This window comes from Indicator indicator, chromosome 10, assembly GCF_027791375.1.
Source record: "Indicator indicator isolate 239-I01 chromosome 10, UM_Iind_1.1, whole genome shotgun sequence".
NCBI lineage: Eukaryota > Metazoa > Chordata > Aves > Piciformes > Indicatoridae > Indicator > Indicator indicator.
Window position 1 is genome coordinate 34,060,128 of NC_072019.1, and position 144,179 is coordinate 34,204,306.

General features: G+C 42.3%; 2 protein-coding genes across 5 annotated transcripts; one reads left to right on the forward strand and one right to left on the reverse strand.

Annotated features, from left to right (window-relative positions):
- Positions 1-4,431: 4,431 nt before the first annotated feature.
- FRRS1 (ferric chelate reductase 1) lies at positions 4,432-30,688 on the reverse strand. Of its 4 annotated transcripts, none has more exons than XM_054384648.1 (17): positions 30,506-30,688; positions 29,471-29,528; positions 20,563-20,743; positions 19,127-19,263; positions 17,338-17,432; positions 16,122-16,254; positions 15,130-15,309; positions 14,436-14,534; positions 13,772-13,919; positions 13,182-13,298; positions 11,827-11,942; positions 11,461-11,547; positions 9,944-10,041; positions 9,729-9,787; positions 8,792-8,935; positions 6,659-6,720; positions 4,432-6,550 (listed from the first exon to the last, which is right to left on the reverse strand). In XM_054384648.1, exons 2-17 carry the CDS (start codon positions 29,519-29,521, stop codon positions 6,458-6,460), a joined length of 1,800 nt encoding a protein of 599 aa, XP_054240623.1. In that variant the 5' UTR covers positions 29,522-29,528; positions 30,506-30,688; the 3' UTR covers positions 4,432-6,457. The 4 variants fall into 4 exon arrangements, with proteins under 4 accessions (XP_054240623.1, XP_054240622.1, XP_054240624.1 ...); XM_054384647.1 differs by having other exon boundaries at positions 20,548-20,743; XM_054384649.1 differs by lacking the exon at positions 29,471-29,528 and having other exon boundaries at positions 20,548-20,743.
- Positions 30,689-43,787: 13,099 nt separating this feature from the next.
- On the forward strand, positions 43,788-89,011 carry AGL (amylo-alpha-1, 6-glucosidase, 4-alpha-glucanotransferase). The gene is made up of 33 exons (XM_054384611.1): positions 43,788-43,869; positions 46,774-46,984; positions 48,054-48,220; positions 49,163-49,366; positions 54,421-54,602; positions 54,817-54,943; positions 55,261-55,381; positions 55,941-56,043; positions 56,128-56,225; positions 56,796-56,935; positions 58,817-59,004; positions 61,730-61,853; positions 62,444-62,607; positions 63,104-63,205; positions 64,409-64,561; positions 64,641-64,791; positions 67,674-67,798; positions 67,906-68,018; positions 68,599-68,733; positions 69,803-69,933; positions 70,884-71,020; positions 71,984-72,117; positions 73,204-73,379; positions 75,094-75,196; positions 77,105-77,330; positions 78,252-78,363; positions 79,020-79,155; positions 80,969-81,081; positions 82,179-82,390; positions 82,972-83,069; positions 83,587-83,674; positions 83,767-83,900; positions 85,854-89,011. The coding sequence occupies exons 1-33, from the start codon at positions 43,788-43,790 to the stop codon at positions 85,969-85,971; spliced, it is 4,608 nt and encodes a 1,535-aa protein (XP_054240586.1). The 3' UTR covers positions 85,972-89,011.
- Positions 89,012-144,179: the final 55,168 nt, after the last annotated feature.

Here is a 144,179-nt window from a genome sequence, read left to right on the forward strand (position 1 = left end):
ATCACCCTTCTAGCCCTCCCTTGGACTCTCTCCAGCAGATCCCTGTCCCTCTTGAACTGGGGAGCCCAGAACTGGATGCAGTATTCCAGGTGAGGTCTCAGCAGGGCAGAGTAGAGGGGGAGGAGAACCTCCCCGGATCTGCTGGACACACTCCTCTGAACGCACCCCAGGATACCTGATAAAGGCAGGCAGGCAAAAAAACCAAAACATAAATCACTACACAATGATATCAAGAAGCAGACTTAAACCAGCAGGACCTTCTCATAGTTGCTAATTAAATAGGAGGGGGAAAGCATTAACTGATTTTTATTTATTTTTAAATAATTCATTTCACACTTCGTAGGTAAAATTCAATCACTACAGAGGTTCAAAGTCCAGCTGGAAATGTGAGCTGTCCCACACTAGCTGTGTAACAGATTGTCGAAGGGCAGTGCTCCAAACCCCCCCCGCCTTGCCTATCTATCAGCAGAGGTTTGACTGGGGGAAGACAAAAGCTGTGCAATGGCCTTCCCCTGTGCCCTGCTCTGGGGACAGTTCATGGTCCCCGCCGGGGGGAGGCCCCACAGGTGTTTATCGGTGTGGGGAGAAGCCCGCTGGGATTTGGAAATGTGGTAAGGAGGATATTTCACATTTTGGGCTGGACAGATTGTCGAGTAATGTATAAAAGGGTGCGCAGGGAGCAGTGGGGGCTCTCAGTTTCACACTGCTCACCCGTGTGTCGGGGCTGCTCATCTCGGCTCCGACATTTTGGGCGCTCATCGCTCGCCGCTCTTGCTCACTTCTCCCCGGACCGGCCCAGCCTGGGACCTGCCAACCATGAGACCTGCGGGCCACCGCCGGCCTGGGACCGATCCTGCTCGGGAGCGATCCTGCCGTGAGTCTGCCTGTCTGGGACCTGCCTGCCGTTTCGCTTCTCCCGGGACCGATCCTGTAAAGCCGTGAGCCTCGCCCTCCACAGAACCGCATTACAAACCGGCACTTTCTGGAGCCTGTCAGCAGAGAGAGCAACCTAGGGACCGTCTCCAACTTCCTACGCCGATTTTTCGTGGGTAAACCCGGCCTGCTCGTATCGCCCTAAGGGTTACTGGTCGGCCTCTTTCTTTGTAAATGGAGTGAAGCTAGTTGTGGCTTGGCCTTTCCCAGACTCTGAACTCTCCAAATTGCATTAAAAAATTGCAAGAATTCGCGACCAAATGGAATCTGTAAATAATTGTTAACAGTTTTGTACATAATTTGGGGGCGGGGTTTTCGGGAAAATAAGAATAACTATGTTTTTATAATTCCTATCTCATTAATTTAACTCCAAACTAATACACAGATCCTGAATTTGGAGTAACAGAGACAGAGAGTGACACACTCAAGAGCTGTGTGCTTCTGGGAAGCAGGGATGTTCCTCACTCGAGTGCTGCAGCCCAGAGCTTTCCCACATCCTGTATCAACCACAGAATTACAAGGAGGCAAATCAACTTCTTCACATGGCCCTGCAAAATCCCACTTCACCACTGAAGCCAAATCATCTTTAATGTCCAGCAAGACAAAAGGCTCCCCAAAAGTCAAAGCTGGAGTCCCCTCTTGGTGCAGTGTCATTTGTCCCAGAAGGCTGTCACAGATGTGATTCAGTTTTGTGGCTTGCAATATGTAAAATCCCTTCTGCACAGCATGACAAGGACCAAGAGGAGCTATGCAGGGTTCAGTTACATCCCATATGAGGTAAAACAGGTGGTACCATGTGTGCTCTGGAGCACTTCTCCTGTGCCTATTCTGCTCTGCCACTCCCTCAGGTAATTCAACACAACAGCTTCCCATTCACACACACACCCCTCCTTAGAGAAGCTGGGATCAGACTGATGTAAGCAAAGAAGTTCTCAGAATTACTAACAGATATCCCTCTTAACCCTCTTTCTATTTGCTTGGAGACTTGATTTCAGCCTTAACTAAAGGTCTAAAATGACACAGAAATGCAGAAGAATGCAGCTTTTCTCAAGGATTGCCATTCATCTTGAGTTGTTTAAGCCACGCAGCACCAGCACAATCTACACACGAGGAAAACAGGTGGTGACTCTCCAAATAAAAGCCTAAGCACAAACAGAAGTAATCACCCATTTCATGTCTGCCTGTATAAGCTGGCTTTACATTAAAGATCCAATTACTCACAAAGCTTCAAAGTTTTTTTGATTGCTTCATCTAGGAACGCTTCCTGGTTTGGACATCCTTGATGCATCTCATCTCAATCTCTCACTGACAGATGAAAGCAAGTCGGTGAGAAGCTCAACAGGAGCCAGCAGTGTGCACTTGCATCCCAGAAAGCCAAAGAGAGCTTGGGCTGTATCAAGAGAAGTGTGGCCAGCAGGGCCAGGAAGGTGATTCTCCTCCCCTCTTCTCCACTCTGGTGAGACCCCACCTGGAGCTCTGTGTCCAGTTCTGGAGCCCCTGTTACAAGAAAGATCTGGAGGTGCTGAGGACGAGCAGAGGGCTGGAGCTCCTCTGCTACGGAGACAGACTGAGAGAGTTGGGGTTGTTCATTCTGGAGAAGAGAAGGCTCCAAGGAGACCTTCTTGTGTCCTTCCAGTATCTGAAGGGGGCTACAAGAAAGCTGGGGAGGGAATTTTGAGGGTGTCAGGGAGTGACAGGACTGGGGGGAATGGAGCAAAACTAGAAATAGGTAGATTCAGATTGGATGTTACAATGAAATTGTTCCCCATGAGGGTGGTGAGACACTGGAAGAGGTTGCCCAGGGAGGTGGTAGAAGCCTCATCCCTGGAGGTTTTTGCAGCCAGGTTGGATGTGGCTGTGAGCAACCTGCTGTAGTGTGAGGTGTCCCTTCCCCTGGCAGGGGGGTTGGAACTGGATGATCCTTGAGGTCCCTTCCAGCCCTGACAACTCCCTGATTCTCTAACGCTGTTACTTGAACACCAGCGCCACACTGTGTTACAAACCAGGACAGAGAACACAGGGCAGGCAAAAACTTCTCCAGCCTTCTCAAAAGCAGCTAAAGAAAACACAGGGACGATATTACAGCATCTGTGAAGAAAACTGTACAGCATTCAGTGTAAAGAATAGAAACAGTACACCTTAATTCATTCTGCAGCCTGCATATCAGCTAGCATAAAACCCCAAAATTCTTTCTACCGAAGCAAAGCAGCAGCTAGTTCTCCTCCAGAAAACAGGCAGGACTTGTACTCAAGGTAAGGGCAGAGGACCACTATTTGAAGGCTGCACCTAACAGCTCAGTCAGTGAATAACTGTTGTGAGACTGCTCATAGGTTCTTACCTGACTGGGAGTGTTTGCCTGTCGAGAAAAACCTCCAAAGAAATACGCTAATGTTGACTTGTCATCCCAAATTTATTCCAAGAGAAAACTCAAACCTCCTTGAACTCCTCTTGTGAAGATTTCTTGACCTCTGTGGGATTCTCCTTTAGGAAGCAAAGCATTTTATGTAAGAAACTTAAAGCTTTCCTCATCAGTTGGGGCTTTCAGTCTGGAGAAGAGAAGGTTCTAAGGAGACCTTCTTGTGGCCTTCCAGTATCTGAAGGGGGCTACAAGAAAGCTGGGGAGGGACTTTTGAAGGTGTCAGGGAGTGATAGGACTGGGGGGGATGGAATAACACTAGAAATGGTTAGATTCAGATTGGATGTTAGGAAGAAGTGAGGGTGGTGAGACACTGGCACAGGTTGCCCAGGGAGGTGGTGGAAGCCTCATCCCTGGAGGTTTTTGCAGCCAGGCTGGATGTGGCTGTGAGCAGCCTGATGTAGTGTGAGGTGTCCCTGGGCATGGTAGGGGGGTTGGTATGGATGATCCTTGAGGTCCCTTCCAACCCTGACAATTTTGTGATTCTACCATCAGTGTCTCTAAAACCCATCACCTATTTTCTTGCTGATCTCAGACACTTCCATAGACTCTCTCCCAACCCCCTAAAGGAGTACACCAGAAATGTTGGAAGTCACTAGACTGCAGTAGCCCACTGCTTCCTCTTACTAGTCATGCAGGTAGGGGACAGGGGTCTTTGTGTTAGCAAACATCACACAAACTTCACAAGTAAGTTACAAGACTGCACATCAGGCCTCACCTAAGAAACCACCCAATACTGCTAACTCTGGGAAGGAAGAAGTTATGTAAAGAGCAACTGTCCATTTTGCCAACTTTAAAGCTGTATTAGATGTGGAACGTGGATTATTAGGGTTTTTTTTTCCTCCTTGAAGAAAAAAAAACTCTGCATTATGGAGAGAAAATATTTTAATATTCAATTTCAATAAGGGTTTCTCCAGGGAGCATTTAGCCAGCTTTAATTTAATGAAATAACATCTACAAAGAAAAACAGCCAATCCATTTGGCTTCCAGGCATGATTATTCTTTTCTGGTTTCTATTTGATAGCATTTTTACCTTAGTAAAACAGAAAAAAAAGAAAAATCACCCCACCAAGGTATTTAAGATATTTACATTCACATTTTAAAAACCCTGTGTTCATTGTCACATGCAAAAGGAACAACACAGAGTACAGCTCTTGTGGTACAGAAAGCACTCAGCATTCACTTGAATTTAAAAGCCAGTTGAGAGATTTTTCTTGTATAAACTCATGGCATACCAAAAAAATCCGTCCACAAGTTCAGCACTTGAAGGGCCTGTGACTGCCAGGCTTTTGAGACCAGAATTCTCTAAAAACACCACAAATGCACACAATCAGCAATCTCTCTCTTACCCTTCAACCTGGGTTTTGCCATAGCTCTTCCTAGCTGTCCCTTCCCAATCAGCACAAGCCCTGTCAGGAGGCAGTAGGGCAACTCAGCCCTCACTCACTCCCACTCTGATGCATCTGACAAAGGGACTAAGCCTAGTTCTGTGGGTAAAATGAGTACTTGAGTAGGCAAAAAGAAGATCAGACTACAACTTCCTTTCAGAATGACTTATCCCTGCAACAGGCTGTATTGGGGATTTGGGGGAGATGGAGGAATAAACAGAAACAGATAGCTTTAGCAAATGGAGAGAGTCACTACCTGACTCACACACATCCAAGTACTTTAGAGCTGGACATGAGGTAGTAGAAACATGTTGCTATAGTGGTCTACACCAAGCCAGGCTTCACTATTTACTGTTCTCTCCAATTCCTCCAGCACCTTTATTTCCAGCCAGCTTAGTTAGCCCTAAGATGAAGATATATTATGAAGTGCATGATTAAAAATAAAAATAAAAACCAGTACTTTGCAGTATCAGCAATGAAGAAGTGATGAAAAACTACAAAACCCAAATGCAAATCACAGTACTGCCTGACATATTAAAGGTTAATTTCCAAGATGCCATTTCCAGAGTGTCCTTCCTATCTTAAGCAAACCTAGAAAAGTTAGACAATGGTCTCTTTCCATTCCCTGTGCCTAATTAATGTACTCAGAGAAGTCTTCTGTTGACTAAAAAACACAATAATGCTTCTTATAAAGAGTGTTCTAGATCTGCCAACTCAACTCAGGGAACTCTCATTTCACATGAGCAGAAGCTCCTTCCTGAAATCAAACCAACCTGTAACCTACCTTTTGCTCAATAGTGCAAATACAGCTGCAACATCCCTGAGCAACTATTTTCACTTCAGCACAGAGTGGCCTAAATCCATCTTATTCACACAAGGTAATTCAGAATCCACCAGCAGACAGAGACAGCAAAACACAGAAAGAAACCCATACACACAGGTAGGTTTTCCCTCTTTGAGTTTTGTACAAGTCCAACTGGTTTTAATGCACTTACATATTGCAAACAGGGCTTTTTCCTTATGGTTTTAGAAGCACTGAGAGGGATGGGACAAAACAGTATTTGAGTGAGGCAAGTGGTGGTTTCAGTCAAGTCACCAAAACCCTTCTAACTGCTCCTAGAGCAGAGAGAGTATTTTTTGCATTTGGCTGCAAAGATAGACAACAGCATTTGGCTTATGAATCAATCTGAGCTTGTGATAGTTTTTCCATTTAGTTTTGGTTGGGGTTTTTTGTTTGGGGCTTTATGCATAAAACTGTCACAGACAGGTAGCTCTAACATCACATGCCACTAGAACACAGTGAAGTGAACAGGTATGATGGATTCTGGATCTTCCAATTTTCCCAACAGTCGTCAAAAAAGTTTTAGAGAACTGACTATCAAAGCATTTTCAGCACATCTTCTTAACCTATAAACTTCCATCTACTCAATTACTCTATTAAAAAAAAAAAACAAAAAACAAACAACAACAGAGACTTCATTCCTTACTCAGGCAAAGAACCCCATTAAAAGTCCCATCAGAAGGCAGCTTTTGCAGGACTGCAGCATCCTCCTATCATTTGGATATGAGTTCCCCCTAACACCACACATGACACATCTGCTGTTATCCCTCAGTTACATTTTCACAGAGGTGTTGAGGCAAAAGTTGTAACAGAAAGTGCTCCTGGGAGGTTTTTCAGCTGCAACCAATATTGCCATCACAAAATTCCTAATGACTTATTTCATATTTGGCTGATAGCTGCCAGGAAGGCAGTGAGGAATCCTATATTTCCACAGACATAGATGGCCAACACAACCTGTTTGAACTGACGACCCTGCAAGAGAAAGGGGAGGAAAAAAAACACAGAGGAGTCAGTTTGTTTATTGGTTTAGACAAAGGACCATCCCATCCCACCATAGGTGTTTACAGAATTGGGACTTACCTCTGCTTCTGCAGATGTGAGGGACTGCAGTATCTGTACTCTGTCATCCTCTACCAGCTCAACTGTTAGTGGGAAGAAAAGAGAAACAGTTAGGTCTTCTCTTAAGAGGAAAGGGAATTATCATTTTTGCACTGCAGAAGCCTTGATCCCGTGACTAAGTCACTAATTCTTATGCAGCATCAAGTTTGAAAAGCACTTGGAAAGTTTCATTTGACATTTTACCACCTACATGCACTACCATGCTCACAGCACAAGTGAAAAAATTATTCTGAAGCTGACCTACAAAAATTAACTTCTGGACACTGAAGTGGCAAAATATTATTATAGAGTTTTGTTTTTTTTCTAAATTGTTGTTTGGTTTTTGTTTTGTTTGGGTTTTGGTTGTGGGGTTTTTGTGGTGTGTTTGGTTGGTTTTTTTCAGCAAGAGACAAAACACTGAGTTTTGATCTGAACAAAATACTTGCTTGATCTAAAAGCTTTTATTTTTCCTTTTAAGATAACAGATTTCACTGAGAAGTATATTCCATTAGGTAACATGAGAACATTCACTGTTCAAAAGTGTGAGGTTCATTTCTCTATTTCTAGGAAGTAATTACTGCAGTTATATTTCAATTCACATCTTTTATGCTGTGTCCAGCAGGAGTAGGGAGGGGATTGTCCCCTGGGACTCAGCTCTGGTGATGCCACACCTTGAATATTGTGTCTACAGTTTGGGGCACCTCAATCCCAGAGAGATTTGGAGGTGCTGGAGCCAGTGCAGAGGAGGGCAAGGAAGCTGTGAAGGGCCTGGAGAATAGATCTGATGAGAGACTGAAGGAGCTGGGGATGGTTAGTGTGAAACAGAGGAGGCTGAGAGGAGACCTCCTGGTTCTCTACAGCTACCTGAAAGGACCTTGTGGAGAGGTTGGTGCTGGTCTCTTCTCACAGGTAATTAGTGATAGAACAAGAAAGAACAGACTCAAGCTGTGACTGGGTAGGTTTAGACTGGACAGTAGGAAGAATTTTTTCCCAGCAAGCTTGGTCACGGATTGGAATGTACTGCCCAGGGAGGTGGTTGAGTCACCAACCCTGGATGTGTTTCAAGGTGGTTTGGATGTGGTGCTTGGGGCTATGCTTTGGGGGTGACCCTTATACAGTAGGGTTCTTGGTTGGACTTGGGTGATCCTGAGAACCTGAATGTTTCTGTGATCTTTTCTAATCACTTATTCTCCATATGGTAACCTCATACAGCCTGTTAACTAATCAGGCTTCTTCAATTCTGCAGCTGTCTCATCTCTGCCTTACCTAAAGGTTGTTCACATGAGCACAATCACGTCCCCTCACTAACCTCAGACACTGAAACTAATTTTCCAGTGAAGTTACTAAAAGTCTCTTGACTAGGCATATCAGAATCAGGATTTAATTTTCATTCTTCTCTTCACTCAAACTTACAAGCGTTTGCACTCCAGTTTCTGATTGTTTTGCTCAGGCAGTAAGAGCTGTTCACAGCAGCATTTTGTTACAAAGAACGGCAGACTAAATCTGCATGACTTAACCTGGATATAAGCTACAGCACAGGAGGTTCCACCTCAACATGAGGAAGAACTTCTCCACTGTAAGGGTCACAGAGCCTCTAACAGACTGCCCAGAAAGGTTGTGGAATCTCCTCTGGAGGCTTTCAAGACCCAACTGGATGTGTTCCTGTGCCAGTTGTGCTAGATTCTATGGTCCTGCTCTGGCAAGGGTTGGACTCGATCTCCAGAGGTCCCTTCCAACCCCTAACATCCTGTGAGCCCGTGACTTTATCCACCCACCTGTGATCAAACACATGGCAAACAGCAATAGACTCTCAGAAGATACTTACACATTTTGACTTCCCTTACCAACTGTGCTTTGAGAAATAAGAAGCTACTCTTTAAACCACCACAAACAATTCTAGTAGAACACTTGGATCCTGAAAACCAGCTTAATCCCACATTAGTTTGCACACAAAATGTGACACTGTTACTCAAGACTTAATCCCTTTCAGCTTCCAAGTTAAGAGGCCAAAGAACAACTGAAGTTCAGTCTGCTCTGCTGTATTTTTTTTGCACAATCCTCAGCAAGCAGGGGGAAAAAACCCCAAACAAACCAGGGGTTCCATTGGATTGGTACCTTTACGTACGAGCCAGTAGCTGTGTACTTCCAGAAGGACATCAACACCAACATGCCAAACTACAAACCCAATCATTGTATAGGTGTCCCATGGGTCTGGTAGGTCAAGTGCTGGCAGATCCATTCCCAAGAACATAGTCACCACTAGTCAGTAAAAAAAAAAAAAAAAAAAAACAAAAAAAAACAAATGAAAAGACATTGAAGATGCTGCGGCAGGGTACTTTAAAGGGAAAAAAATGAAAAGCAGAAAGCTCTCCACACCTTTGGCAACTGGTTGTTTCCTCTTTTCTTTTTTTTATTTGGGTTGGGGTTTTTTTTGTTTGTTGGGTTTTCTGTGGGTTGTTTGGTTGGTTGGGTTTTTTTTGTTTTTTTTTTTTTTTTAGCAGCAGTGTGAAGGGAAAGGCAAAGAGTAAAGGAGAAGACAAATGAAGTTTTCATTCCTCTCAATGCCCTAGCATATGGCCAGTTACACAAACACAAGCATTTGTGGCTCTTACCAACAAGGCCACAGTCACAGCATTGGTTCTTAAGCTACCTGTGGAGACTTCTCACTATTAATAGAACTAAGCCCACCTGCTGGTTCTCTTAGTCACCCCTCTCAACTGAAATAACACTAAAAGGTTTTGCTGTGGGAATCAAAATTTTCAAGACACACACAAAAAAAAAAGCTTACTCAAGATAAGCACAGGCCCTCACTACAGAGATCTTCTAGATTTGTCTGTGATCTCTTTAGGGTTTCACACAGTTAATTCTTCTCCCTGAAGCTGTAACTGAGAGCCACTTAAAATTTACACAGAAGATGGCCAGCAAGAAAAAGAATCTGCAGCAATGTCTGGACTGGATGTCCATTGATGTTTTAGATGAGAAACAGCCCAGATAATGAACAAAGATGCCCTAAAACACTTGGAAGAGAGCTAAAGCTGTTAGTCCTACTCACCAGCTAGTATTCTAGCTGAGGTACCAGTACTCCAGTGAAACCAGTTAAACAACTGCCTCCTGTAAAACAATGAAAAGCATTTTACTGATAGTGTAGTTGAGGGGGGGTTGGAATAGGATTGTTACATATTTTTAAAGGTATCTTTTCAACGTAAAAAGAATTTTTAAAGAAAGAAGTATATTGAATTCCTGTGGCTGTCACTTAGCTGTGGGTACCTTGGTGCATGACGAGATGGTCTGAAACCTGCCATTAGTGGTTGGACGATCGTCAAAGCCATCACAGTACAGCCAAGATAGGGATGGTAACCTGCTTGCTAAAAACAAGAGACTTGCCTTTAACATATTCTCCATAGAAAAATACCCAGCAGTTGACAAGTTTACTTATGCTTGTATTCGTAAGTTACAGTGGTGGAGCAGCACTGTGTTTAGATTTGCAGATGGTGACAGGATGTGGTAAGCTGCCCTCCTTGGCAGAAGAGATGCTGATGAGCCTGCCCAAAGTCTGTCCCACCTTTTTGCTGTGGTGAGAATTACTACCAGCTGAAGGACAGAGAGCAAAGTGACTGTAAAAGCTATGCTTCCAAAATCTTCACCCTCAATCCTATAGAGCATCTCCCTTACAAGGGGAGACTGAAAGAGCTGAGGGCTCTTTATCTGGAGAAGAGGAGCCTGAGAGGTGACCTCATTCATGTTGATAAAGATGTGCAGGGTGAGTGCCAAGAGGCTGGAGCCAGGCTCTGCACAGGGGATGCCCAACGACAGCACAAGGGGCAATGGTGGAAGTTGAGGCATAGGAAGTTCCATGGAAACAGGAGGAAAATGTTTTTCCCTGTGAGGGTGACAGAGCACTGGAAGAGGCTGCCCAGGGGGTTGTGGAGTCTCCTTCTCTGGAGACATTCAAAAGCTGTCTGGATGCCTTCCTGTGTGATCTGTTCCGAGTAATCCTGCTCTGGCAGCAGGGTTGGAGTGGATGATATTTCGAGGTCCCTTCCAGCCCCTCCCATTCTGTGAATCCTGTCTTCAGCAGTGGTCTCATGTCTCACCCTATCTGTTCTGTTCTTAACTCTAAGCCACTTTATGCAATTTCCCTAGCTTATACCTGTGACCATGTTCTCCTACTTTTAACTCAGATACTCTCTAGACTTTGCAACTTCTGGTATCACCTTGCAAGAAATATTATGCAGGTACCAGCAACAATCTCTGCCTATCTATCTCTCTAATGTTGCAGACTGAGCTCAATCGCTGGTTACAGTTGAAGTTCAAAGTCATAACAACACTGATTCCCAGCAGGTTTACTAGATTAGTAAATCAGCTGTCCCATCCTCACTTTTCTCCAAAATTTAAGTTCTCCAAGGCAATGGAAAGACTGGAGATATTCAAGGTGAGGCTCAACAAGGCTGTGGGCAGCCTGGTGTAATTGGGGATGTCCCTGCTGACTGCGGGAGGTTGGGCTGGATGACCTTTGGAGGTCCCTTCCAGCCCAGACCATTCTATGACTGATTTAGTACCCATAGAAACTAAGCAAAGACTTGACTTGGGTGAAAGAGGAAAAGCACTGAAGTTTTTCAACTGTAGTTGGAACCTTGTGTTGCTCGGATTTGAAGTCAGCCTACTTAAGGACCACTTTCATAGCAATTTCTTCAGCAATAACATGTTAGCCACCAGTGGACCTCCTTCTCATTCACTTGGTTCATCCTTTACATCTAAGCTCACAAACAAAAGCAGAGGCTTACCTGGCTCCAACCTCCTCGGTATATGAATGGCAACACAAAAGCAATGCTTGTGAGCATGACTGTGGTCAACATAAGCGTACGATGCACCTGGAAAAGTTAAGCTTCCCTTTAGAAACTGTACAGATTTTTTAAAGTGCCATTAAAACACATTTAACCAATCTACAGTTACAGAGGTTCTTGCTACCACCTCCTTAGACTTTGCTTTCACTGGTCAAGTAGATGAACTACTGATCTGTAACTGTTCGATCCCATAAGATTTTAAAAAGATAAAAATTACGTTTAGCTTAATCTCCCATTTTTGGTTTAGAATTATGCTTACAATAAAGCTTTAAAATCCAGCTGGAGATAGAGGGAGATATTGCCCACCTGAAACCACATCTCCTTTCCAAACAGGAATGAATGAGACCAGACAGGTTTGAAGAATCGTGCAACAATCACACCAATGCTAACTGTGGTAATCCAAGCAACAAACATCAGTGCTCCTGGGAATTGAAAATAAACAAACAATGTAAACAGGAATCATTCAGCTGCAGAGGAACACAGCTCAGAAGACTCTGTAACAGCTTAGACAGCACACATGTGGTCAGAATTTACCAGTGGTAGCTTTTAAATCACCTGGTTCAGACTACAACTTCAAAGAATTTATCACAGAACTACAGAATTGTCAGGGTTGGAAGAGACCTCAAGGAGCAATCCTCACTGTCAATACAGACTGGGGGAGGAGGGGATAGAAAGCAGCCCTGAGGAAAAGGATTTGGGGGTTCTGATGGACAAGAAGCTGGACATGAGCAGGCAATGTGAGCTTGCCACACAGAAGGTCAATCACATCCTGGGCTGCATCAAAAGATGTGCTGCCAGCAGATCCAGAGAGGTGATTCTGCCACCGTGCACTGCTCTGGTGAGACCTCACCTGGACCTCACCCAGACTGTGTCCACGTCTGGGGCCCTCAATATAGGAAGGACATGGAACGGATGGAGCAGGTCCAGAGGAGGGCCACAAGAATGACTGGGGGTTGGAACAGCTCTGCTACAAGGACAGGCTGAGGGAGCTGGGGGTGTTCAGCCTGGAGAAGAGGAGGCTCTGGGGAGACCTAATAGCAGCCTGCCAGTACCTGAAGGCATCTATACGAAGGCTGGAGAGAGACTGTTTGAAAAGACCTGCAGTGAAAGGACAAGGGGCAATGGCTTCAAACTAGATAAGATTTAGACTGGGTGTTAGAAACAGGTTCTTTACTGTGAGGGTGGTGGAACACTGGAACAGGTTGCCCAAGGAGGTGGTTGAGGCTCCTTCCCTGGAGATATTCAAGGTGAGGCTCGATGAGGCCCTGGGCAGCCTGATCTAGTTGGGGATGTCCCTGCTGGCTGCGGGGAGGTTGGACTGGATGAGCTTTGGAGGTCCCTTCCAGCCTGGACCATTCTATGATCATCTAGTTTCTCATTTCAAATAGAATTAAACTAATAATGCAACAAGAACAAAATTCAACCAGAGAGAAAGAAGGTAAACAGAAGTAAGTTGCAATTATAAATGTAAGAGAAAATGCAAATGCAGGGTGACGTTCCTGGGCTAAAAGAATCATATAACACTGCTCCTAAAATAAGAAATGATTCATAACTTTCCTCAGATCTTGCTAGCCAACAGCACACATAAAACGAGTGCCACAAAGACAGAAGGGAATCTGCAATCATGAGGAAAACTTAACTCTCCATTCTCAGCATCTTACCATGAGCCTTGATGAGTCGTGGAGACCTGGAACCTCCAATATCCTGAGGGAGGCCTGTGACATTGTACGCTCCATTTGTGATCAGGGGCTGACGATGATGTTTGTATATTAGTCCACCTAAGCAGTAACAGAAAGTGGACTAATTATGGCTGACAAAAATGTGGAATGAAATCTCTATTGTAACCACTCAGCATCATCACACAAACCAAATTTCTGACACACAATATGCCTAAGAACCTAAGATGTCATCTAACCTGGCTTGCATACTTGACAGACAAGAACAGAAAACAGCTTTTCTCCACTACACACACAAGGTATGAAGAATAATCCCCTTTGATGCTGGACTCTGATTTAAAAAGATGTGGTCAGCTCTCAAGAAGCTACTGGTTCCCAGCATCAGGTGGGCATACAACATATACATGAGTTCACTGTAACTTTCAGAAACAAACTTGTGATCCAGAGATGACTGGACTCAAACTGGGAAACTTTAGTTAAGATAATAATTCTCAAAGAAGCTGTATCTTACACATAAGTTAGTTACAAACTCAGAGTTGTTCAGAGAAAAGCAACCATATAAAAGCCAAGTTTACCTTCACTTGCTTCCCCATCTGCCAGGAAGATGTAATAATTAGCATCCAGATTAAATCTCCCTTTATAAGCAGGAAGAAGAATACTCCTCCTGAAAGAACATTGAAGGACACCATCTGCAAGCCTCCATGACACATCTTCGAGGGCATCCTGGGAGAAAGGAAGCAATTCATAACTGCTCTTTTCAGACTGACAGAGTAATTGGCTTAAAAGTAACCCTGCCAAAGAGAAGTGTCACTGGTGCACACAGAAAGAACAGCAATGATGGGAGCAAAAATACTGATACCTCTTGCACACCAACTGAGAAGGTAAGTCAGCACATCAACATTAAGGGTTGGATTTATTACCAGCAATTTCTCCAGCTCCTAACAACAGCCTCCCCTTCCAACCTTTAGCCCCAGATATACTGATTGCAACTGCAGCCCTAGCAAAAAGGGCACAAAATTCCTCAGAAGAGTACGCTCCCACCACGCAATTTTATTTTTTATTCTTTAAAAGACTTCCAAAGGTGAAATTTACTAGGAAGTATGAGCTCAAGCAACCTCACCTTAAAGAAAGACAGATGCACCTTACTATGTGTAAAAGCAAAACACCCAAAGTAGCAGCAGACCATTCCTTGCTGCAGATCTACATTAGTAGAAGTGCCTTAGCTGCCTTCACATGTACCTCCGAGTCCCAAAGAGGAGAACTTCGACCCTTTAGAGAGGCAGCGCTGACGCGAACGCGGTGGTCCTCGTTAACACACAGGTAGGCATCGTCACCACCCTGAGGGGGCAGCAGAAAAAGGTACTTACAGAGGGATAAAAAACACTGCTGGTAGTCTCCAAAAGCTCTTTGACTTAATATATACAGAAAAATTTCTCCATATACATATACAAAGAGATTTCTCCAGCTGCCAGGAAGGTTGCAATAGAGTCTCCCTAGAGCTTTAGCTTCTCTAGGCTGAGCCACCCCAACTCTCTCAGCCTCTCCTCATAGAAGAGGTACTTCAGTCCCCTGATCATCTTCATGGCCCTCCTCTGGACTTGCTGCAACAGCTATCTTTCTTGTGCTGGGGATGCCAGAGTTGCATACAGTATTCCCAGGTGGAGCCCCACAAGAGTGGACTAGAAGGGGAGGATCACTTCCCCTGACCTGCTAAGGGAGACATCCACAGGGACGTTCTACTGCAAGTAGTCCTGAGCTAAAATTGAATGTTCACCTGTAAAAAAAGCATCCTGTGCTTCTGCACTATGGGAGAAGTTACTTTGCATAACATCTAGAAGCATTCTAGTTTTCCATAAGCGTGTTTTGCTAGAGTACCATTCACATGTCACTAAGATCACAAAAGAAGCTAAAAGAAGAAGAGTTGGACACTCACCATCCACTGGTCATGAGACAATGCAAATGCAATGTATCCTTCACTTGGACCACTCATTTCTATCAACACTGAGCTCCCCTCTCGTTGGAAGGATAGGAAAAAACAGGAAGCACTTGCAGCATCACAGTTTGAAGGGTTCCTGATACAGAACTTTGTACTTCCACAGCCTGATGCATTAAACTAAAGCAAGCAAACAAAACAGTCATGAGCAACAAGAATTTCCCCTTTTTAACCTGGTTCTAGAAAGAAAGCATAAAAACAGCAGCAAAGAAATGCCATCCATGCCTACATACCAATCTCTTAATCCATCCCTACAATTACTCCAGGCTTAGTAAACTGATGGTGAGTTTCATTCAAGTTGATAATTCAAGTTGAATTATCACTTTAAAAGACTTCAGAGAATAACTTTGAAAAGAAAGTAAAAGCCTTAGAGAAATTGCCTTTGCTTTTATTTTTAGAGAGGTAATATTAGCTGTAGGATGAGGGAGAACTAAAGGGAAGGACAGCTTTTCATTTCTTTCTTTTTTAATGTAGGAACTCTATTGATACACAATGAGAAAATAGGAGTTAAAAGTAGTGCTTATTCTGGATCAAATGTGCTCAAGGCATTCAAGAATCCATCATGAAAGTCAGTAGCACAAATTAACTCACAGGAAAAAGTTTCTCAGTCTGCAGTTACTTAAATAGCAACTTAGCAGTCAAGACCAGAGCAAGCCTTTTTCCATCTCTCTTTCCAGGTATGCAGAATATTTTCTGACCATTAAGTTCTAAATACTCCATCAAACTTCTGACCCGTGTGTGTGCGGAATGTCATGCCATAAGTTCAGGCAACTCAACACAAGAGCACAACTGTCTGTGTTCTTAGTATCCAGTATCTAAATTACTAACCCACCATCTCTCCCTTTCTGTCAGTAGGCTTCATCAATGTAATTTCATTCAGTTCATTGGTCACACGCATTAAAGATGCATTATTGAAGTTTAGAGTTACTTACTGGCTTGGATAAGTGGGAAACTGGGAGTGAGGTTGGTACAGCCTCTGTTGTTGGGGACAGTGCATTAGGCTGAGATACAATGGGACCAGGAATCTTCACCCAGAAAGTCTTGTATTTCTTCACAACTGTGGCTCTTAAAACACACAATACAGAGTCATTACTGTCTGCATCAACAGCTGATTATTACTTTATGAAAGAAAAGGAAAAATGTTTCTGTGGTTGGTACAACTTCTTGGTAAAATCCTCAATCTTTCTCCTCTACCATTTCAGGGATTAAAATAGGAGAATATCTGAAATCTCAGTGGGAAAATATTTTTTTTAAAGTACTATTGCATGCTCCACTGGATATAAGAAACATTTCACAGAATCACAGAATGTTAGGGGCTGGAAGGGACCTTAAAAAACTCACCCAGTCCAACCCTCCCAGCCAGAGCAGGAGCACCTATAACAGGTCACACAGAACACATCCAGGCAGGTCTTGAATATCTTCAGAGAGGAAGGCTCCCACTCTTCCAGTGTTCTGTCAGCCTCACAGGGAAAAATTTTCCCTCAATTTCCATGGAACTTCCTATGCCTCAACTTCCACCATTGCCCCTTGTGCTGTCATTGGGCATCCCCTGTGCAGAGCCTGGCTCCAGCCTCTTGGCACTCACCCTGCACATCTTTATCAACATGAATGAGAGGACATCTTAGTCTCCTCCTCTCCAAGCTAAAGAGCCACAGCTCCCTCGGTCTCTCCTCATAAGGAAGATGTTCCACTCCCCTGATTATTTTTGTGGCTCTGCACTGGACTCTTTCAAGCAGTTCCCTTTTACGTCTGTGGCACAGACTGCAGCCACAGAGGAGAGTTGCATAGTTTTGTTTATCCGTTCCATAAGAGCAGTGGTGTAGCAGGAGGGTATGCATACAATTTTGTCAGGCACAAGCCCAGTATATATTACAGGCATAAGAAGTGAGCAGTTCAGTAGAAATTCTGGAGAAACTACTCTCCAAATCCCCTTCTGCTCTCCCCAGAAAAATCAGGGTAACCATCCCCAAAGCTTTCCCTAACAAACAAGCATCTGCATTAATGGAACCTCCACAGTGAGCAACAGGTGTTGACCTTCCAGGCCATTAGCCCAAGGAGATTTTTCAGTTGGCAGTCAATACTTGACACAGACAAGGGTACAGGTTTACCTTACTTTAGCAAGCAAGACCTAATGCCAGATTTACTTACAGGAACTGGACACGATTCGGTGCATCTCCAGGAGCAATCCAATACACTCTTATGTGCTTCTTTTTCGTTTTACTTGTGTGGCTGACAGCTGAATTCTGAAAAAAAGCCCAAACCACACACATATGAAGAGTCACAGAGTGGAGATGCATTAAGGAGATGGCAAACAGCTGTCACAGTCTGCAGCTATATCCTAACCAAACACTGCACTGTTACACTGCACAAACCCAGTGCAAGTAGCTTTTCCTCAGTCATGATCAACTTAATGAAGCTACCACCACCAAAACTTACACATACTAATAAAATTTAAGGTTAAAAGGAACAACTAGAGGTCTTTCAGTGCAGAAGACTCTAGTGATGAAGCAGATGGCCCTGCAGCATATATGCACAAATGGTTTAGTTACACTCCATTTTTCAGATAATAAGGTCACATTCAATGTTTTTGATAGTAAGAGCATGAAAGGACAGCACAATGACTGTACAGAGAGAACAGAACTAATGTTCTAGAGCATAAAAAAACAGAAGTACTGTGGGATTAGACAATTATTTGTACAAGATCAAGAGGGACTGGAGCACTGCCTTATGGAGAGAGGCTGAGAGCCCTGGGGCTGTTTAGTCTGGAGAAGAGAAAACAGAGGGGATTTAATAAATGTCTACAAGTATCTGAGGGCTGGGGGTCAAGAGGGAGGGGACAGGCTCTGCTCAGTTGCACCCTGGAATAGGACAAGGGGCAATGGATGTAAACTACAGCACAGGAGGTTCCACCTCAACATGAGGAGGAACTTCTTCACTGGGAGTGTCACAGAACACTGGAACAGACTCCCCAGAGAAGTTGTGGAGTCTCCTTCTCTGGAGATTCTCAAGACCCTCGGGATGTGTTTCTGTGCAACCTGTGCTGGATTCTCTGGTCCTGCTCTGGCAGGGGGGTTGGACTGGAAGATCACCAGAGGTCCCTTCCAACCCTGAACATCCTGTGAACGGATCCAACACAGCACTGAACTAAGTTCCCCAAGCACAGAGGGCAGAACCCAGACATCCCCATGGCTTTGTAGCACTGCTCAAGGTTTTAATTGGATGCCACTGGGGAGCAGATGGTAGAAGCGGAAAGGAAAAAACCAAACCAAAACACACACCACAAACAACAACAACAAAAAACGGCAAAAAACAACAACCCAAACCAACAAACCCCTCAGCAGCTTAAGAACTTTGCTTACCCCAGCTCACACGACATTGTTCCAAGCTCATAAAACTCTGAAGCACTGGAGCTCACATCTCTTGCACTTGAGGCAAAAATCAATTTATGTACAATGGATATTGAATATTGTGATCTAGCCTGCTACTGACACTAAATGACAGAGCAGTACTAAGGATAATAGCTTATGCTAGTGGTTACCACAGGAAGTGCCCTACACTTTCCTTGCCATAAGACATTTTCGCTGTCCTCGATGAGCATGGAAATCTCTTCAAGGCAAATCAAATTTGCCTTCCTCTTTTTAACGTTAAAGTACCACAGCCATGAATAGATCACATTCATTGCACACAAGTGAAAAATCTGTTATGAATGCTGCACCTTCCTGCAGCAGTCAGTGGTGTTCCATCACCAGCATAGATGGCTCTTAAGAACAGTCTGACAGAACTGCAGTGAGCCTTGCCTCTAGAAGGCAAGTTGTACCAACTTCCCCAGAGACCTACTGTGCTCCACAAAATGGCATAGCTTAGGTCTGGTCTATTACAGACACATTTCAGTACAGACACTCCAGTGCCTGGTGTCCCATTTTAAGAAACAGCCTACCTTGGTATGGCCACAGGTCAGAAGCTGAGAAAGTCTCCTGTCAGCTAACGTGAAAGAGCCAACTGCAGGGCTGTCCAGGTGTTCTGCATCCCGGGCTTGTATGAAAAACCCTTCAAAATCTGGTCCAGACAGATTAACTGAAGCAAGAAGAAAAAGGAAGTTGAAATGCTCTCCAGAGGCAGAATGAAATATTGCAACAGTGACCATTAGAAGCTCACGTCACAAGTGCTGAGCAGGTGCTACATGGATCATCTGAACAAGATCCATCTGCTCAGGTAGATCTGCTACAGCTAACTGAGTGTGGTGGGTTTAGGAATTACTCCCCTGACATGAACTTAGAGAATTACCAGACTAGCTCAGAAGGTTTTGGAAGCAAATGTAGCTCTACTTACAAGCAAACTAAAAATCTAGAAATATGAAATGCAATGAATATATACAAAATACACATATTTACATATATTTACAACTTATAAACAACACAGAGACCCCTCTGGACAAAGCCAGGGGGCTACCAATAGCTTCTTTCTCCCCCCCTCCCACCTCTTTCCGTTTTCAGTACCTCACAGACACAGTATACACCAGCTGAAGGTCAGTTAGAAATGCAGAAGCAGAGATCAGAAAGAGAGAAGGGAAAAAGAGACAGAACAGTTTATGGAACTGCTTTTTATCCATGTTAGCAAGCCAATGGAATTATATAGACATATCTATATTATTATTCTGCATCCAATGGCTAACTTTTATTTGCCTTTTACTCACAGATGTCCAAAATGTTCTTATTCTTTATTTATAGTTAGGAAACTGAGCTAAGCTAACGTGGTGAGTTGAAAACTCCCCCCCAACATTAACTCTGCCAGAGCAGCTCAGCTGGAAGCAAATGAAAGCTGTGTTTACATAGCAAAACTACAATCTACAATGGAATGCAATGAATATGTACAAAATAGACAATATTTACAAGTATTGACAATTAATAAACAGCATAAGAACCCCCCTGGCCAAGGACCAGGGAAGCTGCAACAGCTTCTCTCTCCCTGCCTCTCCCTTACCCTCCTGTACAAAAGGGACAAGAGACAGAAGCTGAGAAGTTAATAGCAGTCAAAACAATGCAGCCAAGGTCAAGCAGAAGAAAGTTAGTCTCCCCCAGAGGGAAAAAGTGGGAAGAGAGAGAGTATTTTGGGAGCCAAATCTTATGGTAGACATCTCTCCAATGGGATTGTTTAGAGCAATCGTTATTTTCCTTTTTACACCCAATAGTGATTTATTTACATTTTTACTACTTTCTGCCCAAGATCTGTGAAAAAATGTTAAAGGCATAAGCCTAAGATGACCACAGCTACCAGCTCCAAACCACGACACTGAGTAAAGACAAGCTCCAACACAAAGAAACAGTACATTAAACTCTTCAGCTATGAGTGACACAATACCTTCTATGTTGTCACCTGGTTTAAACTCAGTCACATTGACTGTAATGGTGTGCTCAGGTGGCAGCTGTGGAGAAGCACCATGACAGGGGATCATACTAGCACAGACTTGTCTTACTTTTCCATTTGGATAGCCATCCACAGATGCACAGAAGCAAATAGATAGCCAAACAGCAAAAGCAAGGCCAGGCAGCTCCATCTGCAAAATGGAAGAGATACAGGCAATTAAATACAATAAACAGTCACATTACAGGAAGAAGAGTCAGTTGAAATGTTTAAAACAAAGCATGCACAAGAAGAAACTGTTCCCAGCTACAGAAAAGTAATGCCTGCCTCTGGTAACCGACAGGCTTCGCAAGAACCTCCACAGATGCCATGTTTCATGACATCAAGAGTTCAGACAGATACATCCTTCCATTCATTGGGTGCATTATGACTTAGGAGGAGAGCCTGAGGGAGCTGAGGGCTCTGTAGCTTGGAGAGGAGGAGCCTGAGAGGTGACCTCATTGCTGTTGATAAAGATGTGCAGGGGGAGTGCCCAGAGGCTGGAGCCAGGCTCTGCTGGGTGATGCCCAATGACAGCACAAGGAGCAATGCTGGAAGTTCAGGCATAGGAAGTTCCATGGAAACAGGAGGAATTTTTTTTTCCCTGTGAGGGTGACAGAACACTGGAAGAGGCTGCCCAGGGGGGTTGTGGAGTCTCCTTCTCTGGAGATATTCAAAACCCACCTGGATGCCTTCCTGTGTGATCTGTTCCGAGTAATCCTGCTCTGGCAGCAGGGCTGGATGTGGCAGTTTAGGCTGGGTGCCCCCTGCCACTGCTGCATGAGATACACCTCTGGTGTCCCAGGTACCTGCTCAAACCACCACACTGGAGTAGAAGATATTTTGAGGTCCCTTCCAGCCCCTCCCATTCTGTGAATCCTATGTCTTCAGCAGTGGTCTCATGTCTCACCCTATCTGTTCTGTTCTTAACCCTTCCAAGGTCCCTTCCAAACCCTAACACTCTGATTCTGTAATTACTTCTCTCAGTGCATTTTGCTATCACTTTGGAAATTTCTTTTGCTTATTTTTTTGAGAGAACAGGAAATGCATAAAATCCAAGTCCCTTTAGCTTCTCCACGGGACACTCAGATCTTAAAACATGTCTTTTTGATGCATAAAGGTCCACAGTACTGAGGAACTACACAGCTAGTATCAAGACCACTTTTATTACATCAGAGCTCCAAGTGGTGCATCATGACAAACTACCTTTTGTTTCCACAGCTTGTGTCTATTTCTTCACATATGACAAATAATTCCCAAGTAACAAATTCTTCTTTCCACAGGGAAACTGAAGTTGCCAGATGACAGAAATAGACTCCATACATGCAAAGGAATGGAAATTTAGTATGAAGATTAGATGAGGAAATATCTATCTTTGTATCTATATTTCATAGAATCATAGAATTGTCAGGGTTGGAAGGCACCTCAACAATCATCTAGTTCCAACCCCCCTGCCATGGGCAGGGACACCTCACACTACAGCAGGTTGCTCACAGCCACATCCAGCTCGGCCTTAAAAACCTCCAGGGATGAGGCTTCCACCACCTCCCTGGGCAACCTGTGCCAGTGTCTCACCACCCTCATGGGGAAGAACTTCTTCCTAACATCCAATCTGAATCTACCCATTTCTAGTTTTGCTCCATTCCCCCAGTCCTGTCACTACCTGACACCCTAAAAAAGTCCCTCCCCAGCTTTCTTGTAGGTGCCCTTCAGATACTGGAAGGCCACAATAAGTTCTCCTCAGAGCCTTCTCTTCTCCAGACTGAACAGCCCCAACTCTCTCTCTGTTTTCATAGGTGAGGTTTGTTGTAGTCAAGCACAAGACACTTTGGAGCCTCCCTTTTGGATGTTGGGCCTCCACAGAATTAGTCAAACAATATCAGTGCTTGTCACACCCCCATTAAGGGAACAGTGTGCATGAAAAATGCAGGGCAGTAGGACCAAAGAGGCTAAAACAGTTATATGAACCTCTAATCCCAACACTTATCATCTAACATTGTGCTCTGTGTGATAACTGTTTTGTTACTCAGCAGCACGCAGGGTTTGCAGAACACCTTAGCCATCAAGAAAATGTGTGTGCGTGTCCAAAAAGACAGCAGAACAAAGATAAACTTCCTCTCAAAGCTTAGGCACATGAAGTAGGTTATCAGCTCTAGTGGAACATAGACCAGGCAAGTAGGTCTGCCTCCTGGAAGAGCCATGCCCATTTTGCCCCAGCTGATAAGGAAGCAGCACGTTATGAAGCTCCCCGACTGCACACATGGACGTGAAGATAAGGCACAGAGCCGTTCCAGACTGAGCTCTGATACCTAAAAGGCAGCCAAATGAAGACAAGGCATGTCATTAGCCTTACAGGCTCTCTCAGAGCCATCAACATTAACCTTTCCAAAGCCCTCATGTATTTAGTGTTACAATTCCACAACATCTAAGGCAGAGCTACAGTTGGACTTCAACATAAGAGCTCCTTGGCAACTTCACACCAGTAGATAGAAGGAAATCAGAGGGGAGAGGAGGTTGAACAGTTACAGATCAGGAAATAGAAAAAAATATTAAAGCTCCTCCTCCCAAATATTCAAGATAACAGTATGATAGCATCTTTAACTTCTAGCTAAAGCAAGCCTTTGAGCTTCAATGTTTCTCCAAGCTGTCACAAACATCTTTTATTCAGTGATTAAGGAAGCCTATAGGAAGCTAAATACCACGGTTCAGTACAACTGTGGCATTAAAACAGCTTTTTTATGCAACAGTGAAATCTTCAAGTTGCTGTCAGAAGAGAGATAAGGCTGTGTACCACACAGAGAGAAGAGTAGGTTACTACTCTAGTTTAAGTAGAAGAGGTTGTGGTAGGGATTTAAAATGAAACAAGAAATAGTTCAGCACAGACTCAGGCTCAAAAGCTGGCAAAAAAAGGAAGAAGCATTTAATGATGAGTGCTAGAGCCTGTGAAGAATAGTAACTTTAATTTGGAAACTTAGCCTTCCTTGAACAACACTTCTCCAGTTGCCTTCAGAAGTCTTTTTTCTACTTTAATATGGAGATATGTTGTGGCACTCTGTGTTTTCCACTTACAAAGCAAAAAGAGGCAGGGAGAAGATGGGAAGCATTCCTTATAACACCAATCATTCTGTGCTTAAAGATTAGCTTTGTATTTTTAGGAAAAATATGTTCTAAGGTGTTATGGTAGACTAAGCAGTACAAAAGGTCAACATTCTAGAGAAGCCATGCTTTAAGAAATTTTTCCTTAAAGAACTCTAGACTTTAAATTCAAATACCATAATAAAACCCTTTCTGTAACACACAAAACCTTCATAGCCAAAAAAGTTTATGATCACTCATCTGCTAATTCACCTGCAATCTCACTGTACCTCCCTACCCCCTTTTGCATAGAGAAAAAAAAAAAAGTCTCATACCAATCATAATGAGCAAGAAAGACAAGGACAAAAAAAGATAGGAAGAGGGGAAATCCAAGAGATTCTCAGAACTTCCTCATGTAGGCAGATTAAAATATTTCCTTTAGCCCTAAAAAGGTACCGGTTACAGGAGCGTGAAACAGAATGTCATGCCCTCGTGACTGTGACAGCCTGGCCAAGGGAAGGAAAAAGTCAGTCTGAAAAGGTGAGTAGTAGTTTGAACTAGTAGTTCAACTAGTAGTTTGAACTAGTAGTTCAAAACTTAAAGCTATAAGAAAAACCCAACACCTAAGGAAGATTACCTCGAAGTGGTAATAAAGTTCTGAGAAGGCGCAAGAAAAAGTATCTTTCTACTCAGGCTGAAGATCAGTGCACAGTTCTATCCCTCATCATGCAAGTTAATTTGCACAGCATATCATCTGCTTTGAGAAAACAAAAATCCAACCAACCACCAAAAGTCAACCACTGCCAAGCAACAAGTCACTCCTGTACAAACCAGTCACCTCTTCAGGAAGATTACCTGGTGGCCTCTTTCCTGATTAGAGCTCTACAGCCACAGCAGCAGTATTGCTCTCCAAGTGATGTTAATAGTTTTAGACATTCAGCAGGTCATAAACACCACAATGCAGAAAAGCGATCTAGAGTTAGAGAGGTAGCTAACTTTAAACTATTAACTACTCACACGTAAAGGTAAGGATTGTCATAAGTGACCACACAAACTGCAGAACAGGCAACTCTCTTTCTGATATTCATAGAATTACAGAACGGACTGGGCTGGGAGGGACCTCCAAAGGTCATCCAGGACAACCCCCTCTCCAGTCAGCAGGGACATCCTCCATTAGATCAAGTTGCCCAGAGCCTCACTGAACCTCACCTTGAACATCTCCAGGGAAGGAGCCTCAAACACCTCCCTGGGCAACCTGTTCCAGTGTTCCACTACCCTCATGGTGCAGAACTTGTTCCTCACATCCAATCTAAGTCTGCTCTGCTCTAGTTTGAAGCCATTGTCCCTCATCCTGTCCCTGCAGGCTTTTGCAAACAGTCTCTCTGCAGCCTTCCTGTAACCCCCTTCAGGTACTGGCAGACTGCTTTTAGGTATCCCCAGAGCCTCCTCCTCTCCAGGCTGAACACCCCCAGCTCCCTCAGCCTCGGCTCCGAGCCGAGGAGCCCAGAGCTGCTCCAACCCCCTGAGCATTTTCATGGCCCTCCTCTGGACCCTCTCCATCAGGTCCATGTCCTTCCTGCATTGAGGCCTCCAGAGCTGGATGCAGTACTGCAGGTGAGCTCTCACCAGAGCAGAGTAAGGAGGCAGAATCACCTCTCCATTTCAGGATGCAGCCCAGGCTGCCACTGGCCTTCAATGCTGCAAGCTCATACTGCTTGTGTCCAGCTTCTCACCATCAGCACCCCCAATTCCTTTTCTACAGGACTGCTTTCTATCACCTCATCCCCCAGTCTGTATTGATAGTGAAGACTGTTCTGGGCAGGGAAAAAAAAAAAAAAGAGGAAGACAACTAAATCTCAGTAACATAAGTACAACCCCAAACCAAAAGTGTTGAGACAGAGGGCACAGAAAGGATTTGTTACAGGGGTTAGGTTCAGGAAAGCTGAATTGCATTGTGGGAGCCATACTTAACTTCACTATAAAAGAATAAATGCTTTTTAAAGAATGAAGTAAAAATAAAAGCAGTATCAAGAAGGCACTGAGAGGCTGATCAAAGGCATCACATACAGAAATGTTACTCATTGCACCACTCCTTCCAGAAATGTGGCCAAATGGTGAGGGTGGGGAAGAAACACCACAGTTTCCTTTTGCTTGCATACTAATAAAGATGAATCAGCAGATCCCTGCAAGATGTTTTTTCTAGATAAGAAAAACAGAACAACCCAACCAACTGTGTCAAAACCTTAAGACACCAAGCACTGCCACCAAGACTAGATTCAAAATGAGAATCTGTTCTAACCCAGGTTCTGAGGTGTGCAAACCTTGGACCAGTGTTTGAGAACATTTCCAGTTTCCACCAACTTCTTCGGTCTGGACAAGAAAAGGCCCCAAGGAAACCTTCTTGTGGCCTTCCAGTATCTGAAGGGGGCTACAAGAAAGCTGGGGAGGGACTTTTGAGGGTGTCAGGGAGTGATAGGGCTGGGGGGAATGGAACAAAACTAGAAATGGGTAGATTCAGATTGGATGTTAAGAAAAAAATTCTTCCCCATGGGGGTGGTGAGACACTGGCACAGGTTGCCCAGGAAAGAGGTGGTGGAAGCCTCATCCCTGGAGGTTTTTGCAGCCAGGCTGGATGTGGCTGTGAGCAACCTGCTGTAGTGTGAGGTGTCCCTGCCCATGGCAGGGGGGTTGGAACTGGATGACCCTTGAGGTCCCTTCCAACCCTGACAATTGTAGTTTTGTCCTTCATAATGGCTTATGATCCTTTGAAACAAAACCGCTCCTTGGTGACAGGATGTGAATTAGCCAGCAGTCAAGAGGAATGGCAATCACTGATTTCAGGGCTGAAGCATAATGACATTAAAAAACATCAACATGAATTCAGCATTTTTGCAATTGTATCTGTTAACTCTTACTTGAAATAGAAGAAAACCAGAAAGCTTCAGAATTTCTGCACTATCCACTTACTTATTTTCCAAGAAAAAACCTTGCACCAAAATACTTGATTTAACCAAGGGCCTAGGTGCCCTTGTGGCCATGAAGGCCAATAGGATCCTGGAGTACATTCAGAGGAGTGTGTCCAGCAGATTGAGGGAGGTTGTCCTCCCCCTCTACTCTGCCCTGGTGAGACCTCACCTGGAATATTGTGTCCAGTTTTGGGTTCCCTAGCCCAACAGAGGGCTAGAAGGGTGACAACGGGACTGGAGCACTGCCTGATGGGGAAAGTTTGAGAGACCTGGGGCGGTTTAGGCTGGAGAGAAGACTGAGAAGAGATCTAATAAATATCTATAAATGTCTATAAATATCTGAGGGCTGGGTGTCAGGAAGGAAAGGAGAGCCTCTGCTCACTTATGCCCTCTGAGGTTGTGGAGTCTCCTTCTCTGGAGACTTTCAAGACCCATCTGGATGTGTTCCTGTGTGACCTGTGCTAGATTCTATGGTCCTGCTCTGGCAGGGGGGTTGGACTCAGAAGATCTCCAGAGGTCCCTTCCAACCCCTGACAACCTGTGAGCCTGTGACCTTCTACCCTGCCTGCATGCAGCAGTATGCATCAGTAAATGCTCCAGTCAAGGTTAAAAGGATGTGCTACACAGCATACTAGCTCCATAATCAAAACCCACTCACATAGCATTGATTGTTGCTTACACTTAGCCTTTCACTGTACACAGACTTTTCAACATTTTACCAAATGTTTCACACCCTTATGTATATTGAAAAAAAAAACAAAACAACAAAACAAAACAACAAACTTCAGCACTCAGTTTGAAGCACAACTGGAAATTTGTAACTCACTCTCTCACCCTCCCTACTTCAATCTTCAGTATAATAGGTAACTCACACCCCCTGGCAGGACACAATGCTTCAGAACAAGTTTGGTCAAAAATATTTCATAATTATCTGTATTTCCAATGGTGTTTCAACTGTGATGTCACTCTTGGGAGGGATGGAGAGAGAGAATTGTGTACTTGAAGCCCTCTAATTAATGGAAAACCATAAAATAGAGTGACAGTCATCTTCTCATCATCCTTGCCTAACTTAGCCAAAATGCTTCCAAAAGTTAAGCTTTTGCAAGGAAGCAGAGTAATTACTATATCAGTATTTCATATGGAACTTGACTATAACTGTAAAATTCCATTTCATACAGAGATTACTCAATGCTACCATCTGACTGCTAAAGTAATCTGAAATTTCAGTCAACCATTTCTTGAGCTATACTACCAAGTTACTTTCTATGTTTACAGGGCAGGTCAGAACTCACACAGGCTCACAGGATGTTAGGAGTTGGAAGGGACCTCCGGAGATCATCAAATCCAACCCCCCTGCCAGAGCAAGACCATAGAATCCAGCACAGGTCACACAGGAACACATCCAGACAGGGCTGGAAAGTCTCCAGAGAAGGAGACTCCACAACCTCTGTGGGGAGCCTGTTCCAGTGCTCCATGACCCTCACAGTGAAGAAGTTCCTCCTCATGTTGAGGTGAAACCTCCTGTGCTGTTTTTTATATCCATTGCCCCTTGTCCTCATGATAGAGACAGAGCTTTTTGGTAGAATATCCTTTGGGGGGGGGAATTTATATTGCATACAAAGCACCAGAAACGCGGAGGAAAGGGATGCAGAAAAATCAGAACAAGGGTCCCAAAGGTAGTTCATGTGTGGCCAGTTACTCCAACAATAGTGGGATGCAGAATATTTTTAAATAAGAAGCAACCAAAAAGAACTCACAAAAACAGCTAGAACAAGTATTCCTGAAAAAAGCTGACTACAAACAACCATTTTGGTTAATGTGAATGGAGATAAATGGATGAATCCTCATCCTCATGATGGACCATGACAAGACAAGAACACCTCTGTGATAATTCAAACATTAATGGTTAAAGACCAAAGTAATTACCTGTGCCCTAACCTCAGGAGATTCTGTCTGGCAAGGTAGATAGCAAACACAGATATGTTCCTAATAGTTACCAGCTCCTGTAATGTTTCAATGCAATAGAGCTACACTTGTCTGAACATGGAGAATTTATCATCCCATTCATTCAGAAGGGATGGGGGAAAGAATAAGAAGTGGTCAAGAAAAAAAAAAAAAAAGAGTGCTATGATTTTAGGAGTGGAATCTTTAAATGCCTGAATGAACCATACCAAAATCTAAGGGGAATCTTTTCATTGTATTTAGCATACATGGGAATTTCCCTTCCTGACTACATCTCACAATCTTACAGTAACTGCCCTTGGAGTACGTTACTCCCTCCTGTGCTGAAAATCCTCCAGTTCCTGCAGGTATCAAGAGCTAAGTAAGCCCTGCTAGCCAAATTCCTCAAAAGTACCAAACATTGCCAGTTCAAAGGCACAAAGACTATCACAGCCAGAACCATTTTGCTGAGCATCATCAGACAAGAGGGTAAGCAGAAAGGTAGAAGCCGTCTAAAGGAGAATCAGCTGTATTAACAGAAGACTTCTGTGCCACGTCTCTTTAGAAATACTTTTACAAGGCAAAAGCGGACAGCCTTGCTGTCCAACAGTTACCTTCTCTCTGAGCTCAGAGTAAGAGCTGAGGTTAGCTTCTCCTGCTCATTTAAATGTGGTCATATCACAACAGCTGCATTGAGCTTGGGCAGAAAACAAGTAGCATTCACATTCCCAACAACTCATTATTTTTAAAGTACAAGCACACACCCCCATTACCAGAGCATGACAAATCATACACACCTCTACCTCTTTGAATGTTTCCTCTGTAGAAAACCAAAGGGAACTTCAAGGCTTGTGTGCTTCAAAAATAGCTTTTGTAACAGTTTAAGTGCAGGTACTCACCTTGCAGCCAGTTCTTCTGTACCAGTGACCAAGTCCAAGTAAAATTGCCATTGGCTTTCTACAATTAAGAAAATATTTATTACGTTTAAACTCTTCTTTCTGACTTGTATCTAACAGTGTTGACCTTCATTAAATGAAGGTCAGAGGAAGTCTGTCTGAAAGAAGGAACAGTAGACACATCCCAAAGCAATCGTTTGTAGGAGTGTGCTTTACTTCAGGCATACACTCTATTGTAGAATCATAGAATTGTCAAGAGTTGGAAAGGACCTCAAGGATCATCTAGTTCCAACCCCCCTGCCATGGGCAGGGACACCTCACACTAGATCAGGTTGCTCACATCCAGCCTGGCCTTTGTAACTGCTTCCCCAGCCAATCTGGTAAGACACCACCCTTAAACTGAAATACATCAAGTTGTAATGAAGCATTGACCCTACAGCTTCCTTTGCTTTGTCAGACACTACTGCCACAGACCTCAAAGAGTATCATATCAAGCAATCACTTTAATTATCTTCTGGTGCATTTGAGGGGGCAGCACAACAAACAAAGCACAGCTTTCTATACCTTATTCTCCAAAGCACAACTTGATACAGAATTAAGCAGCATGGTTTTAAAGCTTGCTACACATTTAGCCCCTATCGAAGGGGCACTCTTTCAGAAGGAGAAGAGATCTTACATTAGAAAAACATTAATCTTGGCTTTTCCCAAATATATCCCGCCAAAAACAAATAAGAAGCAAGAATTTTGCCCTCTTGTCTGCTTTGACTACTTCACTCTCTGTTGGGCGGCCACTTCGTATATAACAACCTTGAAAGCTTCTACTACCAATATGAAGAGCCCAAAGTTGCAGGCTCACCGAAAAACGAGTTTGTTATCCCAACAAGCAAATCCAACCACAAGATCGCCACATTTACTGGAACAACGCGTTAATGAAACAACAGAACAAGAAAGCAACATTCACATAACCTTCAGAAGCAAACAAGATGCAAAAGGCACATGGTTGGAGTAGCTTCCAAGGTAAAACACACCAGAGCTTACCTTTATTCTTTAACGCTTAAGAGCTTTATCTAACGCAAACCAGAAGTGTTTCAGTGAGAAGCAGCAGCTACAAGGTGCTTTAAAAGCTTTTAAATCAAGCACACAAAGTTTTCAGAGAGCTGGCAGCACGCAGCCTTTGCGCACTCGCTAGCACCAGTTTAACCAAAGCGCCCTGGAGCTACAGCGGCGCCGCAGCTACGGCAGCCCCACGCGCCGCGCACCACCCTCGCTGCCGTCAGCTCTACGCTCTTCTCTTCCACACTTCTCCCACGGAAAAGGGGCAGCGGGACAGGCGGCGAGCAGCAAGCTCCGCTCGTCTTCGCCTGCCCGAGGCTGACTCTGCGGCCCCGGTCGCTTTTCAGGCTGCGGGGCACGGCTCCGGCACAGCGTCCCACTGTCTGAGGGGCAGAGGTAGGCTGCGAGTGGAGCCAGCCACCAGAGGGCGCTACGGGGGCGGGGGCGCTGCGGGGGCGGAGCCGCCAAAGGGCAGGCCAGGCAAGCTCCGCCTGCTCGCCGCGGCGGCCGCCAGGTGCCAGGCCCGCGGAGCTGGGCTGCTGCCCAAGGCGCTACGGGCAAGGGGTCTCGTCGCGGCCTCCAAACGCTGGAGGAGTTGGTGAATGTCCCGAATTTGCTACTAGAGCTTTGCCCCCTGGGTTTGACTGGGAGACTACCCTTGCATAAGCCTGCACGGCTCATTTGCGGTGCCATCCGTATGCCTAAATGTGCTCACCTATGCAGACTTGCAAAGTCAGGCTTTTCTTATCAAAAAGCAAACAAGTACAGGCTGTAACTGGGCTTTTCCTGGCAGAAAAAAAAACCCACAGGCTTCCCAGAGTTCTGTTTTGCTTTGTTTTGTTCCAAGTCCTCACTTGCTCAGAAACAAAAGATAATTAATAAAAAATACAAAGGGAATTTTGCCCTTCCACAGAACTGAAATACGTGTTTGTGCTAATAAACACCACCTCTCTGGGCAACCTGTTCCAGTACCTCACCACCCTCATGGTGAGACATCTTTCTAACATCTAATCTAAATCTCCCCTCCTCTAGCTTGGATCCCTCCCCTCCAGTCCTATCACTACCCAACACCCTAGAAAGTCCCTCCCCAGCTTTCTTGTAGCCCCTTTCAGATACTGGAAGGCCACAATATGGACTCCTCAGAGCCTTCTCTTCTCCACACTGAACAAGCCCAACCAGGGAGGTGGTAGAAGCCTCATCCCTAGAGGTTTTTAAAGCCAGGCTGGATGTGGCTCTGAACAACCTGATGTAGTTAGTGTGAGGTGTCCCTGCCTGTAACCTGAAAAGAAGCTGAGGGCTTTTCTTTGCATAGTTTGCTACAGGACCTCAAGGAAGTAAATGTAATTTTTAAAGCAACAGAAATCTCACCAACAAGACTTCATGCTGAGTATACAAAGGGAAATTTCTGTTGCATAAGAACTGAGGGAACAATTAAGTAAGATACATGTAATTTGGGAAATTAAGTATCACAGAATCACAGAATATTAGGGCCTGAAAGGGACCTTGAAAGCTCATTCAATCCAACCCCCTGCCAGAGCCGGATCACCTAGAGCAGATCACACAGGAACACATCCAGGTGGGTTTTAAATATCTCCAGAGATGAAGACTCCACAACCCCCCTGGGCAGCCTCTTCCAGTGCTCTGTCACCCTCACAGGGGAAAAAAAAAATCCTCATGTTCACATGGAACTTCCTATGCCCCAACTTCCACCACTGTCATTTGGCATCACCCAGCAGAGCCTGGCTCCAGCCTCTTGGCACTCCCCCTGCACATCTTTATCAACATGAATGAGGTCACCTCTCAGGCTCCTCCTCTCCAAGCTAAAGAGCTCTCAGCTCCCTCAGGCTCTCATAAGGAAGATGTTCCACTCCCCTAGTAATCTTTGTGGCTCTGTGCTAAACTCTCTTAAGCAGTTCCCTGAGGTCCTTCTGTAACTGAGGGGCCCAGAATTGGACACAAAATTCCAGATGTGCCTTCACCAGGGCAGAGTAAAGAGGGAGGAGAACCTCTCTCAGCCTACTAAGCACAGCCCTTCTAATCCACCCCATAATGGCATTGGCCTTCTTGGCCACAAGAGCACATTGCTGGCTCATGGGCAACCTCCCATCCACCAGGACCCCCAGGTCCTTTTCCCCTTCACTGCTCTCCAACAGGTCAGAATATTGTACAGTCTAAGGCATACACTGATAGCTGTGCTATTTTTAAAGCCCAGAGTAATATGGAAAACAATAAGCCATTGAAGCTAGGTCTGAGGAAAACCCATGTAATTATGCAGTTCCTTGTAACCAGTTTTTATCTTAGATATTAAGATAATTATACAGCAAAACTGTGGTAGTTTAAAAGTCAGCCCTTGCTCAAGCTTCATGTGTGTGTACTAGGTAAAAGGCTTCTCTGTATTACTGGCAAGATTATCCTGGTAAAACACCATTTGAGTTCAAATCAAGTGGTGTACAAAAAGGTTACCTCTCTATCAGATTGTTTCAATGATGGATAACTTGAAGAAGTTTTTGTTACTACTGTTTTCTATTTTGGTATCTTAACACGTTTGAAAAAGTGCATTTGGATGTGGCAAAATAGATGGAGGATATGGCCTTCCTATGAAGATAACAGTCACAGAATCACAGAATTATTGAGGCTGGAGGAGACCTCTGAGATGATCAAGTCCAGCCTATGACCTAACACCACCACAGCCACCAGACTATATCACTAAGTGCCACATGCAAGCTTTCACTGAGTGCCACCTCCAGGGACAGCAACTCCACCACCTCCCTGGGCAGTCCATTCCAGTGTCTGATTCCCCTTTCCCTGAGGAAGTGCTTCCTAACATCCAACCTAAACCTTCCTTGGCACAGCTCCAGGCCATGCCTTCTCATCTTGTCACAAGTTGCCCAGGAGCAGAGCCTGACCCCCACCTGACTACAACTTCCCTTCAGGTAGTTGTAGAGCGTGATAAGGTCCCCCCTGAGTCTCCTCTTCTGCAGGCTGAACACCCCCAGCTCCCTCAGCCTCTCCTCATCAGACTTTCCCTCCAGCCCCTTCCCCAGTCTCATTGCTGTTACTTGTAGTCTCCTCCTGACACCTGTATTTATTTTTCATGTGTATCCTACACGTACAAGACTACAGCCTTTCAGCATTATCCTCTTAGCTAAATAGGTATTAGGGAAGCTGACAATAATATTGTCTTAGGAAAAATTTTTCCTACCACAGCAATTTGTCCAGTATTTTTTTTTCCCCAAATAGAGGGGAATGTTGAGTCATTGAAACAATCCTGACCATTTAAGAGGAAATAAATGATGCTAAAGTCACAATGTAGGATGACAGATTTTCCTCCATAATTAATTCATTCTCTCCCCTTCAGCTCTGGCACTGTTTCATACTTACTGTGTGTTTTACCAACTGACTTACTGTTAACCTGTAAACCAGAAAAATGTATTCTACTGACCTCCAGAAATATTCTTCTTATGGGTGCTTCTCTTTTGTCTTCATTGCCAATGGCATGGTGGCAGAGAAGGGCCATGAGGATGAGCAGAGGGCTGGAGCTCCTCTCCTGTGGAGGCAGACTGAGGAGTTGGGGTTGTTTAGTCTGGAGAAGAGAAGGCTCCAAGGAGATCTTCTTGTGGCCTTCCAGTATCTGAAGGGGGCTACAAGAAAGCTGGGGAGGGACTTTTGAGGGTGTCAGGGAGTGATAGGACTGGGGGGGATGGAGCAAAACTAGAAATGGGGAGATTCAGATTGGATGTTAGGAAGAAGTTCTTCCCCATGAGGGTGGTGAGACACTGGCACAGGTTGCCCAGGGAGGTGGTGGAAGCCTCATCCCTGGAGGTTTTTAAGGCCAGGCTGGATGTGGCTCTGAGCAGCCTGATCTAGTGTGAGGTGTTCCTGCCCATGGCAGGGGGGGTTGGAACTGGATGATCATTGAGGTCCCTTCCAACCCTGACAACTCTATGACTTTGTGAAATACAATCTCTGCTAGTTAACACAGAATGCCAGAATTATTTATCCATCAAACTCTGTGTTCAGAACCTGGGCCAGGTTTATCTGCCTATATTCTTGAACTCTTTAGCTTTCTGTGATTCTGGCTTGGATTAGAAACAGGGAGGCCAGTAGGAACAGGGAGGGGATCATCCCCCTCTACTCAGCACTGCTGAGGCCACACCTCGAGCGCTGTGTTCAGTTCTGGGCCCCTCACTACAGGAAGAACATTGAGGGGCTGGAGTATGTCCACAGTAGGGCAATGAGGCTGGAGAAGGGCCTGGAGCCCCTGGGCTAGAGGAGGGGCTGAGGGAGCTGGGGGTGTTCAGGCTGGAGAAGAGGAGGCTGAGGGAGACCTCATTGCTCTCTACAGCTCCCCGAAGGGAGGTTGGAGTGAGGAGGGGGCAGCCTCTGCTCCTTGGTGGCAAGAGACAGGAGCAGAGGAAATGGTTCCAAGCTGCACTGCGGTGGTTCAAGCTGTATGCTAGGAAATACTTCTTCACAGGGAGGGTTCTCAAACATCGGAATGGTCTGCCCAGGGCAGTGCTGGAGTCACCATCCCTGGAGGTGTTTAAGCAGCCTGTGGAGCTGGTGCTTAGAGACATAGTTTAGGATTGACCCTAAACTGTGGCTCAAAGGTTGGACTGGATGAGCTTGGAGGTCTCTTCCAACTGGATGTTTTCTATGATTCTGTGACTCCTCTCTACTAATCATCCCTTTCTACTTTTTTGGTTTTGTTTCTTATTAACACATAAAACCTCACACTTGGAAACATATTTATCGGAAAGTAATTGTTTACATAAATGTAAAAGGAAACTCCCTTCCCGACTTCCCGCCAATTACACTACCTGGCCACTTGATGGCATTAGCCACTAAGTAAAAATAAGGTTTTCCCCTCCGCTACACAGAAACTTCCTTTCACAGGATGTTAGGGGTTGGAAGGGGCCTCCGGAGATCATTGAGTCCAACCCCCCTGCCAGAGCAGGACCATAGAATCCAGCATAGGGCACACAGGAACACATCCAGACAGGGCTGCGAAGTCTCCAGAGAAGGAGACTCCACAACCTCTCTGGGCAGCCTGCTCCAGTGCTCTGGGACCCTCACAGTAAAGAAGTTCTTCCTCGTGTTGAGGTGGAACTTCCTGTGCTGCACCTTTTTTTGTATGGGAAAGTGCCTCCAGAAGAGGCAGGTGTCCTCTTTTTTCTGGGATAGAATCACAGGCCAGCCACAGCATGCAGACCATTGGCAGTTTGGAGCAGTAAGGGCAACTGACCTGCCTTGGCTCACAGGTGTATCCCGTACCATAAATGTCACATGCATTATAAAGAGGAAAGTTCCTCCTCTTTTTGCCCTTGGAGGGACTTGTTTAATCATCCTGGTCCTGAGGACTGCTCTCCTAGTTATTACAGCTGCTGTATGCTTGGTGAGTTGAGTATACCTTTATAGACTTTTCACTGACATTAGTGTGGCTGTTTCATTCCAGCCCATGGGTTTTTTCCCCTATGCCAAATCCCCCTTCTTTGCTGAGAATAGGTCTTTGGGTGACAGAACAACTGCTATAGTTTAGCTCTGGATATGGGCTAAAGATAGGCATCAGATTAGTACACAGTCTTCTTGCAAGCCAGTACTTCCAAGAAGGCCCCAAACTTCAGGGGAATGTGCTGCATGGAACTTGCAAAGACCTAACAAACATGCTGCTGGTATACTCAGAGGCAAAATATCAATACTGTGCTGCTGTTATGCAATAGTGACTCCTTCACCAACAAAAATCCAGTTGGAATGGAGAACTGGTGGTTTGCCCAAAGATAAAATACTCTAAAAATCTGGGCAGCAGCAGAGGTTTGTCCCAACACAGCAGCAGTTCCTAGCTCCTCTAAGTTCACATGCTTATGGGTAAGCTACTTCTGATCAGTCTTAAGCTCAAATTCATGGCTAATCAGAAAATCTGACAATGCCAGTAAGACATTAATTATGGACTTTGAATTTCTGATATCAGCATTTGGTGATGATTCAACTCTAAATGCTGAGCTTGGTGCACTGATTGCTATATAGCAAAAGATTTGTCAGTTTGAATGTTAGTTTTATAGCACTTGGGTGCAAACTACTCTTGCATCATCTTCCCTGTTTGTGTTTAACTTGGTAGAATGCAGAAACTGGCTGAAAACAGAGGCCTGAGACTGAAAGTGATTAGGCAGTGAGAAAGTGGGAATTTGTTTGAAGGCATGAGGACAAGGAAGGGAAGAAAGTTGTCTTTTAAAATAAATGCTTACTGTAGTCATACTTCTGGTGAAACATTCTCCCTCTGCAACACGTTACAGCATGGTAGACTGTTAGAATTACTGTGGCTTGAACTCTGTGCTAAAACAGAATCATAGAATTGTCAGGGTTGGAAGGGACCTCAAGGAGCATCCAGTTCCAACCCCCCTGTCGTGGGCAAGGACACTTCACACTAGATCAGGTTGCTCAGAGCCACATCCAGCCTGGCCTTGAAAACCTCCAGGGATGAGGCTTCCACCACCTCCCTGGGCAACCTGTGCCAGTGTCTCACCACCCTCATGGGGAAGAACTTCTTCCTAACATCCAATCTGAATCTACCCATTTCTAGTTTTGCTCCATTCTCCCCAGTCCTATCACTCCCTGACACCCTCAAAAGTCCCTCCCCAGCTTTCTTGTAGCCCCCTTCAGATACTGGAAGGCCACAATGAGGTCTTCTCAGAGCCTTCTCTTCTCCTGACTGAACAGCCCCAACTCTCTCAGGAGAGGAGCTCTACCCTCTGATTGTCCCTGTGGCCCTTCTCTGGACATGTTACAAAGCAGGCCTACAGACCTCAGTATTAGCTTTCAGATAACCTCAGGTTATGTGGGTCTAGTACAGAGTTATTTCTTCACTTAAAAGTCAGACACCAATTTTATGCACAGATGCAAGTGCAATTACTTGTTTACCATCTGAGCTCAGAGCTGTCTAGGTAAGATTTAATGGTTATTATTTTAATGCCCTAAGAAAATGGTATTTGCTGCAGCAGGAAGGAGCATCATAAATCACAGGATCTTAGGGGTTGGAAGGGAGCTCAGGAGATCATTGAGTCCAAGCCCCCAGCCAGAGCAGGACCATAGAATCCAGCACAGGTCACAAAGGAACACATCCAGACAGAGCTTGAAAGTCTCCACAGAAGGAAACTCCACAACCACTCTGGGCAGCCTGCTCCAGTGTTCTGTGACCCTCACAGTGAAGAAGTTCCTCCTCATGTTGAGGTGGAACCTCCTGTGCAGTAGTTTACATCATCTGCTCCTTGTCCTATCATAGGGTGCAACTGAGCAAAGCCTGTCCCATCCTTCTTGACCCCCAGCCCTCAGATATTTATAAACATTCATTAAATCCCTTCTCAGTCTTCTCTTCTCCAGAATAAAAAGCCTGAGGTCTGTCAGTCTCTCCTCATAAGGCAATGAGAATGAGCAAGACAGTCTTTACTTATTTTTCAGGAGGTCCTATAAAACTGGAAGAGTAGATCTGCTTGATAAGACATTGCTCTATAGCAATAGATACTCTGAGGTCTCAAATCTCAGCATATCTCAGTAGAGTTAAATGGAACAATTTACAAAAGCTAGATGTGCTGGTAATGATTCAGCAAGCAACATGCTCTCCTTGCCAAAAAAAAATTGGCCCAGTACATGTGGATTTATTTTACACTTTACTAAGTTAAATGGCAGAAGAATACCCTTCAGACACTCAGCTCAAAATGTTTGCCACATCACATTTGCAGAAGATAATATCAAATTCATGTGATGCTGTTAGCTGAAGGCCAGACACATGTATCTTGAGCATTTAACTGGTTTATTTGGTTTTCTTTAAAGACAAATGCACTGAATTTTACAGTTTTCTATGAAAAGTTAATAGTAGTCTATCTTTATACAGAAGCTAAATAAGGGAGAGCATTGATTGTTCGAGGCCACGCAGTAAAAGAGTGGATTAAAAGCAAACAAAAAATGTTTCTGCAGTCCAAAAACTCATGATGACACCACGTTCATCTTTGAAAGGTCAGACCAATGCTGCCAAGTAATTGAAGGGCCCTTAACATCTTTGGTAAAAACAAACTGCACAGGCCAGTGTCCTAGCCTCTCCAACTCATTTAATTTCTTACTTACACATTTTCATTCCTGTCTGCTATTTATTCACTGCCTACCAGGCTATTGCAATCTGTTTAGATATTCAGAAGGTATTAAAAAAAAATAGGCTACAGGTGATTACTTCAATGTTTTGAACAGTATTTTCTGCCAATGCTAGAATCTAATTCCCAAGCCCATATGTAATTTCCTGCTGGACACACAGGATCACGGGGTGTTAGGGGTTGGAATGGACCCAGATGGGTTTTGAAAGTCTCCACAGAAGAAGACACCACAACTTCTCTGGGCAGCCTGTTCCAGTGTTCTGTGACCCTCACAGTAAAGAAGTTCCTCCTCATGTTGAGGTGAAACCTCCTGTGCTGTAGTTTACATCCATTGCCCCTTGTCCTACCACAGGGTGCAACTGAGCAGGGAACCTCCCTCCATCTGCTGGACACAGCATTCCAGGACACCACTGGCCCTCTTGGCCATCAGGGCACGAAAAGTGCTTAAGGACAGCACTTTTCAGCCACTGCATTACAAGATCTAACTCACAGGAAAGACTGCAGATACAGTTTAAAAGAAAAGGAGCTTTCTTTCAAAATCAGGTTTGCATTTCTGGATGAGATCTCCCTGTTAGAAGACAACAGCTAGACAAAAGGTTCAACAACTCAGAAGCTTCCTATTGTTTGAAGTAATACCACAGTGTTAATGCATGAATTTACAGGTCATGAGTCTGAGGCATTGGGAAAAAATGTGCTATCACTTTAGATTTTATGAAGTATCATATCTCTTGCATACAGACCAAAGGAATCTGGGTTTAATTTTAGTTAGATGTTCAGTTAAGTTCTCTCTGTGGTAGTTAGTTTTCACTGTTGTTGTTGGGAGCTATTGTTCTGCTATTAAAAAAAAATTCTTTGGTGTAAGTATTTTAAGTTCCCACACTTTATAGTCACAACACTTAAAACAGGCATAAGCATTATGACATGAGTATGATCTGACACCTAATGAACAGCATTCCCAAACTGAACTGAGGCCACTGCAAAGATAAATGTTCTGCAACACTGTGTTCCAAAACAGAAGGTGGGATGGGAGGGAGTAAGAGGAAGGTGTATGGAAAGCGATTGAAGAATTCTGATAATACATTTGAAAATGCTGAAAAATTAGTCTCTGGTAATGACATTGATACTGTATCCACTCTTGTTTTGAAGCAGCTATTGACCTTTTCATGTTGTGGTGTATCATATCATGCACAGAAAAACTGCAAACTCAAAATGGCACTGAAACCCTCTGTGCAGATCCCAGTGTACCAAATGTCACGTGTGATTGCTGTTGGCTGTGTCCTGTACAGTACCTTGTGGTGCTAAATGATGGCACTGGTACATTGATGCTCTGCTGGAGTGGTTCTCATATACAAAAAGCAGCCTGCTCAATTTAGGTCTGATAAATTACAGGCCTGCAACTTATGTCTGCCCTTACAGACTCAAAGTCTGTAAGGGATTTGCCAGCATAAGAAGTGATTGTTGATGGAGAAAGGATTAGAGCTCTGTTGTTCTGGTCAAGCTTCATCAAGGGATCTGCTATAATCATTCAGGATCTTTATAGTAGTCATTCTTTTCATATTGCATGCCAACTAAATAATTATTAAGTGATTTAGTAGTACTTGGGGAACTTTTTTTTTGTTGTGTAGTGGATCAAGTCCATCTAGACTGACATCTCTTTTAAATAGTCACAAATGTTGGTCAAAAACAATTGCTTGAAGATTTGGAATTGGGAGACTGCTCGTTTGATTTCCTAATGATTTTTGTCTTGAGAAACTTAAAAATCCTTTTTCATCAACTTGAATGTATTTCAAAACCTATCTAAATGCATAGTGGAGCTGTGGCAATGCAAACCTAATTATTAGGGCAGGGTGAGTTTTCCTATTAAGCAAACGAACCACAATTTAAAACTTAGTAGCAGTGACAAAATTGCCTTCAGTTGTACTGTTACGGTTTGAAGGGGGAACTTTAACCTAGTCCCTGACTGCAAAGACTGACAATAAATTACCATTGGATGTAAAAGAAAAATAATGCTAAGGTCTGTATAATTCATTGGATTGCTAATGGGATATAGAGCAGAGGCATAAACACTTCTTTCTCTCTTTTCTTCTCCTGTCACTTCTGCTTGCAACTTCCCTCTCTCTCCTGTGGCCTTGCCAGGGCATCTCTGTTTTGACTACTGTGTGAGGTAGCAGGAATGAGGGAGGGAGGAGGAGAGAAGGTGAATGGGTCCCCTGGAGCCATCCAGGGGGGCCTGAGGAGTTTGTGTTGTTTATAAATTGTGTGTGTAATATGGTACATATATTGTATATTTTTTTACATGTTCATTGCATTTAATATTTCCAGATTTTAGTTTGCTTGTAAATAAAGCTTCAGTTGCTTCCATCCCAAACTGAGCTAGTCTGGCAATTTTATTTTGGGGGATAAATCTATCACATTAGTTGGGGGGCAATTTCAACCACAAATACCCTTTTGGATTTTCTTTGCTTTTCATAAGGTGTCCAGCTCGTACTTTAGGGTAGGTACTTATGCCAAGGACTTGGCTACATAAACATTATTTGCTCTTCTCTGAGAAACTGTTTACTGCTTAATCGTCTGATCAAACTTCTAAATCCCACCTTGTTTGAAGCACGTGACAGGTCAATAGCAAGCTTGGAGGAAGAGACACTCATGCAAGGCTGTGGCAGACAACTACAAGTCATCTCAGGTTACTGAAGTCTGCTGAGGACCATAACAGAGATGGTCCAAATCTCCTTCTGTGATATCTCTGTTTGTTTTGTTCCCACGACTCCCGTAACTGAGCTGCTTGTATTTCCCAGCATACAGGAGAGCTGGACTTCTATTAGGTGCAAGCCTCTCCTATATACAAAATACTAAGGCCAGCATTCTAAGTAAGGAATAAGGGGGCTAAGAAAGTCAAGGATGATGGGAAAATCCCGCTAGGCCCCCAGGAAATAGCTGTCTGAAATAATCCGGACTGGAAGTATCATGTTTGAACTGTATCCAAGTAAGTCTCACTGAGGTTTATATTAGGGGTACTGCACAAACAAACTGTGAAGCTTTTATTTTAGGCATTTCCCCCCAGTCTATCAGTTGACATTCACTTACACCACCATGAAAATCTTTCTCAACAATATTAAAATGCCAACTGTAATGCGAAACAAATGGATTTCTTAATGTTCAGAGGAAGGAAAAGGTGGAGGGAGAAAAGGGGGGGAAATTGCTACCGGAAGATAAACTCTTTGAAATAAGTGTGCTTCTGTGAGTATCAAGGCTTTCAGACTGCCTTTAAATGCAGTGTACTTGGATGCAGGTGTTGCAGTAAGACACTATTATAAGGGCATGCATGGGATGACTTGGAAGTAAATGGTTAAGTTTAAATTGTTTTGCAGACTCATCTCAGTGCCACAAAATACACCTTTGAAAAGAAAAATAATAAGCAATCTAACATAGTGACTGTAAATTGAGAAGCACCTTTTTTTTTTTTTTTTTTTCCTTTTAGCATAGTTGTAGGCAATAAAAATAGACTGACCTTCCAAAGCTGCAAGGGTGACCTTTTACAGTGGGGTGCAGTTAATGACTTGGGTGGTGAGAGGCCTGGAGCAACTGTCCCAGGTATTCTGCAATGCAAAGCGATGGTTGGGCTGTCTGGTGGCAGAGGTGGGGTCGTGACAACATGCTTCAAAACACGGGTGGTAGCTTCTTGCTTTGGGCTTCTTTTAAACCACCTTACGACTTGGCTGACCAAAGGCACATCCCTGGAGTTTGAGCTCTTTGAGTCCACATACTATATATAGCACTTACACCCTGGCTGACATCATGTTTTTTTCAGCCTGTGAGGAAGGAGCCGGCTGCCGGGCACCGTGAACGCCTCGACGCGGAGGCAGGCAGCAGGCTCCCGTACGCGCCGGCCCCTGCAGCGGCCCAGCTTGGAGCGCGAAGGGTTTGGCGGCGCGGCGCTTCCATCACGGCAAGGAGCGGCTAGGCCCAAAAGCGTCGCAGCCTTTCAAGTCACCTTTTCCTCAGCGGACTACCCGCTAAACTACAAGAGCTTGGTTTCAGGTGCCCTAGCCCCCTTGGTGCGTGGTCTCTCAGGCTAGCAGGCACAAGCCGTGTATAAAGGCGCTGGTGGGGGCTGCGCCCACAAAGACACAGCGCCCTCTCAGAAAGCCCTGGGGTAGCCCGGGGCTCACACTAGCCAGGCGCGCAGCCTGCTGCAAGTCGCAACAGCTCCGCAGAGCAGAGCCTCTCCCCTCAGGGGCCAGCTTCCCGGGGCCGGGCGGAGGCAGCCCGGGGCGGAGCCAGCTCAGAGCGGAGCCAGCCCGGCCGGGCCTCACCGCCCCGCACAGCTGCCGGGGCGGTCCGGACGCTCTCGCGGGAGCTGCGCCGGCGCCGCCCGTCTCCATGCGCGGCCCCGGCGGAACCAATAAACTTTGTTTCAAAAAAAGGCAAGGAAAGAGGAGGAAAAAAGCGGTTCCACCGGGTGTGTCGTGGCTGCTGGCGAGTGCGTGCGTGACTGCCTGCCCGGCCAGCCCGTGGCTGTCGCCGCAGAAGAGGGCAGACGGACTGCTCTAGCCCCCGTCCTGGCTCCTCTCGGCCTCGGCTGCTGTCGCCCTCCGCGGAGAGCTGTGCCTCCGCTGCTCTCCGGGCCCGCTCGTGAGTATGGTGGGACGGCTGAGGCGGGCACCGCTTCCCACAGAGACAGGGCGGCGATAAGGGGCCTGGCAGTGGTTGTCGACAGCACCGGAGCGAACAGAGCGAATGACAGGTGTCAGGCTCCCCCCCTCTCCCCCGCCTCCTGCTTCGGGAGCTGGTCGGGCTGGGAGCCCCTCCTCGGCTCTGGCTTCGGGCCGCGCCGCGCTCTGGGACGGGGTGCTGCTTGCGGCGGTCCCCGTCCAGGTGAGGACTGAGTGCCTCCTGACAGGTCCCTCATACCCTGCTCCCTGTCCTGTCGCGCCTCGTCTCCTCACTTCCTGAGCCTGGGGAACATGTAAGCGAAACCGGCGGCGTGAGGCGTTCCCTAGCAGCCGTCCTCCTCCCGAGGATCGCCAGTGACCTGTGAGTGTTTGTCCTCTCTCACGGCAGGGATCGCTTCTGCCTCCCTGAAGTGAGTTTGTTGGCGCAGGAGCGGCGCCGGGCGGACGGCCGCAGCCATGCCGAGCGGTAAGGAGACACGGGTGCTGCACCTCGGCGAGATGGAGAAGCTGGATAAGACTCTCTTCAGGCTGGAGCAAGGTGGGTCGGGGACAGTGGGCTGCGGCCTCCTCCACAGCTTCTGCTGCTCCGCGGCTGGGAAGCCTCCGGTGAAAGGGAAATGGCCGGGAGCTCGTCACCTTCTTCGGGAAGTAGTGGAAAGGGAGCTCAGCTTGCGGTGGTGATTTTCGTTTGGTTTATTGTTTATTTTGTTGAATTTCCTCGTTTTAAATTGAAATTCGTGTTTTCAATGGAAACAGTTTCTGAAATGCTTGCTTCCACGGTAGAGTTCTATGGGCTGGAGTCATGATTCAGCCTGACGTAAAACTCTTGGGAAATGAAGAGCAGATCAGCTAGGAGCTGCCAGTCTTCAGGGAAATGAAGTGCAAAGCATTTTTTTAGACAGATCCTGCAGGGCAAGACCTCTGCTTTTATCACCTGTACTTCAGTAAACGAAAAAAAGGCCTCACAAGTCAAGACCTCTAGTATTTACTTGCAATGTGTTAGGCAGCACCCCGTCTTAATATTATCATTTTGAAATGTATCAGTAATGGTAATATTTTGCAGAGCCTGAGGTAGTTTCAGAATATGAGATCTTGAGCTCCTCCTAAATACTACCCTGCCTGTTATTTTTCTTATAGCTGTGCTGTGTTAGTATTCTGGCTGCATACTTGTAAGAACTTGATGTTATTTCTCTCTGAAAGCATTCTTAAGTCTATTTGCCAAAAAAAAAAAAAACAATCCAACAACAACCTTCCCCACTAATTGGTCTGCTATTATGCTGGCCAGCAAATTCAGTCTATAAAAATAAAGCCACTGTCTTTAGAAAGCATTTAAAGTGATGCAACAAATTTTATTGCTGATGATGTTTTGTTGGTTGTGTTACTGATCTAGGAACCTAATATCAAAATTGCTTAGTAGAGAAGAAGAATTCTCTTTAACTATCTAATGATGTATAATTGCCTGCCAGTCTATTGTAAGAAAATATCAGTAGTGTAGAAGTGCAGAGTTGACCATAACCTTGATTTTTAAACTTGTCCTTCCAGTTGTGTTGATTTTCTTTGGAAGGAGTCACACCAAAGTGCATTGGCTATCAGACACTGAAAGTGCCTCTGCTGGTAGCAGTCTCTTGAGAGGGCATGGCTAATTTTGATCACAGCATTCCTGATGTCAGTACAACTGTTACAGGAAATAAGATATCAATGGCATATATCCCTGCTGTCCCTGCATTCTAATTTTAGTAATCCTTGTAATAAAATGATAAAATGTCAGGACAGTACTGGGAAGAGTATACATAACCTTCCAAAAGTGATTTTTTTTTTGTCATCTAAAAGGTAAATGGTTTTTGGCAATCAAATGACCTTTACTTTACCTTTGCATTCTAAAACCACACCTTTATGTGGTGGGCTGTGGAGCAGTGGTGATTATGTTTATAAGAGAAACTGCAAGCTTGGTGAGACTTAGATTTAAATGTATTCAGACATCAAATTCTGGTGTTTAGAGTCCCCATGATTCTACTTATTAGCCAATTCTTTTTTAACTTAAGATACTGTAACTTGACATTGTTCAGGTTTTTTTACACTTTATAATTCATTATCTGTATGTTAGTAAATTTCTTTTTTCACAAATACTCAGGTTTCTTTCACTCCCAATGCTGTAAACAGCTGTGGCTAGTAGGTGTTTTACTGCAGTTAACTACATGACTAGCATGTAATTTAGTAAAAGTTAGGGTGCAAGCACTTAACACCTGTCACAGCAACTTGAAAGGATACTGTAATGAGCCGTGCACATGATGGTGGCCCTCATACTTGCAAGTGGAAACCTATTCTGAAACCTGTGGATTAATTTGAATTTTTTTATACCCATCTGAACAGACTACAATGGGGTTTGAAGTCCTAATATTTTAGCCTAATTTTATTATTATGAGTATCTTAAGTCTAAATACTACTCTTTTCTATGTGTGTGTGACTCCCTTTGGTTTGTTGAGCTCTCTGAAAATGTTAACAGTTTGTTTGTATATTGTAGATTACACAGAGGTAATGGTCTCTGCTACAAAGACAGGCTGAGGAAACTGGGGTTGTTCATCCTGGGACACCTAATAGAGATCTTCCAGTACCTGAAGGGGGCCTAGAAGAAGGATGGAGAGAGGCTGTTTACAAAGGCCTGGAGTGACAGGACGAGGGGCAATGGCTTCAAACTAGAGAAGGGCAGATTTAGATTGGATTTTTAGGAACAGGTTCTGCACCATGAGGGTAGTGGAACACTGGAACAGGTTACCCAGAGAGGTGGTTGGGCCCCATCCCTGAAGATATTCAAGGTGAGGCTGGACAGGGCTCTGATCTAGTTGAGGATGTCCCTGCTTACTGCAGAGGGGGTCAGACTGGATGACCTTTTGGAAGTCCTTTCCAACCTAGACCATTATATGATTCTATGTCATTTTGTAGTTAAAAGCATAAAGAATTTGGCATTGTTTAGTGATCCCTCAGTGAAGAAAGAAGAAATTTGAAGTATTTTCTGTTTTGAAATGTATTCCTATTTATTCAAATGTTTTCATGGCTCAGCTTAATTTATAGATTTGGTAAACCTAAATATCTATTTACTAGATAACCCAAAATCTGCATGAAATTGTATGCAGTCTGATGATTGTGATGTCTTTGCTCTTTCATGGTTTTGAGACTTTTTATATAGCAAAGAGGAGCAAATTGCAAAGGAGATCAATAGTGCTCTGTAGGTAAAGGAAAGAAACAATATGTAAAGTGTGCAATGAGCAATGTTAGGAAAGTAGGGACAGATGATACTGTAGAAATGCACCATTCTGCTGAATTCTTGGCAAATATGTTGGTGCACTTTCTTCTTAATGTAGTATCAAATGATGATGGGTAATCACAGAACAGAAATACCTACTCCTCCTGATGAAGTGACTCTGTCTGTTTGGGGTTTTTTTAGGTTTTGAACTGCAGTTCCGATTGGGTCCAACTCTTCAAGGCAAACCTGTGACTGTGTACACAAATTATCCAGCTTCTGGAGAAGTGTTTGATCGCCACAAATTCAGGACGTTGTCATGGCACAATCCCACAGGCAAAGAAGATGATTCTGACAAATATTGCAAGCTGGATCTCCAAATTTCAGGGTCGTACCAGTACTATTTCAGTCTCGGGTAAGTGAAATTCCATAGTTAAAGCCAAATGCAGCCTGCTCCCTTGGTCTGCATTTTAACCTGAAGGAATAACTGCTAAGAACAAATGCTTTTTTTTCTATGCATATTTCAAATTGCAAACATGGGCCCTATGCAGATTTGCAAATGAAAGGTAGTACTTGTGGGGGTTGTCTGATGCTTTCCTGATGCAAATATATTCTTGAGAAAATACAGAATAAAGTTGATCAGTTTCTTGAATGTTGGAAAGGCAACCCATTTTTACAGGTTATCAATGTTAGCAGCATTCTCAGTATCTAAATGGTTCATTTGTACTTTCTTCTTTGACTTTGAAGGTTTTTGTATTCTTCACCTTCTTTACTTCCTCCTCTTTTTCAATGGGATAAGTGCAGAAGAGAGTGCCAGTATCTGTAATAACTGTGGTCTGGTACTCTGAGTTTCTGGATTAGTGGTTAAATTCACTCAGGCTTAAAAGGACATTTGTCTCATACCTGTCTGAGGATGGTGTGCCAGACAGAGGCCTTTGTAGAAAAGATGGGCAGTCATGCAGACAATGCAGAAGAGATGAACATCTGTTCAGTGTTTCCTATTTACACAGAATCACAGAATGTTAGGGGTTGGAAGAGACCTTGAAAGATCATCCAGTCCAAGCCCCCTGCCAGAGCAGGATCACCTAAAGCAGATCACACAGGAATGCATCCAGGCAGGTTTTGAATATGTCCAGAGGCAGACTCCACAACCCCCCTGGGCAGCCTGTTCCAATGCTCTGTCACCCTCACAGGGAAAAATTTTTTCCTCTTGTTTCCATGGAACTTCCTATGCCTCAACTTCCACCATTGCCCCTTGTGCTGTCGTTGGGCATCACCCAGCAGAGCCTGGCTCCAGCTTCTGGGCACTCACCCTCCACGTCTTTATAATGAAGTCTTCAGGTTCCTTGCTGTCATGTTCTCCACCTCTCCCCAACCACTATACTGGGCTCCTGGGATTTTGAAGCTGCTGAGCTTGTTGGATTCTCTTTCTGAAACTGGTTGGTACAATGGGTGTTAACCAATGAAAATAATTTTTTTCCTAGAAATGAAAAAAGTGGTGGAGGTTACATAGTTGTGGATCCTATTTTGCACGTGGGAGCTGATAATCACGTGTTACCCTTGGATTGTGTGACACTCCAGACCTTCCTGGCTAAGTGCCTGGGACCCTTTCATGAATGGGAAGACAGACTTAAAGTTGCAAAAGAAACAGGTAATACCAACCCATATATTAAAGGATGCATGTTTTGGGGTTTGTGATCAAAACCCAAAGCTAAACTGAGGATCTTCACTGTGAATAGCTCATTGGTTCTTCAGTTTGTAGACAAAATATTTTTTACTAAATTCAATTTAGTTAGCAGATTAAGTCAGTGAAATGAGCAAACTCGTTTGCAGAGGTGCAAAAATTCAGTGGTTTCTTAATACAGGAAATCATTTTTGTTCTGTTGTTTTGATTTCAGATAGACTTAGAATTTTTTCACATGGACAGAGTGATTTTCATAGAATCATAGAATTGTCAGGGTTGGAAGAGGGACTTCATGGATCAGCCAGTTCCAACCCCCCTGCCATGGGCAGGGACACCTCACACCACAGCAGGTTGCTCACAGCCACATCCAGCCTGGTGGCATAAACCTTCAGGGATGAGGCTTCCACCACCTCCCTGGGCAACCTCTTCCAGTGTCTCACCACCCTCATGGGGAAGAACTTCTTCCTAAAGTTCCTGAATCTACCCACTTCTAGTTTTGCTCCATTCCCCCCAGTCCTATCACTCCCTGACACCCTCAAAAGTCCCTCCCCAGCTTTCTTGTAGCCCCTTTCAGATACCGGAAGGCCACAACAAGGTCTCCTCAGAGCCTTCTCTTCTCCAGACTCAACAGCCCCAACTCTCTGTCTGTCATCATAGGAGAGATGCTCCAGCTCTCTGATCATCCTCGTGGTCCTTCTCTGGACATGTTTTTAAAGTTTGTGCTTTGTAGAATTTCAAGGGAAAGGTTCAGATTAATTTAAATGGGTTATTCAAACACTAACTTCTAAAGGCATAGCCTCAAACTACCACATAGCTTCAATGCACGTTAGCAGTGTACCTTACTATGCTTCTTTCAATTACCTCTGACTGAAATTTTTCCTGTTAAATAAACGGCTTCTTATTATGTAGGTTACAACATGATTCATTTTACACCACTGCAGAAGCTTGGACTGTCAAGATCATGTTATTCACTGGCTGATCAGTTAGAAGTCAATCCTGAATTTTCAAGCCATAACAAAAAGTGCACTTGGAGTGATATAGGAGCTCTTGTGGAAAAAATGAAAAATGAATGGAATATGCTTTGCATCACAGATGTAGTCTACAATCATACTGGTATGATTTTTTTTATGTGTCTTAACAACTCGATCAGTCCTATAATTCCTTATTTCCCTTAACTTTTCCCCATTTTTAAGTAGTTGTTTTGAACAACTGAGTTGCCTCTCTGTCTTTGGATCTCTCAATTCTAGGACAATTCTTTACAGTTATCATAGAATGGTTTGGGTTGGAAAAGACCTCTGTAAAAAATGTAAAAATTGTCTTGTTGCTGTAAGAGTGAATAGAGCCCCTCTTAGAATTAATGAACTGTGCATGTGTCTGTATTTTTAGAATATGCTTGTTTTTATGATCATAGAATCATAGAATGGTCCATGCGAGAAGAGACCCCCCCCAAAGGTCATCTAGTCCAAGTTCCCTGCAGTCAGCAGTGTGCAGATTCAACATAAATGAGTGGTGTTTAAACCGAGTACTCTTGTTGAACAGGGTATTATTCTTGTAGTTAACTTACAAGTGCTGTAATTTGGATCTAACGTGCAGGCAACAGAATAGGGTCAAGAGGCTAGGATTAAGCAATGGAGTGAATGTGATGACTCAGTCTGTGAGGAAAGGGGCAAAAAAAGAGTTAGCTTTGTGTTTGGTGTGGGGGATTTTTAAGCATAAATAGGCCAATGCATTTGAAAGCTTTCCTTATTTTAATTGCTTGAAAGGCAGTGGGATTTCTTCAGTGGGATCTGATTAAATTTAAATAGTGTTTCATTGTCATTTTATAGATTGTTTGGATAATGAGTTTGATTTTATTTACCACACAGTTTTCACCTCATGCTGCAGTGCTAAAAATCAAAATCATTAGCGCTGTCATAGCAGGGAGCACAAGGAATAGTTAAATGTGGTGATGTCCTTTGAGGCTTAAAACACCCTAGCTGCAGATATCTGTGAATTTCAAGCTTTATTTGATTTGGTTCTGTGGTGTTGACTGCTGCCAAACGTTCCTATCCAATCAGTCTGCAGTGCAGTGTGTGGGCCCTGTTGTTGCCCTATCTGTTGAAAAGTTACCAATTATAGTTACTGACTACATGTCTGAAGGAATTAGGCTTTTAAATCTTCTCCCTATTCTGGATAAAACTTTCTTGCACTCCAACTGGGAGTGCAGTTTCCCTCCCATGTGCTTGAGATCCCATCAGTTTTTCACTGGGTATATTTGCTATGAAAGATGTTTTTATTGACAGAGAGGTACCTAGCTCTAAACTAGTTGTTGGACTCCAAAATGGAGTCTAAAAATGGATGCTTGCATATCTTTATTAATTCTGTAGCACATCTGCATTAAAAGCTTAAACTGTCTCACAGTAAATCCTCTAACACTGGTAATTCTAACAGCTCATGACAGTTTACAGTGTTTGTACCTGTTGGTACTGGCTGATTTCTGTCTGAGACACCTCTGTTTCTGTTGTAAAGTCAAGCAGCTCACTTTCAATATCAAGTAGTTGAGCTTAAGGTGTTTGGTTTTTACACCAGAATGGAGAGCAGGCTGCTTGCTCAGTAGGCAGCAGTGAGAATCAGTTTTTGATGTTAATGTTTCTGCTAGGCTCCAGTGAAAGCCAGGACCTGTGGCTTGACTTTAAATATAGATGTACCTCTGGCATGTTGGCAGGGGTATCAGAGAGAAACTTGCAAACCTTGTCTGGTAACTAGGTAGATGTGCCCTTCTGGGGCTGCCATTTCCCTTCAGGATCTTCAAATGCCCTGTAAGAAATGCTCTCTGCCATTTACTTTCACCAGCACACAGGAAAAGGAGAGTTGCTTCTTTCTGAGCTTTTAGTGGCTGTAATAAATAATATAAAGTCATAAAATTTAACTGCAATAAATTACATCTTTGTTATCACAGTGTATCAGAGGCTGGAAGGGACCTGAAGAGATCATGCAGTACAACCCCCAGCCAGGCAGGATCCCCCAGGTAAGTCCCACCCCAGGAATGCCACCAGGAGGGTTTGAAAAGCGTCTCCAGAGAAGGAGCTCCACAACCCCCCTGGCCAGCCAGTTTCCAGTGCTCTGTCACCCCTCACTGTAAAGAAGTTTCTCCTCATGTTGAGCTGAAGTCTTAAACGTTTAATAGTTTACCATTTCAGAAGACGCATGTGATGGGTTGAAATAACCCCCCGCTAATTTGTAGAAAACTACCTCCCCAAGAATAAAATTGCCAGACCCGCTCAGATGGATGGAAGCAAGTATCTCTCTTTAACAAGCAAAACAAAAATCTACAGAAATATGAAATGCAATGAATATTTCCAAAATAGACAATAGATGTGCACCTTAGAGAAATTTAACAAATTATAAACAACACAGAAACTCCCTCAGACCATCCCCCCCACCAGACTGAGTTCCAAGGGACCCATTCACCTCTTCCCCCACTCCTTTCCCTCCTTCCATTTACCTCACACAGTAGTCAAAAACAGAGATCCCCTGGCAAGACCACAGGGAAAGAGAAAGAGGAAAGTTCAAGCCAGAAGTGACAGAAGAATGAAAAGAGAAAGAACTGTTTCTTCTCCAGCCTTTGTATCAATATCCCATAGGCAAGCCAATGAATTCATAGACCTTAAGCGTAATTCTTTCTTTATGCTTCCAATATGATAATTTGTTTTATGTTTTCCTTACTCTGTCTGTCTGCTTTTGTAAAACACAGTATTAATAAGACATGTTCTGTGAGAAATTATTTTTGAAAACAACTTGTAAAACCTGAGTTAAAACACTTTTTGTTCTTCTGCACTTTGTACTTTATTTCAATACATTTATTCAGTTGCAGAGATTCATGCAAAAGACTACTTGAAAATTATTTTCGGTTAGTGTTTGGTACAGTTCCAAAAATAGAAATTAATTCTTGAGAATCTTTTCTTCATCATCATACTTCCAAAATAAAAATTCTTTCTGCTGTATATGTATTTACTCATACTGCTGCATGCACACTACTGCCCTCAGTAGATGAGGGACCTGGGGGTACTGCTTGACAGCAGCTGAACATGAGGCAGCAGTGTGCCCAGGTGGCCAAGAAGGCCAATGGCATCCTGGCCTGGATCAGCAATAGTGTGGCCAGCAGGAGCAGGGAAGTCATTCTGTCCTGTGCTCAGCACTGGTGAGGCCTCACCTCAAGTCCTGTGTCCAGTTCTGGGCTCCTCAATTCAAGAAAGATGTTAAGATGCTGGAAGGTGTCCAGAGAAGGCCAATGAAGCTGGGGAGGGGTCTGGAGCACAAACCCTGTGAGGAGAGGCTGAGGGAGCTGGGCGTGTTTAGCCTGGAGAAGAGGAGGCTCAGGGGAGACCTGAAGAGAGGTTGTAGCCAGGTGGGGGTTGGTCTCTTCTCCCAGGCAACCAGCAGCAGAAGGAGGGGACACAGTCTCAAGCTGCACCAAGGCAGGTTTGGGCTGGATGTGAGGAAGAAATTCTTTGCAGCGTGATATGCCACTGCAGTGGGCTGCCCCAGGAGGTGGTGGAGTCACCGTCCCTGGAAATGTTTAAAAAAGCCTGGATGAGGCACTCGGTGCCATGGTTTAGTTGATTAGATGGTGTTGGGTGATAGGCAGGATCTCAAAGGTCTTTTCCAACCTGGTTAGTTCTGTGATTCTGTAGTGGTCTGTTTGCATGCACCAGATGGTGCCCACATCTTCCTGTGTGAGACGTGGTGGTGTTGCTTCCCACCACTCTACTTACTATGTACACAACTCTGTTACAGCTTATCCTTTCTTAAAAGCCCATATAACTACATTTTTCCATTCATTATTTCTTGGCTCATGTGTGTGCACTTTTACTCTGTGGCTCTGTGTGTGTGTAGCATCTGATAAGGCTAAGAATATTAATAAACTATTTAAGCTATCTTAGATCTTGATTTGGGTTGTATGCTTAGCTTTCAATAAACAAAGATCATAGAATCACAGAATCATAGACTGGTCCAGGCTGGAAGGGACCTCCAAAGTTCATCCAGTCCAACCTCCCCACAGTCAGCAGGGACATCCCCAACTAGATCAGGCTGCCCAGGGCCTCATTGAGCATCACCTTGAATATCTCCCAGGAAGAAGCCTCAACCACCTCCCTGGGCAACCTGTTCCAGAGTTCCACCACCCTCACAGTGAAGAACTTCTTCCTGATACCCAGTGTAAATCTGCCCTTCTCTATTTTGAAGCCATTGTCCCTCATCACTGCAGGCCTTTGCAAACAGTCTCTCTGCAACCTTCCTGTAGCCCCCTTCAGGTACTGGCAGGCTGCTATTAGCTCTCCCTGGAACCTTCTCTTTTTCCAGGCTGAACACCCCCAGCTCCCTCAGCCTGTCCTCATAGCAGAGCATCTCCAACCCCCTGATCATTTTCATGGCCCTCCTCTGAACCCTCTCCATCAGATCCATGTCCTTCCTATATTGAGGGCTCCAGATCTGGATACACTACTCCAGATGAGGTCTCACCAGGGCAGAGTAAAGTGGCAGAATCACCTCTTTGGATCTGCTGGCAACACATCTTTTGATGCAGCCGAGGATTTGCCTTCTGGGCTTCAAGCTCACGCTGCCCGGCTTCTCATCCATCAGTACCCCCAAGTCCTTTTCCTCAGGGCTGCTTTCTACCTCCTCCTCCCACAGTCCGTATTGATAGTGAGGATTGTTCCAGCCCAGGTGCAGAACCCTGCACTTGCTCTTGTTGAACCTCATGAGGTTCACCTGGGCCACCTCTCCAACAGTAAGATCATCTTATGACTGGTATTTGATGTATTTCCTGTAATCAAAATGTGATTGTTTGTTTGTTTATTTGTGGGGGTTTTGGGTTTTGTTGTGTTTGGGATTTTTGTTTGTTTGTTTGAGTTTTAGGGTTTTTTGCATTTTTGAATTGGTGGTACTATTGCATATTTTTATTGCAGCTGACAAAGTTTCTCTGCAGTCTCTGCAACTGTATTGTTGCAAAACAAATGGTTATCAGTAATGTGCACTTCTATGGAAAACATAATTTTCTCATAGCATGGAAAACTTTAGTTGATAATGCAAACCACTTCTTACTGTTAAGACAGTTGCACAAAACAATCAAGTGTTCAATTTGTGTATTTACATTTTGGTTTGTTTTGTTTTTGCCTTTCTTGAAAAAGCTACTAACAGTGAATGGCTCAGGATGCACCCAGAATGTGGCTATAACCTTGTGAATTCTCCTCACCTGAAGCCAGCTTGGGTCTTGGATAGAGCTCTGTGGCACTTGACCTGTATGGTGGCTGAAGGAAAATACACTGCTAAAGGGGTTCCTCCCTTGATTGGAAATGATCATCACCTGAATGTAAGTGAATGAGAGCTAAGTATTTGCTAATGGACACTATAATAGCTGGATAAACCACTGTGGAAATGCAGAAAAGGTACAGACTTTGCAAATATATTTAATTAATTAACCCTTTCCTCCCCTATTTTTTTCCTGAACAATGTGTATGAGCACTTGGCTTTTCTTAGTTATATTAATTATCAACATCAACTAACTTCACTTTTAATTTTTACAGTGTATCCGCAAAATCATTTGGGAAGAGATATACCCAAAAATTAAACTCTGGGAATTTTTCCAAGTGGATGTTAACAAAGCTGTGCAGCAATTTAAAGCCCTTCTAACTCAAGGTAAAGGAAAAGTATGTTGCTGAAGCATGTGGATTAGATATTAAGAGTACAAGAAACTTGTAGGTAAACTCAGTAGTGAGATGAAAGCCCAAATAATTGCATTTTTTGCTATGTGAGAAATCCACTGTGCTGTTTTAAGCATACAAGAATTCTTTCAGGGCCTGTAAAGCCTTTGAAGATCTTGAACCCCTTTAAAACTTTTACCTACCTGTGTCTTGCTTGTGCTAGATGTGGCAGTTTAGGACACTAGATTATTGAAGTTGTATGTCTTCTAAATCTAAATGTAATCCTTGTTTTCACTTTGTGAATACTCTTTTCTGTCTTGTGTTTAGGCAAAATGAGCAGTAAATCTGATCCCAATGAACATCTTCAAATAGTTCAGGACCCTGATTATAGACGATTTGGCTGTACTGTAGATATGAATATAGCATTGGCAACATTCATACCACACAGGTACTGCATTGTTTCACCAGTTTAGAATCACAGGATGGTTAGGGGTTGGAAGGGACCTCTGGAGATCTTTAAGTCCAACCCCCCTGTCAAAGCAGAGCCACAGAATCCAGCACAGGTCACACAGGAATGCATCCAGACAGGGCTGCAAAGGCTCCAGAGACTCCACAGCCTCTCAGGGGAGCCTGTTCCAGTGCTCTGTGACCCTTACAGTAAAGGAGTTCTTCCTCATGTTGAGGTGGAACTTCCTGTGCTGCAGTTTCCATCCATTACTCCTTGTCCTGTCACAGGGCACAAGTGAGCAGAGGCTGTCCCTTCCTTCCTGACTCCCAGCCCTCAGATATTTACAGACATCGATAGGATCCTCTCTCAGTCTTCTCCTCTCCAGACTTAAAAGCCCCAAATATCACAAATAAAGCCCCAACATCACAAATTAAATTTGCAACCCCAGATTTATTTTCAGTAGTGGGAAATAGATAATTTTTCATTCCTTTTAGTCATGCACGCTACCTGTTTTAAAAATCAATTAACTTTTCTCTGCTTTTCATGTCCTTCTGGTAAGCAATGGGCCAGCTGCAATAGAAGAGTGTTGTAACTGGTTTCGCAAGAGGGTTGAGGAACTGAATGCTGAACAGTACAGACAAACTACTCACCATCAAGAGCAGGTCTTAATAATCACTGTGCTTTAGTTGATTAAAACTGCAAATAAATGCAGGCATTTCAATAATGCATGATTTAATTCCTTGTAGGCTGTCAATTGTCTTGTGGGGACTGTGGTTTATGAACGACTGGCTGATCATGGTCCTAAGCTGGGTCCTATCACTAGAAAAGACCCTTTAGTTACCAGGTATTGGTTTTTATGCTTTGTTTGGAAACTATTAGAACCTAGCCAAGGAAAGTGGGTTCAGAGTTCTTTAAAAGTGTACGTTTATATGTGCAAGGGTATGTTTGTTTCCTCATGGACAAATGCCTTTCAATGAATTGGCTGTCTCTTTTGAGTAGCAGTGATAACTGTATAACAGACCAGTGTGACCAGAGAGTGTGAAGCAATGCTCAGAGCACGCTGAAGCTTTGCATAGAACAAATTGCACTTGTGGGTGGAACTAGGAAAGCAAGCATTCACCTTTCAAGTTTGATGTGCTTGCCGCTGCTCATGTGTTGAAGAGCTAGGGCTTTAATCTTGCATGACCAACTAACACCAAGATAGTGACAACACCTGTTCTTTCTCCTCCAAGGCATGCTACAAAATAGAAAACTCCCCATCATTTATAGTCTAGCAGCTGCTTTTTTCTTTTTCTATTTACATCTATTTTATCTACAAGCCAGTTCATGGCAGGTACTTTTATTTCAAAGACAAGGAATTTGAGCTTTGGTTGCCTTATGTGGGCTTTGTTTTAATTGCTTGTCTACACCGTAGGTATTTTACTTATCCATTCAAAGAGTTGACTGTGGAGGAAGAAGAAACTATGATACATCAGCCAGATAAAGCTTGTTATTTCATGGCTCATAATGGCTGGGTTATGGGAGATGATCCTCTTAGAAACTTTGCAGAACCAGGTTTGTAAAAGAACTTTGAATCATTTTATGAACTTTCTGATATTCTAACCAAAGCAAAAAGGATTTTATTTCATCTGTATTCATCTATTTTATTCCAGTTGTATTCCTATGAAACTACAGAATAGCAAATACTCACTTTACAGCAAGTTTTAATTTCCCATTTACTACAGAGATGAACTGTAAGGACTGGAATTTGAGGTAGAGTTTTGCAGGGGAGTTACCAGCTTTCTGCCTCTGAAATGGGGAAGTCCTGCCTCCTCACTTTTGTCATGGTCTTTGTTGCTTACTTTGTTCCAACACTGCTGCTTTTGTTGGCATTTCCATAAAACAGTGACAGAAAACAGTAAAAAGTTGAATGGTGTTTTACTGTGTTAGTGAGCAAAACCTGGATCCTTGAAAAGTCCAGTGAGTGGCAGTCAGGCAATCAAGAGCTGACCCAGTTAATCCAAATGAAGTGTGCAGATTATTTGTGAAGGTAAGATAGGATAGGAAGTCAGCATGCACTGGGATACTGTCTTCTAATTCCTTTGGAAGTATCCAATAAAAGCAAGGTTTACAATGTTTGTTTTCAGAGTGGTCATTCACCTTGTTACTGAATCAAACAAAGGCCTGTTAAACTTTAATTAAAAAACTTCAAGAGTTTGAGTCTGCTTTGGAATCTAATCTGGTTGACACTCCAGAATTATCTGAGGTTAGCAGACACCTCATTTCTGCAATATAACCTACAAACTTTTCGCTGCTTTCTATTTACTACTTTATTTTTCTCCTTTGCAAGGATGAAAAAAGATAATGTTATGTTTCAAGAGGGTTCTTTGCTGGCCTTTCAGATAATTGTCCTTTCTTCTGGGCAGACAGTTGCACTTCCTTCAGTCACTGGCTTTAGTTGTACTTCCTTTAGTTCAGTGACTTCCATGACTGAGTTTCCTCTCTTAGCTCATCTACATCTTTTTTCAGTGCTTTATGCTTGTGTGATGCCTTTACAGGCCATTTGCCTTTACACCATCCCATCCTGCTGTTAACAGAAGATAGGATTTTAAATTGTGGCTGTGACAGTTTATGGTAACAAAATTAGCTACATTTTAAAAATTTGGCCAGTGTAAACAAAACTCCTAATTTTGTTCACTTGTTTGCTGGTTTTTTTAATGTGTATGTGGGGTTTTTTCTATTTTTTTCTTCTTTTTCTCTCCAGTACAGATTTTCTATTACCTTAAAGAATGAAAGGGAATTTGATTTCAATCTGAATAATTAATCCAGTATCACTACAGAAGTTGAATATTCCCTTTGAGTACTCTGAAATTATGTGAGTCTAGGTATATAGAATCATAGAATGGCCCAGGCTAGAAGGGACCTCCAAAGCTCATCCAATCCAACCTTCCCACAGTCAGCAGGGACAGCCCCACCTAGATTAGGTTGCCCAGGGCCATGTCAAGCCTCACCTTGAGTATCTCCAGAGAAGGAGCCTGAACCACCTCCCTGAGCAACCTGTTCCAGTGTTCCACCACCTCACAGAAGAGAACGTGTTCCTAACATCCAATCTAAATCTGCCCTTGTCTGGTTTGAAGCCATTGCCCCTTGTCCTGTCCCTGCAGGCCTTTGCAAGCAGTCTCTTTCCATCCTTGTAGCTCCCTTCAGATACTGGCAGGCTGCTATTAGGTCTCCCCAGAGCCTCCATCACTCCAGGCTGAACACCCTCAGCTCCCTCAGCCTGTCCTCATAGCAGAGCTGCTCCAACCCCCTGATCATTATTGTTAGGATTTTTACTTTCATTGCAGTGTTTTACACTTCAGTGATGTAAGAAGCAATACTGCATTTTCATTTTGGTGCATGTTTTATACTATATATACACACACACAGACTACAGTAAATTTCTCTCCTTCACAGGTTCGAATGTTTACTTGAGGAGAGAGCTTATTTGCTGGGGAGACAGTGTGAAACTGCGTTATGGTAACAAACCTGAAGACTGCCCATACCTCTGGGAACACATGAAAAAGTACACTGAAATCACTGCTAGACACTTCCACGGCGTTCGCCTTGACAACTGTCACTCAACACCTATTCATGTAGCTGAGGTACGCAAAATGAGCCCCGGTGGTTAGAAAGCCACCTTGGTCTGTGCGCTTAGACCTCTGCTGCTGCTACGGAGGTCTTACGCTGCAGAAGTCTGATGAGGAGAGGCTGAGGGAGCTGTAGTTGCTTAGCCTGGAGAAGAGGAGACTCAGGGGGGACCTTATCACACTCTACAACTACCTGAAGGGAAGTTGTAAGTAAGGTGGGGGTCAGGCTCTTCTCCAGGCAACTTTTGGCAAGGTGAGAGAGCATGGCCTGAAGCTGTGCCAGGGGAGGTTTAGGTTAGATGTTAGGAAGCAATTCCTCAATGAAAGGGGAATCAGCCACTGGAGTGGACTGCCCGGGGAGGTGGTGGAGTTGCTGTCCCTGGAGGTGTTTAAGAAAAGCTTGGATGTGGCACTTAGTGACATGGTGTGGTCCATGTGGTGGTGTTAGGTCATAGACTGGACTTGATAATCTCAGAGGTCTATCCCAGCCTCAATAATTCTGTGATTCTGTGATCTGCAGGATTGAGGTGGCAGAGTTCAGGTGTGCAAAACCTTCCTCATAGTGCAGCAAGATTTCTTCACTGGTTACGTCTAGGTGTGGTTTCAGCTACTTTAAATAAAGTAGTGTAGCTATTGTGTCTTTTAATTCTTTGCTTTAGCTGAAATACTGCAGATGCAAATGGACCTGGCTAACTTTTTTCCTCATGTAGCTGTGGACTTAGTACAATGAGTGGCAGTATTCAGTATGTCAATGTTAGTTGAGGTGATTGCCAAGACTTGATTGAAAGGCTTTGTGTTTCTTTGCCATATCTGTTTTGCTGTTGCGGAATCAAAACAGGGAATGGTTTATTTCCCAGAATTTAAAAATTCATAAAGAAAACCTGCGAAAAAATTGATCTGGCAGATGTACTGCTGACATCAGAGCTTCTTAGACCTCACTTTGTTCAGAAATTGTACTTACCTAGGTAAATTAGACTTGAGTAGTGCAGCTTGTTAGTGCTTCATCTTAATTTGGTTACAGAGCTGCTGTAAATCTGTGAAGAGTTATCTAGAACAAGTTGATTTGCCCACACAGATGTTGTAAGTGACTTTTGAATGCAGCCAGTTCAAAACTTCTGCCATTCTTTCATTTATTGTTACTATATTTGGAATGGTAACTTCAAAGACTTAAACTGAAGTCTTCCTCAAATTACTTACCTTATCAGATGCCTCTTTGATCCAACATTTGATACAGAATCACAGAAACATTCAGGTGGGAAAAGACCCACAGGATCACCAAGTCCAACCAAGAACCCTCCTCTACAAGGGTAACCCCTAAACCATATCCCCAAGCACCACATCCAAACCACCTTGAAACACATCCAGGGTTGGTGACTAAACCACCTCCTTGGGCAGCACATTCCAATCCCTGACCACTCTTGCTGGGAAAAAATTCTTCCTACTGTCCAGTCTAAACCTGCCCTGCTGCAGCTTGAGGCTGTTCCCTCTTGTTCTATAACTACCTGTGAGAAGAGACCAGCACCAGCCTCTCCACAAGGTCCTTTCAGGTAGTTGTAGAGAGGCAGGAGGTCTCCCCTCAGCCTCCTCTTTTTCAAACTAAACAGCCTCAGCTCCTTCAGTTGCTCTTCACAAGATTTATTCTCCAGGCCCTTCCCAGCTTCCTTGCCCTCCTCTGCCCTGGCTCCAGCACCTCCACATCTCTTGTATTGAGGTGCCCAAAACTGGACACAACACCCAAGGTGTGGCCTCACCAGAGCTGAGTCCCAGGGGACAATCCCCTCCCTGCTCCTGCTGGACACAGCATTTCTGATCCCAGCCAGGATGCCTTTGGCTTTCTTGGCCACCTGGGCACACTGCTGGCTCCTCTTCAGCTGCTTGTCCATGAGCACCCCCAGGTCCCTTTCTGCCAGGCAGCTTTGCAGCCACACTGCCCCAAGCCTGTAGCATTGCTTGGGGTTGTTGTGACCCAAGTGCAGGACCTGTTCTTGCATTTTGAGTTAAGGTCTTGTTTAAAAGCAAAGCTGCCTTTAGCTTCATGTTGTCACAGAATTTTGCAGTGTTACTCAGTCCATGAATAACTCTGTAATACAAATACAAAGGTGGATTTGTGAATCTTGCCTGTTAGGAATGTTTTTTTAATGGGCTGCATATGTGACTGACTGGTTTATGATTGGTTAGCATTAATGATTTCACACACACAGTTGATGATGGATGTCTTGCATTAAAAAAAATGTGTTATGATCTATAGGAGATGCTAGCAACAGCCAGATCAGTCAGACCTAATCTTTATGTGGTAGCTGAACTCTTCACGGGCAGTGAGTACCTTGACAATATTTTTGTCAACCGCCTGGGAATTTCCAGCCTGATTAGAGGTACAATAAGCAGTTGAAAACTATGCAGGATTGTTGTGTATGGTTTGGAGGTTTTAATGTGAAACTAACATTGGTATGCTTTATTTTCTCTACTTCTTTTTCTTACACATTCATGTTCTTTGCTTATGCAATTACCTTTTCCTCTTCATGTTGTACTTAACTTCTGCATTGTATGCCGATTCTTGATTTTGCTTATGTTTGTGTGTCCTTCTGTGGAACAATTTTATTTGTTCCTTAACTTTGGCTTTCTATTTATCTTTGCTGCATGGCATTTTCCTATTGTCCAATCCCTGCCTAGCTTTGAAACTTGTCCTTTTTTGTATCTACCTTTCCCCTTTCTGTGGCTTTTTTGGCTGTGCTTTTTGCAGTACATGCTGGACACAGCTAGAAAATCGCGGGCCGATTTGTATGTAGTGGCTGAACTGTTCACAGGAAATGAGGAGCTGGACAATATCTTTGTGAACAGGCTGGGCATTAGCTCCTTAATAAGAGGTAGGCCTGTGTGTGTGGTCTCTTTCCAAAGAGAGGTTATAGGTGATGTGCTTTTTCCAAGGAAAAGGTTTCTTCCAGATGATGCACTTCTGAATACATGGAGAGTGTGAAATGCAAAGCACAGGTTTTGTATTGTGACTTTTTGGATACTGAGCAAAAGTGTACAGTACTAGCTATAAAAAAAAACCCAACCAAACAAAACAAATTAAAAAGAAAAACAGAAGACATCCTGCATTAGTTTACAGAAGGTTAAATATTTTGTTCGTATTCTAGCAATAGAAGAAGTTGTAGCACAGTTCTGCTATGCAAGTGCTGTCTGATTTTTGTTGCATGGATTTTGTAAAGCATGTGAAAAACAGTTTCAGGTCTGTGCTATTTTTCACCCCCCTTCTACCTTTATGTATTATGGTAAATGGAATACTCCCAAAGTTGTGTATCCACATTGGAGAATACAGTTATATGTGTTTTCCCAATCTCTACTTTCATTGTTGAACACCAGAATAATGACCGTAAAATGCTGCGTTGATGTCTTTGTGCATGCTGTACTCTCTGGTATTCTTATGCAAACGCTTACCGATGTTGTTCTTTAGAGGCAATGACTGCTTACAATAGCCACGAGGAGGGAAGGTTGGTTTATCGTTTTGGTGGTGAGCCTGTTGGCTCTTTTGTTCAGCCACGGTTGAGGCCTTTGATGCCAGCTATTGCTCATGCACTCTTCATGGATATTACACATGATAATGAATGCCCAATTAAGGTAAGCACCTGAATAGAAAAAGTTTGCATTTAATGTTTTCTGAACTGGTATTTCTGAATTATGGGAGGGCTTGGGAAATATTTAGGAAAAAAATGAGATCTTCAAGTTTTCATTCAGATAATAAAATTTTATAACTTCCTCTGATGTGCAAGATTTTTGTCTTCCAAGAGAAATATAAAGTTACTAATGAGCTGATTTGATTCTTTCATTCCAGCTACTATAAGTGGTTCTGTCTCTGCTCCTGGTGTGCAGGAGGGAATGAGAGTAAGGGCTAGGCATTGGAGTACTTATTTTTGAGGATTTCTCTTAAATTGCTTTGGTTAGTGCATTTGTAGTGATTTTTTTTTTTTAAATAATTATTTTGCAATTGAGAAAATGATCATCATGTGATTAGTAATTCCTCTGGTAAACTGAGTCTATCTTCTGTATGCTGAATTGGGAGGGATGATTTGCATCTTTGTTTCCCTTTTAATTACCTGTTTGCTGTTTGACGCAGCACCGATCCGCGTATGATGCTCTTCCTAGTGCAATGATTGTTTCCATGGCATGCTGTGCCACAGGAAGCACCAAAGGCTATGATGAACTAGTACCACACCAGGTATGTCTACCATTTGATTTCTAAGTTAATTTATAAAATGTAAACTTTATTCTTCTTCTAGGACATAATTTTCCTGCAAAACAAGGATATGACAAATGGGTGCTGTGTGCCATCTGGGCAGATACTCTGTCCTTGGTCAAATAAGGGCTGAGGCATCTCTCTTATAAGGAAATGCTGAGTGACTTGGAGCTGTTCAGCCTGGAGAAGGGAAGACTGAGAGGGAATCTTCTTAATAGCATAGAATCACAGAATTGTCTGGATTGGAAGGGACCCCAAGGATCATCTAGTTCCAACCCCCCCTGCCATGGGCAGGGACACTTCACACTAGATCAGATTGTTCACAGCCACATCCAGCCCGGCCTAAAAAACCTCCAGGGATGAGGCTTCCACCACCTCCCTGGGCAACCTGTGCCAGTGTCTCACAACCCTCATGGGGAAGAACTTCTTCCTAACATCCAATCTGAATCTACCCACTTCTAGTTTTGCTCCGTTTCCCCCTGACACCCTCAAAAGTCCCTCCCCAGCTTTCTTGTAGCCCCCTTCAGATACTGGAAGGCCACAAGAAGGTCTCCTTGGAATCTTCTCTTCTCCAGACTGAACAGCCCCAACTCTCTGTCTGTCCCCATAGGAGAGGAGCTCCAGCTCCCTGCTCATTCTCATGGCCCTTCTCTGGACACGTTCCAGCATGTCCATATCCTTCTTGTAGTAGGGGCTCCAGAGCTGGACACAGTATAAATATGTATAAATATTGAAAGGGTGGGTGGCAAGAGAATGGGGCCAGGCTCTTTGCAGTAGTGCCCAGCAACAGGACGAGAGGCAGAAGACACGAACTGGAACACAAAGCTTTTTGTCTCAGCATGGAGTTTTTTGCTCTGGAGAGATTCTAATCCTGCCTGGATATGATCCTGGGCAGCCTGCTGTGGGTGACTCTGCTTTAGCAAGGGGGTTGTCCTAGATTATCCCCAGAGATCCCTTCTAACCCCTGCCGTTCTGTGATTCTGTGCAATATGTTTTAGTGTTATTTATGTGGGATTCCAAGCAGTTTGCTAGCAGGCATTATTTATGGATTTTTCCAAGTTCATATGAACTATGAATTATCATATAGTTGAGACTTCTAGCTATATTGTGTTTTGCTGTTTGTTTTGTTGTTTGTTTGTTTTTCCCAGAGTGTTAATATTTGCTTAAATTTTAATTTCTTTACAGATCTCAGTGGTATCTGAAGAAAGGTTTTATTCAAAATGGAATCCAGCAGCACATCCGGGTTCTGGTGAAGTTAATTTCCAAACAGGAATTCTATCAGGAAGGCTGGCCATAAACAGGCTGCATCAGGAGCTGGGGGCTAAAGGCTTTAATCAGGCAAGAAGTGAGAGTAACGCTGCTATTTGTCTGTGTTCATGTTCTGAGTGAGCACAGTTTCAATGTCTATTTTTTCTAGGTGTATGTAGATCAAGTTGATGAAGATATAGTGGCTGTGACAAGGCACTGCCCTAACACACACCAGTCTGTCGTGGCTGTAAGTCGAACTGCCTTCAGGGATCCTAAAACCTCCTTCTACAGTAAAGAAGTACCTGAAATGTGTATCCCAGGTAATCAGATTTCTTTTCAAGAGATGGCAGGTACACAAAAAACATGGAAGGTATTCCAAATGCATACTTCTTAACTTCAAACACATGAAATCATTATGAGAGTTTTCAGTATATAACACACTTTTTGCATTTTACTACCATGCATGTACTAAAACTGGTTAAAGAAACCATAACAACTGTACCTTGCTCAGGATTTTCAAAGGCACACATATTGAGTATACCTCCTGCTATAAGCTCCCCATGAAGGTGTGGGATTTCTTAGGGTCTTGTTTGTGAACTGGTAAGAAACAGGTAATGGGAAGATGATTAACTGTGCAGACTTGGGGGTCAGTTGCTGTTTGTTACGTGTTATACTGGGAGGAAAAGACCAACATCTTATCACACCAGTTTATGTTATTGCTACTGAGTTTTCTTTTACATGGCTATTTTTGCAGTTTTAAAGTGTGTCTTAAGAAACAACCTCATAGTGCATAAGTTAATATGAAGATACTACATAGCTACTACAGACCATACATAACAGTGAATATGCAAAGTATTTACTATACTTAAGCAAAGTATAATGATTTACATACATTACCTAGTTTTCCAAACTGGCTTTTTAATCACAGAATTGTCAGGATTGGAAGAGACCTCAAGGATCATCTAGATCCAACCCCCTGCCATAGGCAGGGATGCTTTCCGCTAGATCAGGTTGCCCAGAACCACATCCAGCCTTGAAAACCTCCTGGGATGAGGCTTCCACCACCTCCCTGGGCAACCTGTTCCAGTGTCTCACCACCCTTAGGGTGAAGAGCTTCCTAACATCTGATCTAAATCTCCCCTCCTCTAGCTTGGATTGATTCCCCCAAGGCCTATCACTCCCTGACACCCTAAAAAGTCCCTCCCCAGCTTTCTTGTAGGCCCCCCTCAGATACTGGAAGGCCACATAATACTATGCTTTTTAGTGCTCCATTGAAATCCCACCTGAAGTGCTACAAGGCTTTGTACACTGTGACTTCATAAGGCTTCAGAAGGAGTATATGACTGAAAAGAGTCAAATGCTCCTAAGGAAAAAAAAAATCACATTTCCTTATATGTCGTAGTATTAAAACCCCCTTTGCACTGCTTGTAGTGGCACTGCTCCTATTATCATAGAATCATAGAATGATCCAGGCTAGAATGGACCTCCAAAGGTCATCCAGTCTGACCTCCCTGCAGTTAGCAGGGACATCCCCATCTAGATCAGGTTGCCCAGGGCCTTGTCAAGCCTCACCTTGAATATCTCCAGGAAGCAGAGCTTGAAAGAACTTAAGTAACTCTAAAAGTCCTTTAAGTATGTATGTGCCTGTTCTAGTCAATCACATTATAAGTTAAAACATTTTCAAGTGGCTGCAAGACTTGTGTACATTAGTTTGCAAACTGCTAAAAGGATAGAGAAAATCAGAATATTTGATTATTAGTAATAAGTGACTGTTGTGGTCAAGGGGGAGAATTATTATGAATTAATTACCCTCACAACAATAATAAACAATATGGCAAATGGGTATTAATAAAAATAGTAACCCTTTATTGATAAAAGTATGGCAAAACTCGTTGAATAGGATGGTTGCACAGTTGGAATATCTATTTACAATGGGCAGATGCAGTCTTAGGGCAAACACTATTCTATGCAAATTAGGAGGAAACAACTTGGAAAGAGAAGGTCCCCGAGAGCAGGCAGTGCTCAGTTACAGCGGGGGGAGGCTGGATCAGAACCTTTCAACCCCTAGGGCAGTGAATTGATTCCTCACAGCTGGTTTGACCCCCGTGGGGGATGCTGCTGCTGCTGCTGTGTCAGCTCTGGGGCGCTCTCGTCGGGCGCTGGCAGATTGCCGGCAAGGAGAGTTCAGAGCCTGGGCCCAGGCTGGGCTGGCTGCAGCGGACGGCAGGCAGTGAACGACGCTGCTCACGACGGGAGCTGGCTTGGCTCCTGCGGGGGAAACTGAGGCACGGCACCACTCTGGTGGCAAGGGGGAGCAGGCCAGGGGGATCTGGCTTCTAGGCTCATGGCTGCTCCGGCTGCTGGGTATGGCTCGTGGCTATGTCCTGGGGTCTGGAACAGGCACTTGAGGCAGGGCAGGGCAATTCAAGACAGCTTCTATGAGACAGATCCAGGTAGGCTTGAAGCAAGGTTTGAAGCAAGGCAAGGCTTCAGCAGGCTGGAGCGAGGCAGGGGTGACTACCAAGTCATTTGTATATATACAAATCACCAGAGATCGATTGGTCCAATGGGGCACTGAAGCTAACCTGTAGCTAACCTGGAAGGTGTTCTGCCAGGCTATAGCCATAAAAGGCAGAGACAAAGACCTTGTCTCTGGGGAGCAGTGGTCAGCTTAGGTGCTCTCCCCTCAAATAAACAACTTGTTTACCAGGCAGGCAGGAGTCCTGTCCCCTTTGTTCTTTTTCCCTCATTGCCCTGTCTTTCTGCAGGAAGGAGGGGAGAGAAAGGAACCTTGTCTAGACATCTTAAGGCCTCTCTGGGTTTGTACTGGGCCATGTCATGGCCCTACCATGACAGTTCCCACACCTTGATGATAAACCCTCTGTAGCTGCAGTCTTCTGGTACAGAGCTGGTAATCAGCAAAAGGCATGTTGTGTTTCACTAACTGTTGACTGATTTTATGGTTGATTTAGTATAAAATAGCAGAATTGCAGGTTTAAGTACAACAGAGCCAATGACACAGGATATTCAAGACAATTTCCCACATATTTTGCCATACATTTGGTTGTTCTTCAGCTGTATAACAGAGATTAGTGTCTTGAGTATTTAGGTTTTTAATTCTGTGTTTCTCTTCGTATTTTCTAAATAATGACTTTTCATTTAAAGTATCTTAACAGCTGCAACCTGATTTAACTTTTCTTAGGGAAAATAGAAGAAGTAGTACTTGAGGCTAGGACTATTGAGAGAAAAGCTAAACCTTATGAAAAAGACAAACGTTTTATAAATGGATTGCCTAATTTCACAATGGAACTCAGGGAGCACATCCAGGTAATTAGCTTCCTTGACCCCTGTCCTGATGCAATATTTTGTAATTTGTGATGGTTTTGTGTTAGGCAATGCTGAATTTCAGTTGCAAATGTGTTCTCTTTCCTAAGGTTAAAGATAGCAAAATCATAAAGCAAGCTGGAACTGCCATAAAAGGGCCAAATGAATTTGTTCAAGAAATAGAATTTGAAAGATTAACCCCGGGAAGTGTAATAGTATTCAGGTATGTTATTGTAACTACTGGCTGGCTGTGTTATAGGATCACAGGATGTTAGTGGTTGGAAGGGACCTCTGGAGATCATCAGGTCCAACCCCCTGCTGGAGCAGGACCATAGAATCCAGCACAGGTCACACAGGAACACATCCAGACAGGGCTGGAAAGTCTCCAGAGAAGGAGACTCCACAACCTCTCTGGGCAGCCTGTTCCAGTGTTCTGGGACCCTCACAGTGAAGAAGTTCCTCCTCATGTTGAGGTGGAACCTCCTGTGCTGCAGTTTATATCCATTACCCCTTGTGCTATCACAGGATGCAACTGAGCAAAGCCTGTCCCCTCCCTCTTGACCCCCAGCCCTCAGATATTCATAAACATTTATTAAATCCCCTCTCAGTCTTCTCTTCTCCAGACTAAACAGCCCCAGGGCTCTCAGCCTCTCCTCACAGGGCATGTGCTCCAGTCCCTTAATCGTCCTGGTAGCTCTCTGGGATGATTAATTACAATAGAATTATAGGATTCTTTCTTTTAAAACCTAAGAGTAGTTATTGTAAGTGTGACCTTTCTGCAAGTTGTGCATTTTTATTTGCAGGGTCAGCCTCGACCCCAAGGCACAGGAAGCTGTCGGTGTGCTCCGCAATCATCTGATCCAGTTCAGTCCTCATTTTAAGTCTGGAAGTCTCCCTGATGACCATTCAGCACCTATATTAAGTACCTTGTTTTCTTCGTAAGTGTCCTTCAAGTTTCTGAACCAAGAGAGCTACAGTAGGAGCTAAGTGTGACGAGTTTGGTTGGGGGTTTTGGGTGTTTGGGGTGGGTTTGAGATTATCTCCCAACTAATTGGAAATTACCCCCAGAGTAAATTCCCAAAAGAAAAACAAAACCAACAAAACTCAGAACATGGAAGCAAAATGAAAGTTTTATTAACAAAAGGTAAGCTAAAATCTAGAAGTATAAAATGCAATGATTATATTTACATATATTTACAGCTCAACAGTCAGAAGTCCCCCACCCCAGGCAGTCCATGGGGACCATTAGTAGCCTCCTCCCCTCCCTCCCTTTCCTTCCAGGTACCTCTCACACAGTAGTCAAAACAGAGATTATCCCTGCAAGGCCACAGAGAAAGAGAAGCAGAAGTGACAGAAGGGGAGAGGGAGGGAGAGAAGGGGAGAAGGGGAGGAAGAGGGTGAGGATGAGAGAGAGAATATAATGAAATGATATACACCGATCAGTTGTTATTGTTCTGTGTCCACATCACCTTTTTACTCTTAAGTCTATGGAAAATCCCTACTCTTATTTTGCCATTAGGAACTAGGCTAAAGCTTCACCTTCAAACTGTAACAATGTTTTTTGCTGGTGTGGATGTATTTGGATTGTCAAGAGTGCAATAAAAACTTTGAGATACTCTTTTGATATGTATAATACCAACCCAGGGTTAATACTTAAAATCTCCCCAGGCTGCTTTGTTCATTTTCTGTGTAATTGCTGCTTAAAGTGGACTGAGTAACATGGAGTGTTTGTCAGTATTGGATTTGGGTGTTGTATTCAGTACTGTGTTTCTAAGTAAATGCTGAAATAATCTAAGCAGAACGTCTTGGGAACATGTGAAAAAAACAAGTGCTTAATTTCTGAGATTAGTTGGTGAGAGAGTTGTGTATGTTTAATTATTTTACTGTTAGCCTGAAACCAGAATTGATTAAACCAGAATTGGTTGTGAAAGCCTTTCTCCAGTTCCCTACTAATGTTGCTTTTGGGTGTTGAATTTTATTTTATTTTTTTCTCCACTATTTTTTCAGCATTGCATCTAAACTAACTTTGGCTGACCTAAATCAAGTCCTGTATAGATGTGAGGCAGAAGAACAAGAGGATGGTGGAGGTTGTTACAATATACCAAACTGGTCATCACTGAAGTATGCAGGCCTCCAAGGTAACAGTTGGGGCATTTTTTTTCTTTCAAGAAGAAAAGCAAAATAGAGCTGCACAATCTAGATCATACCTTAGGGCTATTTTAGGACTAGTGCTGGTTTTTAGGATTAAAACCCAGGAAGTTTTTTCTGTTTGACCAAGCTACTAATCAGTGTTGTACCCAAGGAATCCCATACACTAAACCAACACCTGGCTCTCTCGATATTCTGGGCTGCAATGTTAAGTTGCAGTATGTTTTAAAACCAATGCCCTTGCTTTAAAAAATAAAGTAAAATAAAATAAAGTAAAATAATAAAGTAAAATAATAAAGTAAAGTAAAATAATAAAGTAATAAAGTAAAATAATTAAAATAAATAAAATATGTAAACCTCCAATGAAAAGCTGAATTAATAAAACCCTAGACATTACTAGATTAGGGAGGAGTGCTCGTCATTTATCAAGTGTATGAATTCTATCATTCTAGCTATTCCACAGCAATTTTCACAACTAGGATCTAGGATCTTCGCTGGGAAAATTATAATTGAGTTGTATCCTGGATGAAGAGAAGTAATTTAACCATATCCAGTTAAAGAGTTTGTTGCTGTGTACCTTTTCCTCTTTAATGTTAATTCCTGTTTAGGATAATCATAGAATGGTCTGAGCCAGCAGGGACCTCCAAAACTCATCCAATCCAACCTCCCTGCAGTCAGCAGGGACATCCTCAATTAGATCAGGCTGCCCAAGGGCCTCATTGAGCCTCACCTTGAATATCTCCAGGCAAGGGGCTTCAAGCACCTCCCTGGGCAACCTGTCCAGTGTTCCACTACCCTCATAGTGAAGAACTTGTTCTTACCGTCCAGTCCAATCTTCTCTTCTCTAGTTTGAAGCCATTGCCTCTTGTCCTGTGACTGCAGGCCTTTGTAAATATTCTCTCTCTATCCTTCTAATACAGAATTGGGTTTGTATCTTCAGGGTTAATGTCAGTGATGGCAGACATTAGGCCAAAGAATGATTTGGGTCACCCACTTTGTGATAATTTAAGATCTGGAGACTGGATGATTGATTATGTCAGTAATCGTCTGATTTCACGTGCAGGAGCCTGTGCAGAAGTGAGTAAAATTACTTCTTTGGTAACTCTGGGGTTTTTTAATTACTAGTCTATTTCTTTTTCAGTAACTGGTGAAAATTCAGTCCATCTGTAATATATTTCTTGTCTAGGCAGTTTCTTCTAGGAGACTAAACTAAAAGTGTTCTCCTCATTCCTACTTAAGAACAGAAAGCAAAAGGGAAGCAAAATATGCATAGGGCATGGCGGGGTTGTTAGCTCTTACAAAAAAAGCCTGCAGTGGTCCTTCCCTGTTTGTTTATTTTTCCTCAGATGAAAATGAAGTAGCCATTTTTATTTTTTTTTTTAAGTACTGTCAAAAGAGGGCCTAAATACTACTAAGGCACACGTGATGAGGATATAGTGAAGACTTCACAGGAAGTCCTTCACGGGTCTCCTGGATCCAGATCTACAGTCATTTTCACAAGTGGCCATACAGAATTTAGGCCTCCAATGTTTTTTTTCTGTCCCTAGTCTCAAGCTTCATCTCTTAATCATGTCTTTTTAAGCACTGATAAGCCTCCTTCCCACACTTGAGTTATAGTTGCACCCTTCCTTTGCTATACAGTTTTAATAACGTCTTTGTGATCATTTAATTATTTTTCCCTTTTTTTTTTTCTACACGGCTAATAAAATCAAATCTCTTTCTCTAGATGATGTTCTTGCTGTTTATGTCATAGTAGATACAGTACAGAAGTTTCCCTACTGCTTTTCTTAGAGTTCATCTTTCTTAGTTGAAATTTTGCAGTGGGAGGGTACAGCAGTTCTGCCACAAGAACCTAGCATGTGCAGCTTCTTAGCCTGCTGGTGGTGCTGTTAGTAACTGAAGAGAACCTCAACTTTGTGGTGATCAAGCATAATTTGAGTGCAATGAATGCACTGTGACAAATACTTTAACTAGATGGATCCTTAGAGCACTAGGTTTGGAATCCTGGCCTGATCGAGTTGTAATGATGTGTCTTACTAGGTGGGGAAGTGGTTGAAGGCAATGTTTGTCTACCTAAAGAGAATTCCACGTTACCTCATCCCATGTTACTTTGATGCCATATTAGTGGGTGCGTACACAACGCTTCTGGATGTGGGATGGCATCAGATGTCTAGGTAAGCATAGCATAGCAAAGCCACAAGAGGTATCTGCATGCATTTATTTCTTTCTTCATTTTTATCTGCTGGAGAATGTAATTTGGTTTTCATACTCATCTGGTGTAAAAGGGTAAAACTGATAGTGAATATCAAATCCATCTTCTAACAGTGGTGCTTTGGAAGGTAGAGAGTTCAGTTATCTATCCAGGTTATAAATTTATAACTGCTGGTGGTGTTGCAGAGTAAGGTGAAGAAACCTTAAGTAAGCATTTCTCTGCCAGGCTTTGGAAACATTTTTTTGCTATAATTTTATTGAAACTACACAGATTCCTTAAAAGTCAAGGGGAAAAAAGCCAAGCCAGATTTGACTTGATGCTTTGTTCAAAATTTCTTCTCTAACACAGCTAAATATCTTTCATTATCTGAGCACTTTGCTTAGTTCTTAAAATAACTGGGTGATCTTCAGTGTCTGCTGCTTCTTTTTTGTTGGAAGGGGGGAAGGGAGATTGATTTAATGTAGCCTTTATTCTAGCGGTGAACATTCTGAACAAACCAGTATTTTATAAAACTGCAGTAGTTAAAATGGGAGTGGAATTTGGTGTGGCTGGGAAGTCATGTGGAAAGTAGTATATTTTATGAAAAAAACAAAACCCTTGGAGATGAACTAGTTCAGAATGCAGGTTGCATTACTTGAGACAATGTGCTAATTGATTTATTGATTTACATTTCTATATAAAAGAACATATATAAAAATGTGATGACTTAAAACACTGATTAGGATCTGACAGGAACTTCATAACGAAATACCTTTTAGCCATATCCTTGAGGTCTTAGGCATTGAGTAAACCAAAGCAATTTTCTTTTCTTTCCCCTTTCCCCTGGAAGTGTTTGGCATTCAAAAATGAAAATGTAAGGCAAACATTAGGTACCCATTTTGGGAGGGGGGGAAGTATACAAAATTAATTAATGCAAAATAGTGAAGTAACTCGTTGTTAGTTTATGCTTTATGCATAGTAATTAAAATAGTCTTCTATAAATGAAAAGGGTACATTTTATGGACTGATATTGCTGAATGTAAAGTTCTTTAATTCTGTTGAATTACAGCTTTGTGCAGAATGGATCAACGTTTGTAAAACACCTTGCCATGGGTTCAGTCCAGCTGTGTGGGATAGGAAAATATTCTTGTCTGCCAGATCTGTCTCCTGCCTTACGTGATGTTCCCTACAGGCTGAATGAGATTACAAATGAGAAAGAACAGTGTTGTGTTTCCTTGGCAGCTGGTAAGTGAGGACATTTGAAAAACAAACAAACAAAAGAGGTCTCCCAAAATAGCTGAACTGTTTTCAGTAAGTGTATTAAAATTGTCTTTGTTGTGCTTGGAATCCATCTGTCAGCAACCCTGTATAAAATGGAGGTAGCAGTTTTCCTCAGTTTCTCCCTGTGTTTTAATTTGTGTTTAAGATAATTTTTTGTCTGGCAGCACTTCTTGTGGACAGCCATTTTGTTACTGCTCTTGGGGAGCTTGTAAACACAATTTAGAGACTTACATCCACTTCTATTATATATGAAGATCCATGAGTACCTTACATTTCTTTCCAGAAGACTGGCTTGAGATAAAGATACTTAGCACAATAGATTTAGTTCACCTTTTTTAATCATGAATTTAAGAAATGACTTGTAATGAATTACAAGGGTGATTTTTTATTGTTTACCAGTTCTCAGACAAAGAAAGAACCATTAGCAGACCAGAAGAACACCTGATCCAAAACAGTCTGCAAAAGGAAAGAGCATAAAAGCAGTCAGCAAATAGTGTTTATGCCTCCGAATGTTCTGCCAGCATCTGGCAGTCTTTAAATTGGATGCTTTGCCATGTCAGAAGTAGTAGCTTCTCTGTTCAGTGGCTTAGAATAAATTAATTTTTGTTCTGAGCTGACCCATTTCTTTTCTGAAACCATAGAAACTTTTAACATCCACAGTTTCTATGGCATCTCTCTCATCACGGTGTTCATTTTCTTCTTTTCTTTTGCTGGCTGTCTTTCTGTCATGGAACTCTCCTGCTTCTAGTTTCTGGTTTCTAGTAACATTCCATTTGCCTACTTCAGTGTTACCTAGAAGCACAGAGGCACAGTGTTTCCTTAAATTGGTCACCCAGATTGATAATACTAAAAGGTTTGGTCTTAAGTATTCCTTTCACATGCTCACTGGTAGTTGTCTGAGATTTTTGTAGCTCTTACTTGGATTGTCATTCTCAAGTGCTGTTACATACTATAAAACTGTGGAGGTATGGAGGCCTTGTTTGAGTATTACCAAATACTTGGGCAAAGTAAGTGACAGAAGTTAAAATGTTCTATCAAGCATGCATAACAAACTGCTGTTCTGAAACTTTGCCATATGGATTTTCTTGTTTGAGATGGAGAAAGTTAATCCATGGAAGAACAGACAAGGATGAACCTTATTGTTCTAATTGTTGTGCTTTATCAGTCAGAACCATTCTTAAAGTAACATGTTACAGTGTCTGCAGTTAGAGCTGGTTCTAGAAGCTGTTGGAACACAGAAGCAGGATTCCCTTTATAGTTTTGGGCTGAAGAAATTCATAGCTCTTCCAGTCTCACCCCCTTTACACTCCTGAGATGGCACGACTCTCATACAGAAATTCTTGCCAACAAAGCCTTACAAATCTTGTCAGAGTTCTGCCTTTTCTTTGTCCCTTTTCTTTCTGCTGCTTTTACAAGCAGAATGCTGTTAGCATGGTAATATAAAATGTGGCTGTGAGAAATTGTTGCATGATCTTGACATTCTAGAAGATACTCTTCTAAAATGAGAGTTTATTTCATGTTATCAAGGACTTGGGCTAGAAGATTGTTTATTTAAATCTAGGGAAAAAAAATGATAAAGGTGAAGATATCTTTACCTCTGCTTATTTTATCCATACGTGTATGCTTGGAGATTTCAGCCATCTTAATAAATGAGATGAAGAGTGGCATTTCTTTTTAGGTTTACCTCACTTTTCCTCTGGAATTTTTCGCTCCTGGGGAAGAGATACCTTTATTGCACTGAGAGGCCTGATGTTAGTTACTGGGCGCTATCTAGAAGCAAGGTAAGACTTAACTCTTAGTTCTTACTGGTTTTGAAGCCAGCCAGGAAAAATGCCTGCACTCAAAACCTGAGGTGGCACACAAGCTGTCAGGAACAGCTGCTGTGGAGGATAAAATCTTTAATGGCCCTAGATGGATTTGGGAGTTCTCTCTAAGTGGGATTAAAAATGCTCTTTAGTTTTTTCTCATTTGCTTTCGTAGCACTGGGATCGAGCTGATGTTGTGTATGGATAAGGTAGTTTGAACCCCTGTCACACTACTGCCTGTCCTTAAACAGACTTTCATGTGTACTTGCATCATTGTTCCAAAGCAATAATTTCAAAATTATTCATTTTAAAGTGTGAAGAGGTTATTTTAATCAGAAAGGTATCATTGCATATGTACTGTGGGGTTTTTGATTGATTTGCTTCTTGTAACATTTGTCTAATAATAGTAGAAATAAGCTAATTGTAGGTTGTTACAATCTCCTATCTGTTTAACGTGACAAATGAGCCAGATATAAGCCGGGTCTATTGATTTGATATTTTCCTCAATCTTAATTTGGGTGGAGCTCACCACATGATCCAAACACAAACAGTGCCAAGAAGCTGGAGCCAGGCTCTGCTGGGTGATGCCCAATGACAGCACAAGGGGCAATGGTGGAAGCTGAGGCAGAGGAAGTTCCACATGAACATGAGGAAGAACTTTTTCGCTGTGAAGGTGATGGAACACTGGAACAAGCTGTCCAGGGGGGGCTGTGTAGTGTCCCTTTCTGGAGATATTCAAGACCTGTCTGGATGTGTTCCTGTGTGATCTGCTCTAGGTGATCCTGCTCTGGCAGGGGCGTGGACTGGATGAGCTTTGGAGGTCCCTTCCAGCCCCTAACATTCTGTGATTCTGTGGTTTAGCTGCTGCAAATTACAAACTTACGCTGTTGTACATTTGGCCAACTATTACCCTTCTCATGCAGTAAGATCTGCAGTCTTCTACTGTGTTTAGATTCCCTTTTAAAGATAGTTGGAATCTGTTTTCTGCAAGGTACGCTTAATGGTTCTCAAATGAAACTTCTCAGAACCTCAGTTGCTGTCACTTCTCTGTATTTTAATAGGAAATTCCCATCTACTCCTGCCCCCCTGTCCCCATTCCACCCCACCCATCAGAACAGATACCAGGGTAATCATAAACAATGTCAATAAAATCCTTCCCTGTGACCTTAGTGGAATTTGGCTTAGGCACTATATCAGTATCTATGAAAAAGCAAGCTAGCTTGTCTGGTTTGTACAAACTGATTTAAATGTGTTTATAGAATAGTCTGGGTCAGAAGGGACCTCAAAGGGCATCCAGTCCAACCTCCCTGCATTCAGCTAGATCAGGTTGCCCAGAACCCTGTCCAGCCTCACTTTGAATATCTCCAGGGATGGGGCCCAAACCACCTCACCAGGCAACCTGTTCCAGTGTTCCACCCTCATGGTGCAGAACTTGTTCCTCACATCCAATCTAAATCTGCTCTTCTCTGGTTTGAAGCCGTTGTCCCTCATCCTGTCCCTGCAGGCCTTTGCAAACAGTCTCTCTGCAGCCTTCCTGTAGTTCCCTTCAGGTACTGGCAGGCTGCTATTAGGTCTCCCTGGAGTCTTCTCTTGTCTCCAGGATGAACACCCCCAGCTCCCTCAGCCTGTCCTCATAGCAGAGCTGCTCCAACCCCCTGATCATTTTCACATTGGGGAATTTGTAGGGAAGAGGTGAGTTTTAATTGTAAAAAGTTCATGCTAAATTAAGTTATTTGTAGCTTTCAAGAGCAAACTCTTGGTGTCTGTCTGTCATCGTGTTTGCCTCCTTACTGTTAAAGTGAATTTGTGTGCTTTGTATCTAATACTTGGTCCAATAATAGCCTTGGCAGTAACTTAGTCAAGATTGTGGGTTTTCTCTTCTAGAAACATCATTTTAGCATTTGGTGGGACTTTAAGACATGGTCTCATTCCCAATCTGCTCGGCCAGGGGACGCATGCCAGATACAACTGTCGTGATGCTGTGTGGTGGTGGCTCCAGTGTATCCAGGACTATTGTAAAATTGCTCCAAATGGATTAGACATTCTCAGGTGTCCTGTTTCTAGGATGTACCCAAGAGATGATTCTTCTCCTCAGCCTGCAGGCACTGTGGTAAAGATAACTTCTGATTTCAATATTTAACAAAACTGTAGATTTTTCATGAAAGGATGTAATTTTAGTAGCTACAACAACCTGTCACTATCAGTCGATGGTCAAATTTGATAATATCAGAAGAATTTTGTATTTTAGCCAATTTTCACATCTGCATCACATGATTAGACAGCTACAGGGGCTTGGGGATGGGTGAAAAAAATCATCAAATTCTAAGTGATTTTCTTTGTGTCACAGTTTAAGGTTTCAGGGCAAAAATCCCACAGGACAGAATTTGGTTTACCCCCCTTCTTCCCCTCCCTCTCCCCCTTCAGGAAAAAATAGGCAGAGGAGGTAAGGGATAAACAAAAGGACTTGCATGGGATTGGAAGCTAAGAAAGTAATTTTAACAAATAATAAAAGGTATGAAGGGAAAAGGGCTGTACAGAGAGATTGAGGAAAGGGATATTTACAGAGATGTACAAAACCTAATCTTGGATGGCAGTGGATTTCCCCACAACACATGGATGCAGGCCCAGCCACGCTGAGGGTTCCAGCAGGCAGGAACAGCTCCCTGCCAGGCAGGAAGGGAAAAGGGTAGAGAGAGACCGAAGGAACTTCCTGTTCCCTTAAATAGAGGATAAGCATGAAAGGGGAAGGAATAACATGACCCAGTGACCCCATCTGGGGTACTAAGGTCCACCTACCCACCTGTTAACCCTCAAACCACAACACTTTGCTTTTTGTCTCGAAAAAAATATTTATATTAAAAATTGCATGCAGCATATTGCCATTGACAAGATGCTACTGAAAACATTAGATGCTTTTCCTTTTGAAGTATCATGAACTAGAGGCTAAGGCAGCTATCTGCCCATTAGATAGAGCCTTTATACTGATTTTTCATCTTGCTTTTCCCATCATCCCAACATGCAATCAATCTAGGATCAGCCGCTTTATGAAGTAATACAGGAGGCAATGCAACGACACGTGGAAGGCATACACTTCCGAGAGAGGAATGCAGGTCCCCAGATAGATCAAAAAATGAGAGATGAAGGTAATGTATATGGAACACCTGCTAGACAGTTCAGAAGGTTATTGTATTTTATATTTCTTTTCCTCTAGCTGTTGAGTGTATTTCTGAAGAACTGTTTAATTGAACTAAAGGTGTGTTACATGAAATAGATTTACTATTTTAAAAGTGCCTAATTAATTGTTCCTTAAAGTCTGATGAGGTGAGGCTGAGGGAGCTGGGGTTGTTTAGCCTGGAGAAGAGGAGACTCAGGGGGGACCTTATCACACTCTACAATCACCTGAAGGGAAGTTGTAGTCAGGTGGGGGTCAGGCTCTGCTCCCAGGCAACTTGTGGCAAGGTGAGAGGGCATGGCCTGGAGCTGTGCCAGGGGAGGATGTTAGGGAGCACTTCCTCAGGGAAAGGGGAATCAGACACTGGGATGGACTGCCCAGGGAGGTGGTGGAGTCACTGTCCCTGGAGGTGTTTGAGGATAGCTTGGATGTGGCACTCAGTGACATGGTATGGTCCATGTGGTGGTGTTAGGTCATAGGCTGGACTTGATGATCTCAGAGGTCTATCCCAGCCTTAATAATTCTGTGATTCTGTATATTGTGTGGGACAAGTTATCTTTAAACAACAAAGTTCACTTAAAGTACAGTTGCCTTTAGAAACCCACCTCAGATATTTTTGCTTGGCAGGTTTTAATGTGACTGCAGGTGTTGACCATGAAACAGGGTTTGTGTTTGGAGGGAACCGCTTCAATTGTGGCACTTGGATGGATAAAATGGGAGAGAGCGACAGAGCACACAACAAAGGAATTCCAGCCACACCAAGGTACAAAATCCAGGGCTGGAGTGGCTTTTCTTTAATAGAAATTCTTAAGTAGAGCTACTATGCCTTCCACTAGCACATTTGAGAAGTGATCTCTCAAATATTCTAAATGTTTCTGCCTACTAAAATATTACATTGTTTTTTCCTTTCTTTTTGCTCATTTGAAAGAAAAATGTGTGTTCTTTGCATGTGAAGCCCTTGGCTTCTGGCATAGTCTTAGATCCCTGCAAAGAGTTGACTTTTGAATTTGAATAGTAAAATGTAATTTAGGAAAAACGGTGTACTTGTACTCCTAGCAGTACTTCATTATTTAGACTTAGTAGAGGAGCTATGTATTGATAATTGTTGGATTGTTCAAATACTTGTTGTAGATATTTTTGAATTCTAGAAATCTATGTAAGGTTTTAAAGTTGAAATAGAAAATATTAACAATGAGCTCTTTACTGTGTGGTAGCAAACTGCTGCAGGCATCCTGGCTTGAGTTTAATACGACCTCAGTTTGTGGGGGGGAAACTAAAGAAAAGTATTATCTTGCTTGACAAGTCAGTCATTCTAATTTGGAATTAGGAGCTGTTGAGGTCTCTGCCTTAGGCTAAATGAGTGATGGAGAAAAACTTACATGGAGCAGGTAGTCAAACTCATTATGATAAAATATGAAATTTATGCATATAGTGATTACCTGAATATCACCTGTAAAAAAGAAACATTTAGTGCTTATTTTAATGCTCCAGTTTTGACTTGAGTAATACTACATAAGTTACTACAGTGCCTGTGCAGATGAGAACCTCTGCTGAACACAATTTTAACATCAGAGGACTAAGCTGTCTGGGGACAATTTCTTTTTTGTGTGTTCTTAGTCAGTGATACAAAATTATTTAAAATCTCTGCAAGTTAGCTGTGTGTGGTAATAACAGGGGGGGGAAAAAGCGCTTGTTAGCCAGTTTACAGTCAAGTTCATTCCCTGTTAGCTGATAGAAAACCTTCTCTTTTTGCCCTCACCCTTCCTTCTGTTATTTCTTCTTCAGGTGAGATCCTAGTATCTAAGTGAAAATAAGCTGGCACAATGCACATATGCTAATATTCTCATCTCTTATTCTTGGGCCTTCATGAGACTCAAAAGTACCCTGTAAAACTGAGTGCACCTACAAGTGGCAGATAAGCTTCAGCACAGATAAAGTTGAAATATGCATCTAGTGGAATTAGTCTAAACTTTGCCAACACAATGCTGTGAGAACTGAGCCACAACACAGGAAGGGAGTCCTGAATCATTGACAGCTTTCTGGAAACATCTTAGTATGCAGCAGCAGCCATTGAAAAGCTGTTAAAAATAATAATGGGTGTCATCAGTAAAGATTTTTGGAAGAAGTCAGAGGGCATTCTTCTGCCTTTGTGAAACCTTGCACCTGTAAGATACATTTGTATCTTGAGTGTTGTGTCTAGAGCTGGTCTCCGAAAGGACAGAATAAAGGGTGTTACAGGGGAAGGCAGCTAAATCTCAAAGGGATGGAGTAGCTGTCTTGCAAGGAGAGACTGGAATAAAGGTTCTCCATGCTAAGAGAGTATCTGTGAGAGAGGAATGACTGAAATTCACAAAATCATGACAGCAGTGATGATCGTGGAGCTGTTACTCACAAAACATCATAGTACTGTAGAACTTAGTGATGCTCACCTAGGAGAGATAAGGCACTATCAGGAGAAGAGAGAAAAATGGTGTCTAACCCAAGTACAGATTTTTTTTTTTTTTCAGTTACTTACTGAACTTTAATAGCCTTCTTAAAGTAACTCTTGGGCTTTTTTTTAACCGTTATTGTCTTAGAGATGGCTCTGCTGTGGAAATTGTTGGCCTGTGCAAGTCAGCTGTTCGCTGGTTGCTGGATTTGTCTGGGAAGAACGTGTTTCCATTTCGTGGAGTCACTGTAAAAAGACACGGTAAAAACAGCCACATCTCATCATTCTATTACTGAAGTATAAAAGAATAACTAAAACAATGAAATCATGGCCATATAACATCAAGGGTTATTAGCAAACTACTCCAGAAGAGGCCCTCAATTCAAGAAAGATGTTGAGATGCTGGAAGGTGTCCAGAGAAGGGCAACAAGGCTGGGGAGGGGTCTGGAGCACAGCCCTGTGAGGAGAGGCTGAGGGAGCTGGGGGTGTTTAGCCTGGAGAAGAGGAGGCTCAGGGGAAAACTCATTGCTGTCTACAACTCCCTGAAGGGAGGTTGTAGCCAGGTGGGGGTTGGTCTCTTCTCTAAGGCAACCAGCAACAGAACAAAGAGGACACAGACTCAAGCTGTGCAGGGGGAAGTTTAGTTTAGGCTTGCTCTTAGAAAGAAGTTCTTCAGAGAAAGAGAGATTGGCCATTGGAATGTGCTGCCCAGGGAGGTGGTGGGGTCAGTGTCCCTGGAGGTGTTTAAGGAAAGCCTGGATGAGGCACTTAGTGCCATGGTCTGGTTGATTAGTTAGGGTTGGGTGATGGGTTGGACTTGATGATTTTGGAGGTCTCTTCTAACCTGGCTGATTCTGTGATTCTGTAACTGTAGAATTGGCCTAAACATGGGGTGATGCTAGGCCTGGTCCTGGGGAATGTCAGGAAGAGAAAGCTTTAAAAATGAACACTTATCATACTGTTTTGACACTCACCTTTGAAGCCTTCAAAATAGCAAGAATATTGTTCTATGTAAGTGCTGTATAAGACCTGTCATCTTACCATGAGAAATGTTCATTATAAAATTTAAACTTACTCAATTAAATATTTACTATTAAGTCACAGAACCTCATGCTGTTTGCTTCTAGCTAACTGCGTGTAGGAAAATGCTGTGTAAAAGAAGTTGTGTGTGTTGGAGTTGATCTGCAGCATAAATTTAACTGCTAGATATAACTTTTTATGCAGTGCTACTGTGGCCTTTATTTTGTTAGGAGTATCTTATGTAAAACTTCAATAAGTAAAAACAGACATAAGCATACTTCAGGTGTTACCTCTGTAGCCATTTTCAGATAATAAAACCCGTGTGGGACATCTTGCAGGAAAGGAAGAGACTATCACATACGATGAATGGAACAGAAAAATTCAAGGACACTTTGAGAGGCTGTTCTTTGTCTCTGAGAACCCAGCAGACCCTAATGAAAAACACCCAGATCTTGTTCACAAACGTGGAATTTATAAGGACAGCTATGGAGCTTCAAGTCCGTGGTGTGATTACCAGCTCAGGCCAAATTTTACAATAGCCATGGTTGTGGTAAGCGGTGGGGAGTGGAGAGAAGCATTCACACTCTAAAATTTTCTTTATTGTTGAACTAAGTTTGCATTGTAAAGTTCACATGCATGGCTTTATCAGGAATACACATTGCTTAGAATAACTTTTTGAAAGCTTTTTCTTTTGTTTTATTTTCCCCCATGCTTTCCATATTCCTCCATCTTACAGTATCTTCTAAAAACACATCCTTGACAGGACTTAGCTAAATGAAGCTGCAGTCCAATGTACAGCTAGCCAGGATCAATTTGCAGTTTTCACTGTGTTCAGAATGTCTTTTCAGATTAGGTTTGAGAGGCTACTTTTCTTATCAAATGAGCTCAAAAGTATGGGTTGTTTGCCTTTAGTGGGTTTGCCAAGAGCTTCAGTAATATTGCTTGGCAAGTCTATTTAAATTAAATATCAAAAAAAGCTTTGGGTGGCTTCTGTCTTCTTGCTTACTCTGACTTGAAGATTCTAGAAGTTGATTCAGTAGAGCTTAAGTGTTTTGTGGTCTTCCACATTTGTATACCCAGCCTTGTTTGTGCATATGCAGTTTACCCATTACATTTTTATTCTTTTCATAGGCCCCTGAGTTGTTCACACCTGAAAGAGCTTGGAAAGCTCTGCAGATAGCAGAGGAAAAACTGCTTGGTCCATTGGGCATGAAAACCTTAGACCCAGAGTAAGTATGGTAGAGATAAATGTTAATTACAAAATGGGACAGTAGGAATTCTTTGGCATGTGGAGGTAGTATTGCTTTTGTTAATCCTGTGAAATAAGGCTGCAGTAATACTTGCAGAACAATTGCTTTGCTGTTCTGAAAGTGCATGCAATTGATTTTATTTATGGAGACGATCACCAGGTGGTTTTGGATGTCACACAATAAGCAGGTCAAATATGGTGTCATAAATGGTGTTAAATTTGCCTCTTGATACATAGTTATAGATGATAAAATACACAGCAAGAGAGCTTGTGTAAAAACTTCTTAAATTATGAATTCAAGTCACTCCAAGACCCTAACCATTTTCTTACTAGTTTTAATCATGTTTGGAATTCTATTGTCATGTAAAATACAAAACCTGGTGGAGACTTCCTTGTCTTAACCATCGTTAAAAAACGTTTGGTTCATTTCTGCTTTCCATTGTTATGCACAGTTTTTGTGAAGGTTTTGTCTGCATAATTTCTTTTCTTTCTTGCAGTGATATGGTTTACTGTGGAGTATATGACAATGCTCTTGACAATGACAACTATAATGTAGCCAGAGGTTTTAATTATCACCAAGGACCTGTAAGAGCCTGTTTTTTCAGTTCTAGAAAAAAGTTCTGTCATCTTTTCAAAGTGACAGCTGCAATAATCATCTCTTTTCATTCTCTGCTTAGGAGTGGCTGTGGCCAATTGGATATTTCCTTCGTGCCAAACTGTACTTCTCAAAGATGATTGGTCCAGAGATATATGCAAAAACTGTGGTTATGGTTAAGAATGTTCTTTCTCGCCACTATGTTCACCTTGAAAGGTAAGACACCAGCTAACACAGACTGAAACTAATTGATTCAAGCTAGTGGTATCCACTGTTGTGGTGTTTTAAGGCTATGCTTTTAATTTCTTTTCAGAGAGTTTGAGCAGAAAAATAAAAGAATGTAAATAAATCACAATTGGGTGTAAGAAAGCAAAATAATGATTATTCTAAACACTTCCATTAGATAGAAATATTTAAGAGTCAGTACTAAAAGTACAGTCTGTCTGTTGGTCTGTCTGGTGTTTCTCTGCTGGGCAGTCTGTGTTTCTCTTCTGGCTTTGCTTTTGAAGATAACATACTGGCACACTGACCTTGAAAGCGAAGTTCTAACAACCTCTCTGCTTCTTGTCTTTCTTCCTTCTGCCAGGGGGGGTCTGGGGAAGGCAGGGAAAGGGGAGGCAGGGGGGCAGCTTTTCTGGCTTTGGCCAGGAGGGTTTTATGCTGTTTCTGTTAATTGTAAATATTTGTAAATACTGTCAATATTGTATATTTGTACATATTCATTGCATTCCATTGTAGACTGTAGTTCTTGCTTGTAAATACAGCTTCATTTGCTCCTGAACTGAGCTAGTCTGGTGGTGTTACTGTGGGAGGGGAATTTCAGCCCACCACACTACAACAGCTATCCAATTACACGTAAAAGTACAGATCTACAATATAAACCACATCTGTTTTCTGCTTAAAAAGTTCACTGATATATGTGCTATGGCAGATCTTAAGCCAGGTTTGAAGTACAGCTGAGCTTTAGTGCCATTTATAGATTGCAGTATTACTGATACCCACGTGAACACTGAGTGAGATTAAGCTTATGTGAAATTTAGGATCTAATTTCATACAGATAATTTAATTTCAGAGAAAAACGTTGCTAAGTTGCATTTTAAAAAATCAAAATGTTTCAAAACAACCTGAAACAAAATAGTTGAAGTGCTAGTGCTGTCAGATTGTGGTAGATAAACTGATGCAAAACATTGTTAGGGTTGCTTGTATTCCAAGAAGGCAGAGGAACTTGCTTATGAACCTTAAATGGTCCTTTGCATTTTGTGTTCTCCTTTTCAAAAACCAGACTACCAAAACCATTTTTTGCCTCCCGCTTTTCATGTCTGTTGCATTTTTAAGGATTTGAGACAAATTAAACAAACCAAAGATCTTGCCCACTAGCTCTTGCATATAATCTGTTCTGCAATACTTCCACGTATTTCATTTATTTGTACCCATAAGAGTGACTTAGTAGGACTGGTCAAAAGGATTTGTGCAACCACACAAGGAACAAAAAAGATTTAAGTAACTTTTGGCCTTAGCTAGTACCTTGTCCCAGTTAGGTAGTATTATCAAACTGGGCAGTATTTGTTTGGTGTTATTACCAAATAACTATCAGGCTGGGCAACGTTCTTTGCTTTTTTCAATCTTACTACTTAAGCAGCAAACTCTTACTCTGTTTTGGTAATTCATTTGTGTGAGCAGCAGGCTCAATTTAAGCGTACTTCTGTAAATATGTTCGTTTGGGGTAGGGGATATTACTCCTATGGAGGAATAAAAGGCTTATGTAGTCACTCTGTCTTCCTGTCATGGCCACTTTTTGGCACCCTAATGCAATTTTTAAATTGTAGTTTGAATTGAATTATCTTAGAATCATTCATACTCTTCCAACTGCAAAACTCCTGAATGGGAAACAGGAACAACACGCCAGTAGTGTAAGTTCAGATACTACTAGTGGCAGAAAGTCTACTTTGAAGGAGAGGCACCCTCACAAAAAAACCCTAAAATTCTCAGCTGCAGGGGCAAAACCAACATTGAATGAAATCTTGGTTACTAAAGAATACCCTGTGCCTGTAGGACAACAGACCTTTAGGCATAGGTTGCAGTTTCCTACTTGTATAATCTTCTGAAAGGTTTTAAAGTGAAATGTTTTAATTCCAGTGTACAATGCCTGTTTGTCTTTTCTTTTATTAGATCATCCTGGAAAGGGCTTCCAGAACTGACCAATGAAAATGGACAGTATTGCCCTTTTAGCTGTGAAACTCAGGCCTGGTCAATTGGTGTTATCCTTGAAGTCCTTTATGATTTGTAAAAGTTTGTTTGGATTGATTTGATTAAACTTCTGTTGTCTTATTGGGCATTTACACTTGGCTTACACTGTAAGGGAAATGTCCTGTTATGCACAATCACTTAAGCTGTGTCCTGACTTTCAAAGATGCTGAATGCCAGCAGCTCCTGTGCCCTGTGACTGTGTGGGGCTTGAGTTGTTTTTGAAGATCAGGCCATGACAGTAAAACAAAACTGCAGTGCACACCTGTTTCAGAAACTGTTACAAAGGAGAAATTTTAAGAAGCTTTGGTCTTTTTTAGACTTTTCAAATAAAAAATCTTAATGTAACAAAGTGAGGTGGCTTTTCCCTGAGCCAAAACCAAGTAGCACAGCTCTTTGTCTGTTAAAGGGTAAATGGATGTTTTGCAGCTGCATGCTTAAAGGGGAGTAGACTAACCTATAGCTTGCTGAGTTTGGTATCCTTTGTTCTGCAGCACCATGCATTATTGAAGGCATAATATCTTGTCTCTCAGTTGAACTGTGTTGTGGGCTTCATTTTGGGGTATGTGTTCAGCTGAACACTCCATTAAGCAACCACAGAAACAAACGTTACCGATACTGTAATAAACCAACCCTTTGAAATTATATTTAAACCTTGCCAAAACTTTAAACTGCTTTCAGAGTTAACTGAAACAATAATGAGGCAATATCCTATGCTAACCCATTTTTAAATTTATTTAAATGAGGCTGTGGGCCACCTGGCTATTGCTTCATTTGAACCATTCATAAGAAACACCTGCATGTGCATACAGTGCACAGTCTATATGTTAGGGAAGGCCAGTGGCAAAGAAGTCTTTGTGTTTGACTAATTAATTTATTGAAGAGGTGTGATCATGTCAGCCCTTTATTCTTAGGAAAATCCTAGCTCTACTGAAGCAGGTAGAAACATTTAACATTAGTGGGAAGAGGTATTAGCCTATCAGCAGAGCAGAGAGGTTGAGGTTTTCCAGGCCTTTTGAAATCACACCTGTACAAGCATGCTACCTCTATGTGTTGTTCTTTGCTAACAGCATCCAGTGAACACAATGCAAAATACAGTTGTTCATTCATACTGGGATGCCTACATGCCCACATTGGATTCACTTCAGTGCTCCCAAACTGCTTATCAGAAATCCAGTTGGTAATTCTCAACTCTCTATCATGCTATTTCCCATCTTAGTGCAACAAACAGCCAGGGGGGAGGCTCACAACAGCTCCCACATCACAAGATAGAGAAAGCAAAACTGCTACTGCATTTCTTAATGGTAGCCAACATATGCTGGAAAAAATATACACAGGTTGTAGTGACAATGCACTATTAACATGTAAGTCAAATTCTGTTGTTATCTGTATTTTAAAGTTTCCATACGCTGTCTAAAGTAGGGTCGAAGTCTGGTGTCTTGTTCAGGGAGATGTGTTAGAGATGGATACATAAAAGGGCAAGTTAACAGGCTGAAGATAGGTGCATTGTGAGTAGTGCCTATGTTCACACCATGTATCTGAAAGGTTATTAAGTATTTGAACTCCCTTGCTGAAGTGTTTGGTCCTTAGACCTTCCCTAATCCTAACTTCTATATTGTACCTCAAGTGTTGAGCTGCTGCAGTACATGCATTGGGAAACTTCTATTTTTCTTGACACAATGCATGAGAGAGGTCACTTGATCAAAACTGTTGCTGAAATGTCGACCGCAGACATTTATTATTTTTTTAGTGTGTAAGAAACATATATTTTTCATTATGTACTGAACTTCCAGAAACTCTTGGTAATCGTACTGAGATTTATATCATGCTATATCACTAGCTTTTTACTGGTTTCCTATGTAATTTTTTCTGCTACTTTAAGGCATGTCTCATAGCTGCTATGGTTTAGAAAGCTGAAAAAATATGGCAGAATAAATTGTTCTCCTGTGATGAAAACATTTTAAAGTTTTAAGTGCATTTTACAAGCTTATGACTTGAAAAATATTTCCAAAACTTGTCAAATTACAGACATTACCAATAGCAATTCCAGTGTTGGGGGGAAAAAAATTCAGAAATCATTCATCAAAACCTTCCTACAATAATTACAGATGAATTTCCACTGTTTTACAAGCTGCACTGCTTACAGAGACTGCATATTTGTCACTACCAGGTTTTTTTTGTTTTTTCTAATTTTAAGAGTAATGTTTTAAAGATAAATCACCACCATGTACACAAAAATATGTATGTTATGAAATTATAAACCTGCCCACTTAAAATATTGCTTCTGCACTGATTAGTTTACCATAGTTTTAGTGACAGGTAAATATTTAAAATAGGAAAAAAGAATATGTATCACATTGGTTGGCTTTGCTGTTAACTAGCAACAAAAGTAACTTGAGGTTTTAACTGTTGTAGGGGGAGGGTTGCTGGTGGTTTCTTGGGTTTATGGGCTTTTTGTTTTGTTTTGTTTGGGATTTGTTGTTGGGGTTTGTTTTTGTTTGTTTGGGGTTTTTTTATCCCAAACCTAGTAAACACTTTGTCAAGCCAGACAGTTTAAAAATGAAGAGGGAAGAAAGAAATGTTAAGTCTTTAACGCTTACATGAGCTGGTATTCATCTAGTTAAATTCCATACCCAAGTCACTGTCCCTTAAAAATAGCCAATTTAGTTGACTGATCTTGAACAGTATTGTTATTCAGTAGTATAATTTGTTATACACTCAAAAACTTCCAGTAATGCAAAGGTAGAATCAGTGAAATATGTTTTAAAAACAAACTAAGTGCTTAGTGAAGAACTGTGAATCCATTGTGTTCCAGTTGCTCTTTCCTGATTGTTTTTGGTTTGTTTTTCCCTTCCTGTCAATTTGAATAATTTTGACTGTTACCAGTGTTTGTACAGTTAACAGCTCCTGATTTATTCAAGGATCAACTTGAGAGTTCAGGTTAAAATAATGTATTATTCTTGCACTGCATGTTGTAATGTAAAATGGAAACACAGTTTTACATGTGTCTAACACAGCAACAACTGATTTTAGTAAATGTCACTATTCACTTACTTCTGAAATGCACAAAATAAAACTCTTTAATTCAGTGCTAACCTTTTCAGGTGATTGGTTGTCTTTTTTTCCCCCAATCATTAAAGACCATAGAATCAGTCAGGGTTGGAAGGGACCACAAGGATCATCTAGTTCCAACACCCCTGCCATGGGCAGGGACACCCCACAATAGATCAGGCTGGCCAGAGCCTCATCCAGCCTGGCCTCAACCACCTCCCTGGACAACCCATTCCAGGCTCTCACCACTCTCTCGTGGTGAAAAACTCCTTCCTCAGTCCAGTCTGAATCTCCCCACTTCCAGCTTTGATCTATTCCTCCCAGTCCTGTCACTACCTGATATCCTCAAAAGTCCCTCCCCAGCTTTCTTGTAGCCCCCTTTAGATACTGGAAGGCCACAAGGTCACCTCAGAGCCTTCTCTTCTCCAGACTGAACAGCCCCAACTCCTTCAGTCTGTCCTCATAGTGGAGGAGCTCCAGCCCTCTGATCATCCTTGTGGCCCTTCTCTGGATGTGTTCCAGCATGTCCATATCCCTCTTGTAATAGAGGCTCCAGAACTGGATGCAGTAGTCTAGGTGGGGTCTCACCAGAGCAAAGTAGAGGGAATCACCTCCCTCGACCTGCTGGCCTGCTTGTTCAGTTGTTGTCAATTCTATACCACTGGCCCCCTCCACTTGACACCCACCCCTCAGATACTTATAGACATTGATCAGATCCCCTCCCAGTCTTCTCCAGACTGAACAGCCCCAGGGCTCTCAGTCTCTCTTCACAGGGGAGATGCTCAAGTCCCCTAGGCATCCTCATGGCTCTCCCTTGGACTCTCTCCAGCAGGTCTCTGTCTCTCTTGAACTGGGGAGCCCCAAACTGGACACAGGATTGCAGGTGTGGTCTCAGCAGGGCAGAGTAGAGGGGAAGAAGAACCTCCCTAGCCCTGCTGGACACACTTTTCTTGGTGCACCCCAGGATCCCACTGGCTCTCTTGGGCACATTGTTGTCCCATGCAGAACTTGCTGCCCACCAGCACGCCAGGGTCTTTCTCTGTGGACCTGCTCTCCAGCAGGGCAGCCTCTAACCTGTCCTGGTGCCTGCTGTTACTCCTCCCCAGATGCAGGACCTTGCACTTGTCCTTATTGAAGTTCATGAAGTGTTCTGTTGTATAGCACCCTTAGTATTCTGTAGAAAAACTGAGATGTAGAACCGGTCAGCTGCTGAGCTGCCACGGGGACAGCTGGTAACCTCAAATCTGCGACTCTGAAACTGCATGGCACCTCAAGTAGCTAAATCAAGGAATAAATGGATGAAGTGCTAGTGGTGACCATGCAAGTTTCTGCTGAAAACGCCTTCTGAGATTGCAGACAGCAGTTCAGGAAACATCTTTAGTCAGAAAGTTCGAGATCTTTTCTTGCGGTGTTTATTTTAGGTCAGCCTAGAGGCAGCTAATCTGATCACCTGAGAAAAGTCCCCTCAGGTGGCTGCTGTCTGCAGCGAGGGCTCATTGGGCTGCCCTGCGGCCTCAGGGGTCCGTGCGCTGTGTGGCGCCCTGAGCTCGACCACCTCAGCTGAGGGAAAGGCGCCGCTGGGAGGAGCGGGGCGCGGACTGCATTTCCTGCGGAGGGGCGCAGGCTGCCCGGGGCCAGGACCGCTTCTTCTGTGCCACGGAGGCTGGATGCTCGGCGAGGGGAAGCCTACGTGTGCCTGCTCCTTAGGAGCTGGGTCCCGCAACTGCGGGCGCAAGCTCAGCCCGCTGCCTGCCTTCCCCTCGGCTCCTCGCCGCCTGCCCTGCTTCCTGCCGGCGCGCAGAGGGCAGGAGGCTTCGCCGCAGGGCCAGGGCGCGGTCAGCGGCGGCGTCACGCCGAGCAGCGCAAGTGCGCGATGACCAGGTTGGAAGAGACGCAATTAATCATAACCGTGCGTTCAAACTGGCCTTTAGCTGCTTCTGGTGTTTGCTGTGGTTACTGTGTAGCTGTGCCTTAGTCAACTTGTAAAGCATTATTGGGGTTACCTTTCTGAGAGAGCATGCCGGTGTAGGTACAGCCTCTCTGTCCTCCCTGCCAGCTGCGAGGCAGTGCAGAGCCTTGCCTCGGAATTCGGGAGCTAAGAATGGCAAAATACAGCCCTCCGATGTGCAGTGAGCCAAGAAGAGAAGTCTCCGAGGAGACATTCTTGTGGCCTCCCAGTATCTGAAGGGGGCCTACAAGAAAGCTGGGGAGGGACTGTTTAGGTGTTGGGTAGTAATAGGACTGGGGGGAATGGAACAACACTGGAAATGGGTAGATGCAGATTGGATGTTAGGAAGAAATTCTTCCCCATGCAAGGGGTGAGAAACTGGAACAGATTTCCCAGGGAGGTGGTAGAAGCCTCATCCCTGGAGGTTTTTAAGGCCAGGCTGGATGTGGCTGTGAGCAACCTGATGTAGTGTGAGGTGGCAGGGGGTTTGGAACTAGATGATCCTTGAGGTCCCTTCAAATCCTGACAATTCTGTGATTCTAAGTCACTGTAAGTCTCATAAAACTGTGTGAGGAGCTGTTCAACATCAACAGCAGGCGGGACGAAGCCCAGGGTTCCACATGTCTCATTACAGAGGAGATGCACAGCTCTCAGGAAAACAGGTGAAACTGGCCTTGTTGGACAGCTTTTTTTTTTTTTTTTTTTTTTAATAAAAAGAAAAAGGAAAATGTACAAAGTTCAGAGCTCCTATACCTGTTTTAATGCAGCACCATGCAGATGAGCTCGATCCTGAGAGTTATTCACAGTCTGTGAGGTTCACCCCTGAGTAGTTGGTGTTTTGTAAAGGGTGCTAAGCAGAGGTTTCTTAGCTCCAAGGTATGCGTGACAGTGCAGCTCTTGGAGTGAAGCATCAGCTGTTTAAAATGGGGATGGGGAATGCTGTGTTTCAGAGTATGAGCAGCATGTACAGTCTTGAACAAGGTGCAGCTCTGTTACCTGTTTTAGCAATCACTGTTTTTCACAGACTCAGATTCCAAAGCAGAATCTAGCAAGCGAGCGTGCCAGCAGTTGCAGTGCTAGGAACGTGTCTGAGGGCACCATGGAAAGAAGATGATGTTCCTGCTGATTACTCAGGTGGCTCCATTAGCCAGCTGTGCTGTTGCAGCCTCTTGGGTTTCTGTAGGCACCTGTACTATCCTGCTATTACCAGGTATTGGTCTCATTGTGTAATGGCTCCTTGGATCCATTTCAGAAATCTTTTATCTCTTTGTGATATCTGTGTTATCGATGCCTTCCCTCCTCAGCTGGCTGCTCACCCTGCATAATAATCTCAAAGTACTATACAAATGAAGTGTGCTCTCATCACGTTTGACAAATAGTAAAATTGTTTACCTCAATTCATGTAAGCTTATAGAATCATAGAATTGTCAGGGTTGGAAGGGACCTCAAGGATCATCCAGTTCCAAACCCTCTGCCATGAGCAGGGACACCTCACACTACAGCAGGTTGCTCACAGCCACGTCCAACCTGGCCTTAAAAACCTCCAGGGATGAGGCTTCCACCACCTCCCTGGGCAACCTGTTCCAGTTTCTCACCACCCTCATGGTGAAGAGTTTCTTCCTAACATCCAATCTGCATCTACCCATTTCTATTTTTTTCCATTCCTCCTAGTCCTATCACTATATAGTTTTTGAGACCCAAGAACACTTCCGTTCTCTGTGTCCATGTGTGTGCCACAGCAGTATCAGCACCACTTCAGAGACTCTACTTGGTGCCTTTTTGTATTGAGAATTAAAGTTGTCCATGAAAGAAGAGAGTTGTGCTGCAGCCTGGCAGGGATCTTAGGTTGGATGACTATGGTTCTAAGGTAAGTTCCTCACATTAAATTTTCTAACAGACAGGGAGTTCTCTATTTCTGAGTTCTGAGTTTGGCAAATAAACTGGAGCCTAGTTTTGTATAGTAATGAGAAACAAGATGATGTCCTTTCATCACTTCTAAAGGAAGAAAGGTATTTGCAGTCCCTTATGACTCGCATCCTTGTAAGTACAGCTATTTTAAAGTATGATGCTCTAAATTGGAGGTCTTTGGTTTGGGGTTTTGTGGTTTGGTTTGGTTTGGTTTGGTTTGGTTTGGTTTTTAGAGTCACAATCCCATAGGAAAGCTGAAGGGAAGATTTATTTCATGCAAGTGCCATCTCAAGGGAAAGGTTTCTACAGAATGAACAGTCTTTTGTGGGCCACGTTTCAGGAGCTGTTTTTAAAATCTCTGTGTAACTGTTCTTACAGCCTTTGTCTATAAGGGTCCCACATACAGCCTGGATGTGGAGAGATATCAGCAGTAATAGTATGTGATGAAAATCTGCTTCCAAGTGCTGCAAAAGTAAGGCACGCTCACAGCTGCTAGCATATCACCCTCAAGAGTAACAAAATAATGATGTAATATTGTCTTAGCAAGAGCAGTTATTGCAGGGAATTAGGAAGCTAACTATTGTCAAGGCAGTGTGTAGTATTATGCCTAAAGAGGGTTTGGAGTAGAAATGAAGTAAATTGGTATATAAATGGTGTGGATGAGAATGATTGATTTAAACACTATGGCTGACATGCTAGAAAGGCTCTTAATTCAACGTGTGTGAACCCAGAGACTAGCACTATGGGTTGGCTGGAAGTAAAGATCTCAGTAGAAAGTGGATGACAACAGATTGGCTAAAAATAGTGTAACTTTTTACCATGCATTAAAAAAAAATAATATTTTCAGCTTCTTCCAGAGGGTGGCGCCACTTCCCCACCGTCACTTGTTCAGTCCCATGGTAAGACTGGCCCGGAAGATTTCAATTCTCCCTGTGGAGCAAGTGTGTATTTTTGTGTCACAGAATCACAGAATGTTAGGGGGCTGGAAGGAACCTCTAAAGCTCATCCACTCCAACCCCCCTGCCAGAGCAGGATCACCTAGAGCAGGTCACACAGGAATGCATCCAGGCAGGTTTTGACTCCACAACCTCTCTGGGCAGCTGTTCCAGTGCTCTGTCACCCGCACTGTGAAAAAGTTTTTCCTTATGTTCATGTGGAACCTCCTATGCTCCAGCTTGCACCCATTGCCCCTTGTCCTATTGCTGAACATCACTGAGAAGAACCTGTCTCTCTCCTCCCAAGAGGCTTCTCTTCTCCAAGCTACAGAGCCCTCAGCCCCTCAGGCTCTCCTCATAAGGAAGATGTTCCACTCCCTTCATCATTTTTGTGGCTCTGTGCTGGACTCTTTCAAGCAGTTCCCTGAGGTCCTTCTTGAACGGAGGGACCGAGAACTGGACACAGTATTCCAGATGTGGCCTCACCAGGCTATGCTGAAGTCCATGTTCCTGCAGGTCTATTTATTTCTTAAAGAATGACAAATGCTAGGATATGAAACCAGGTGCATGTTAGCATTTTTGTTTGGGTTGCAGTTTATTTAATGATTCTGTAATTACTCACATTTTAATCTGTCTCCCTATTTGTTTATGTCCAAATAATGAGAAAACTGAAAGTACTTCTACCTGGGCAACCTTTCACTACAATTATTTTAACTTAAGTGTTTTGTTACATTGTTTTTTTTTTCTTCTTCTTCCTATTGGCTTAGATGTGGTTGCCAGAATTTGCTTTGAACACCTGTGTTCTCAGAGCATGAAAGGCACATAGGCCTGAGGTTTGCATTGTGATATTGTTGGTTAAAGATAATTGTAAGACTGTACCCCAAGAATGAAAAGCAGTAATGGGGAAGCCTAGATGAGAACACCAGCACTAGGAAGGAATCAAGATGGACTCAGGCACTGAGACACAGTAAGGAAGAGAATAAAAAGAACAATATGGAATGGAGATTATTTTAAGAGTCTCAGACCAGCTTTATATAAAACACATTAGCAGAAGCCAAAATACAGCATGTGTAGGTGAAAAATGTCCTACAGGTTTAACCTCTAGCCATCATAGAATCAGAGAATCATAGAATTGTTAGGTTTGGAAGGGACCTCAAGGATCATCCAGTTCCAACATCCCTTTCCATGGTCTGGGACACCTCACATTAGATCAGGTTGCTCACAGCCACATCCAGCCTGGCTTTCAAAACCTCCAGGGATGAGGCTTCCACCACCTCCCTGGGCAACCTGTGCCAGTCTCTCACCACCCTCATGGGGAAGAATTTCTTCCTAACATCCAATCTGAATCTCCCCACTTCCAGCTTTGCTCCATTCCCCCCAATCCTATCACTCCCTGATGCCCTCAAAAGTCCCTCCCCAGCTTTCTTGTAGTCCCCTTCAGATACTGGAAGGCCACAAGAAGGTCTCCTGGGAGCCTTCTCTTCTCCAGGCTGAACAACCCCAACTCTCTCAGTCTGTCCTCATAGGAGAGGAGCTCCAGCCCTCTGCTTGTCCTTGTGGCCCTTCTCTGGGCATGCTCCAGGACGTCCAGACCCTTCCTGTAATAGGGGCTCCAGAACTGGACACAGTACTCTTTACATGTTTTTAACAGGCTAGATCTTCTGGCAGTTACTCCAGTTGCTGGAGGTGGGTGGGAACACCACATTTTCCAGATAATTTTGTAATTTGTAAAGCCTATAATCAGACCACCTGTGACAGCTGTTGGAGAGGTGGTTTTTGTTTTCTGGCAACAGCTGTCTAGCTAGTATGACTCCAGACCTCCCTCCGGGCCTCTGTGGGCTCTGTTGATGCATTTGAGGTAGTTAGGTTACCCCAGAGCTTTTCCAAAGGCTTGCAGGCACCATTAAACACCAGATTCTGTTATAAGCTGAATTAGAATAAATATAGGGTAATTTAATTTCTATACCTTGAGTAATTGCAGGCTCACTTTTGCATAATTTTGGGTTTAGATAGTCTATCCACTTTTAGAAAGAGCAGTTACCAGTAGAAATCAGAATTGGTGGTGCTATAAAGCATTGTTTGTTCCAGGGCAGGGGAGCCTGTGCTGTGGCTGGGTACATTGTCTTGATAGGTTGTGTAGAGGAGTCATACATAGGGGTTTTTGCCTGCCTTGAAATATGAAGTCAGTACCTTTGTGGGAATCTAACAGAACAGACTCTACATTCTGCTGTATTCCAGAACAAACAAACAGAAACTGATTAAATTTTGTACTTTGGTTTTATTAAAATGGAGAAAACATTCTCTGCAAGAATATTAGAAGCATTCAGCAAGACTTAGAGAGGCTGGAGAGCTGGGCAGGCAGAAATTTAATGAAATTCAACAAGGGTAAGGGTAGAGTCTTGCACCTGGGAAAGAACAACCCCATGGAGGAGGACAGGTTGGGGACTGACCTGCTGGAGAGTAGTGAAGGGGAAAAGGACCTGAGGGTCCTTGAGGATGGGAGGATGACCATGAGCCAGCAATGTGCTCTTGTGGCCAAGAAGGACAATGGCATCCTGGGGTGCATTAGAAGGGCTGTGGTTAGTAGGTTGAGAGAGGTTCTCCTCCCCCTCTGCTCTGCCCTGCTGAGGCCACATATGGAATATTGTCTCCAGTTCTGGGCCCTTCAAATCAGGAAGGACCTCAGGGAACTGCTTGAGAGAGTCCAGCACAGAGCCACAAAAATGATGAAGGGAGTGGAACATCTTCCTTATGAGGAGAGCCTGAGGGAGCTGAGGGCTCTGTAGCTTGGAGAGGAGGAGCCTGAGAGGTGACCTCATTGCTGTTGATAAAGATGTGCAGGGGGAGTGCCAAGAGGCTGGAGCCAGGCTCTGCTGGGTGATGCCCAATGCCAGCACAAGGGGCAATGCTGGAAGCTGAGGCATAGGAAGTTCCATGTGAACATGAGGGATTTTTTTTTTTTCCCTGTGAGGTTGACAGAACACTGGAAGAGGCTGCCCAGGGGGGTTGTGGAGTCTCCCTCTCTGGAGATATTCAAAACCCACCTGGATGTGCTCCTGTGTGACCTGCTCTAGGTGCTCCTGCTCTGGCAGGGGGTTGGACTGGATGAGCTTTGGAGGTCCCTTCCAGCCCCTAACATTCTGTGATTCTGTGATTGTGAAATAAAAGCTAGTTTATAATGAAGTGTATGTGTTATTAGGAGTAGGCAGGTGTTCATCTGGTTATTTCTGGGATGGTTTCAAAGCTGACTTTTGCATAAAAATCTCTTAAAAACGTGAAACATTTTAAGATTCTGTGCTTGTGTTGCTAGAAAGTTTTGTTCTGCCTAGGCTGAAAGATTGACTAGAGAAGTTTGAAAGCTGATATATTCAACAAGTGAATGTTTATTAGCTTAGTATCTGAGATAAGCCTTCAGTCAGGTAATTAAACCTTACTTCTGAATTTCAGCAGATACTTCTTATCAGTAATGAAGTAATTGTCCTAAACTGTTACTGTTAAATGCCATCTTGCCTCTTATCCTTCTCCCGGGTTTCATCTTACAGTAAAGGCCTCATTTAACTACAGAGGGTGGGATGTTTCTAAGTCTGCTGCCAGAGTTCAAATGATAAAGCAATTAAATAGTTGTTGTTGGAGAGCCCCAGCATGGCTGTTTGGAAGGGAATCTTTCAAAAGGCAGAACCTCTGTGTTTCACTCCATGCTTCAGTGCTTCAGTTTTAACTTAAGACTGATTGAAGAGCAGCCTTCTGCTTGGTGGTTAGTGAATCCTGCAGGGAAGTCAGAGATATGGTGATAGTTAAGGGCAGGATAAGAAAGAAAGGGAGAAGAACTTTTATGAGGACACCAAAGAAGGATGAGGAGAATGTTTCCTCAGCTTCAGAGGGAAGTGGCAGGAAACAGAGGGAGTTCTGGTCTCTTGAGTGCCTGCCTGTTGTAAGTGCCACAAAAACAGCTGAGGGGGAGAAGCTGCAGTTTAACATTAGTCTGGGCCTGCTGAATGGTCTGTATGATGCTGTGTTTCCATGAAGGACAAAAGGAGAAAGCTCTTCAGAATTGGCAAGATTCTTTAAAAGACAGTGTCTGATCCACAGCATTTATTCTTGGAATAAATGAGAATATTTTCTAGGTTATGCAGTTTGACTTGAGTTTTCATGGTTCTCTTCTGAAGAAATGGTTAAATGCAATTTGCTAGGCTAACAATCAACAGTTTTATTACAAAGGTAGGTTATGGAGAGAGACTGTTTACAAAGGCCTGCAGGGACAGGACGAGGGGCAATGGCTTCAAACTAGAGCAGAGCAGATTTAGATTGGATGTTATGAACAAGTTCTGCACCATGAGGGACACTCCAGTGGAACACTGGAACAGTTGCCCAGGGAGGTGGTTGGGTTCCCATTCCTGAAGATATTCAAGGTGAGGCTGTACAGGGCTGTGGGCAACCTGATCTAGTTGGGGATGTCTCTGCTGACTGCAGGGAGGTTGGACTGGATGAGCTTTGGAGGTCCCTTCCAACCCAGACCATTCTATGATTCCATGACCTAGAAGTTTTGAAAAAGAACAGAGGTTTTTTGTGATTTTTGACTGTGCTTCCCATTCTGCTGATTAAAATGATTTACCAGAGTTAGTTAAACTAACAAGATCTATTTGGTTTCACACTGCTAAGCCTCTCATCAAAAAGATTTTGACCAGTAAATTAGCTTTTAATATTTAACTCTTTAACAGTATCCATTTTGGATCCTGTAATTTTTGGTTTTTACTATGTGCAGAAGTTAATTTAGGTTTGGGGTTGGGTTTTTTCCTAGTTTTAGTTACACTTAAACAAATAAAAATACTGTTTTGTTCAACAGGAAGCACATCATTCAGCCTGAAATAAAATAATTTGTGTGAGGCTCAAGAAAAGAGTCAGTAAAATGAAGCACAAGAAGAGTATTTTTAAGTTTTTTGTGGAGTATTGGTTAACATATGTGCTGAGGCTGTACAGCAGTAGAGACAGAAAAAGAGATTTCTACCTGGCTGAAGTCAAGATTCTGCATTATTTACTCAGCTTTATTACTAGATCTTCAGCCAGTTCATGGTGGTGTCTTACTGAGGATTCTCAATTAATCCATCCTTCACTTCACCCTTCTTTAGTATAGATTAAATACCACAGTGAATTTTACTCAGAAATAATGATAATCACTGGAACCAGAAGTAGTACATCAGACATTCAAGGTTTATGTGCTTGAACTTTGTGTTTTAAAGTCTTTTCACAGAATTGTCAGGGTTGGAAGAGACCTCAAGGATCATGGGCAGGGACACCTCACACTACATCAGGTTGCTCAGGAACACATCCAGCCTGGCCTTCAAAACCTCCAGGGAGGAGGCTTTTACCACCTCCCTGGGCAAACTCTTCCAAAGTCTCACCACCCTCATGGTGTAAAACTTCTTCCTAACATCCAGTCTGCATCTACCCATTTCTACTTTTGCTCCATTCCCCCCAGGTCCTGTCACTACCTAACACCCTAAAAAGTCCCTCCCCCGCTTTCTTGTAGCCCCCTTCAGATACTGGAAGACCACAATAAGGTCTTATATACAAAAATAACTGGTAAAAATTACTACAATAGTAAATTGTCTTATAAAGTTAATTCTCAGCATTCTCTATTTAATTTTCTATAATTATATATTCAGTGTACTGCTAAAAGATACACTCTTTCCACTTGCACATATGTGTTTGTCTATATGCTTTCAAGCATGCCAGAAAGCAGCAGAAGTCAAGGATGTGACATCTTTAGCATTTTGTAGTATTAATGCTTTATTAAGTATTACATTGAAATTTTGGCAGGAAGTTGCTTTGAAATGCTAAAGAGTTGTGACAGTAATTGGTGCATGTGACTCTCACCAGTCTGCAGTGCTAAGAATGTAAGGATTGCTCTGAATTAACTGCAGAGGCACTTGTGTAGTATCTTGGTGTCTGTGGCATAAGCCCCTGTGTTTGGAGAACTGAGGCTGATGTACTTTGAGAACTTTTGGTAGCTTCAGGACATGTGACAGTGGATGACAGGCAGTGCTAACTGGTTACACACTTCTTTTTTGAAAGTTTTGATGTTGGTTTCCTGCTTTGTTGTTTTCCGTGCCCTTCCTGGTTAATCAGCAATTGTTTTTTGATGAGAACTGTCATGCTGCTAGCCAAAGTCCTGCTTGGCTGAACAGGTATCTTCTAAGCAATGAACCATACATTTGGCTGCTGCTGTTGGATTTGATCTCTAAATATTGCTGCTTCCATTGCTGGTGGTACTATTAACAGAAGACCTCTTGTTGACATGGGCGAGGGGTGACTGGTAGTGGGTGATGTTCTCACAGATTGTGAAGTTCAGCAGAACACAGACATTTAAACACAGTTAAGCATTAGTTTCCCATCCTTACAGTGTTAATAGTGCCTGCTCAGATCACACCCACTGTGTCCAGTAAAACTGGAACAGGCTGCCCAGGGAGGTGGTTGAGGCCCCTTCCCTGGAGATATTCAAGGTGAGGTTTGATGAAGCCTTGGGCAACCTGATCTAGTTGGTCATGTCCCTGCTGACTGTGGGGAGGTCAGACTGGATGACCTTTGGAGGTGTCCTCTGGCCCGGACCAGTCTATGATTCTATGATTTGTCTGAACACTGCACTCATCAGGAGCTCCTTATACCTGCCCTATCGTCAGGACTGTCATGAGGAGTGGTTAAGACCTTGGTTTCATCTTCAACGTGCTGGGATTATACAGCAGTTTACACCACGCCAAATCTCACAACGCTTTGTGGTAGGCCTGAAGGTCTGCTTATGTATGTGCCTGCAGATTGCACTCCCTGTAGTAAAATAGCTTGTAATAAATAAATAAATACCTGCTACAATTCATAGCTCCTTTTCTCTCTCATCTGTCACATCAAATTGTGTTCAGCCTCACAGAGCCTGTGCGCATCTCTGACCTAACTGTATGCAGCTTTCTGAGCTCTTTGAAACGTAGTCTCCAAACCGAGTTCTGAAAAGCGTAACAAAGGTTTCAAGAGAGTCCAGGGCAAGTCTTTCTTTGGATTGTCCTGTAGCTTTATATAAAGAAACAGGTCAAATGTTTGCCTCTGGAGATGCTATTCACTGTGCTGTGTTCTGCAGAAAATGATATGGCATGTGAGGAACTAGTATGTGAAAGTTATATCTATAAGCTGTTTTAATGCAGGCTGAACTTAATTTTTTTTTTTTTTAACCTCATATTCCATAATTTAGAGTTTTGGATGTGTAGACCACTGTAACAAAAATGCCCATTTCTATTGCTGTTACTGGAAGCCATACACACCTGCCTTGGTTTTACTTTCACATAGATGGAGAAAGCATTGAAAATGTAAAAATAAGAGACTTCTTAAATTAAAGATGAAACTTGTCTTTCTGTGAACTTTGAGCAAAGCCAAAAGTATCTGGCCTATAGCTAAATCCTGAGAAGTGTGTTCTTCCTCAGCTGTCTTTTCTGGCTTGAGATGTTTGTATTTTTTCTTCCCTTTCCCTGTGCTGTTTTTCACTTCTCTCTTTATTCCCAGTTGTGTTACTTAGTTTGAATTAATGTTGAACACAGTGGGTTGGAACTAGATGATCCTTGAGGTCCCTTCCAACCCTGACAATTCTGTGACCTACTTTGAAGTATCTAATTAATATCTTAAACTGTGGATGTAGATGTGGTTTAACCCCTTTAAAACAGACAAGGAAAGGCATATTTATGCACTGGTAGTGCAAACAATAATACGAGTTTAAAGCTATAGCAGACAATAGAAGGTATTTTCTTGAGCTACTGCAGAAATTGTCAGTTCTTTGCGAGTAACTATAGGAGGATCAATCACTGCTAGGTGTTCCTTATGCATCTGGTCTTGTGTTGATCCTCCAAAATAATTTTACTTGCTAAATCTAATTAAAATATGTATTAAGGATATTTATAGTACTGTATCTCTATAATTGCAGTTGCTACAAGCACGTTGTGTCTTTTGCGAGAGGTTGATAGGGAGTTAAGAAATAGTTTGTGCTTCATACTGTGAGTAACAGCATGCTAAGCCTGAAAGTCTTTAAATTAATGGATTATAGTAAATTAATACTTCCCCATAAGCACTTTATGTATTATAATCACAGTCAAATTTATTGTTTAAAACAAGTAAATAAATGCATTCTCTTAGGAATCCAGTTAATAGGTAGAACATCTGGTTGGAAGAGCTCAAGAAAATTAATTTGCAAGTCCTTATGAGCAGAAGCCTTACCTGATTGCAATGGCCCAAAGAAGGCTGGGCAGTTTCATCCTAATGCAGAGCAAAAACACTGAAAAATGCTGGAGGAATAAGAGGGCATTAAAGTTCTATTTGCCACAGACTAACTTATTACCCTGATTTTCTGATGCCCAGCATCACAGCTGTGAGGGACCCTGTACCAACAACAGCCTGGATGGTCAGCAGGGTCTCTGTGGAATCATCATAACAAAACCTTTCCACTGGAGACTAGAAGTGGCTTCAGTGACTCTGTGCTTAGGGCATAATCCAGCACTGCACTAAAAGCCTGATTTACACTGCTTACTACTAGGAGTATTCCTCACCATCCTGATACTATTTATCTTCATGAATAAAAGCTGCAGAACACTGTCATCATACACCTACTCACGAAACTGAATCTGGTATTTTTGTGTTTTGAAAGTGCATGTTGTAGCAAGAGCAGAAATGTGTGCAATATAGAAAGCCAATACAGAACAGGCTTTGAAAATTTAACATGAGTACTATTTTGTTAGTGTAAGAACCAGATATGGGCCAACAGTTATAAAGACAACTGGGAAAGCATGGATTTGACATAGGATTGTTTTTTAATGGTGATTAAAACACAGGTGTCAAATTAGGTAGAGAAAAAAGGACACTTGGAATTGGTCTTGGAGATTGCACAAGATTATTGAACTGCAACCAAAAGACAGATTTATGTTTTTCAGAGGGGAGGGGTGGTGTTGTTTTGTTTTTGTTTTGAAACCAGACTAGGAAGAACATTACTATGTGTGATATTCTAACTGCTCTCACATTTTGTTCAGAATAACACTATGGTTCTTCAAATGACTGAACCAATTTGTCTGTGCAGCACTTCTTTTGTTTTTCTCTCCTTCCTTTAAAATATGTATCTATTCTGAAACTCTGCCTTTTATCCTGGGAGATAAAAAACCGTTATTTTACTTGTAAACCTTGAATCCTGAAATGGTAGCATTATGCTGATACATGCTGATACTTATTTATTTACATATGTGTATATATCTATACATGCTGATACCATTGCACAGGTGTAGTGTGACTTCTTATTGGCCTGGAAAGCAAATAATAGCTATAGCAGAAAATTATCATTTGGATGTGTAGCATTTAACCACAAGTCTGCCAGAGAACAAGCAAACCAAAACAAACAAACCAAAACAAAAAAAGGCAAAACAAAATAAACCAAGCAAACCAAACCCGATCTTGTGTTAGCAAGACAGCACTGAGCAGCATTTCTGGGAATGCCAGAATTCAGTGGTCGGTAGGATCACAAAGCATTAAATCAGAAGTGTTCTGGATCTCAATTTCTGACAGATGATCTTGTATCTCATGGGTATCCAGGGCTTTCACACTCCTGTGTGGAGGGCCTTTAAATCTTATGTTGTCAGGTTAACGCCTGGTGCTTCTTCCAGTAGAATCCTCTGTGGCTCTGTTCCCTCCATTTGAGTCACCTCCTCCTCCTCCCAGTCCTCTGGCTAAATGGAGGAGTGGATTACTAGCAGAGGAATGTAGCACTTCCAATTTGCCACATAGGTGGTAATTGCTGCATTCCAAAGAGGTTACTTACCCCAGCAAAACTATCAGAGGTGCATGTACATCCAGTAGAAAGGAACTTTACTTCCAGAAGTTGTTAAAGTTACAAGTCATAGACACTTTGGTACAATTTAACTTTGCTATTCCAGCTCCAAGGAAAACACAAAGAGGTATCTTGTTTCCCCAACTGGCCAGCTTCTGACATTAGTTTTCCCTATCAGTCCTAATACAAACTAATTGCTATGATCTCAGCCATTTCCTTTTCCTCATCTTCCTCTTTTCCATTGGATAGCTATAATTAGTATTGATTGTACCTGCTTAGGATTCATTGTGCCTCAAAGAATAATGCTTGGTCTGTGCCTCCAAAAGGTGGTAATCCTACATTTAGCCTTAACAGCATGAGTAATGGCAAGAGACAAGGGGAAAATGAGATGGAAATACAAGAGTGATCACTTAAAAAACACAGGATCTTTGCCTTCGTTAACTGAGGTTGGTCTTTGTGATTAAGTAAGCTCTGATTTCAAAGGTTTTCGTGACTAGTATATGGAAGAGAATTCGACCAGTGTGAAGTGATTATTTCAGGAAAATGCTATCTTGAGGGCAACTCTATATAGTGTGTGCAGTTCACTGCTCTTACAAACTGAATGGCTCGCATACACATCAGGGACTCGTTTCTTCCCCTTCACAGAAAGGTATCCTATGAGTCATTCTTCCTTGTCAACTCCTGTTTTGAGCTCTTTGTTGCTTTGCTTTCATCAGTCCATTTCTTAATTTTCTTCTGTTCTTGAGTCTGTGTGTGCCCCTTACACATATCCAGGGTTGTGCAACGAGGAAACAGTGATAGAAATTGGACTTCTTTGTGTATTCCATTCCCAAGGTACTCCAAAACAGGTTCTTCTCTTCAGAATACTAGGAATTGTGTGTATTTTTGTGTTATTACTTCATCTAGGAAATCAGATGTTGTTGTTGATATGTCACTTATTTTGCCATACCTTGAATGCTGCATGGGAAATCAGAGTACCTGACAGTTGAGTACTTGCGAAAACAAAGATTTGGTAGTCTAGTCAAAATTATATCAGCTCTGCCTTGGTCTAGAAAATGTAGAATTTTGGATGTTCTAAGGCTTGGTTTGTTAATCAAGACTCAGGATTGAAAGTTTTGTCAGAAAGACACGAAAGTTTATAAACTGACTTTGCAAGCCACTAAGTTGGTTCACGCAAGAATACCATTTTCTGTCTGATGGAAGAGTCAGTGGTGTTGTAGGAAAGTGGCGGGAGGGGAGAGGGGGCAAGGAGAAAATCAAAAAGGAAAGGTTAAAAGGCCTTAGTAGAAATGTTTTGTCTTCAGCCCTTTGATATTGTGCTTTCCATAATGAACACTCTTTGCAAATCCAACTCCCTTAGCTACTTGCATTGCAGTACCAAAGCATGTATGGTATATTAGTGTTTCTGAGGCTTTATCCCTTACAGATTTATCCATTAGTGCACTTCCATCTATTGCCATGCAATGGGAATGCCAAACAGAAACCAGACACTTCTGTTTTGAGGATGAATGAATGACCATACTGGGGGTGGGATGGCAGGCATTAACAGGTGCTATCCCAATCAAACATTTGCAGACTGGCAAGTATAAATGTGCCTGAGATACTACTACATGTCTATTTATTTCAGATATGATTCCAGACATGCTTAGTATTTTGAGACAAAATGGGAGACACTCTTCTAGCTCTAGAGAACTCAAAAATCAGTTGTGTTTTCCTGTATGGTAGATTTCAAATTCACCCTGAAAAAATGTCAAGAGTACTGAAAAGAAATTGTTAGCTGAGCATTCCTTATGGTATTAGCTGCTGAAGGAATCGGGCTTCACCTGCTTCAGCCTTTGAAAGTGAAAACTCGGTGCAACCCTGGCGCATCATGAGGACACATCCTGCAGTGACTTCTCACTGCTATGCAGAGTGAAAGGAAGGGCTTGGGAAACAGGGAATACCTTTGAAACTCTCTGACTGACAAGTCCTAAGTGCCAAGACGTACATCCCAGTCCTGGCACATCTGGAGAAGACCTTTGAATATAAAACAGTAAAGATCAGTTGATACTTTGTGGGCTTCTCTCGTGCCTTCCGAGTCTCTATCAGGATATTAATTATGTTTGTATTAAGACAATATCTAGAAGCTGCAGGTATTCTTGTATTGGCTATGACACAGGCAGTCACAGCCACTGCTCCAGTAAGCTTCCTACCTCTGATCACAAGCTTTTTGGTTGTTTTTTAATTTAATAGGTGTCTTAAGTGCTTGGAAATCCTGATTCATTTTCCACTGAAATGAAAACCTTATGAAATTAGTCTAGTAGGAATTTAGCCCAATGTAGTATCTCCATGTTTCCCACTCACTGTAGCTCATTAGTTATGTTCTGCAAAGAAACCTGAGAGAAATCTTTTACTCTGTCTAAAGTCACCAAAGCCAATCTATATTAGATCAGTGAATGAAGCAGCTCAAAGACTCTTAAAATATTTGAAAATTTACAATACAATCTAAAATGTGAAAATAGATTATAGCAAAAAAATTGTTTAACTTAGAAGAATTCTAATTGATACAATATGACAACTATTTAAGAAAGAGGAGTGAACTAAGTTAGTGTGAGGTATTGACTCAGCATAAATAAGGACCTTGTGTATCAGGCAGGATGGGGCACAGTATTGTTATGGCCAAGGCAGCAGAATGAGAGTGGTGAAGGACCTTGAAAAAGGAGGAGTAAGATTGATTTTGCTAAAATAAAGAACACAATTGCTTCAGGAGTAATGTGAAAGTCTACTCCTGATTTGAACTCTGGCATTTAATATAGGTGCAGCCAGACTTTGCCTGGAATCAGGAGGACTGCCCGAGTCTGACATCTAGCTGTCCTAATCAGTTGTCTATTCTGTCATGTCTAATTCTGGGTTACAGTTCACATTCTCAGATTCTATCTTGCATCAATCTCCTCTCTTTTGTCTGAAGAAAATGGCACATTGGCTGGGTTTGTTGGACACATTTTAAAAGATGTTTTTTGCTAAGTCTTTGGTATTTGGACTGTTAAGTGTACAAAACGTTTCCTTGTCTGAATTCAAACCAGGCAGACTAGGTTGTAAGGGAGATGTTTTCAGGTGAACTCTTCAGCCTCTTGAGGACAGGAGAGAAGAGGAGTGTCTTCTAGGTGATCACACTCAATTCTTTCTACGGCAATTACCAGTTGCTCACTACTAAATTCTTATATGATTAAGCTCAGTTTAGGCTCCTGATGCTTTTAGGAGGCACCTTTACAAACCTCAGTGATTTGCAAGGCTAAAGTTTCTAGCATAAATAATTTAGCAGAAGTAACCAGGTAATAGTGGTAGCATTTCCCCCAAAATCTCTGTGTGTGAGCAAACATTTCTTGGACTACTCTGTTGTAATTGTTATTTTGCTTCTATATTTTTTCTAAAACGTCATTTTTATTGTGGTGAGCATGGAATGCTTCTTTGGGAAAGAAAGCCATAACAAGAATATTTTCTTCAGTTATTCTGTCCTTTGGGGTCCTTTGCTGAATTTGTATGATGAGATCTGCAGTGTCATGCAGGTGATAATTTAGATGATTATCTCTTAAAAATGTGAGGTCAGATCCTGTTGTCTTATACATAGTTCTGAGCATCAGAAACTCTAGAAGTAATCCAATAGTAATTACTATAAATTTAAAAAAATAGGAAGCTAAATTATGATGGACATATGAAATCTTGGCAAAGTTACAGTTAGAAATTGTATTTTCTGCTTGACCAATTTATACACCAGTTTAAAAAAACATGTCAAATTCATCTTAATATGTGATTTCTTGCATAGTAGCATCCTACTGGGTAGTCTAGAGGTATCTTAGATGCTAAGGAAATTACTGACTGATCAGCAACAGTAAATTTTAGCAATAATAAGATGTACTGGTGTCTAAAATGTGAACGTAGCTCTTACCCAAGTACCTCTTATCCAATAAATAGCTCTGGTTTCAAATAACTGAGAAAATGTAATCTATGTAAATTAATTAGTTGAGCCAAGCAGGAAGCTTTTAATTCTGCTGCTTCATGAAAAGATCACTAAATGGAGATTAAACAGTTCTTGTTGTTTTCAGTTACCACTTTATCTGTGTTCAGGTAACTGGTATGCATCACACTTCTCATAACTTATCGGTACAGAATGAGCATACCATATGTAGTGCCTAACCCAAACCCCTAACCCTAAGGCCTAACTCTGAGGCCTAAAACTAACCCTCTGAGGCCTAACCCTGACCCCTAGCAGCTTAATCCTAACCCTTAGCCACTAATCCTTAACCCTGACCGCTAACAGCCTAATGCTAACCATAAAACTAATCCTAATCCCTAACCCTGACCCCTAGCAGCCTAACGCTTGGCTCCGAACGCTGACCCCTAACAGCCTAACATTAACCATAAAACTGACCCCGACCCTTAACAGCCTAACCCTTAACCCCTAAGCCCTAACTCCTATGGCCAGTCAAACTAAGCCTAACCTTAACCCCAACCCATTCCCTAACCTTAACCCTAACCCCAACCCAAATCTAATTGCCTAACCCTAAAGGCTATAGTTTACTTAAAGTGCATTTCCTGTTATTGTACAATTGTCAAGTGCTTTGGGGTGAATCTGCTCTTCAAACTGTAAAAGTGCTTTGGTTATAAGTTGAAAATGAAGTTATGATGCAATGCCACCTAATCAAGTCCTTGCAAATAAGTATTGCAGGGCTGATTTCAGTGTAGCAAGCTATCTGCAGAGACTGTAATAGGAATTGCTCAAGCCTGTCACACCTAACTTCTTGTTTCCCAGGCCGAATAAATAAATAGGCTTCTTTGTATATGTAAGAGTATCCATACCTAGTATTTCTGAGCAAAGAAGGGTCCTTAACCTACATTAGCAGATAGATTGAAGCAGACACCCTCCTGTTTTCATAACACTTGTTATCATTTTTATATGCTTGCAAGTAGAGAGGATAATTATCATTACTGGTATTATCAGTGATGTTGCTGTTACTGGTTTCCAAGCTTCATTTTTAGGCACCTGGTTCTATTCAGTACCAGAAAAAAGAAAACACTACTTAAAACTTCACCTCAGCTGCTGACATTTTTGCTTACACATTCAACTTTTTCTTATGTTTTAGAAATAGTTTTGTTAAGAAAAAAATATTCTAAGAAATATCTGTAGGTTCTGTATTTATAAATTGCTTCTAGTCCTAATACACTGGATAAGTTCCACAGATAGTTTGAGTTTTGGTCTTTTTGATGATAATTACATTAAGCCCTTATATAGTATATGCTATGCTTTTTTTTCTTCATTAGCATTTCATTGTTTTAGGAACCACTGGCTTTCTGTGTGTCAAGCAAACAATTACATAATATCACAGAGTGTCAGAATTGCTTGAAAGGTTTCATTTTTTTCTTGTTGTAAGTTCTGAAATAATATGAATAGGTCACATAGGAAGAAACTCAGGTTATTCAGATGTGTTACCAAGTTCCCAACAGTTTGGTTCAAGATTAATATTATCATGTAGAACTTTGGAATAAAGCAAATTATTTGCTTTATTGACTGTTGATGAGCTTGGAAAAAGTTTATCGTCTAGAATTATCATCAATTTAGTGTGAGCTTCTGGAGCACTGTCAGGAAAGAGCAGATATCCTTAGGGTGCTGCAAGATCTGTTCCTAAAATTAATTGTAGGGTAAGCCTAATGAAACTGTTCAAAACAGGATATGGTGAAACACAGACCTCTCCCTCAGCTCCCTCACAAAGCTGTTCCTCCTCTTTCTATATTCTCTCTCAAAATAAATAGCTGTGGCTAGTTGGAATCAGAGTGCCACTGATACTACACTTTCCATTTTAGTTTCTAGGTTGCTGTGGTTGTTAAATACTGAAGGCTTAAGGCTTACATAGATGTGATGTTCACCTGTCTCCCATCTCTTTGCTCTTTTTGTGTTTTCAGAGAATGTTTATTTCACTTGTAATCCACCATCTGTGTTTGCTTAGATAGGAATTCAGGGTCATAGTGGACCAGTATTTATTTAGGACTGTGAGGATTAAACCTGTTCTTGTGTTACCCAGGCTTTACCCTGTTCCAAACTTTTCACTCTACTGGAAGTTGTCTGGCTTAGCAATGCTGCAGCCTGTGTAGAATATCTAGGTCTTGCACTGCCCACAAGATTTCTGATCTACAAGAAGACAGTGAAAAGGACTTTGATTAATATAAAAATTTGCCTAAAAAGTTTGTGTCTTGAAGACATTTGGACATCTACTTCCTGGTAAGTGGGAAATACTACTCTAATTCATTATTATTAGCATTACTTAAATGTATTAACTGTTCTAATCAATTGTTATTTAATGATGTGAAAAGTCTCTCTCAACCACTTGCAAGAAGCCCAGATTGTCATTTCCACAAACAGCACTGCAGATCAGTAGCTGTGTCATGGCTAACATCCTAAGCCAAAGCCAAGGAAATTACCCCACTTTGGCCCAATCTGATTTTTGATGTGAGGGAGAGTCTCCCCTTTAGCTAGAAAAATAAAAGCACAGAGATTAGATCCAGGACTGCAAATTCAACAAGACAAAGCTATAAAGTTCGAAACATAATAATCACTCTTTTCAGTATTTGAAATAGAGATTATAGAATTGTTTGAGTTGCAAGAGACCTTTATGATCATCAAGTCCAGCTATTAACCCAGCACTGCCAGGTCACCTGCAGAACATGTCCCTCAGCACCACATCTATACATCTTTTAAATCCTTCCAAGGATGATGACACCACCACTTCCCTGGGCAGCCTGTTCCAGGGCTTGACAACCCTTTCAGTGAAGACATTTTGCCTAATGTCTAACCTCTCCTGGCACAACTTGAGTCGATTTGCTCTCCTGTTGTTGCTTTTTACTTGTGAGAACAGACTGATCCCTACCTCTCTTTAGCACTTACGGTTCGCAGGCTTTAGGCTTCTCTTTGGCAGTGTTTGCTTTAACACCTGGTTTTGGATGAGAAATTTTATTTTTTGCAGAGCTTGAGTGAAAAAAAGGAAGCTGATATTCTTAGGCAATCACTTTTCTTTTGGCCCTAAGGAAATTGATCACTGAATCATATGTACTGACAATACTGTGTTGGTGAAATAAAAATTGATTTGTTTTAACCTTTATTTTTTTGTTGTTTTGTTGTTGTTGTAGTCATCTTTTGGGGTTGTTGTTGTCTTTTGGGAGCTTTGTTGTTGTTGGCATAACCTATAAGTTGGACGCCTCCAAATTAACTTACTCAGATTTTTCTGTTGTTTTTTCTTCTGCTTTCCATTTAATTTGTGTGAACCTGCCACTCCACGTGGAGGAACGCATTTATCTGAACTGGCTTGTGTTTCTCTAGTGAGGGAATGAGAATCAAGGTAACCATTAACCAAGAGGCCAGAGAATTTTGTGATGTGTCTGATACCTGGCATCACAATAAATTAAGGGATATCCCATCTCCTTAGGGCTCTAAGTCATCACCTAACAGGTCAGTGTCAGCCCTTGAACTTTGGGTCACACCCTTCCAACAAAGCAGCACTCCACAATTAAAAGGCACTTGAACACTTTCAAAGTATAAATTATAAATGTATAACACTTTAGGTACCTTGCAGCTAACCACATAAACATTATCATTTAAGCTTTATTGTAGATATGAGTTATAAATAAAGTTAATTTTTCTACTCTGAAGTTATTAACACTATACATTAAAATATTATGAATTATAATGAATGCTAATGTTTATGCTCTGAAAGGATAAACTTCCTATAGTTACCCATCCAATATTTAAGACTGATACAGGAAGAAGAAGTAAATTTCATTCAGAGGGTAGCTAGGCCATTGGTCGTTTTGTTGGTTGCCTGTGACTTGTTGGAACTGTCTGTGGGGTTTATATGTGAAGGAAATACAATGCTTATGGCTTTCAAAGAGCTCTCATTGCTCTTGTCAAAAGCTGCATTTGAAGGTAGTGGTCAGTACCTTAGAGCTGCTTTAGCATTACTCAGATCCTAAAGTTCTCTTCAGATCCTGAAGTTCTCTTTGAGAATGTTAAACTGGAAATTCTATATTGTTTACAATTCTTACTCTGGGAACTCAGGCCAGTGGAGGACTTGCTTCTCTGGTTCCCTTTCTCCTCCTTTGCTTTCTCATTTCAACCATTATATGTTCCTACCATCTTAGCAAGGCACAATAGTTTCTATGGTTTAAGAGCTCCACAATCTTAGCATGGTAGTTTTTATAGGTGCATGGCATGGTATAGTATATCCTTCATAATTTCACACTGTTCCAATTACAGAAGCATAGAATGGGAGGGTTCAGAAGGGACCTCTGGGGGTCATCTAGTCCAACTACCCTGCTAAAGCAGGTTTGCCTACATCAGGTTGCACAGCAACGTGTTCAGGCAGGTTTTGAAAATCTCCAGAGAAAAAGACTCCACCACCTTTCTGGGCAGCTTGTTCTGTGCTCCATCACCCTCAAAGTAAAGAAGTTTTTCCTTATGTTTAGATGGAACTTTCTGTGTATAGTTTGTGCCTATTGCCCCTTGTCCTGTCACTGGGTACCACTGAAAACAAACTGGCCCCATCCTCTTGACACCTGCCCTTTAGATGTTTATAAGCACTGGTGAGATTCCCTCTCAGTCTTGTCTTCTCCAGGCTAGAGAGTCTCTTGTCATAAGAGAGATGCTTCAGTCCCTTCATCATCGTTGTACTCAGTTGGAGTCTCTCCATTAGTTCCCTGTCTCTCTTGAACTGGGGAGCCCAGAGCTAGACATGTTACTCAAGATGTGGCCTCTCTAGGGCAGAGTGGAGGGGGAGGAGAACCTTCTTTGATCTGCTGGTCACACTTTTCTTTGTGCACCCCAGTGTTCTCTATTTGCCTTCTTAGCCACAAGAGTACACTGCTGGTGCATGATTAACTTACTGCCCACCAGGACTCACAGGTCCTTCTCTGTGGAGTTGCTTTCCAGCAGGGGAACCCCTAACCTCTAGTGGTGCATGGGGTTATCCCTCCCCAGGTGCAGAACACTTGCCCTTGTTGAACCTCATTATGTTCGTCTCCACCCAATTCTCCAGCCTGTCCAGGTCTCACTGAATGGCAGCCCAGCCTTCTGGTGTGTCAGCCACTCCTCCCAGTTTTGTGTCATCAGCAAACTTGCTGAGGGTACACCCCATCCCTTCAACCTGGTGATTGATGAAGATATTGAACAAGACAGGAGCCACTACTGACCTCTGGGGAACACAGATGGAAAGAGGATCAACTGGGCATTTTGAGAAGGAGCTGGGAGTGATGTGCAATTTTACATCCTTTTTTCTACCCATATAGCCAAATACATATCAAGATTAAAGGGAAAATAACTAATCTGTAATTTCTTCCCTTAGTGTTTAAGTGCCTCTTCCTATTTTCCTCAATTTTCTTAATTTCTAGTTAGTTATATACATTCTTTCTAACATTTTGTAACATTTTTCAGAGAATAGTTTATTTTCACCATTTTTTACATACCAGCTGTCCCTGTAGAGTCCTTCAATGAGTCTTTCAACTGAAGAAATAGGCCAAATTTTAATACTCTACACCTTGCCCATTCCAGTTTATCCACTCCCAGCAGTACCTCTTTGAATGCCTACCATAGTAGTGCCAAGCTCGCATTTTTCTCCTCTGAGTGTTAGGTCCTGCTGGCAGACATTGTTTTCTGAGGTAAAAGTAGGTCTCATTCTCAGTTGTAAATCTCCCTGTGGTTATAAGCAAGTGTAGATTTGTACAGACCTGTTGGTGATGGCAGCTTATGCAGCGTGGTTACTGCATTCCTTCTGCTGAAAGCAAATACTTGGAACTTAGGTGCCCTGATTTGATTTTAAACCAGATTTGAAACACAGAATGGCCTCGGATTTAGTGGATGATCAGTTTTAGGTGTTGGGTAGGTCTTGTCACAGTACATCTATCTTTCAGCAATCTGCAAAACTGATTAATCCTTCTTGTTTTAAAATCTGGAGCAGAGTTAATTCAAGAAGTTTAATGTTGTCTCCTGTAGTTTATCTGCTATGGCTTGTCTTGCAAGAATCTGTATTGAGCATTTTAGAAGGCAGGTAGATTAAAATTATTCTTGTCATAAAAGCTTACAAGAGTACAGAAACGTTCAGAAGACAGTAAGAGAACAGGAGTAGTCCATTCAAGTATTCCTACATCTAATTTGTAATCTTAACATATTATTTCATTACTTGTCATCTACTGCTACTAACAGAATTTGCATTATTCAGATAGTGCCAAGCAGAAGCAACCACAGAGGTCCTGTGTTACTGTTTGTAACTGATCTGTCTCATGATGGGATGTACTAATTTGTAACTGGTTTTGGAGCCCATAGGCACGTTTCTAAACCTTTTGTAGGCTGCTGCTTGCAGTTAGATTCTAAGACTAGAGAAGGAATATATCATTCCCTAAAAGAAGAGTTTCTTTTCAGTCCTAATTTTAGCAGTGTTGACAATTCTTCTTGACCCTGGGGTCCAGGCAGCACACACGTATCACAAGTGAAGTAAAACACAGATTTGCCAGTGACTCAACTTGATTAGCCAGGCTTGTCTGTGTAATGCAGAATTGTGATATTGATGTTACAGTGACTCTCCTAAAACATTCCCACCAAACATAATCATGCTGTTACTATTTACTCTGACAGCAGCTTCTTTCTATCCAGGGAGCTCAGCATATTTTACAACCATTGAGCCTCCCAAAGAAATAGTTAAAGATCATTATCCCATTTTCTAGATGAGACATACAGAGATTAATGACTTGCTGAAGTGACACAGGGAATTTGTGACAGAGGAGGGAACGGGTGGCAGCTCTCCCAGCTCATGCCCAATGTTTTGCTTACAAAATGACCCAAAGAAAAGGCACTCCTGGTTTTGGAGCAGCACTACTAATGTTGAAACTGAAAAGGTGGATTACTGAACCAATAAAAATGAGGCAAAGAGGAGCTCTGCTTCTTCTCTGATAATCTACTAGAGGAACTGGGCTATTACTGTATTACTTCTAAGTAGAGACATTATAAGGACTGCAAGAATCTTAGACCTGAATTTGAAGAAGGTGAGAGCAGAAGGGGGATTTCAGCAGTTTTATGCAGCACCAGAAATCTTCTCTGAGCAGCACAGCAAAACCAGCTGTTCATCTGGCCCTGAGTCTTGAACATAGTGATTCATTCTTGGGCTTCTTGATCTGAATGTGACTGAATCTCAGCATTTCTGTTTAAACTGAGCAAAATGCAGTGTTCTCTGTGTGACTCACAGGGGATGATGGCTCCGTTTTCCTCCATGTGTGACAAAAGCACCACTTCTGTGGCCCATATACGTATCCATGTTAATTCCTTTGCTATGTATGTAGAGGGTCATATTTAATTGCCCGCTCATGGATTACTTCCAATGACTCAGTTTTCAATATAATGCACATTAAAAAAGGTAATGTTTCTATCTTTCCTCATTTAGCACAGCTAACTTCTCTCTATGAGTTTACAACAATCCCCCTAAATTCACATTGTTGTGGGGTTTTTTACTTCATGGAGTTGATTGCTCTATTGTCAGCCATACTGAGCTTACAAAAAGACCAGCACTCAGTGGACAGACTGTTTCCAGTCTGGTCCCAATGCATATGAAATACATATGAGATACAAATTAACATGTAGGTTATGCCTGACAAACCTGGTGCCCTTCTATGTCAAGGTCACAACATTGACGAGGGACAAGCAACTGACATCATTCACCTAGACCTGAGCAAAGCCTTTGACACTGTTCCCCATGACATCCTGGTCTCCAAGCTGGTAAAGTCTGGGTTTGATGGATGAAGCATTCAGAGGATAAAGAACTGGCTTGATGGCTGCACCCAAAGAGTGGCTGCCAATAGCTCCATATCCAAGTGGAGGTCAGTGACAAGTGGAGTGCGTCAGGGCTCAGTCCTGGGACCAGGCTTGTTCAGCATCTTTGTTGGAAACATGGACAGTGGCATTGAGGCTCCCTCAGCAAGTTCACCAAAAACACCAAACTGTGTGGTGCAGCTGACATGCTGGAGGGAAGGGATCCATCCAGAGGGACCTGGACAGGCTGCAGGGGTGAGCCCAAGCCAACCTCAGGAGGTTCAACAAGACCAAGTGCAAGGTCCTGCAGCTGGGTCAGGGCAATCTCAGTTACTGATATAGGCTGGGCAGGGACTGGCTTGAGAGCAGCCCTGAAGAACAGGACTTGTGGGTGCTGGTGGATGAGAAGCTCAACAGGAGCTGTCAATGTGCACCTGCAGCCCAGAAAGCCAGCCAGAGCCTGGGCTGCAGCAAGAGAAGTGTGGCCAGCAGGTCGAGGGAGGTGATTCCTCCCCTCTACTCTGGTGAAACCCCATCTGAAGCACTGCATCCAATTCTGGAGTCCCTATTACAAGGACCTGGAGGTGCTGGAATGTGTCCAGAGAAGGGCCACCAGGATGATCAGAGGGCTGGAGCTCCTCTCCTATGAGGACAGACTGAGAGAGTTGGGGCTGTTCAGTTTGGAGAAGAGAAGGCTCTGAGGAGACCTTCTTGTGGCCTTCCAGTGTCTGAAGGGGGCTACAAGAAAGCTGGGGAGGGACTTTTTAGAGTATCAGGGAATGGTGGGACTGTGGGGAATGGATCCAAGCTAGAGGAGGAGAGATTTAGATTAGACCTTAGGAAGAAGTTCTTCCTCATGAGGGTGGTGAGACACTGGAATGGGTTGCCCAGGGAGGTGGTGGAAGCCTCATCCCTGGAGGTTTTTGCAGCCAGGCTGGATGTGGCTCTGAGCAACCTGATTTAGTGTGAGGTGTCCCTGCCCATGGCAGGGGGATTGGAACTGGATGATCCTTGAGGTCCCTTCCAACCCTGAAAATTCTATTGTGCTAATTGTGCTGTCAGGATCTTTTGAAATTTCAAAGTATATACTTTTAACAAAACCATTAAACAGTAATAGATATTAAAATATTCCGTTGTTATGTGCACAAAGTAGATCTTTAGAAGGGGAAAGTCAGGGTGACTGTTCAAATTTGGGAACAGAAAAAATGAGGAAGATTTGGAGAAATTTCTTAGACAAAGTTTTTCCACTAAAGATCTGACATGAAGATCAGATTTGTGCTTTACCCACCAGGAAGAAAGGGACATGATGTGTGCACTTAAGTTTTTCACCACCCAAAGACATCACCCAGGCTAAGTACACCAACTGTTCTGGTACACCAACACAGAATGAAATAATACTATGTGAAGTGTATCACATAGCTGCTTGCACATAAAAATACATCAGAGAGTTTGGTCGGAAAACTACTGAAAAGGGGAAAGGCTTTAACATGTGGGGTTTAATTTTTTAAGATTATTCTTACTGTTTTCGTGTGTAGGATAACAGTATCTATACAGGAGGCATTTTGCTATTTCTGATTTATATATATAGATGTACACCCACACACACAGAGTATGGCATGAATTGTATAAAACTGAGCTGATTATATTGTGTACAGAAGGAAGGTGGAGGATTTTGAGTGGAGGAGTAGAAATTCAGAAGTTTGTGTCCTCTGTGTGTTCTGAGAGAAACACGTATGTATCTCTGAAAATAATTGCTGCATGTGTTTATTGTGTGCTGTATTTGTGCAATATTCACAAGATCACAGGATGTTAGGGGTTGGAAGGGACCTCTGGAGATCTTCAAGTCCAACCCCCCTGCCAGAGCAGGACCATAGAATCCAGCACAGGTCACACAGGAACACATCCAGACAGGGCTTGAAAGTCTCCAGAGAAAGAGACTCCGCAACCTCTCTGGGCAGCCTGTTCCAGTGCTCTGGGACCCTCACAGTGAAGAAGTTCTTCCTCAGGTGGAACCTCCTGTGCTGTAGTTTCCATCCATTGCCCCTTCTCCTATCCCAGGATGCAACTGAGAAGATCCTGTCCCTTTCTCTTGACACTCAGCCCTCAGATATTTATAGATATTTATTAGATCCCCTCTCAGTCTTCTCCTCTCCTGACTAAAAAGCCCCAGGTCTCTCAGCCTCTACTCATAAGGCAGTGCTCCAGTCCCTTAATATTATTTTACCCAGCTGCATAGTTGTAAATTAGAGGAGTCCGTGAGGAGAAATTCCTGGCTGAGGTGAAAATAAAGTAGAATCCTGGAGATAATAGGAGTCCTAAATGAAACAAGAGGAAAGCCATTGACTGGGGATCATGCTCAGCCTGGCTCTGACCTGTGCTGATGAAGTATCTTCTTTCAGTCAAGGTTAGGGTGGAAGATGATACTTGTGAAACCTTAAAGATGCTGTCCTACGCAGAGAAAGGGCTGGAGTGCACTTCTCAGGGCGTGTCACTGAGTGCTGACAAGGGCTGACGCATACCAGAATGCAGACTTTCTATATGACCTTGGCCGAGTCACTTAATCCCTCTGTGACTTGCTTTCCTCATCTGCAGAATTAGGTACAAATAATAATACTTCCCTGCCTCACAAGCAGCTTGTGGGGATTACTTCATTACTATTTACAGGGTGTTTTCAAAGACAAATAGAAAAGGTGCAGTGGAAGTGTTATTATTTATTGCTGGAAACCAGTAAAATATCAAATACCTTGTGGATCATGTCCTGAAAAATATATTGTTAACTAACTAGTGATTAGGAATCTTTCATTGTCAGAAACCACTTGAGCTCATCCTGTCTTCCCTCTTTCCTCTGCTTCCTTTACGATTTTGTGTTCAAGTGGTGGTGCACATGTTGTCAGGCAAAATCAAACACCCTTTCTGCCTGCCAAAAAATATTATCATAGAGTGATAGAATGGTCCAGGCCAGAAGGGACCTCCAAAGGTCATCCAGTCTGACCTCCCCGCAGTCAGCAGGGACATCCCCAGCTGGATCAGGCTGCCCAGAGCCTTGTCAAGCCTCACCTTGAATATCTCCAGGGAAGGAGCCTCAACCACCTCCCTGGGCAACCTGTTCCAGTGTCTCATCACTCTCATAGGAAAGAACTTGCTCCTAACATCCAATCTCAATCTGCTCTTCTCTAGTTTGAAGCCATTGCCCCTTGTCCTGTCACTGCAGACCTTTGCAAACAGACTCTCCCCATCCTTCTTTTATCCCCCCTTCAAGTCTCTTGTAGGACCCCCTTCAGGGCTTCTTTCTGGCTTCTATAATTGATGAACCTGAGACATCCCAAATCTGAAATCACATTCTGTTATCTAGAAAGATCTTGTACATAGAGCTAAGTAATAAACTTCCTTTCATTACAGTTTCAAAGAGGTGAATCCCAATTGAGTTGATTTTGAAGTCCAAAGGAATATCCACTAGTGTCAGCATCTCCTTCTTGGCCTAGCAGATTGAAGGACATTCTTCCCAAGTTGCAGGTCTGTGCTTTTTCATGCGGGATCAGGGAATTGTCTTATATCGTTGTAGTGCAGATTTTTATGGCTATCAAGTATGGACATGTGACAATATTTCTATCAAGTTAACCAAGACTCAGTTATCTTAAAGCAGTCAAAATTTTGAAGTGAATGAAAGTCCATCAGCAAAATGAGTTTATACCAGTCAGTGTTTTCTATCATATAGCTATGGTATTTTTGACTTAATATGGTCAGACTGATAGAAGCTCTAAAGATAGCAATATAGGAAGGACATGGACATGATGGAGCAGGTCTAGAGGAGGGCCATGAAAATAATGAGGGGGTTAGGGCACCTCTGCTATGAGGACAGGCTGAGGGAGCTGGGGGTGTTCAACCTGGAGAAGAGAAGGCTTCACAGAGACCTAATAGCAGCCTGCCAGGGGCTGAAGAGGGCTACAAGAAGGCTGGAGGGAGACTGTTTGCAAAGGCCTGCAGGGACAGGATGAGGGACAATGGCTTCAAACTAGAGCAGGGCAGATTTACACTGGGTATCAGGAAGAAGTTCTTTACTATGAGGGTGGTGGAACACTGGAACAGGTTGCCCAGGGAGGTGGTTGAGGCTCCTTCTCTGGAGATATTCAAGGTGAGGCTCGATGAGGCCCTGGGCAGCCTGATCTAGTTGGGGATGTCCCTGCTGACTGGGAAGGTTGGACTGGATGAGCTTTGGAGGTCCCTTCTGGCCTGGACCATTCTATGATGATTCTGTGAACTTAAATTACTGAACCTGATCAAGATGGCAGAGGGGCTGGACTGGAATATCTCCAGAGGTCCTGTCCAACTCCTACCATTCTGTGATTTTACAACCCTAACTGCTCACTCCTGAGTGGACCACACATGCGTTTATATACATAGCATTAACTCCACTATACAGGTGAATCCTTTGGGCCACAGGGACTTGACTGTAAACATACTTAGCTGTGCTTCAAGTATTCTGGATCCATAGATACAAATAACATACAAAGAAATTTTTTTAAGTAATACCAGTAGGTGGTATGTGTAAGAGAGACCATTTAGCTCCTTTGTGACTGTGAAAGCAAGTATTTTTGGTAGTTATCACTAAAGCTTTGTTTTCTTTTGGACTGCATATCTCAGTAGTGGGATCCTTCCTCTAGAACATTGTAGTGGTTTCAGCTAGTCCCTAGCTTAGACACTAGCTGTGAATAGAAACTTCTGGAATCTTCTGAATATAAGACAAATAATGAATGGATTGGATGCAGAATGATAGCAATAGGTAGGTTAATATAATTCCACTGGTGTATTGAAAACCTTATATCTTGCAGCATTGCTGGTTCTCTTTGCTGCTCGCTTTCTGCTGGCTCTGCTTCTGAGATTTCAGCTGTGCTATCCTCCTGTCTGACCTTGGTAGCTTTTCTACCTGGCTTCTGTGAAGGTACAAGGGGAGGGGGTGGCCAAGCTCGCATGTGGTTTCTATAGTTTTCTTGGGGCCTCAAAGGTACAGGGGGGTCCTGTGTTGCTGTTATGCTCTGTGTATACATATATATATATATATATATGTAAATACATTCTGTACATGTTTGTTGCCTTTTACACATATTTAGCTTCTTTAGTAAATTCGATTCTATTTTTATTTCCAAACTCTGAGTGTGGTGAGATTTTCTCTCTGGGGCAGATTTGTGAAAAACAAGTTATTGGGGGGGATCCAATTCAACCCATAACAAATATCTTCCATGCCATGAACAGAAGTTTGCATTTACTTAGATCTGGACGTACAGGCTGGTAAATCACTAACAAATGGTAGTCACTGTGGCTTACAAGGAGTGTTGCATACGTTGGCAGCCACACCCGGGCACTCACCTTAAAAGCACAGAGGGACAATACTGTTTTCTGGGTTGCACAATTGCATGAGATAAGATGATGCAATGCTCATATGTCATTGCTGTTGTATATGGCTCTTCTTGTCAGGTGTTTCTTCTGAGCAGCACCTCAGAGCATGGCATTGAGAAGCTGTGCACAGACATCTTCACCTTTATCTCTGCTGTGGCAAAGAAGTTCAGTAGAAGTAATCCATTTTATCGCTTCCTTTTTGCTCTTTTACATTCAAGTCAAATTTTTGGAGGTGTTTTTTTTTTTTTTTCTTTGCTTCTCATTAATAAGGCTCCCAGTGACATCATCTAACAAGGACTTTCGGGGTGTGGACCATTATTACTTATAGAGAACCAGACTTACACTAATGTTGGCAGGCTTTAAAGCAGACAAGAAAAGCACTAACATGCAAAAATAAGAAATTTAAGGACTAGAAGGAGATGAAAATTTTTAACATGTGAGAAAGGGTAATTTTGGGGGGGGGAGAAAGGAGGGTGTTCATATTTTTTTTTTTTTGCTAGAAAAATAGCTAGACCTCTTTTGAGCAGTGAGTAATACTTGTTTAAAGAAGGGAATGTAATGTTGCCTTATAAATGAAAGATTTGGCAGTACTAAAGACTTTGGAAATAGGATAAATGTTGACACACTAGTAGAAAGAATACTGTTTTCAAAGGAAAAGTAAAATATAAATATGTCTCTTCATATAATCATTGTGGTACAATTCACATAACCCATTAAGAATCCTCACCACTAAATTTAGACTGGATTGCATTCCAAAATAATTTCAGCTGAATACTTTCAAATTACAGAAAGTATGCTGGAGGTGTTCAAAAAAAGCTTGGATGTGGCGCTTGGAGCCATGGTTTAGTTGTCAGGAGGTGATAAGTATTAGGTAATAGGTTGGACTTGATGATCTCTGAGGTCTTTTCCAACCTGGTTGATTCTGTGATTCTGTGGTTGCAGCAATGATAAAATCCTCTTAATAGCACTGATACTGTATGCTGAGCAAAACCACTTCCATTTGGAGAGCTTGGGAAGGTAGCTGACAAGAGGAGGCAAGGAAGATCAGTAATAACTGTTTTCTTTGACAGAATTATGGAAAATAGTGTTTGGAAGAAATAAAGTTTCTTTCTCTCCCTTTCTACTCAGTTTTATTGTTTCATAGAGTCAGTACTCAATGATTATAATCTCATCTCTTTGTATCCATAAGACCACTTCTTATGTACATTTCTCATTTAAATAATTTTGGAGTGGTTGCTCTTTTATCATTCATTGTTTCCCAGCACACCTGAGGTATCCAAACAAAGTCCAAGACTCAGTGGTGTATTAAGGTATATCAAGTATGCAGTAGGATACTGGGAACATCAAAGCAGTTTAATAAGGATACCAGACCCTGGCAAAACTAGCCCTCATCTCTTTTAGCCTGCTATTTATATATATATATGGCCTGGTCAACCTGGTCTAGTTGAGGATGTCCCTGCTGACTGCAGGGCGGTTGGACTAGATGACCTTTGTAGGTCCCTTCTGGCCCAGACTATTCTGTGACATTAGTTGAAGCTTTGTTATGCTTTCGAGCATTTCCAGCTGCAGTGTAAGTTACCAAACCAAAACTAATGTTTAGCTCAGAAGTTACAGAAAACAAGCTGAAGGCTTTTGAGGCTCCTGAAAGAACGTACATGTCAGTGAGGGAAAAGGAAACAAGCTGCTTTGAGCTGACTGGGTTTAAATAACTTTGAGTGGAAAAAATGTATTTCTAGAAAACTCTGCCAGGGTTTGTAGTCCTTTATTCAAGAAGATACCCTTTTGCCTAAGTCAGTAGCTGGCTTCCTCTTTGTCTACCACGCACCCTTTAAAATGTTCACCAACTGCCCAGCATGGATACTTTTCCTTTCATTCGTTCTCTGACCTCTCTTCCATGTTCCCTGGCTTTTTTCTAAAATTAATTGACCTAGCCTTGGTGGCAAAAGTCTAATGTGATTATTTCAAGAAAGACCAGCTGTCTCTGTGTGGGCTAGAATATAACCAGAGATCTGAAAAAAAAAAAACCTACAAAAAATAAGTGGCTAAGATTCCCACAGGGAATATTCATTAGAGGGAAGTGCTTGTGCATACAGCATGGAGCTGTTCTGCACTGGCACAGGAGTTGCGGTGCGTAGCAAACTCTGGTTTCACCAGAGTCAGGAATTCACCACCAGTGCAGTCAGTATTTAATTTATCATCTCAACATTTTTCTTTCAACTGTGGAGACCTGTAAAAGACTTCTTTTTTCTTTTTTTTTAGCTGGAAGTTCTGATAAACAGGTGGTTGTCCCCTTGTACTCAGCTCTGGTGAGGCCACACCTTGAGTATTGTGCCCAGTTTTGGGCACCTCAATACAAGAGGTGCTGGAGCCAGTGCAGAGGAGGGCAAGGAAGCTGAGGAAGGGCCTGGAGAATGAATCTGATGAAGAGTGACTGAAGGAGCTGGGGATGGTTAGTTTGAAAAAGAGGAGGCTGAGGGGAGACCTCCTGGCTCTCTACAGCTACCTGAAAGGACATTGTGGAGAGGTTGGTGCTGGTCTCTTCTCACAGGTAATTAGTGATAGAACAAAAGGGAATGGCCTCAAGCTGCCACTCTAAACTGGGTAGGTTTAGACTGGACACTGGGAAAAAAGTTTTCCCTGCAAGAGTGGTCAGGCAGGCAGGGTCAGTGCCCAAGGAGGTGGTGGAGTCCCCAAGCCTGGATGTGTTTCAAGGTGGTTTGGATGTGGCACTTGGGGCTATGGTTTAGGGGTGACCCTTGTAGAGTAGGGCTCTGGGTTGGTCTTGGTGATCCTGAGGGTATTTTCCAACCTGAACGTTTCTGTGAGTCTGTAAATTAACACTGAACCAATGCCCTATATTTGATTCAGTGGAAATACTGTTGTTTTGAAAGAAACTGCCAGCAGTAAGTTGTGTAAGAGCTGGGACAGCAAGTTTACAACTCTCACATTGTAAACTAATGGTCTGAGTCTTTACCAGCTTATTCAATAAAGTGTTTTATTAGTGTTACCGCCAACATAAGCATATGGCTAGTCTTATCTATGCTTCTTTATAACCATAATATGACCAAAGATTACAGCAATTCGTTTCCTGACATTTATATATTTGCCTGTCAAACCATTCATGGAGTACTCATTGCTCAGAGTAGCCTGGAGTAATAGTTCTGAACCTTCTGGGTGTCTCAGTGTCTCCTAGCTCGTAATGAAGCAAAGGAGGTCTTGCAAATGCATTTTTAAGATCCCATCTCTTTGTTTCTGTGTTTGTAAGTGCAATCACCTGACTGTGTCATTTATTTGGAGGTGTTGCCAGTGTGCTATTGCATTTGTAGTGTACACTGTGCATTTTCATTGCTATTTTATCACATTGGTCTCAGTGGTGAGTTTGGTGGTACAGTAAGAAAAGGAAGATTAGGATCTCTCCCCAGTGCATAGTAGCAGATAGGATATGTCTTTCATAACGGAATAATCTAAGTGAAATGCTACACATTAATTGAAGGTGATTAACTGAAAGAGAATACAGTTAGTTAAATATGTTAAATCTTTAAAACTAGCTAATGTTCTTAAATTACTATCAGCATTTTGGACTTTAAGTACATTTTAAATGCACAGACACCAAGGAGTTGAAGAAGTGTCTTGCAAACAGTGTGTGGATTGTTGATTTCTCAGTATTCCCTGGTTAAATGGAAATGTCTGTCATACTGTTCAGTTCCTTGTATGCATCCACAATGCACCAAAGCTGGTGAAAGGACTGGAAGGAATGTCCCATGAGGAGCAGCTGAGGACTTTGGGTTTCTTTGGTTTAGAGAAAAGGAGACCAAGGGGTTACTTCAGTACTCTCTACAGCTTCCCAAGGAAGGGAGGTGGAAAAGGAGATGCTGATATTTTTTTCCCTGGTATCTAGTCATGGTACACATGGGCATGGTTCAAAGCTGTGCCATGCAGCATTTAGACTGGACATTAGGAAGCATTTATTTACTGAGAGGGTGGTCAAATGCTGGGCTCCCTAGAGATGTGGTCGATGCCCCAAGCCTGTCAGTGTTTGAGAGGAATTTGGACAATGCCATTAGTAACTTGCTTTAAATTGGTCAGGCCTGAATTGGTCAGGCAGTTGGACTAGATAGATGATTGTAGGTCCCTTCCATCTGAAAATATTCTGTTCTATTCTATACATCATCCAGCTTTTGGAATCCTCCCAGGTTTTAGCTTCTGAAGAGAAAGGTACATGAGGTAAAACAGCCTCATTAATTCTTTGCTAGGAGAAAACGCTTGGCAGTATTACAATGACTAGAATTTTTCCTGTCTTTTCCAACTGTAAGAAAGCAGAAAAGAGTGAAAAAACAGGGGCAAGATTCTGAGGCCACGTTAAACAGAATATTTTACCAGGAGCTGCTCATGAAATAGCAGTGAATCTTTTGTATAACATGATTCTGTAGATTTTAGTCAACACACTAGCTTAGGCTATCAACCTTCAGAAGCCTAACCTATCCCAGATGCCTAGTTAAAGGTCGGAGGGGGCATGATTCACCTGTGAGGAGTGTGTGTTGTCATTGCCCCATCTGGGCAGGGGAGTCCCACCTGCGGTGTCCTAATTTCCAGGCAGAGGCATGGCCAGCCCGGATTGGCTGTGCCAGCTCCCCGCCTCGCTGCACATTGGCCAAGCCTGCCGCCTCCTCTCTCTCATCTTGCTGGGGCACTGCCACTGCCCGGCTGCTGCTCCTCCACACTGACCACAGAGGGACCGGAGGATGCCCAGGCGTCGGCACTCGGGCGACAAGGTGTGTTGTTGGGGATGCGGTGGACAGGGTGCGCGATAACTGCTCATATTTCTTCTGTAAGGATGAACAGCAAGGCTGTGGCTCATCAGGAGCATCTAGGAGGAGAAAAGAAAGGAGAAAAATGCTCAATAAAGAATGGGATGAGAAAGGGCCATACTCGTAAACTGTTGGCAGGATGGACTTTGCCAGGACTGTGTTTTTCAGATTACAGACAAGTTTTTATCATATTAAGTAAATGCTCTGTATTTAAAGGCCTTTAAACCAACATTTGTCTCTGTTCAGAAGTTTGCCCAAGGCTCTGCAAAAGCAAACCAAAGTGTCTCTTCCCTAGGCTTTAAACACAGTAGCCAACTAACTTGAACTCAGGGATTTAATTGTTGGCCTGAAGTCCTATTAGACTAAATGTGGAAGAGGATTCTTACGGTAGCAGCTCAGGTACTGCAAAGATGAAGGCCATATAGACCCATAGAAAGAAGGGATTCTATCTATGGTTGAAAATAAAAGCATTTTTTCATCAGATGAAGGAACTGAAGACAGAGTTAATTTTTCATAATCCAATTAGAAGAAGTTTGCAAATACTTATTTGCTGGAATTGCTTATGCTTCTATTTTATAAATATGTAATTTAGTTTCTTTACATTGTTTGTGGAGAAAAGGTAAATTTGTGATGCAAGATAACATGATTGCATTGAACATGTATTGGAACTCAGCATCCATGGAAATTTTCTGCTTCTGCCTCAAGTCTGGACTTGGGATTTTGTAAGACGTTAATATCTTTCTCTTCCTCGTCTAAAACCTAGTTTCCAAGGAAGTCCAAGGTGAGACTTTTAGGATAGCACTTGAACTCTTAAATAGGGAGCTGATGCAAAGAGAAGGCATCTCAGCCATGTTTCATCTTGTGCTTGTGTTTCTGGCTCTCTTCTAGCTAGAAAAAGAGGAAAGAATGTTTCGGACTGGTTTTCTTTTGTGCCAGAGTGATGCTACAGACAATTTTCCAGTCCCAGCTGAACTAATACTAAGGACTCTGTGCTTCGGAATAGAACACCTAATTAGAAATGGACTTTTTAATTTATTTTTTTCCATCTGTCCATGAGTCAGGCAAATATTTCAGCAACACATAGACTGGTTCTTATTAAATCACTGTTTACCACATCTGTTAATTTAATAGCGCCTACATGCTGTGTTTAAAATGTAATTAGAAGTGGGCCACGTCAAAATCGTCACAAGAGATTGGCTAACCACACCCAGCACACTGATTCCAAAACATAATGCTTACTAGGATCCCATTTAAGTGACATTGTCATGAGGCTTTGGAGAGGGGCAGCCTTCACCTGCTCTGCAGACGTGGTAACTTGCCTATATAGCTTTCCTCATTGCTGCTCTTACTGCTGGTGACATCATGCAACCTTTCATCATTTTCCTACAGGAAAATTTTCAACGCATCACACTCACCTCTTTTATTAATTGTTGACTCAGTGGCTTTTTTAGAAGGTGTTTTAAGTTCACAGTTAAGTGAATGGCTGTTTAGAATTGTGTTCTGAAGTCTTTCATCCCTGCATCTAGATGCTTACTTACTTGATTAGCACACAAAAAATCCAATGGTCTTATGCATTCCAGCACAAATTAAGATGCACAGGTGGCTGACACAAACTGAAGAGATCTCTTATGCTGTGTTTGAAATGCTTTGAAATGTTTGAAAGGCTGTCCAGGGGGGTTGTGGAGTCTCCCTCTCTGGAGAGATACAAAACCACCCTTGGATGTGTTCCAGTGTGACTTGGTATAGGTGAATGTGCCCTGGCAGGGGCATTGGACTGGGTGATCCTTCAAGGTCTCTTCCAGCCCCTAACATTCTGTGATTCTGTGATCTCAGATATTTCCCTTCTTTCTGTTACACCCTATTGTATCACACAAGGCAATCCTGTAGCACACAGCATGACAAACGGTGTCACTACCTATTTCTTGTTATTTAATTGCTGTATCAGCACTTTTGTAACTGGAATGGTGGGATATTCATACAAGATAATGGCCTGACAAATTATGCAGTGCCATGGTTAAGCATTTAAACATGGGCCATAAAATCTGGTATTAACCACCTGAGAATACTGCTGGGAGATGTTTCCTTTCTTTCTGGGAACCAGTTTACTATCAGTGTCAGCATTACTAGTGAATTATGAAGAAAACACATTTTCTTTCCACCGATAGTCGTTGAAGATTGCACTTTAGTCTGGCCTTGTAGTTCTTTTTGTGGGTTTCTCTACTAGGTGAAATTTATTCTTAACCCATAGCAAGTGTGCATGAACAGTGTAGTGTTTTAAAATTGTTTAGAAGTTCCAAAGGGCTCTGTGGAAGTCTTTTGGTAAGTCCTTAAGGGAACAAATGCTTTTTAAAATTTCTGAGAGTTCTCCAGGGTACTTAACAATAGATCTTGGCTGTCTCTTGGAAGTGGGAGTAGGTGAAGCAAAGAGTGTGTGCTGGTCATGTAGATGTAGCTATCTACAAAAAGCAGTTTCCTAGCTCTTGAATAATGAAGGAACTGAGGTAAATCTGCTGTCTCAATAAGGAGGAAGCTTATTTAAAGCCTCTTCTAGACCAAAGCTGTAATGCAGCAGATGTGGCTGTTCATGGAGTCCTGTCAAGTACCACAGACTTTAAGCTTCAATTAATAATTCCACATTTTGAAATGGAAATATTAGTGTCACTTATTGCCCTGTTCTGCCAGTGTATATAGGGGTTTATTTTACTTTGTTTTCTTCAAAGTGCACAAATGCAATGAGAGCCCAGCTTTCTAGGCTTGTTCTGTTTCCTACCCTGAAGGAAAGCAGGTATTGGTCAAACATGGCAGCTACAAAAGAGAAGTTCCTATAAACTGCATTTTCTTTTTGTTCCACAGATGAGGAGACACTCCTGCTTTGTTTTTTTGTTCTGTGGGATATTTTTGCCTGGAATCCTTGGGTTTCCACAGACAAATACCTCAATTGATTGTGATTCTCTCTTACCAAACTATGAAGCTGAACCACAGACATCTGCACCACCATATATTATTGCCGTGGCTTTCGATAATTTTGAGCCAGGAAACGAAATCCAAGGTAAATAATCTGAATGACATAGAAATCAGAATTACCAAGTCTTCACCCAAACTCCCTTGTTTCCCTCTCATTCTAGTTAACTCTACTTTTTTAATTTCAATCTCATTTCTATTAATGTGTGTATTTGTATAACTGAAAAGGTATTATCTGTTTTTTTCTTTTCCCTGTCTGATAAATATACCTGCACCTCATGTTACAATTTTTTCCATGACAAAATGAAAATGATATGGGACAGCTGGCCAAAGTGGACTAATAATCAGTTTCTCTTTGAGTGTTTGCTGTTGTAACAGGCCTCTACATTACAAAGAGCTCCTACTCGTTAGATACTCACATTGCTGTCATCTGACAGGAAAATAAAAATTCAGGATGAAGTATAAAACAGCTCAAGAGTGACACATTCTGAGTCATCCTTCTAAGAGCTGCATCCCAGATTTTATCAATTGCAGGAGGTGGAGCTATTGTTTTAAACCACCTTTATATCTTCCTAATCCCAAATTGCTCTCTGGATGGAGCACCTTGACAGCCTTGTTTCTCCATGCTGTGGTGCCGTCTCATGATGCTGTCACACTTTAAGTGGCTTGGGAATGCTGCTGCTTCTAGCCATTTGCTAGAAGTAGCATGGAAGTGGAAACAAGTTGTAACCCGTCACATGTCTGCTGTTGTATCTCTGTAACTGGAAAAGAGGATTGTTCACTGAGTAGCTACTCTCCAGTTGGGTTTCTGTTTTACCTGAACCTTGTAACAACAGATGTGCTTCCATGGACAGTGATGTGCAGGGAGAAGAAGGGAGTCCTATTATAGCAGCCATTCTCAGAAGATGTGTGAAGAGCTCCCTCAAGGATGGGAGGGCCCTTTGATTACTGACAGATATTTCAACAACTATTTGCAGCACTATGATGGGTGGCTCAAGTACATGCAGGCTGTTCTGTGAGGCTGTGTGTGATTTACCATGTCAGAGATAGGAAATCCTAGATGCTACTCACATTGGCCAGGGAGTTTTTGTATTTGTCTTTCTTCCTTTCTTCCTTTTCCTTCCCCTTTTCCTTCCCCTTTTCCTTCCCCTTTTCCTTCCCCTTTTCCTTCCCCTTTTCCTTCCCCTTTTCCTTCCCCTTTTCCTTCCCCTTTTCTTTTTCTTCGTTTCTGTTCTCTTTTCCCTTCTAACCATGCTTGTCTTGCTTTAGCACTACTTTTCTATTGCTTCAAACTGTACTCCTCCAGTATCTGGTCTCAGGGAGCTTCGTTAGGTTCCCCTTCCATTGAGTATCCTGCAGTTTCACCTGTGTTACTCCATGTGGCCACACCCACAGGCCTCTCTGTCCTTGGTTTAACATTGCATTCAAGGGTTAGCTGTCTTTCCCCCTGTGACACCTGTGAAAAATTAGTGTATTAGTACTGACACTGTTGACAAACTGGAAGGTTAATTTTGCAGGTGTTTGGAAGTGTTACATTGTCAAGGTATGATTGGTCCTTGCCTTGCCTTCTCTGTCAGTCTCAGTTCATCTGTCCTTATTTTTAACGACTGTTAGCATAAAACATTATTCTGATTTTATTCACAAAAGTGCCTAATATTGGCATTGGCAGAGTTTATAACAGACCAGAACAAATTTGATTTTTCCACTTGGAAATTTAACTTTAATATGTATAAAAAGGAAACTGCTCTCTTCCATCTTTTACTGAGCTACTTCAGTAACAAAATTTGAGTAAAATCAAGTTGTTTGTAACTATTTGTTCATATTTGATACATAACTTGAGAGATCTACTGTCTAGCTTATCTTCTTCCAGTTGTAACACATGAAAAAAAAGAGAAAAAATGCAATTCAGCCTTGGGCAAAGTTAATCTTTTCATTTAAAACAGAGGCAGAAAGAAATGTAATGCTCTTCCTCCCACAGCTATTTTGTAGGCTTAATCTGACAGAAAATAAATAACCTTTTGGTCAGCAGGGCCATTGGCCAACATTCTGAACATGCATGTGGAGAAAATGAGGTTGCTAAGAAAGTTGTACTCATTTGGTAGAGCAGAATTACTTCAAAAATTGCCAGCAGATCGTATGTCAGGTTACTTTCTACAGAAATACCTCTCCAGATTTCTTCCTTTTCCTTTATTGTCATTCTCCTGATAATAATAACTCTAATAAAATCCAATTGTAAAAGCTTTTAAGTAATTTCTGTACATGTAGTCTTGTCCTTTAGAGTGAGGGAAATTATTGGTTAAATACTGAAGAGGTTTTTAATTAAGTATGAAACTTACATCTGTCAAAATGTCTTTTCACAGTGACTCTAGAAGGACTTAAAGATGTTGGGTTTAAAGGATTTAATCTCCAAGCTCGAGAAGTAGAAGGAGATGTTCCTGTTGGTGCTTTTAAAATTACAGATCCAAACACCAAAGGCTTGGGATGTCATAACATGACGGTATGTGCTCTGTCTTTGCAATATTTACTTAGGCTTCATTTCCTTTTAAATATTTGAATCAGAATTGTTGTTGTGAGCATTTTTCATAGGCCACAGTTACTTCATCAGTGGAGTTTTAAAATCCAGACTTTCTCCAAAAAATCCCGATGTGTCTTCTAGATGTGATATAAGTCTAATGTAGAATCACAGAATCATTCAGGTTGGAAAAGACCCCTGGGATCATCAAGTCCAACCATTAACCCTACTCTGCAAGGTTCACCCCTAAACCATATCCCCAAGCACCACATCCAAACCACCTTGAAACACATGACTCAACTACCTTTCTGGGCAGCCTATTTCAATGTCTGACCACTCTTTCTGTGAAAGAATTTTTCCTAATGCCCAGTCCAAAACCTGTCCTGTTGCCATTTGAAGCCTTTCCCTCTTGTTCTATCACTAATTACCTGTGAAGCTACTTGGCCCTTTTTCAGATGACTTCAGTGTTATCTGTTTTAGAGGAGAGAGTTCCCTTAACAACAGAAGTAGAAATCACTTTCACATTTTGTATTTACTTCTTTTGAATGACAGAACTCAGCAGTACGTCATGCAAATTCCCATCAAACAACAGAAGTAGAAATCACTTTCACATTTGACATCTACTTCTTTTGAATTACAGAATTCAGCAGTAAGTCATGCAAATTCAGATGTGAAGCGGAAAGTTACAACAACATGGATTGCTCCACCTGATGTTAAAGATCTTCAGTTTATGTAAGTAATTGCCTTTTTTTTGTCTTTTCCCCCTTGAAATGTTATTCCTATGGGTTATTTTGACATGCATCAGTGCTGCTGTTTCTGGTGTTCTTGTCTTGACACAATCCTGGGTGTTCTCATGATTTATCATAACTTCCCATTGTGTTCATTAAATCACAAGATTTCCATTTTAAGGTATAATTAGAAAAGATAAACACTGTCCTATAGATTCTAACATATGTAACTAATTCCATTAATCAGGTAGTGACAGGACTAGGGGGAACGGAACAAAGCTGGAAGTGGGGAGATTCAGACTGGATGTAAGGAAGAAGTTCTTCCCCATGAGAGTGGTGAGAGCCTGGAATGGGTTGCACAGGGAAGTGGTTGAGGCCCCATCCCTGGAGGTGTTTAAGGTCAAGCTGGATGAGGCTCTGGCCAGCCTGATCTAGTGGGGGTTTGGAACTAGATCCTTGTGGTCCCTTCCAACCCTGACTGATTATGATTCTATGATTTTTATGAATCATAGAATAGAATGGTTCAGGTCAGAAGGGACCTCCAAAGGTCATTTAGTCTGACCTCCCTTGCAGTCAGCAGGGACATCCCCAACTAGACCATGTTGCCCAGGGCCTCATCGAGTCTTACCTTGAAGAGAGTTTTCCTAATGGATCTTTGATTCTAACGTATGTAAATAATTCCATTAAGTAGAGTGTTCCTAATGCATCTTTGAGTAACAGGCTTTTACACTTTGACCCCTTTCATTACAAGAGCAACAATATGAATGTAATTAGTTCCCTGCAGAAGTCAAGTTCAGACTCTAGTAAATTACAACTCTTTTCATTCAGAGCAGCAGAAGAATAGTAGTTGATATTAAATACTTGTAAGGTAAATCTGAAAATAAATTTATGACCTATTGTCCTGCTTTAGAGCCACGAGCTCCTCCAGACCAAGGGACAGAAAAGATCATAGAATCATGGAATGGTCCAGGCTGGAAGGGACCTCTAGAGGTCATCCAGTCTGACCCCCCTGCAGTCAGCAGGGACATCCCCAAGTAGATCAGGTTGCCCAGGGCCTCATCAAACCTCACCTTGAATATCTCCAGGGAAGGGGCCTCAACCACACCTCCCTGCACACCATGAGACAGAGAGAGATACAGAGATAGAGATAGATACAGAGATACAGAGGGAGAGATACAGAGAAAGAGAGAGAAAAAGATACAGAGGGAGAGATACAGAGAAAGAGAGAGAAAAAGATACAGAGGGAGAGAGACAGAGGGAGAGAGACAGAGGGAGAGAGACAGAGAAAGAGAGAAAAAGAGACAGAGGGAGAGAGACAGAGGGAGAGAGACAGAAAGATACAGAGAGATATACAGAGAGAGAGGGAGAGAGACAGAGGGAGAGAGACAGAAAGATACAGAGAGATATACAGAGAGAGAGAGCGAGAGAGAAAGATACAGAGAGATATACAGAGAGAGAGAGAGGGAGAGAGAAAGATACAGAGAGATATACAGAGAGAGAGAGAGGGAGAGAGAAAGATACAGAGAGATAGAGATATAGATTGTTGAAGCAGGAAGAAGGTGCGACAATTTTTATGGGCATATGAGCTGGCTCTCCCCATGAAGTCAGTTCTTCTTTATACAGTCTGCACTCTTCTTCTGCTCCTTCTTAGCATCAATTTCATTTGTCTTCAAAATGATGCTGAATGATAATACAGTAACTGGAAAAGAGTCCTAGAAAATCATGATATTCTTTTCAAACTTGTACTGCAATCAAAATAAAGTAGATCTACTGGCAGGGGAGGAGGGAGAAGGAGAGGGGGAGCAGTGTTTATTGGCATTTTATGCTGAAATGTTTTGATAGAAAAATAATTGATGTTTTGTTTTCTTTCCAGTGCGACTGTTGTTCAAGATCTGGAGAAATTTTGGGTTGGAATTCAAAGTAAAACTCTGACACCTGCACGTTCTGAGTCAGTTAATGGGACAGGAAAAAGTAAAAGGAAGGTGTGTTTTGATTGTTTCTGCATACTAGGGAGTAATACAGTAAATCAAAATAACTTTGACTTATTATTTTTCATTTAATTTAACTGCCTAATCCTCTTACTGAATTGATGAAAAAAAAATTTCCTCCCCACAAAAGAAAAAGGAAATTGATAATCTAGTTTTCAAAACAATTTATAGCATAATTCTAAAGAAAAGAAAATCGGTCATAAGGAGAATTCTACTTCTGATTTCTGATGTACTGTACTGTGAACTGCTGCCCCCTTCCCTGGGAACTATAGCTCTGTAGCATATTCTGAGAAATTACTTTAGTTTTGGGCCAAGATTGTGCTTGTATGAAGCATCTTAAAAACAACAGGCAGCTTCAGTAAAGAAATCTACCATATTGGTTCTTGGCTGTAGCATCTTGACTGATTGATGTCATCTTGTGATCTGACCAAATGTGAACACTTGTTTTCTGTCCCTCACATCACTAATGTGTTTTCTGTTTCCTATGAGCTGCTTTGTGTTCTCAGTAAATAATTTTATAAATGTTTCCTCATTTTAAAAAGTATTTTCTTCTTCCCCACAGCTTCTGATAGAACTAGAATGTAACAAGGTAAGAGACATTTTTCTCCCAAATTTTCCACTTCTCAGTTACCTGAATTTGAGAATTTGTGTCCTATTGGTCCAATTGTTGATGGCTGTAGCATGAAGATTATACCATTCAAATTACTTTCCTAGCAAGATCTCATTTATTCTTACATTTGAGTGCAGTTCTGGAGGTATTTTTATTTTCATAGAATTGTTAGGGTTGGAAGGGACCTCAAGGATCGTCCAGTTCCAACCCCCCTGCCACGGACAGGGACACCTCACACTACAGCAGGTTGCTCACAGCCACATCCAGCCTGGCTGCAAAAACCTCCAGGGATGAGGCTGCCACCACCTCCCTGGGCAACCTGTGCCAGTGTCTCACCACCCTCATGGGGAAGAACTTCTTCCTAACATCCAACCTGAATCTACCCACTTCTAGTTTTGCTCCGTTTCCCCCTGACACCCTCAAAAGTCCCTCCCCAGCTTTCTTGTAGCCCCTTTCAGATACTGGAAGGCCACAAGAAGGTCTCCTCAGAGCCTTCTCTTCTCCAGACTGAACAACCCCAACTCTCTCAATCTGCCCTCATAGGAGAGGAGCTCCAGCTCCTTGCTCATCCTCATGGCCCTTCTCTGGACACCTTCCAGCATGTCCAGATCTTTCTTGTAATAAGGACTCCAGAACTGGACACAGTGCTCCAGGTGGGGTCTCACTAGAGCAGTGCAGAGGTGGAGAAACTTCCCTAATTAACTAATTTTCAATTAGCTAATGTCAGTTGTCAGATCAGATTGCTACAATGTGTAAGACAGTGAAAGCAATGAAACACTTCCTCATTCAGACCATGACTGAATTGAGTCGATTTCCTTTTTAAAATAATTTGGTATTTATACACCAAGCAATCAAGAGTAACTGGAACCTGTGCTTTCTTGCAGCGTGGAGGGACTTACTCAACACAGGGTGGATGTGTCATGGTAAATATCCTTTTTCCAAAGACATTGACATATTGCTAATTGCCCAAGGAGTCAAGACTGCTTCTAGTTACACCTTTACCCTTCTTCTCTCCCAGTTTATTCGCCTTTTGACAGTTTACCCTGGTTGATTCAAATCCCAAACTTTCTAAATGGTTTCCTCCTGCAGGCTGTCTCTAGCTAATCTGGAGTCATTTCCTAATAGGTTTTCTTTTCTCTGTCTTCACTTTTTAGTCACAGTGCTTGCTTGCTTTTCAAGATCACTTATTTCAACAGCTCTGAAACCTTACCTTTTGTAAATCATGATCTAACTGTAAAATTTAGCTGTTTATTTGTTGTTTGGTTGGGGTTTTTTCTGAAAATTATTGCTTAGTAGCCTCTTTTTCTTTCTTTTTTTTTTCCCCAGCAAATCTGTCCTATATTTTGTAGTGCCTAACAATCACATACCAGTACAAAGTTTTCATCTGCATTTAAATAATCTTTACAGTGTAGGTGTCCTCTGCAATAATGGACATCAAATGTATGGTGCCAGATAAAAAAGAGTGCAAGTGGCAGAATTATCTTAATTTGTGCCAGCTGGTTTGGTATAGTTTTGATTATTTGGTTTCAAAGATGCTTGAAATAATTTTCAGAATATCAATCGTGGAAATCACTTTGTGTATTGTTTCATTTTCCTACCAAGTGGATCTTTCCTTCCTGAAAATAATTTATATAAAACCCAATTTTCTGCAAAATGATAAATAGCTTTTTGGTTCCTTTGCAGGTTGGACCTTCTGGTTCCTCTCAGAAAAGCTATTCAGGCAGTCAGGTAAGAATTCTAACTTCCAACATTTGTACATTTTCCTTGAACAACTAAAATTCTGTAATTAGAATACTGAGGTTATTTAATACTGTACCTGAAGTAGTCTGTCTAAAGCTCCTATTGCAGGAAGGATATGGACATGCTGGAACAAGTCCAGAGAAGGGCCATGAGGATGAGCAGAGGGTGGAGCTCCTCTGCTGTGGAGACGGACTGAGAGGGTTGGGGTTGTTCAGTCTGGAGAAGAGAAGGCTCCAAGGAGACTTTCTTGTGGCCTTCCAGTATCTGAAGGGGGCTACAAGAAAGCTGGGGAGGGAATTTTTAGGGTGTCAGGTAGGGATAGGACTGGGGGGAATGGAGCAAAACTAGAAATGGGTAGATTCAGATTGGATGTTAGGAAGAAGTTCTTCCCCATGAAGGTGGTGAGACACTGGAAGAGGTTGCCCAGGGAGGTGGTGGAAGCCTCATCCCTGGAGGTTTTTGCAGCCAGGCTGGATGTGGCTGTGAGCAACCTGCTGTAGTGTGAGGTGTCCCTGCCCATGGCAGGGAGGGTTGGATCTGGGTGATCCTTGAGGTCCCTTCCAACCCTGACAATTCTATGAAATATCATCTCTGTTAGTTAACACAGAATGCCAGAATTATTCATCCAGCAAACTCTATGTTCAGAACCTGGGCCAGGTTCATCTGCCTATACTCTTGAACTCAGTAGCTTGCTGTTGATATTCTTACCTGCAAGATGCTTCACCACTTCTGATTTCCCATGTTAAGCTATTTTATCAAGCATTAACTCTATCCTAGAGAGTTCCTACCTGTATGTGCATGTGCATGCAAGCATAGACACAAAGCATTCAGTTTATAGTTTGAGAGACATATGGCATAATGAAAAATAAGCTGGGTTATTATTATTAGTATTGCTATTATTACTATTATTATCACTATTATTATATTAAAGGATTAATTGTGTCATCTCCACAAAAATTTGCAAAATTTGTCCATACTCCATCACGTTTATATTAAAGCTGCAGTCTAAAGTCAATATAACTTTTAACACTAGGTTATATTTGCAGTTGAAAGTTTGGGGATTTCACTGTCTAGTTAGTTTTCCCAGCACTTCTGGGCTGTGAATGTCTGCATTCTTGCTGATCACTTCCAATTCTCTAATCACAGAATCAGAATTGTCAGGGTTGGAAGGAACCTCAAGGATCATCCAGTTCCAACCCCCCTGCCATGTGCAGGGACACCTCACCCTAGATCAGGTTACTCAGAGCCCCATCCAGCCTGGCCTTAAAAATCTCCAGGGATGAGGCTTTTGGTGAACTCTCTCTATAAAGTGCCTCTTTCCACTTGAACTGTCAGATGCTTTCTGATATGCCTCTAGTTGCTTGAGATGAGCTTCTTAAGGATGTGTTTTTTACTACTTACTGCTGATTATATTGATTAGTGAATTATCTGGTAATATTCCACTCAATCTTTACTACTTGTGAGTGGAATTACCAGACTGAGAAATTGCACTTTTCTGAGAGCTACATTTCTCATCTTGTGATGTAACTACCTGAAATTTTCTTTGTGCCCATTCCTCTCTCTCTGTTGTTTGTTTTTGTGTTGTTTTTCTTTTTCCAAACATGGAAATAATTGACTTCTGTTTTAATTTCAGGGTGGAGTAGTCTACACAATAAGCAAGAGTGGATGTGCTCCTGTAAGCACTTTTTCTTGCATTTACTTTTTTGTCCCCAACCTGGCTGTATTTATAGTAACTCAACCTCCAATTGCATTATTTATAGAGTGTTTATATGTGAGTTTCTGTTGCAAATAGAAAATAATTGAGAGAGCTAAAAGATAAATATTACAGTTAATTTAATGAGATGATGTAACCAGCAAACAGAGATGGCAAGAAGTTAAGTAAAAACATACAAACATGGAAAAAATAGTGGGAGGGGTTATCTCTTGCACTTAGATTATGCTCATTCTGTAGGTTCTCTATTCTCCCCTTCTGTGCAAGACAAGACTGGTGCAAATGGGTTTGCATGTTCTGAGTTGTTCCTCCTCTCAAGTAGTCACATAGCTATGGACAGTAACTACAGCTATTTCAGTCTCATATTCTTTCGTGCAGCAGGGATACTTACGAAGTTGTGAATCCCAGACAGGTCAAGCCAGTCATCCAGAAACAGGCGAAACAGGAAAGAGTGCTCTAATGTGGATCAAACACCTAGCTGAAATATTTTATCAAGTATAGACTAAAGCATTTGCAGATTTATGTCAAATATATATATATAATTATTTTGGTTTCTTTCAGCATTTACATGATTTTTTTTTTAATGTGAAGTTACTATGTTGAAACATTTACTCAGTATGAGGAGGAATTTGAAACACTTTTGACATAGTTGTTTACTCTTTCTATGTCAATGACAGAGGGTTTTGCTTATTTTTTCATAGTATAGTGTCATAGATTGAGTTTCAGTTTGCTGCTTTTCACACCATCCTGCCTCATGCCAGCTTCAAAATGAAAGGGCTGGCTGGAGCAAAGTATTATGGAGCTTGAAGTTCAGATTGTAACACCAGAGGCTTCCTATTGCTGCTTTTGGGTTCTGGGTTTTTGAGTGTTGGCTCTCTTCAGCTGGGATGGCAGCCAGAGGGGGAGGTACAGGGGAGTAGCTCCCCGGCTTGGGTTTTAGCTTGCTGGCTTTCTGCTTGCTGTTGCTTTCTGCTTGCTGCTGCTGCTTTCTGCTGTGCTTTTTCTGCACACAGGCTAAGGTAGTTGTGCATTCTGTTAGCTCATTGCTATTAAACTCCTATCTTACCTCAACTCTTTATCTCAACCTGGAGTTTTTTGTCTGTGTTACTTTCCCTCTCTTCTGTGTTGTAGGGAAAAAACTGTTAAAGTAGCACATACAGCAAATAAAATGTAATTCTGTTGCTAAGGACTACTAGTTACCTATTCAAGCTAGAGAAATGAGGATGACTCAGCACCAGCAAGGTCAGTGTTTCCAAAACAGTAAAATATTCACGTCATCAGTACTTGTAAAATTCCTGACAGTGCTATCAGGTTTTTGCAAAGGAAACAAAATTACTCTTTTGATTGTATTAATCATAAGTGAGATTTACAGTAAAAGAAGAACTAACACTGTTTATGTTGGACCCTGATATTTTATATTTGATTGACTGTAAATCAGGAAGGTTTCTTTCAAGTTCTGCTTTCTAATTTTTACATACAGGTGTATGTACATATTGCATACATAATATGCTTGAGTTGCAAGCATTGTATTAAGTCTTCATAATTTATTGCTATTAAAATGATACCTTGACATTGTCTGTTTTAAAATGTTTCCTGAGTACCACTAGGTAATCACTAATATAGAAGGAGCTAATGTGCCTGGGTCTGCTCTTCACATGTGGCTGTTCACACATTAACAGTGGAGAGTACAATGCTTTCCTTATCACCTATTCTTTAGATACTCTACCTAAGGATCAGTCAGAACTGAGTGTCTCAAGTGTGCCTTTTCTTCTTAACTATTTATAGCAGAGCAATAACTGGTTTCATTTTTTCCTCAGGGAGGGGCTGCTAATGCATACAATCAACATGCCTGTCTAGATGTAAGTTACTTACCTATCTATTTACTGGTTTATGTATTTACTGTAGTGCTATGATGTTTAAGTCATCTCCATATTGCAAGTTAGTATTTGATTCTCTTCTGCAGAGCTGTATTATTCTTCCTAAATATGTTAAGGGAAATGGTTATATTAATTCTTAATTGTAAATGTATTTTATTTTTGCTTAATATTTAAGTGTAAAACAAGTGCTTATTTGTGATACAGCAACATTAATCTTATGACTATAGTTCTCCTCCCCCTCTACTCTGCCCTAGTGAGCCCCACCTAGGATATTGTATCCAGTTCTGGGCCCCCCAGTTCAAGAGAGACAGGGATCTGCTGGAGAGAGTCCAAGGGAGGGCTACAAGGATGATGAAGGGACTGGAGCACTGCCTGGGGAGGAGAGGCTGAGAGCCCTGGGGGTGTTTAGTCTGGAGAGGAGAAGACTGAGAGGGGAATCCAATAAATGTCTATAAATATCTGAAGGCTGGGGGTCAGGAAGGAAGGGAGAGGGACAACCTCTGCTCACCTGTGCCCTGTGATAGGACAAGGGGGAAAGGATGTAAACTACAGCACAGGAGGTCCCACCTCAACATGAGGAAGAACTTCTCTACTGTGCTCTTTAGAGAGCACTGGAACCATCTGCCCAGAGAGGTTGTGGAGTCTCCTTCTCTGGAGACTTCCCAGTCCTGTCTGGATGTGTTCCTGTGTGACCTGTGCTGGATTCTGTGGTCATGCTCTGGCAGGGGGTTGGACTCGATGATCTCCAGAAGTCTCTTCCAGCCCCTAACATCCTGTGATTATCCTGTGATCATAGTGTAATTTTGGAAACATTTTAATTTAGTTACCTTTAAGCTAGTTCAGTGTACTTTACTACTACAGGTTCAACTCCATCAGTGACACTTGATTTATTTCAGTATAGATGAAATCAGTTTGATTGGAAGTGCACATCTTCTCAGGAAAAAAAAAGTTATGACTTCTAGATACAATTAAATTATCATATAACTAAATGCCTGATGTATATTTTTATTTCAGACTGCATCCAGCAGTGGTATTACCTACGGCCAGGTAACTATGTGCTTCCCAATGTGTCTACAACTGCCTGAAGGGAGGCTGTAGGGCTGTAGCCAGGTGGGGGTTGGTCTCTTCTACCCAGGCAACCAGTGACAGGAGGAGAGGACACAGTCTCAAGCTGCACCAGGGAAGGTTTAGGCTGGATGTTACGAAGAAATTCTTCACTGAAAGAGAGATTGGCCATTGGAATGGGCTGCCTTGGGGAGGTGGTGGAGTCACCATCCCTGGAAGTGTTTAAAATCAGACTGGATGAGGCACTTAGTGGAATGGCTTAGTTGATTAGATGGTGTTGGGTGATAGGTTGGACTTGATGATCTTGAAGGTCTTTTCCAACCTGGTTAATTCTGTGATTCTGTGTTTATGGTTTCCTAAGCTGTTCAGCAACTAAGCAGTTATGCCCAACTTTTACCAAAATGTATTAAAAGAATCATGGAAGGAGACACAAGATGACTGTCTTCAACCCATTAAGTAATATTAATATGAAATAACTTCAGCCAATAAATTACATGTTTAGAGTATGTTATAATATCAACCATTGGAAATCATTTACTTCTGTTCCGCACAGAACCTTATTTATATCTGTTCTGTAAATGAACATCAGCTCCTTTTGTGAGTTTCCAAAAGACACTGCTGTCCTTGATAGTGACTACAAATTAAAAGTGAGGTTTGTGGCTTTTGGCTATCAAATGTACATATGGATTGACGAAGTGGAAAACTTCACTGCACAGTAGCTTATGTTTCATTTAAAACATTTCTGTTCTTAAGATGCAGCCCATTTATTCAAGTTTATGTTTCAAAAGCAGGTTTTTTAGTTTTGGGGGGGTGAGTTCTGAAGTTTGGGTTAGTTTCTTTTTTTATTAAAGTAGAAGAATTTTTTTTTTTTTGGTCTTACCAATGGATTGTTTTCATTATAAACAAACTTCCAATGTGATGTTAGATTTGTCATGCATTTACCTAAGTGTTATGGGTTGGATTGGATTCCCCCAATAACTTTGTTTGGAATCTGCCCCTCCAGAACAAATTCACCACACAGAATTCGGAAGTAGAAATGGAATTGTATTTACAAAAGAAACTAAATATAACAGTATAAAAGGCAATAAATATGTACAAAGTGTATTTACATGTATATGTACAGCTTAACAACAGCACAGCTCCCCCACCCGGGCCCCGGCACCCCAGTTCAGCTCCTCTATGGGACAATAGGGCCCCAAAAGCTATACAACCACGGGCACTCCATCTTGGCCCACCCTCTGTACCTTTAGAGAAGCAAAACAATAGAGAAGCTCAGGGTCAGAGAGAGAACTAGCACAGCCTGAAACTCAAAGCAAAGCAGCGAGAGCAAGCAGCCAAGAGAACAAACTGTGCTGCAAGATTGAAGGTTTTCAATACTCCAATGGAATGATATTAACCTATTGTTATCATTTTGTTTCCAATCCCTTACATTATTTATCTTTTACTCAAATGTCTCTAGAATTTTCCTAATTACACCTAGTATCTAAGCTAGGGACTAGCTCAAATCACTACAGTCCACCCCTATAATACCATTCCATTGGTGGCATCAAGTCATGCGTTTAATTAAAAACAGTATCTATGGGATGGATAGTTCAGGTTTTGGTTAATTTCTTCCTTCTGGCTATCTCAGATGTAGATTGATGCAAAGTTCCCAAGTATGAACCATGAACCCCTTCTGTAAATTTGCCTTATTTATCTTTTACTCAAAGTCTCTAGAAATTCCCATTTGCAATTAGTGTCTAAGCTAGAGACTAGCTCAAACTGCTACACTAAGCAAAAACTCAATTCTGTATTCTTTACAGTCTGTCCCTTCAATCAGTTCAGATTCCAGTAAGAAGGTAAGCACTCCTTTTCAATTCTAAAGGGAAAAAATTCTTACAGTTGTATCTGGGCACAACTCCCTTTATTTCAGTGGTGCTACAGTTCCTTTGATCAGTTAAGACTTTTCAAGGTTTTAACCCTGACTGATCCACATGATTTGAATCAGTTTGGTTCTTAGTTGCCTTTTAATAACGAGCTGCACTGTGGTGGCTTTGTTGATAGTTGATTTAACTGTACATAAAATAAAATGTAAAACATATTTATGGGTATTTGTTTAAAAGAAAGTGATTATAGTGATTGTGATGTAATTAGAACTTCTAAGTACATAGGCTATGTAATTATTATTCAGATGGGACTGGAGAATGAGTGTGTCTCAAAGCAAGTGAGATCAGGAGTATTCATATTGCTGTTGCATTTGACTTGTAATATATATATGGACTACTCTTCTCAGTTCAGACCCCAAGAAGCTCAAGGCTAATATTTTGGTGTGTACACTAAACACACAGTCTACCCATGTACACTGTGCATTTCTTTACTCAGGTACCACTCATGTACACATGTTGTCACAGTTTTTTTTTTTTTTAATTTTAATTGTTTCATTGTTTTAAAATTGTAAAAGAACAATAGATTATTTTTTTCAATATTTAGTTTAAAAAACCTTAATACCTCTGGGTTTTAAGGGGTTTTTATATTAGATTTATTTCCCTCTGGTACCACCAACTCTCCCTTTTTACACCACTGGTTAAAAAAGGGGAAGAAACTCAGTTCTAATCAGAAAATATTGAAACCTGATAAAAGATACCACTGGGCTTAAAATTTTTGAATGAACTTAATATTAAGCCATTATTTAGCATAATAATGAATAAAGAGAAAAAAGCAACAATTTTGTCTTATATTTTGGAGTGGAAACTTGAAGAGCAAAAAGAACACAGAGTATAGGGCAGCAGTTAGAGTGCAATACATGAAATCATCCTTCTGCCTCTACAGGAGTCATCATGTAAAGCAAGTGGAGACTCCCTATCCTCTTATGTAAACCATGCACCACTGGGCTTAAATTTTTTGAGTGAACTCAATATTAAGCCCTTTTTTAGCATAATACTGAATAAAGAGAAAAAAAACCCTGATCTCGAATTTGGGAGTGGAAAGATTAAGATCAACAAGAACAGAGAGTATAGGCCAGCAGTTACAGTACAATAATGAAATCATGCTTCTGCCTCTACAGAGGAGTCATGGTGTAACTGGGAGCAAGTAAAGACTCCTTATCCTCTTCTGTAAACCATGCATGTGTATATATTCTTCTTTGCTTGGTAAGGTGCAGTAATTTTTTTAAATAAAAATAGTATTTTATGGAAGTGATCATTATCAAAGTAGTGAATTCAGGTGCTCTACATTTTTCTAACATACTGAATTGTTTAAATAACTGATTAGTAAAGAGCTTTCTGTGCTTTCTCTATAGGTAGTGGTCATCGCCAACAGCAACCCCTTTCCACCTGTGGTAAGCAGTTTTTCCTCTACAAAGCTCAGAATTTTAGCTC

Coding starts and splice junctions, on each gene's coding strand:
- FRRS1 (XM_054384647.1), bottom strand. CDS start 29,521: ATGGCAATTTTACTTGGACTTGGTCACTGGTACAGAAGAACTGGCTGC. Junction 20,744..29,470: donor ACAGAAGAACTGGCTGCAAG/GTGAGTACCTGC, acceptor TCCATTTTGCAG/ATGGAGCTGCCTGGCCTTGC. Junction 15,310..16,121: donor TTTCCCACTTATCCAAGCCA/GTAAGTAACTCT, acceptor TGCTTGCTTTAG/TTTAATGCATCAGGCTGTGG.
- AGL (XM_054384611.1), top strand. CDS start 43,788: ATGCCGAGCGGTAAGGAGACACGGGTGCTGCACCTCGGCGAGATGGAG. Junction 72,118..73,203: donor GGATGGCATCAGATGTCTAG/GTAAGCATAGCA, acceptor GTTGAATTACAG/CTTTGTGCAGAATGGATCAA. Junction 83,901..85,853: donor CACTATGTTCACCTTGAAAG/GTAAGACACCAG, acceptor TTCTTTTATTAG/ATCATCCTGGAAAGGGCTTC.